At 49.7% G+C, this 112417-nt stretch overlaps 6 protein-coding genes, 1 long non-coding RNA gene and 1 other non-coding gene across 29 annotated transcripts; 5 read left to right on the top strand and 3 right to left on the bottom strand.

Annotated features, from left to right (window-relative positions):
• The first annotated feature begins 4816 nt into the window (after positions 1–4816).
• Ihh (Indian hedgehog signaling molecule) lies at positions 4817–11034 on the top strand. The gene is made up of 3 exons (NM_053384.1): positions 4817–5361; positions 7760–8021; positions 9570–11034. Exons 1-3 carry the CDS (start codon positions 5047–5049, stop codon positions 10226–10228), a joined length of 1236 nt encoding a protein of 411 aa, NP_445836.1. The 5' UTR covers positions 4817–5046; the 3' UTR covers positions 10229–11034.
• A 1346-nt stretch (positions 11035–12380) lies between these two features.
• On the bottom strand, positions 12381–21236 carry LOC102549980 (uncharacterized). 5 transcript variants are annotated; one of them, XR_005489210.2, is made up of 6 exons: positions 20905–21236; positions 19972–20039; positions 18266–18361; positions 14928–15011; positions 13403–13570; positions 12381–12756 (listed from the first exon to the last, which is right to left on the bottom strand). It is a non-coding gene; the product is annotated as an uncharacterized LOC102549980 (long non-coding RNA). The 5 variants fall into 5 exon arrangements; XR_005489212.2 differs by lacking the exon at positions 18266–18361 and having other exon boundaries at positions 20905–21217; XR_005489211.2 differs by lacking the exon at positions 19972–20039 and having other exon boundaries at positions 20905–21217.
• Cfap65 (cilia and flagella associated protein 65) lies at positions 21208–56138 on the top strand. 14 transcript variants are annotated; one of them, XM_039084645.2, is made up of 34 exons: positions 21239–21342; positions 23117–23232; positions 23490–23664; positions 24751–24935; positions 27459–27561; positions 28359–28525; positions 28641–28840; positions 29187–29332; positions 29764–29986; positions 30347–30612; positions 31440–31649; positions 31841–32215; positions 34470–34607; positions 35893–36138; positions 37215–37439; positions 38303–38461; positions 38661–38811; positions 39121–39249; positions 40214–40439; positions 40697–40825; positions 45503–45679; positions 45916–45982; positions 46147–46257; positions 49495–49686; positions 49801–49953; positions 50869–51012; positions 51329–51442; positions 51628–51735; positions 53184–53228; positions 53432–53631; positions 54039–54188; positions 54695–55162; positions 55734–55871; positions 55971–56138. In XM_039084645.2, the coding sequence occupies exons 3-34, from the start codon at positions 23566–23568 to the stop codon at positions 56077–56079; spliced, it is 5553 nt and encodes a 1850-aa protein (XP_038940573.1). In that variant the 5' UTR covers positions 21239–21342; positions 23117–23232; positions 23490–23565; the 3' UTR covers positions 56080–56138. The 14 variants fall into 14 exon arrangements, 13 of the variants coding, with proteins under 13 accessions (XP_038940578.1, XP_063123977.1, XP_063123978.1 ...); XM_039084647.2 differs by having other exon boundaries at positions 21240–21342; positions 31440–31640; XM_063267907.1 differs by lacking the exon at positions 23117–23232 and having other exon boundaries at positions 21220–21342; positions 31440–31640.
• Positions 56130–57808, bottom strand: LOC134480387 (uncharacterized). The gene is made up of 2 exons (XM_063267911.1): positions 57212–57808; positions 56130–56470 (listed from the first exon to the last, which is right to left on the bottom strand). The coding sequence occupies exons 1-2, from the start codon at positions 57806–57808 to the stop codon at positions 56165–56167; spliced, it is 903 nt and encodes a 300-aa protein (XP_063123981.1). The 3' UTR covers positions 56130–56164.
• On the top strand, positions 57364–57438 carry Mir375 (microRNA 375). The gene has a single exon (NR_032271.1). It is a non-coding gene; the product is annotated as a microRNA 375 (primary transcript).
• Cryba2 (crystallin, beta A2) lies at positions 57369–68099 on the top strand. 5 transcript variants are annotated; one of them, XM_063266744.1, is made up of 6 exons: positions 57369–57641; positions 60440–61238; positions 65114–65278; positions 65937–66078; positions 67396–67538; positions 67897–68099. In XM_063266744.1, the coding sequence occupies exons 2-6, from the start codon at positions 61132–61134 to the stop codon at positions 68042–68044; spliced, it is 705 nt and encodes a 234-aa protein (XP_063122814.1). In that variant the 5' UTR covers positions 57369–57641; positions 60440–61131; the 3' UTR covers positions 68045–68099. The 5 variants fall into 5 exon arrangements, with proteins under 5 accessions (XP_063122814.1, XP_063122816.1, XP_063122813.1 ...); XM_063266743.1 differs by lacking the exon at positions 57369–57641 and adding an exon at positions 59870–60003; XM_063266746.1 differs by lacking the exons at positions 57369–57641; positions 60440–61238 and adding an exon at positions 59286–59346.
• A 4202-nt stretch (positions 68100–72301) lies between these two features.
• Positions 72302–76176, top strand: Fev (FEV transcription factor, ETS family member). Its single transcript, NM_144753.2, has 3 exons — positions 72302–72536; positions 73212–73286; positions 75002–76176. Exons 1-3 carry the CDS (start codon positions 72485–72487, stop codon positions 75586–75588), a joined length of 714 nt encoding a protein of 237 aa, NP_653354.2. The 5' UTR covers positions 72302–72484; the 3' UTR covers positions 75589–76176.
• A 21453-nt stretch (positions 76177–97629) lies between these two features.
• On the bottom strand, positions 97630–99098 carry Cdk5r2 (cyclin-dependent kinase 5 regulatory subunit 2). Its single transcript, NM_001109309.1, is given in 1 exon segment — positions 97630–99098. A coding segment is annotated over 1 exon segment (1107 nt). The 3' UTR covers positions 97630–97991.
• Positions 99099–112417: the final 13319 nt, after the last annotated feature.

Raw genomic sequence — 112417 nt, 5'->3', positions numbered from 1 at the left:
CTAGTTGGTGGTCCCACTAGGAGATGAGAGGTGAAAACAGAATTTCTGAAAGCTCACAGGCCGGCCAGCCTGCTGTGCCCACCAGCAAACCAGGAGAAAGATTTTACAAGTCAGAGGAGTGCTGCAGTTTCTAGTGAATGCTTGAGAGAGTGAACGCAAATCACACACAACAAAGCAACACTCAAGGATAACTTCATGGTTTTCCACCGTCTCAACAACTCTGTGAGGGAGGAGTTGTTTTTGTTTTTGTTTTTGATTTTTTGAAATAGGCTCATGCCTTGTCGCTAACCTGGAATTCCTGAGCCTCTTGCCTCAGCTCCCCGAGGGCTGGCGTTCAGGCAGGTGGCACCACGCCTGGCATTATTCTCATTTTATGAATGAGAAGACTGAAATTCTGAAAGGTCATGTGAGCAGAAGTTACAGAGACAATGTTCTGCTCCCGCCAGGTCTAGTGCTGCTCCTTCTGGGTTAGAGCTGCTGGGCATTTAACTAACCTCAAACCTCTCTGGTAATGGCCCAACACCACTGGGGTTAGAGATGAATTAACCTGGTCAAATGGTATAACTGTGAGGGGGGAAATGGTATTTTAGTAGTATGGATCCTATGGATTCTTATGTGTACGTTAGTATATAGTGTACCTATCATCATATACCATAAATATACTGCATTTCTACTACAGCATTAAAATAAAACTCACTAAAAATGTCAAATGGTTGTTTACCAAACAGATGTTTAAGTTCCTGGGTCCTATGGTGTATTTTCAAATCCCTTTTAAAAACATTTGTCGTTGTTTTGGTTGGTTTTTTGTTTGTTTGTTTGTTTTGTTTGAGAGCAGGTTAGTCTGAACACATAGATATCTGCCTGCCTCTGATTCCATACTGGGCCTTAAAAATAGAGACAAGAATACACACACACACACACACACACACACACACACACACACACACACACACGGGGGGGGGGGAGAGACAGAGAAGAGAGAGACAGAGACAGAGAGTCAGAGAGAGATAGGGAGAGAGAGAAAGGGGATGTATTTGTGTGGACAGTGGCAACTTGTGGGAATCTGCCTCTCCACTCACCATGTGAGCTCTGGGGCTCAAACTCAGGCTGTCATCCTCTGTAGCAAGTATCTTTACCTGTTGAGCTGTCTTGTCAGCCCTTCCAGTCCTTTACAACCCATTATTCAGACCTTTGCTCTCATAGACAAGAAAATAAATCGTATTTCTAAAGCAATAGCTTTTCGTTTTTCAAGATAGAGATAACTGAGGCATAGATGAGATCTAATATGAAAGAAAAAAACACCCTTGCGGACAAACCCTAGCCAGGGCTGCACTGTGCCCTCAGGAGGCTGGATCGAGGACAAGGTATCCCAGACCATTAGTGCCTCCAGAATGGTGCACCTCAGATCTCTCATTATAATGCTAGCAGCTTGGTGGTGATCAGAAAAAAATGTTAGGATTTTTGATATTATGAAGGGACTGGCTTAGTTCAGAAGCCACCCAACATCAGAGTGGCTAAGAACACCAGCAGCTAAAAACCTAAGTTCTTTAAAATATTTATTATTTATTATTATTATTATTATTATTATTATTATTGTATGTGTTTTTCCTGAACATGCGTCTATACACCAGATGTATGCAGTACTCATAGAAGTCAGAAGAGGAAGGGCTGGAGAGATGGCTCAGTGGTTAAGAGCACTGACTGCTCTTCAAGAGGTCCTGAGTTCGAATCCCTGCAACCACAATCTGTTGCCCCTCTTCTGGGGTGTCTGAAGATAGCTACAGTATACTTATATAGAATAAATAAACTTAAAAAAAAGTGTTAGATACCCTGGGACCAGAGACAGTTCTGAGCTGTGGGTGCTGGAATTTAAACCCAGGTCCTCTGCAAAAGCAGCAAGAGCTCCTCTCTGCTGAGCCGTCTCCTCAGCTCCAATGATCCAAGTTCTTAAAGCCCTGACTTGAAGTGCTGCAGGCTGTAGGGTTTCATAGTGCATGCCTATAATTTCAAAGTAGAAGAGACAGGATTGCCAGTTCAAGGTCAGGCGAGATCTTGTCTCCAATCAAATAAACAGTTCCAGGTGACTTCTACAGAGACCCACCACTCCCTGGCCTACAAATACTGGGAATAGAACCCAAGGCTCTGTGATTTTCCACAAGCATCGCAGCATCTTGGATGAAGTGGGAGCAGGTAAATATGACCACATGGAGCCATTGCGTACATTCATGAAACATTCAAGAATACCATTTTTAAAGGACTATTTTTGGGCTCTAATACCTGGCCATCTATTTGCTTTGCCCTGTCTCCTCTTTCACACTGTGATTCTTCTCCTTTTGAACGTAAGTCTCTAAAGATCTGACACATGTCAAATAAGAGCTGCATAGGCAGTGAAGCCCTGCTGGGCATCAAGTGCGTCTCTGCCGAGCACTGCCTCCTGAGCTGGGCTTGGGTTTCTCTAAGACTCAAACCTTCTCTGCCAGGCTGATCTCTTAGATGCAGGGATTGAAGATGTGTGTACTTCGAGACACTCACTGTGGAGGGTTACCTGCTGCAAACCTTCTCTTTGTAACAGGAGCTTTATCTAATTAGCAAAATCTCCAAAGCTGATTCTCTGCGTGTGTGCGTGTGTGCGTGCATGCGTGTGTGTGTGTGTGTATCCCCATGTCCAGAAATTATTTCTCTCATATTTTTTTACCGACTTTTACAACTCCAAGCTTTGAAAAATAACCCTGAGATTACTTTACATGTTTAGGCTACATCTAGAATTTGAGATCAAAGAATTTGGAGTTTGGTTTGGTGGAATATTCCTGTGTTCCTAGGACTTGAGAGGCAGAAGCAGACGTATACTTATATAGAATAAATAAACTTAAAAAAAAGTGTTAGATACCCTGGGACCAGAGACAGTTCTGAGCTGTGGGTGCTGGAATTTAAACCCAGGTCCTCTGCAAAAGCAGAGTTCAAGATCTACACAGGGAGTTCCGGGCCATCCAGAGTACATAGTGAGACTTTGTCCAAGAGATGAAGGTGAGGGGCTGGACGATGTGTACATTCCAAAACTACCCTTTTCTCAGAACACAATGGTGCTTTGAGATCTGAATCTGGAGTAGGGGCACCTTGTAAACCCTGCACTTGGGAAGCAGAGTCAGGAAGATCAGTGGTCAAGGCCATCTTCAACTATGTGGCAAGGGATCAGCCTGGCTACCTGAGATCCTGTTTCAAATACATGAACAAAACAAACTACCTGGACTTCAAATATAAATCAGTCACAATAGATGGGTTTCTTTTGGCAGAGGAAAGTGGGCAAGTGTGTGTGTGTGTGTGTGTGTGTGTGTGTGTGTGTGTGTGTGTGCACGCGCGCGCGCGCGCATAGTGTAGTGTTATGATTTCTCTTTTATGTCTAGCATGGTGGTACTCCAGCGCTCCGGAAATGGAAGCGAGAGAATACAGAGCTCAAGGCTAGCCTGGACTCCATTTGTAAAGAGGGGAAGGAGGTGAGAGTGAGGGTGAGGGTGAGGATGAGGGTGAGGGTGAGGGTGAGGGTGAGAGAGAAAGCTTGAACTTTTTAATTCTAACTTTATTGAATTTGTGGATCCTGTTGCAAATGGCACACGTTTTGACATTGCAGTGGTGAGCTGTGCCCGTTACACTCTTGCCTCTTCTGGTTTGGGCAGTAGAGATTATAATTCATTCTGCCTTCCTGAATGTTCTATTAAGGCGCACAACCTTCATCCCCTTCCCTGGCAGCCTCTGCAGCGTCCATGGCTTCTAACACTTGTGAAGTAGAACCAAGAGCGCGGGATTCCCGCGCAGCGCCTGTTTGCAGGTGGTTTGGGATTTGGGGTCTTTTTTTTTTAACCCAGCACGCTCAGTGCTCTTCCATCTCCGTGGATGTTCCTGATTTAGTGCTTTAGCTGATCCTCTCTCTTGGCCTTTCCCTTTTCACCTTCATCTCCCTTGTTTGTTTTAACAGTGTTTCCAGCCCTATTTGACCCTTGACAAGGCTACATTGCCTCCACCCCCATCCCCCAGTTCTGTGCTCAGCAGCATAGGGTCCCGGGTTGTGGGGCTGTGTACCGGGTCATTACAGAACCCTGTTCCTCCAAGCTGAGAAAAGGAGTGTTGCCAGCGCCAGGGTGGGGCACTAGGTTATGAATGACCTCCAGCTTTTGGGTTTGCTTCTCCGCAGGGGACACCGTAGGCGGTTGTGCGATCCGGCCACTGCCCCCCGCCTCTTACGTCCGGCTGCGACGTGGGTTGCGGTCTCCGTGGGGGTGGCATCTCCTGTCCAGGAGGTTTGCGCCTGGTGGGGCTCCCCGGAGCCGCGAGGAACGGGAAGGCGAGACCAGGGAGGGGTGAGGCCCGTCAGGACAATCGCAGGCAGCGCAGGGGGCGCAAAGGGCAGCGGGCGGGTGGACGCGCGGCTGAGGAGCGCGCGGGACAGGGCTGGCTAGCCTTGGGGCCGCCCGCCTGAGGGGGAGGAGGCTGTGCCGCCCTTGCTGCAGGTTCGCTGTCGAGCGTGCAGGAGGCAGGGACATGGATAGGGTGCGGTCTGCGCGGGTCCCGAGCCCGGATCTCTTCCATTTCCCCTCTCACTCGACCCCGTGCTGCGCCGCAGACGGCAGCAGCTCCCGCTCTGCCCGAGCCGCCTGACCGCCGGGCCGGGGTGCTAACCGCGGGTCCCTCCAGTCCGCCGGCCCGGCCAGCCCAGCCCAGCCCGCCGGCCCGCAGCCCCGCCGCCCGCCGCCCCCCGCCGTCGCCGCGTTGCCAAAACAAACGGGCCGGCCTATTTATTGGCGGCCGGCGAGCCGGGCAGCTCAGAGTCGAGGCGCCGAGGGGGACAGCACGCCGCCACCAGCCAGGGCCCCGGGCCCCCGCCCCGCACCTGAGTCCCGCCGGCCTTGAGCCGCGTCGCGTTGCCCATGGCGCCCCCGCCTGGAGTCCCCAAGAGCCACCCAGACGCCTGAGTCCCCGAAGCTGTGCCAGCCACGCACCCACCCATCAGCCCACCAGGCGCCCTCGCCCGTCGCTCTCCCGGGCTACCCGGCCATGTCTCCCGCCTGGCTCCGGCCCCGACTGCGCTTCTGTCTGCTCCTGCTGCTGCTGCTTCTGGTGCCGGCGGCGCGGGGCTGCGGGCCGGGCCGGGTGGTGGGCAGCCGCCGGAGGCCGCCTCGTAAACTCGTGCCTCTTGCCTACAAGCAGTTCAGCCCCAACGTGCCGGAGAAGACCCTGGGCGCCAGCGGGCGCTACGAAGGCAAGATCGCGCGCAGCTCTGAGCGCTTCAAGGAGCTCACCCCCAACTACAATCCCGACATCATCTTCAAAGACGAGGAGAACACCGGTGCCGACCGCCTCATGACCCAGGTGAGCGCGATCGGTCCTCCCAGCGCGCCATCGAAACATCACCACCTGCCCGGCCCTATCCTCTCGCCTGGCACCTTTTCTCGACTGCCTGGCACGCCCCCTGGCACCTGCCCTTCTCGTGAATCCCGGGTGTCTTTCTGCCCAAGACGGGCTGGCCAAGGGATCCCGCGGGAGTGTTGGCATCCCGGATCCCGCCCGGTGTCTTTAAGAGGAGCTCTCTACTGCTGCCAAGCCTCACAGATCAGCAGGTTGGCGGGCCGCCCCTCTGCCCGCGAGTGCTGGCAGCTCAGGTCAGATCTGGCACTTGAAGGTACCTCGACCTGGCTGCCTCTTGTGCCTCCAGGGACCACGAAATCCTTCTCGGCCTAACGTTTCTCACAGCTCAGCCCCGGTCATTTTGAAGCCATTTGGCATCCCTGAGGCGAAGAATCTCAGGACAACAGGGACCCCGTGGCCTCCCTCGCTTTCCCCCTTGTGCCCTTGGTTAGCTGCGCTACCCTCCCCTGGAGCAGCGTCTTGGCTGGTTCTGGGCTTAAGGAATAGCAGGGAAAAGTTGTGGAGGCAGAGGTAGGAAAGGGAACCAGCCGAGGGAGCCCACGTGTCTGTCGCGAGGGCTGAGCGGCGCGGTTGCGGTTAAAGGGTGGGGTCCTGGTGCCTTCAGGCTCTGAGACCAAGCTTGGGGGATCCTTGAGCTTGGTGGCACGGACAAGAAGGATTGGAAATAGGAGTAGGGATGCCTAGGAAAGGCAGGGAGCAGAGCTGACACTAACTTATCTCTGCATGCAAAGGGCAGGACCCAACTCCAGCAGACATCAAGGTCGCACACTTCTTTCTCCGAAGCCTGGTGTGCCTTGGGAAAGATATACACCCCTTTCCGCTAGGGTCTATCCGCTCTTTCCCTGTTAGCCGGCTGCCTTTAGGGAGAGCAACTTAACCACGGCCTTCAGCATGCACCCTGGCGCCGGGGCCGGCCGGCCGATGTCGGGGCCGAAGGTTGGCCGGTGGCCGGGCCGGGCTGGGCGCCGAGGAATGCAGATAAGGATCCGGGCCACAGGCTGGGCAATCATTGACAGCGAGCGCCGAAAGAGGGGGTAAAGGGGAAGAGTCAAGCGGCAGCTGGCTAGTAAGGCAGACCGATGTATGTGAGGTCTAAGAACGGGACCACGGGGATCTAGAAGGAGCTAACAGAGCCGAGCTACACCCCCCGGGGGGCGGTGAGCACCCTCAAGCCAGGCTGCACAGTACGAAAGACGCCCAGGCCTTGGATTGTAGTCACTGTTGGCTCCTGAGATTAAGTCCAAGGGTCTGTAGGGTCTGAGCTCTGTGGGGGCAGAAGTAGGTTGATACTTGGCGGGACCTCGCACCTTACTTAGGTGTTAAAGACAGGTGGAGGGCCCCCTCCTCGTAGGCGGAAACTCCAACCCCTTTCCTCAGTCAAGTGCAGGTCCCTGGTCAGGGCTCCTGAATAGGCAGCCACCACTGATGAGCTCTCGTGTCCCCAGAGGGCAACTCTACACTCACTCTGTTCAAGGGAGATCTGAGGATTCAGAGCCAGTTTTTTAAAATCAGAGGCTCGCTTTCTTCTCGATTCTTTCCTAAATAGGGACACTGCATCCTGGTGGAGGTGTGAGAGCTCTCTGGTCCCTTGTGTGTGTGGGGGGGCGGGGGATCCCCCTTGTGTCCAAGTCAGATAGGAGGAGTACTGGCTCTCTGCCTCTCTGCTTGAGGGGTCTCCAGCTAAGCATGGGCAGATGTGGGTTCAAAAGAAAGTTCCAACTTTCATGATATTTCATGTCACTTGCTGGAGGGGTCTAAGTAGAACTGGAATTTTCCTCCAACACACCCCCAGACCCAAGCTGCTGTTGGGTCTGCACCTGCCGTGCTGGCAGGGCTCGGTATCTGGTGGCCTCAGCTCTAGGGCTGCGGTGACACCTACTGGGCACCTTTGGCCTTGCATGCCTAGCAGGCCAGCCCGCAGGCAGTGAACTGTTAAATCTTCCTCCCTCGCCGCAGATGACCCACCTTGATGCCTAGGTAAAGCCAGGCAACCCGATTCTGGAAAAGCATAGCTACATTTGTGGCGAGTCCGAAAGCCCAGCGAGTGAGAGGGAGCCAAGCGGATCTCCACAGACTGGAGAAGAGTCCCCTGAGAGTGCGTGACTCCATGCGTCCTCCAGATCCTTGGCGCCACTATGTGGCCTAGTTCCCTGGGGACTCCTGGCTGCTATGCTGGGAGAACACATTTAGAGTCCTCTATTCCTAAGAGGAAAAGGCAGAGGTTCTCCCAAGTTTTCCAAGTCCCTTGAGCTTTATGGGAGAGTCAGTCGAATCTTCTGTCACCTGCATCCGCACCCGGGTGGGCTCCTGTCCCTAACTCCGAGCTCGTTCCCCTCCACAGCGCTGCAAGGACCGTCTGAACTCACTGGCCATCTCTGTCATGAACCAGTGGCCGGGTGTGAAGCTGCGGGTGACGGAAGGCTGGGATGAAGACGGCCATCACTCAGAGGAATCTTTACACTATGAGGGCCGCGCGGTGGATATCACCACCTCAGACCGCGACCGAAATAAGTACGGACTACTGGCGCGCTTAGCAGTGGAGGCCGGCTTCGACTGGGTGTATTACGAGTCCAAGGCCCACGTTCATTGCTCTGTCAAGTCTGGTGAGCCGCTGCTGCCGGGGGGCTGGGCCCGGGGCCGGGGCCGCAGGGCATGGGCAGGCAGCTCAAGGCCCGCTAAGGCCAAGAAAGAGAAGATGGCCACCAGGGGATGGAGGCGGGGACCCGAGGGAAGAGGATTGCCGAGGCGGCGGCAGCGCTCCCTGCAGCTGCTTTGGACTGCTTGCTCCTCCCATGTCCGGTAGTGTCAAGGCAGGAGCCTAGAGAGATAGGGCCTATTCCACTGAGTGCTGACCTGGTAGTCCACAGCCCAGAGACTGCCACAGGAAGTGCACGACAGAACAAGTTGAAGAAATGGAGGAAGCCAGGTTGGCAGGCACAACTGTCCCCCAAACCAGGCCCATGCAGAACAAGGCATGATGGGGCTAGGGACCAGAGTGTATCTAGACAGCAGAGTGCCCGACCAGAAGCCCAGAGGTTCAGAGCCTACCACCCAAGTGCAGGTCAGGCCTCCCAGTGGGGCGCAGGCGTCCCCAGTCTCCTCCCCAGATCCCCAAAACTGGATATTTTGGAGGGAAATGGACTCAATAAAGTGGATTTTCCCAGATTGGCCGCCTTGTTGATCAAAACTGGCAGGCACTGGAGCCTTGCCCCTCATCCCCAGTCTCACCAGTGTCCCTGTCACGTACACTTAACCCACTCATGAACGCTTCACATGGTTCTTCTGTGGGTTCCACTCAGCTGCACACGCCCCTCTACATGGGGCTCTATAGTGGCACACTAGACCATTTTTGGTATTTTTGATTCACCGGGGTTCACGAGGGTGATCCTACTTCCCCCCACCCACAACCTGACATTCCAACTGTGTGTACGTAAAATCACACCCACTTCATCTATGAACACCGGTCCAGAGGTCAGCGCACCAACTGGCCTCTTCCGTTCATGACTCCTGACTCCAAACACTGACCTCCATCCCGTCATCCGATGCCACTGTGCCCAGCCAACACATGAACTGAAAGTGATGGGTTTTTGTCCTTACCACTGACCCACCCCTGAGCACCCACTCTGAAGATGTTTCAGGAATCTGTTTTCTCTGTGGGCTGGTGTTTCTCTAACTTCCATAGTCTCAATGGTCGGCTCTGTCACAGCACTTGGGTTGGCAGCCTAGGAGGGCCATTTCATGGAGGTATTTGATCAAATGGTAGAACAAACTATCTAGACCCCAGCAAAGCCAAGCCAGCTCCCCCCTCCCCCATTTCCACAACTTTGCAGCTTTCTTGGGTTCAGGTCACAAGTAACCAGTGACTCTGCTGACCTCCAGCCTCTGGGATTCATGGCAGAATGTAGTGGGGACATCATCTGGTGTTCCAGCCCCTGTGTTTTCCTCTCATTGGCTAGGGTTTGGGCTAGGGAGAAGGGCAGAGAATCAAACTATGGGTTGGTGGTGGGTTATCAGAGGCCAGGGTATAACGATGGGGGAGGGTTATCTGAAAACAAGAGAAACTTTCTTGGGCTAGGGTGCTGGGGGAGGGACACCGTGCCCGAGAATGTGAGCATCCAGCAGTTAACACCTTATGTCCCTTCTACCTACAGAGCACTCGGCTGCTGCCAAGACAGGTGGCTGCTTTCCTGCCGGAGCCCAGGTCCACCTAGAAACTGGGGAGCGTGTGGCCCTGTCAGCTGTGAAGCCAGGAGACCGGGTCCTGGCCATGGGGGAAGATGGCAACCCCACCTTCAGCGATGTGCTCATTTTCCTGGACCGTGAGCCAAACAGGCTGAGAGCTTTCCAGGTCATCGAGACTCAGGATCCTCCACGTCGGCTGGCACTCACGCCTGCCCACCTGCTCTTCATTGCGGACAATCATACAGAACCAGCAGCCCGCTTCCGGGCCACGTTTGCCAGCCACGTGCAGCCAGGCCAATATGTGCTGGTAGCAGGGGTCCCAGGCCTCCAGCCTGCTCGGGTGGCAGCCATCTCCACCCACGTGGCCCTTGGGTCCTATGCTCCTCTCACGAGGCACGGGACACTCGTGGTGGAGGATGTGGTAGCCTCCTGCTTCGCAGCTGTGTCTGACCACCATCTGGCTCAGTTGGCCTTCTGGCCCCTGCGACTGTTTCCCAGCTTGCCATGGGGCAGCTGGACCCCAAGTGAAGGTGTTCACTGGTACCCTCAGCTGCTCTACCGCCTGGGGCGTCTCTTGCTAGAAGAGAGCACCTTCCATCCACTGGGCATGTCTGGGGCAGGAAGCTGAAGGCACTCTAACCACTGCCCTCCTGGAACTGCTATGCTGGATCCAAAGACCTCCTCACCAGGAAGGTTCTGGCCCTGGAAGGCGCCTGGCCCGAGGATGCCTCCGTCCTCTGCTCCAGAGTGGAGACATCTTTGAGACTTGACCAGGTAGTGCTGGACCCCGCCCCCTCGTCTTGGTGTAGAGGTAGAGCTATGAACTGAGCTGACAAGGGTGTGGTAGGCTCTCTTTCCCTAGAGACCTTAAGACCCAGCTAGCTCTGACTGCGATTCACACACCCCACCTACCTGCACAGGAAGGACCCATTCCGTCTGCCTTCGGACTGCTTACTCTAGTGTTTCTCGGGACCTGGGTTTGTGACTTTACTGTTGGCAACTGACCACAGTATGAAGAGAGGCTGCCCGCAGGTGGGCTCACACCTCAGTTGATGCTGCTAGATTCCCTAGGAGCCAGCAGGGAGCTGGCTGGATTCATTGCCTCCCAGAACTGAAAGACCGTCAGCCTGGACATCCTGAAACATGACCTTCCCTGCAGGCCACACTCCTCCAGACTCCTGAGTCTTTGCGGTCAATGGGCAGATTCTCTGATCCAGGAAATGTGACCCTACCACCTGGGACTGGGGAAGGAGCCTGGATGTCCTTGCCACCCCTGCCCAGGCTAAGCTCCTTTTTCTGCTGATCCACACTTCCACCCCCTCCTCCAGTCTGTCTCCTTCACCTTATTTATTTGCATGGAGGGGGGAACCCATGGGAGAATTTTGGGAATGTTTTGGTCTTTCTTTTGTAATAAAAATTATTTAAGTTGTTAGAGCCATGGAATCCACCCTGCTGAGCAGGACCAATGTATAGGTTACTTCAGCCATGAGGCAAATGTCCCTACAGGTCCTTTCTCACCTGGCAGAAGAGAATGGGGTGGGCCTATCACACGATTCTCTCTCAGCATGGCTATGCCAGCGATAAGGCAGAGGTAACTGATCCATTGTCACGTCACATACCCAGAACCATGGTGCTGTGCCCTAGTGAGTGCTGGCTCTCCTGTTTCACCCAAGCCTTGTCGGGGCCTAGGTTCTAGACTCTCTTCTGTTGGTAATGAACTGAAGTATGAGGAAGGAGAGTGTCTATGGAATTCATGTTTCTTGGCGGCCCATTCTGCGTTCTTGGGTATGTCAGAGGTCTATTAACTAGCATCTGTCAGCCATCAGAATTCCCTGGCCATTTAAAGGTGTCCCTCACTTCAAGGCTTCTGTCTTCATAGCTCTAAAGTGAGGCCCAGGAATTAATTTTTATAAATATCCCAAACATAGCGAATAGCCTGCGAACGGGTTGGCTTTTAGCCACCAGAAAAAAAATCAAACAAACAAAAAACCCAAAACTTGAGAAAAACAAAAGAAATGGTTTATCTTGTCTCATGGTCTTTGAAGTTCCATTCTGTATCCTGACAGTCCCCTCATGACATCTGGGAAACAGAGACAGAGAGGGTAGAGGGTCTGGGGTCAAGACCTTCAGAAGCATGCCTCCAGCATACTTCCTACACTTGGGTCCCACCTTCTCACAGCCCATTCAATTATAAACTCATCATTGAATATTAGTGCCACTATCTGAGACCAAGCTTTCATAAGGTGGGGGCCATTTCCTATCAAAACCACACCAGTGCTGCTGCGTCTAGAGAAGACTCAGTTTGTTGCCAAGACAGAGTAGCGATCTTCATTTTCAGTCCCTCCAGCCTAAAGCAGATTTCCCTGCATAAGTCAGATCAACTAAACAATAGGCCGTGCTGTCCAGCGAAAAGCAGGGAGATCAGAAAAACCATGCAAACCAATGTTCTTGAACCAGACAAGGTGTCACATACCTATAGTCCCAGTGAGGCTGAGGCAAAAGGATCATGAATTGGAGGTCAGTCTGGGCTATGTCGTGAGACCCTGTTTCAAGACAAAAACATAAGCATCTTTGGCTGGGAATGGTAGCACATAGCCATAATTCTAGCACTCAGAAGGCAAAGGCAGGAGGGTCGTTGCAAGTTCTAGGCCAGGCAGGGCTACATAGCAAGAACATGCCATGAAGTGAACAAGCAAGCAAACCAAGAAGTAATCATTGCTCGGGGGGTCCGTGACATATGTCCCACAGGTTGTCATCTCACAAGGACCACTGCTAAGCACTTTACACGTTACACATGCAGCCTTTTTTAATGCTTATAACAATACCACGTGCCATTTTCAAAAAATGATAGCACACTGGGGACGAAACAGCAAGGAGTTTGTATCCTTCTCTGGCCCACCATTGACATGGGCTTTCTTTTCCTGGGTCGAACTTGTGATCTAGCATGGTTGGAAGTTTGTTATGTTGGCACGTCTAGAATGGACCCATCTCTCTCCGGCAGATTTGTGCTCACCAGGCTAAAATGCCCAAAGCTCTTCTCTAATGAGAAGTATGAAGTGATGCCAGTGATGGTCCTTGTCCGTCATCTTTCTCATTCTTTCCCGGTAGACTTTCTATCTGGTAGATCAGGTTATCTTGACAGTTGGAGAATATGTCCTCCAGGTCATGGAGGACAGAGGGAGATGGAGAGGGGGAAGAGAAAGGAGGAGTGGGACATAGATCAGAGAGGAGAGAAAACAAAACAAAAATTAATAATTATGATAATGGTGACCACCATCTTCATCACCAAGATAGCAGGAGTCAGGGGAAACTGCCTGTGGTCTACGAAAGGGCCCAGAGGGTTTAAAGCAGGACTGGGCTCATGTGCTGAGTTTCTAAAAGATTCCCTGGCTTCTATATGGAAGAGACATTAGCAGGAACAGGCAGCATGGTAGGAGGGGTCCATTAGCTGGAGGAAGAGTAGGTAACCTGAACTGGGGAACTGGCCATAGGGTTACAAAAAAAGAAGCGATAGATTGAAGATATTCAAATGACAACACTAAAGACTGAAGGCAAGATAGGAGGAATCTCAGGAAAGGACCAAGTAACACGGGGCTTTTAATTGTGGATTTCACCTCTCCTACCCACAAGTGCCATTTGGACTCAGTGGCTGCCTGGGAGAGTCTTCAGATAAAGACGTTCTACCTCCTTGTTTCTGAAAACTAGTTCTCCCGTGTACACGAGACCTCCCAGCCCAGGCTTCTGCTCTCTCTGCCCGTACCCCTCTCCCCACACCCACTCTGCCTGTATCCCCCCATCTTACTTTATTTAGTGCCACCATGAGAGATGACTACAGGTAGAGTAGTTAGCGAAGAAAAGTCATTTCCTCCTCACAGTTCCTGAGGTTGGGTGTCCACTCTCAAGGTGCTGGCATCTGGGGAGGGCTTCTGTACTGTGCCAGCCAGTGGCAGAATGCCAGATGGCAAGAGGGCTGAAAGAAGAAGTCAGACGCGTTCTATCACTGGGGCCTCGCGTGCAGTGACTAACCTATCACCAGGATGTAGGCATTTATGCATGCGAGGAGCGGAGTCCTCCTGATGTAATTACAGGTATCTCACACTCTTGGCAATGATACATTGAGGATTATTTTTATAACACACAGATTTTTAAATTGAACCATTGCACCCCCATACCTTGAAAATGGATGGAGAAGAAACTCAAGTTATACCTCTGTCCACATGTCCTGGGAGTGAGGGAGAGAGACCTGGGCATAGTGAGATCTGGAGGGTTGGGGTTCAGGAAACAAAATTAGAGAACTTCCTAGTTGTGGGGTTTCTGGGGCTGCCTGGGAAGACTGCCCTCAGTGGGAGACCCAGTGCAATTAGATTCTTGTCTGTACTGGGGCCTCTCTAAATGTAGCTACCCCAAGCCATTCCTGCAGCTTTCTCTCTTGGTTCAAGATCGGTCTGGGCATGGCTCATTGGAAGCCGTGTGGGCTTTGCTCCTCTCCTCTTGCATGCATTGAGGGCTTTTGACAGTGGGTGGACCCTGTTTTTATTAGAGCTGAACCTAGGCAATGGCCCTTTAGGTGGTGGTCTAGCACCTGGGAAACAGAAGTAGGCACCTTCCATTATAAAGAAATAAGGCTGGGTCTTTATGGTCCTGTATTACTTGGGCAAAGGGAGGTGGTGGATTATCAGGAGCTAATGTGGAAGGGAGGTTCAGGGCACCGCCGGGGGTAGAAGGACATAATGACTGGAGCCTCTGACAGGTGTCAGAGGGAGACTAGGATGTGGGGTGGGAACTAGGAACTGTGGCAGTGGCAGGGCAAACAGCCTATGTGACCTGCCCAATACAACTGTCCACGGAGGACAGATTCTAGTAATGGAGGCTGTTGGTGGGAGCACACGTCCTGTTTTTCACTCCAGAGGGTTCCTCTGTGCAGATAAAGCTCCCACCACCCCGTGCCCTGTGCCCTCTGGCCTCTGGATGGCTGCACCTGCTGAGGCTCAGCGCCACATCCCACACCCCAGTCAGCTTCTCAAAGCCTCTTTGTTTCTTAGGCTGAACCTGGCCAGCCCTGATCTGATAAGGCTTCTATGGGTAGATAGCAGCCCAGCCCTGTGTGTTCCACCGCCCTTAGCCACACCCACTGCCTTGCACGCACGCATGCATCTCCCCGAGATGGGCAGAGACACGGGGGCCTTCCTATTCTAGTCAGGGTATGTTTGTCTCTGGTGTAATCCTACCCACAGCCCCCTTAAAAACTCTGTCATCCCAGGGAGAGACAAAATAGGTGAATGAATATGACCATTTCGAAGATGAACAACTTCCCAGGGAGGAAGTACCTCGTGTGTGCTCGTGTCTTCCAGTCGGGAACTCTTCCTATAGATCAGGTGTGCTAGACGCACTATTCACATCAGCTTCAAGTCCTAAACACAAGTGAGGAAAGCATTACTTCCTCGTTTGCATACGAAGAGACTAAGGCCTGGAGAAGTGAAGTTGATTTCCTAAATACAGTTGCAGAGCCTAGATCAGAACTGGCGAGTCCATCTCAGGGGTACAAGAAGACGATGCTCCTACCCACGAACTCAAGGACCAGGAGTCCTTTAGTTAACTGTTAGAAAAAGATGGCCCTTGGGAAGGAACATCCTAAATGCTGTGGGCTTAGGTATGGGGTGCTTAAAATATACCCATAAGTTTTCTGCTATTCTGCATCCTCAGGAAATGCCGGCTCTGGTCTGAAGCTAAGTAACAGCTAACAAGGAAGCTGTATGGCTTCTGTGTGGTTCCACCTGGATTGGGTGCTCTGGTCCATGGTCTAACAGAGCCCCTGACCAGCAGGCCACATCAACTGTCAGCATGGGAGTGTGCCCTCTGCACATCATTCTAATGTGATTCTGGGTATCGGACTCATTGTCAGGCTTGCACAGCAAGCATTTTACCCGCTGAACCATCTTGCTCCCAGTTTTAATCTCTTAATCTTAAAAGGAGCAAACAGTGGTCAGGATTAAGATCTAATAAGTAGATAAAGTAGCAAGTTTATACTGGAAAATTTTGGCAGACAAACTTTAGCAAAGAGAGTAAGGTTAATAGCACCAATAATGAAAACTGGTATGATAAAAAAATTCTAATGAAGACAGAACCTTGTGCATAAACCAGAAGTGAGCTCTTTTGCCATCTTGGTCCAGGAGGTCTTTCACATCCAAGAGAAGACCACTGTCATGTTTAGATATCTTTATTTTAGGAAGGTTTTGATCAGAAATGGTTTGTCTTGTTTGTTGTTGTTAAATCTTATTTTTTAAAAATTGATATGTATGGATGTATATGAATGAGTGGACTGCATATATAGAGGCCAGAAGACAGTGTCCGATCCCCTGGGGCTGAAGGCATAGATAAGTATAAACCACCAGGTAGGCTCTGGGGATCAAACTCAAATCCTTTGGAAGAGCAGCCAGCACTCTTATCCACCAAGCCCTCTTTTTGGAAGTCTTGTATCTCATGCTTCATGAGTTTGAAACTCAGTTTTCTCTGTTGGTAGACGTCTTAGTTTCTTTCCCTATTGCTATGATAAAAACACCCTACCAAAAATAGTGTAATGGTAAAAGTGTACAGTTCAAGGGAACAGTCTAGCATGGTGACCAGCATGGTGAGTCAAAATGGGAGAAGTTTGAAGCAGATAGCAACGAATGTCTGTCTAAGGAATGTTGCCACCCACAGTGGGCAGATCTGCTTCACCTAGATATTCCCACCTCTGCTTCATCTAGATATTCCTTCACAGGTGTGCCTTGTCTCCTAAGTGAGGCTAGATCCTGACAAGCTGACAGTTAATGCTAGTCATCACAACTGATGAGGAGACTGGGGAGGGTCTTAAAAAGGCGAAGGCTCTTAGAGTAAGTGGCGGGGTTGAGTTCACATTTACTTTGATGACCCCAGGCTCTTTCCTAAGCACCCCCACTCTCCTGCCCTACCTTCTTTCGGTTCATTTTGTACTCTGGACACTTGGGGAAGAGATGCTAGAAAGCTGGGAGAGAGGAAGGGGGGATGGCCAGGACCTTGGAGCTGTCCGTGGTGCTGGTGCCTCAAGTAAGCAGGGAACTGGAGAGCCAGGAGAAGACCACGTGGGCAGAAAGAGACGGACAGTTAAATGCCACAGGCCCTCTGCCAATGAGGAAGATCAATAAGTGGAGACCTCAGACTCGAAGGACGTCATGTTGAAACAAAGACCTGGGCATACAGTTGCTAATAAGGTAAGACTTTGTCCTCAACCCTGAGTTGAAACTAGTATAGCATCACTTTACTAGCCATTGACCCATCCCCAAAGCCCCACACACTGTCAAGTATGGTTTCTCAATTTTATCCCTACATACCCAGGCTCTATCCCATGGCGAAGAACTAAAGAGTCGAGACCTGGCAAAATGTGGGCTCTAGGACACTGCTCTGGCCCAAGGTCTGAGACATCCAGTGCCCGTACTTTACTGCTTAAGTTTTTTTTTAAATACAACTCCCATTTGTTCCAATTTTACAGATGAGTAAAGTGAGGTTTTACAATGTGTCTCACATTGTCCAGTTATTGAAAGATGTAACCACATGCCTTTAATCCCAGCACTCAGAAGGCAGAGCCAGGCAGATCTCTGAGTTCAAAGCCAGCCTGATCTACAGAGCAACTTCCAGGACAGCCAGGACCACACAGAGAGAAACCCTGTTTCAAAAACAAAAACAAGAGGGCTGGAGAGATGGCTCAGAGGTTAGAGCACTGACTGATCTTCCAGAGGTCCTGAGTTCAATTCTCAGCAACCACATGGTGGCTCACAACCATCTGTAATGGGATGTGATGCCCTCTCCTGGTGTGTCTGAAGACAGCTACAGTGTACTCATATACATAAATAAACTTTTTAAAATGTTGAAAAAAAACAAAAACAAAAAAACCATCCATCCATCCATCCAACCAATCAAACAAACAAACAAAGACCAAAGAGAAGGTTGGAACTAGGACTTGAACTTGAATTCTCTAAGAAGACAAAATATCATGTGTTTTTTCCCCCTCTATTTCCTTACTCTTGGCCCATATGAATATCTACTCTGTGGTAGTTTAAGGAGTAGGTGGAGGGAGAACATTATCTATGAGGGGGTGTGGTTCGTATAGGAAAGGTAGAAACCCACAAGTTGGTCCTTTGAATTCTCCTGTCATCTGATAGCTGAAATAGTTAATCTCCATTGTCCGCCCGACTGATTCCTTCAAGAGCCATGCATACGAGGGTGTTTACAGAGAGATTTACTAGTAGGGAAGGTTCACTGTGAATGTGGGTGGCACCATTCCATGGTCAGGAGGCCCCGGGCAGAATAAAAGGAAAGAAAGAAGGAACACAGAAGAGAGCCAGATGCCTTTTCCTTGTTTCCTGATCTTTCAAGATGTGAGGAGGCCCAGACACAAGCCCCCACTGCTGTGAACTCTGCCATGCCTTCTCCACCATCCTGGACTAGAGTCTCTCAGGTCTTGAGCCCAAACAAATTCTTCTTCCTTTAAATTGCTTCTAATGAGTGTTTTGTCATATCGATGGGAAATGTATCAAATGCCCTTCAGTTTGGAGGGGCAGTCCTTTCATCTGCAAGTGATGGGTGGTCTTGTTGTCTGGTCAGCAGAGCATCCCTGGCACTTAGGCACACCGTGTTTGGCTTTCCTCACCTCAGCACAGGAAGAGCAGCCTCCATCTTCGGAGAAACAGAGGGGGTTATGGAGAGGAGAAGATGCTCCCTTTTAGGTGCACTGCAGAGGCTGAGGCTGGCAGAAAGAGAAGAGCACAGAAAACTGCATGGCTTATGTACAGAGATCAGAGGGAGGGCTGCAGAGATTGCTCAGTGGTTAGAGCACTGACTGCTATTCCAGAGGTCCTGAGTTCAATTCCCAGCAACCACATGGTGGCTCACAACCATCTGTAATGGGACCTGATGCCCTCCTCAGGTATGTCTGAAGACAGCGACAGTGTACTTATTTATAATAAAGAAATACGTCTTTTAAAAAAAAAGAAATCAGGGGCTGGGGATTTAGCTCAGTGGTAGAGCGCTTACCTAGGAAGCGCAAGGCCCTGGGTTCGGTCCCCAGCTCCGAAAAAAAGAACCAAAAAAAAAAAAAAAAGAAATCAGAGGGAGATAGTGTTTGATCATCCCTTTTCATATGCTTAATCAATGAAATACTCACTGTACTTTGGAAATTAGCCAATAAAGCTTTTGTGTTGAAGGCCTATAACCTAGAGACTGAAGCAGGGGATTTCAAGTACGAAGCCAGCCTGGTCTACCAGATGAGGACCTGTATCAACAGACAAACAAGAGAGAAAAAATCCACAACAAATAGATAAGGAAATCAAGGGGCAGAGAGAGATCGTGACCTTTTCAAAGCCTCACAGCCAGAAATTAACAAAGGTTAACCCCAGGCCTGTCTGATTTTCCAGTCTGGAATCTTCTCTATTCCAGGGGGAGCTGGTGAGAAGACACTTGGGAAGGAAGCAAGGATATTTTGTATGCAATGAAGCCCAGATTGATAACTGTGTTTTGTCCCCCAGCCCCAAGCTTCAGACAGGCTCTCAGGTCTCCCATCTATCCTTACTTTTTTTCCCAATACTTTGTTTGGTCCTTATCACTTTCCTGATAATTCCCTTTCATTCACAGCCTTAAAGCAAATGGCCCCTGTGTCTGTGGGTCTAAAGAGGACATGGCCACTCAGATCCGATGCCTAGCATCTTCTAAGCTGCTAAGCTATCTAAGCTACTGAGAAGGGGGCTTCCAAGGCCAGCCCAGCTTCTGCTTCCTCACACCCAGCACCCAACCATGCCTCTCCGGGTATTCACCTTTCTGAGCAAAGTCCAGTATGTGGGGGCCTCTCCTTGGGAGTCCCCACATCAATTGAAGTCACTCCTCAGAGCTGCCAGTTAAAATTTCACAGAAGCACAGGCCACAGGGCTTGGTAACAAAAGAAACTGTCCTTCCATTGTCCTAGCCCAGAATTCACCAACGTATAAGAAGAACTTCCTCGTGGGGAGGAGACCGAGGAACACGTGACTCAAAACATCTGGTTTCTTTCTTTCTTTCATTTTTTTAAAGAATTGCTTATTTCAAGTATATATTTCAACCATGTGGTTGCTGGGGATTGAACTCAGGACCTCTGGAAGAGCAGTTGGTACTCTTAACCTCTGAGCCATCTCTCCAGCCCCAAAAGTCTGATTTCTTTATCATCAGTTTTTTCTTATTGGGATCCCTGAGGTTTTCTCCCAATCCTGCTTCAAGAGTCAGTGTTCTCAATCTTTTCTGGCACAAATATGAAAAGGAAATTTCATGTATTCTTTTCTATTGATTTTACTATTCATTACTCCACTATGTTCATTATCACTCACTCACTTATGATCGTTTTTACCACCACTGTTTTGTCCACAAGGCCCAGCTGAGTCAGGCTGATTAAAAAAGAACTTGAAGAAAAACAAAAATGGAGAAATCATTATAGGAACTCCAAACAGCAGAAACATCCTCACGTTCAAAGTACAGCCTTCAGATTCTGAGAAACCAGCGAGACACGCACTGAATTCCACATTCCTTAATCCCAAGAGAATTCCAGGCTTAATCGGCCTGGCATGACTTAACTGACCTCCTGGCCCTCTCTTGCAGCAGTCCTGCCCTCCCCTGGTCATGTGATCCCTCAAGCCAACTCAGGTCACATTGTCACTTCAGTTCCTCGCCCACCTCCATAAGTGAACCCCCAATCCTCCAAACTGCTAGTTTATCCTCTGGGTTTGCCCCCAGCTCTCTAAACTTTCCCTCTATAACCATACCACACCCCTTTCATTCTGAGAAGAAGTGGGTTCACTGTTCAGGCAGTAAAACTCTTTAATTGCCAGAGAATGAACTTTGAGATTCTTGTCTTTGTCTCCATCGTCTGCACCCCATGATACCTTTCCCACGGCACGCACACCAATGCACAGACAAAAAGAATTTCTTCATACATTAACTTTTGTCTCTCTTCAAACAAGTTAAGTTACCTTTGGACCAAAAGACACCTGGAAGAAAATGTGAAAGACATTTTCTTTCGGGCAGCAGAAGGAACACATTTAATAAATCCTATGAAATAAGAAATAACCAGAGGCTGGTTTTCAATGAACCCCTGTGATCAAGGGGAACAAAGCTCTGATATAGATCAATGTCTAATCAAGAGATTAGGAATGACTCCCATTCAGGTAATCTATGAATATTGAGCCCAACAGTAATCTATGAATAAGGTTGTCAACTAAAGTAATAACTGCCAAGACATCATGAAAATTGAGGGAATCGTGTGTTTACCTTGCCTGGAATGGAAGACCACAGTTGATACTACAGCAGGGAGAGTCTTGGACTCAAGACTTAACATTAGGGAGATTAAATTTGAGCAGGTGTTGACTGGGTGTGTAGCTTAGTGATGCTCAAAGCTTTAATAATTCTTAGCACAAAAGGAAAAAGAATATAAAGAAAGAAAAAGAAAAAAGAAGAAAAAGAAAAGGGAAGAAGAAAAAAGAGAGAAAATAAAGGAAAAGAAATGAGATGAAAAAGAAAAACAAAACAAAAGAAAGAAACGGACTCATTCGCTTTCTCTGAACCTTGGCTCTTTAGGGTTGCCGTCGTTGCCATGGGATACCAAGAGACGCTGTGTCCCGCGCGTCCCGTATCTATGGAGACGTCAGCATGGCGTTTGCATAAGTTCTGAACGTTGGAGCCCAGCGAGAGGAACAAGTGTCAAGGAAGGTATCTGTACCAAGACCCCCCTTTCCAGAAAGCCCTTTCGTTGTGGGAGAGATTAATTAGATACGGGATCCGGGCGACCCTAAGAAGCCCCCTAAGTAAATTTTGCTCCCTTCGTTTTACCGCTTTCCTCTTCAGCTCTCCTTGACCACCTCCCTACTGCTAACCCCAGTCCCAGTTTTATCACCGGTCATTTTGGAAACTTTTGAGATCGGAAATTAGGCAAATAAAAGAAGCTGGTGAAATCTCCCCAACCACCGAAAACTAGAAAGTTGGTTTAAAATACCCCCCTCCCCAAAACCTCACAACTGCACGGTGGTTTTTCACAGCGAAGTGTTGGAAATGACTTTATTTCTCATCGAACAGGCTCCATGCTTACTGCCTTAAGCCCAGGTTGGACCACTTTTTTACCCTATTTTGTCTCTTCTCTGGCTTTTGGGGACTTTTTCAGAGGGGGGAGGCAGACTGTCTGTTGAATCCCCTGATGTCTGAAAGATCAGGGACTAGGGGCAGGCCTGCAAAGCTATGAAGGACAGAAATGTAAAACTCTCCTCCCTACCTCCTGCTTGCATTTTTTGGGTTCCGTCTGAACACCCACTTGACATTTGGAGGTAGAAACCTTACTTGTTTTGTCCAGCACAGTGCCTACTGTATCAGACCTATTTGGTAAATGCTCTGTGAAGGAACAGGTAGGATGAAGGCGGGAACCTGAGATGGTTTCCAGTGGTTAAAGAACCCTCTAGGAACAAATGAGTCAGTAGAGGGTTTCTCTCATTGGTGGAGAGAGAATGAGATTGTTTGCAGGAAATGTGTAAACTCCCAAGGTAGTCATGAGGTTGTTACATTATAACATTGGGAGCTTAATCAGCCGCCAACCTGAAGAAGGCGATTTTTAGATTAAATGTAAAGCAAGTCACAGCCAGGCATGATGGTGCAGGCCTTTAATCCCAGCTCTAAGGAGGCAGAGGCAGGTGAATCTCAAAGTTTGAGGCCAGCCTGATCTACAGAGCTAGTTCCAGGACAGCCAGGGTTACACAGAGAAACATTGTCTCAAAACAAAAACAAAAACAAAAACAGGGAAAAGAAGGCAAATCACATGCAATCATAAACAATTTAATACTGTCTGGCTTATTAGTTCTCAGTAGGTGGCCAGTTCAAATTGATACTATTTGGATAGGGATAATCGTACTTAAAGAAGTGAAACGGATACTGAACAGTGTGAAATACATAAATAATTTCAAAATAAGTATTCCAGCTTTGCCGTCTGGTGTGGCAGCTACTAGGCAACCTTAACTATTGAGCGTATGAAATTCGGATGGCCTGAATTGAGAGAAACTGAATATAAGATGTGCTGGACTGGAGAGAGGAGTCAGTGCTTAAGATATTCATTCTCGACACACACACATATTGGGTGGCTCACAAGTGCCTCTAAAGCCAGAGCCAAGGGATTAAAGACCCCCTCTGGCTTCCACCAATACCACCACCTGCATGTGACACACACACACACACACACACACACACACACACACACACACACAATTTTTTTTAAAAAAAAAGATGCACTGCTCAGTGTGGTGGTGCATTCCTTTAAGCCCAGCACTTGGGAGGCAGAGGCAATTGGATCCCTAAGAGTTCAGGTCAAGCCTGGTCCACATATAAAGCTCCTAGCTAGCCAAAGCTACATAGTGAGGCTGTGTCTAAAAATCAAACAAAAACAAACAAACTAGCAAGCTGAGCAAACAAGTAAGCAGCACCCCTCTATTGTTCCCTCCTCCAGGCTCCTGTCTTGAATTCCTGCCCTGACTTTCCTGAGAGTTGTAAGATAAGATTAACCCTTTGCTCTTCCAAGTTGCTTTTGGTCCTAGTGTCTATTACAGCAACAGAAAGCACCAGGTAATGTCACGTGTAGCCACAGAAGAAAGGGGCTGCACCAGCCTTTATTCCAAAACCCCTCCTGCATGTCGCGTCTGGAGTGCTACTTTAGGCCACTGAGCAAGGCTCTGGGCCTTGTGTTCAGCCTCGTTGCTCACGGCGCCACCTCATATCAATAGCGCTTGTCAAAGTAAAGAGCGAACCTCTCCACCATCTCAACTATGGGGAGTCTCCTCCAACAACTCTCTTTCTCACTTCCTCCTCTGCTCCTCTCTCAGCTCCAGACTCCTATGAGGATCTGGTAAGAATTTCTGGCTTGGCTAGATTCTCACCTACACAAACCAAGGCCACACCATGAGGACCAGGGACAGCGGAGACTGTACTGTGAACACTATGAATGATGACTCGTGCCTGAGTGCCAGCACACTGGGAAGTAGCAGTGTCACTACCCAGGTGGGGGTATGGCTGGGGTAGTGGATCATGAATGACCAGACCAAGTAGGGGCACGGTAACAGTACAATAGGGTGAAAGTCTGGGGGAATGACTTTCCCATATACACTCTGGCACTCACCCCCCCCCCACCCGAGATGGAGCCCTGGGCAGACGAGTGCAGGGGGCGGGGTGCTGGGAACTAGTTTATAGTGCTATAAAGGTGACTTTTATTCGCCTAATGTAATTGTCATCGCAGAGACTTGCTGCCTCTGTCTGCTAACTTAGGCCTGGTCCTGGAAGCCCATAGCCTTCATACAATCTTACCTAAGCCTAGAATGTTTTCAGCCTCTGAGACTTACGGCTGAAGAAGTTCACCCTTTCTTGTTCTTTCTGATCGCTGGTTGGCTCGTTCAACTCAGCTGTTCTAGCTCAAACTCCTCGCCACACTGACTGATTCAAACTGGATTCTTTCAGCTTCTCCTGAGTTGCTCTGCTTGACCTCAAACTAACTCTGGCAATCTGTTCTAATCTCCTGGCTCCTCCTCATTCTCTGGCTTATTCTGTCTTCAACTGTGTCTAGCTTGTTTTCTCTCTGCAACCTGTCTCTCTATAACTGTCCTGACAAAACTGCCCCCCTCCTTCTGCACTGTCCCTCAAGTGGCTTCTCTTTCCTTTCTCTCTCCTCTTGAGAGTTGGGCGTATCCTATTCTGTCAAATCTTTCTCTGGTTTGTTGCTTTGTCTGCCACTAAATTAGACATCATTTTTAAGCATCATGGGTGCTTCCTTCTACAAACTTTACTTTCATTGTCTGGGATTAAAGATGTGTACTAAGGATGTGTCTGTATTCCAACAAGAGGGATTAAAGGTGTGTGCTAAGGCTGAGCTACACCATAACTAGGAATAGGTTTGTCCAGTAAACAACACAATCTTGGGGTTCACAGTGTGATCATATATCCTGCAATACTATGCCCAAAGGTGAGTAAGGGACTTCATCATCCCTCAAGCGCTAAAGCAGGGTGGAGCTGGGAAATCTTCAGATCTGTTTCCTGGGTCTCAGCATCCTGACCCTGCTGATGGGCCTTTCTTCTCCTGTGCCACCCGAACAGCTTATAGATCCCCTGTCCAGGAAATTATGCGTCGTGAGGAAGCAGCAGGATATGAAGAAGAGGGTGATCTGGGGCATTGAGGTCCCTGAGGAGCTGCACTGGAAAGGCTGGGAACTGGGGAAGGAGACCACAAGGACCCTGATTCTGAAAAATCTCTCCCTCAAAACCCAGAAGTTAAAGTACAGGTACCAGAATGAGGGACCAGGGAGGGACCTAGCACCTGAGTCCTCAAACTCCCAAAGTGGATTCCTCTTAAAAAGAAAACAAAACAACTTTTAAAAGGTCATCAAGTCAGAAGAATATCAAATCAGGTGCAGGATGAAGAACCCTAGAATAGCAACTAACTGGCACCCACATTGTGGGACTTTCCTGCTTGCAGAGAGCAACTGTCCTGCCTCCTGTTCTAATGACTGTCTTGCTTTTCCCAAATAAATTTGCCACGTGTGTTGGCATCTTTAAACAATACTGCCCAATTTACCTGGAGAACTTTAAAGGAAAGAATTTGATTTGCTTTTTTGTAACCTTTTCTTTTTAAACGCAATTCATCTCTCTGTATACACCTCCAGGACTCCTATTTTTCTAAAGAGACTTTCTTTTATCTATATGTACTTGCTTTTTGTGGATGGTTTGACGATATATTCCTCAACTGAATGTGCAGTTTTCTCAGCACCTTTATCGGTGTTGGTGAGCCCCAGTTGATGGTCTCCCCTATGACACTGACTGCCGAACTGTGTTTCTGATCTACCAGTACAATCCTGGGGTTAATTGGCAGAATTTGCAGTAAACTTGATATCCGGTCATGGAAGTCCTCCATTTTCTCAAGATCACACTGTTCTTCTTATCCCTTTGAACTTCCATAAAAACTTAAAGATCAGCTCACTACACATATACCCAACTTTTGGCGTGTGACGTTGGGGTTTGGCTGAACACAGGAATGAACTTGGGAAATGACACATTAGAGTACTAAGTCCTCCTACATCTGGTTTTCAAGTGCTTCCACTATAAGTGTCACTGTGCCCGGCTAAACGCGGTGTGCTTTAAAGTTGTCTTCGTCATTTGTTGGTTGATAGTTTTTTGAAGGTTGTTGACTTTTTTGTTTGTTTTGAGATAGGATCTTACAACATAGGCCTGCCTGGCCAAGAACTCACTATATAGTCCAGGCTGGCCTTGAACTTGTGGCAATCCTCTTGCCTCAGACTCCCAGGTGATGGGATTACAAATATGAACCACCACGACTAGCTAGGTTTTCTGATATTTTTAAAAGTTTTTTAAGACTTTTATGTTTTCTACATATGTGTGTACACCTGCGTGTGTATGCATGTATATGTATTGGGTGACCTTGAGGCCAAAAAGGGGGGGGGCTTGGATCTCCTAGAGCTGAAGTTACAGGCAGTTGTGAGCTATCGTGTAGGTGCTGGGAACCAAACTTGGGTCCTCTGAAGGAGCAGCAAGTGACCTCGACCAGTGAGTCACCTCTCCAGCCCCTAACAGGTTTTAATTGGGTATCGTTTGTTTTGTCTTTTCCCTATGTTCATATGGTAAATCATATCCACTAACTTCCTGCATTAAACTAATCATGCATATCTGGATAATTCCAACATTGTTATTGTCTCCTCCTCTTCCTCCTCCTCCTCCTCCTTCTCCTCCTCCTCCTTCCTTCCTTTCTCCTCCCCCACCACCCCCTCCTCCTCCTACTATTTGTTTCTGACTAAATTTCATCTAGTTTTGTTCTGCCTCTGTTAGATTTTGATAATAACATACACTTGTTTCAAAGTCTACATCAGGGAGTGTTTCTGTATTCTCCTGAAGAGTTTAGAACTGGAGTGTCTTTCCTTTAGTGCTGGGAAGTGCTTGCTGTGATTCATTTGTTCTAGTGTGTTCTTTATGGGAACATTCCTGCCTACCTTTTCCATTTCTTCAATGGTTTTGGGTGGCGTGACCATAAAATCGATTGACTGATTCTCAGGTTGGTTTTGTACATTGCATTTCTGTAAAGGTGTTTGCTCCATCCACACTTACCAGGCCACTGGTGCAGTCATTGCCAACATCGTGTTCTTTGTAACACCCTCAAAGTCTGTTGCTCCTGTGCTCTGCTGCTGGGTCCCTCTTAAGTCAGAACAATGCATCCTAGCTCTCTCCACGACCATCATCTTCAGACAGACATGAATCTTGGTTTGAATAACTGGAGGAGTAGGGATCCAGGGATGGTGGCACATGCTTGGAGGATCAGGAGGAGTTGAAGGCTTCATATGGCAAGTTTGAGGCCAGCCTGTGCTACATGTGACCCTGTCTCCAAGCAAAAATCTGAACTGTGTACACGAATATGTGTACATGCATATACATACATGTGTGTATGGTGGGAAGGACCTGAGGATATGTAGCATGTTTGGTAGACTGCCCAGCATGTACAAAGCCTGGATTTGATCTCTTAACATTGTATAAACTGGACATGGTGGAACCAGCCTGAAATCCCAGCACTAGGAAGGTAGATACAGGTTAGAAGGCAGAGGTCACATTTGGCTACATATCAATTTCAAGGCCAGCCTGGGCTACATGAGCTCTTGTCTCAAAAAATGAAGTTACAAGGAGGAGGAAGACATAGGTCCCCTTCCAGTGTGGCCCCTTAATGAGCTCCTTCAATCTTCCAGCTTCCTTTGGTGGTTCTGAGGCCAGCTCGGATGTGCTCACCACCTGGCTCTTCTCCACAGGCCTCCCAAGACCAAGTTCTTCTTCACTATGATCCCACAGCCTATCTTCCTGAGCCCAGGCATAGCACTCACACTCCCCATTGTCTTCCGACCTCTAGAAGCGGTAAGATCTGCCAGACAAGCAACGCAATGTGGGGAAGGGCAAGAGCACAGAGACCTCAGAGTAGGAAGACTGACTGAACAACAGGGATTTACACACACACACACACACACACACACACACACACACACACACACACACACCTGTACACTCTGCATTTGGGAAGCAGGAGCAGGTGGATCTCTCTGAGGTTAAGGCCATCCTGGTCTATATAATAAGTTCAAGCTACAAAGTGAGATCCTGTCTTAGAAATATAATCAACCAACCAAACAAAAATAAATAAAATTTAAAAAAATCTACAGCTTAGGAAGACCCCAAAAAAGGCTCAGACCTTGATCTTGTTCAATAAAGGGGTGTTTCCCATTGGGCATGGGGTCAGGAAGGCTGTAATTTTCCCCAGAAAGCTCCTGATTCATTAGGCCCTTACTCCCTGCAAGGTTCCTCTTTGAGGCTTAATATATTGAGTTACAGCCTTGCTATGTTGCCCAGGTTATCCTGGAACCTCTAGGCTCAGGGGATCCCCCTGCCTCAGGTTCTTGAGCAGCTTTGATTACAGGGAAATGCCATTGCACCTGGCTCCTCAGAATTCCTTGTTTCCCACAAAAATGGCTTTGTTTCTCAGAGGCCAAGACAATGTAAGCCTTCAGGAAGTTCTGACATGGTGGGTTACAGTCCAGGTCTCCTGCCCGGGATTCACTGGAGGGCTGGCTGGCTTAGCAGGAGTGGGATGCACGATCCCTGGTTCTTACCTGAACGCCACTCACTGGTAACTGCCTCTTTCTCTACCTCCTGTCCTGCAGAAGGAATACACGGACCAGTTGTGGTTTGAAAAAGAAGAGGGGGTATTCTGTGTGGCCTTGAAGGCCAGCTTGCCTTGCTACAAGCTAGTCTGTCCGCCATCTCTGCAACTGCCCATGTGCGCCATTGGGGACACAGTGGAGACTTGGTTCTGTCTGAGCAATGTGGGGTGAGAAGACCCTGAAGTAGAGATAGCAGCCCCCGGGGGGGAGAACTGTAGTGAGCAGGGGAGACAGGCTCCTGCCAGCAGGACCCCAAGACCTGACCTACCCCCTCACTCTTAGGGACCTGCCCACCTTCTTCACCTGGGAAGTCCCAGTCCCATTCCAGATACTTCCCACTACGGGGTTACTGGAGCCAGGCCTGGGTTGTAAGATCAAAGTGACCTTTGAGCCCCTCATAGCTGTCATCCATGAAGTCGAGGCCTTGTGCTGGTACGGAAAGAGTGGCAAACAGAAGAACAGCATCCACATACAGGCTGCAGGTAAGCCTGCCTTCCTACCAGACAGCCTCCTTAGCCCTCCCTGAGCGTGCCCCCACAGGTCCTACTGCCTTCCTACTTGCTCTTCCACTTGCCCTAGGCTTTATTTTCCATTAAATCACAGACTATCCCTCCCCCGGGTGGGGGTGGGAGTGGAAGCGGGTGTCCGTGGGGGCGGGGGCGGGGGAAGGGTGGGGGCGGGGGCGGAGTCGTGGGTCGGTGTGGGCGGAGTCGGGGTGGGGTGGGGGCGGGGGCGGGACGATACCTAACGTCTTGTAGGGACTGTTCAGCTGGAGCTGTAGAGGCCCTGGTAGGTTCTCCCCAAGACATTCCCCGTTCCCTGCCCCAGCTAAATGTGCACAGCTGCTGGTGAGCATAAGGCACAAGCAGCTAGAGGACCAGGATCCAGAAGGCTTCCAGAAGGTGATACACTTCGGCTATGTCTCCGTGGGCTGCGTCGCAGAGCGGCAAATCAGACTGTATAATCCATCAGCGGTGTGTATGCACTGGGAAGGGATAGAAAAGCACGAACGGGCAAGGCTCGGGGGCCCCAAGCCTGGGTACACTTACAGATCCCCTTCCTACCCACCCTCAGTCCCAAAGCCTTGCATGTCACAAACTTAGAACACGAGATGTCAACAGCTGTCTCCCCTTTCAGTGGAGTCTGGGTTCACGTGTCCTGTAGCCCACTGAGCATCCTGACCCCAGGCCTAAGGCTGGCTCTCATGCTACCTTTGGGAGAAGGAAAAGATGCTCCCACTCTGGGTAAACACAGTAGCCCCTTTCTCATAGTGTTACCCAACACTTGCATAGGCCAGCATGGATACCACTTGTCCCTGATCCCTCATATGGCTTCATCAGTATGATGCACAGACCGCCCAAACTGTGACTAGAACCTTTCCTTCCCTGAACCCCTGGCTCTACAGGTTAACGCCCCCTTCAAGATTGAAATGGCTGAAGATATGCTGGCCAAAGACCAAAGCTTCTCATGTCCCACTAGCCAAGGCATTGTGCCCCCAGGGGAGAAGAAATGTGTGTCACTGTTCTTTCACCCCAAGACCCTGGACAGCAAAGCCATAGACTACTTCTCCATCGTGCCTTCTGGCTGTGCCACCCAAACTCTGCTCCAGGTTGTTGGTTTCTGTAGAGGTAATGGCCATCCCAGGATGTGGTGCTCACCAGAACATGAGCATCCCAGTAGGGAGTCATTCCCTTGAGCTCTTGGTCTGCTTCCTGGTCCCGGGCCTCGTGATCCCGGGACCCCCGAGTGTCTGCTGCCCCCTGGTGGCCATTGTGGGGAAGCACCGTGGCTACCCGGTGATCCCATCTTTCCAGACAGTAATGATGGAAATTTTGCAGGGGTCCTGGGCCTTATCCAGCCTGGCCATCTGGCTCTAGGGATCACTCCATCCAAGCAGTGGGACTTCATCTGAGATATCTTTTGAGGCTGGCACCCCAGCCCACCCAAAGGGCAAGGCCCTCCCACAAGGACCCGTCTCCTCTGCCTAGGTCCTGATATAGCACTGCAACATTGCTGTGTCAACTTCAACTGGGTGAAGCTCGGGGAGCACCCGGAGCAGACTCTGTGGATTGAGAACCGGTCCAACTGCCCGGCTCACTTCCAGTTTGACATTGACTGCCAGGACAGTGTCTTCAGCATCAGGCCCGCCTTTGGAACCCTGGCAGGCAAGACCCGTATGACCCTGCACTGTGCCTACCAGCCCACTCACCCCATCATCTGTTTCCGGAGGGTGGCCTGTCTCATCCACCACCAGGTAAGTGATGGAGAAGGGACCACAATATGGGGAGGAGGCCCCGAGACTCAAGACATGAAGGGGAGGCTTGGTGGGCACTCTCCGCTTTGCAGAACTTCTAAGGGATCTGATTGGGTCATATCTCCCTTTAGAACCTCTGCCATGGCTTTAGGGGCAGAATGTGGCCAGGGTACTGAAAGCTCACTGGTCCAGGCGGCCGTGCCAAGTTCTCTTTGACTGCCCTCGGGCCATAGGCTCTGCTGCTTCTGATGTCACTGCTGCCAGCCAGTGAGCTGGGAAGGGGAAGCCTTAGACACCACCCCGCTCAGGCCCATGAGGAGGGGAGACCTCTCACCCAGCCTCCGAGGGCATGTGTAATTGAACCTGAAATGTAGCCTAGGATCCTCCATCAGCTGGGCTCTGGGATCAACCCCTCTACCTAGGGAAGGGTTTCTCTGCCTGGTTCTCACGAGAGCAGCATGAGCTCTGGGAGGCCTTGGAACGAAGGGACAGAACAGACATGCTTTTCTGCCATTCCGCCCGTGGGTGGGCTAAATGCTGGATCTGAGAGGCTCCCAGTTGTCACTCATCGGCAGGAGAATGCCCAGGAATCATGGGTAGTGGGAGAAGGGCAGGCAATAGCTGAGCGCCCTACCTCCAGGTCTAGGCTGCTCTCCCCTTGACTTGCCCTGGGATAACACGATCTCCTCAACTAGCAGACAGCTCTCAAGATGATCCCCTGACCACCACCCTTCAGCCTCTGCTCCCAGACCATCCTCTGTCCAACACCCACTTCCCCTTACCTCACCACCCATTCTGGGTTCTGACTTGCTTGGCAAATGTCACAGGACCCACTATTTCTGGACCTGATTGGGACCTGCCATTCAGAGAGCACCAAGCCAGCCATCCTGAGGCCTCAGCACCTCACCTGGTACCGAACACACCTGGCGCGGGGCCTAACCCTCTACCCTCCTGACATCTTGGCTGCCATGCTAAAGGAGAAAAAGCTGGAACGGGATGAGAATGGGGCCCTCATGTTGCCCATTGAGGTATGTGAGGTGAGCCCCACACAGAGGCAGGCTGCTCTCTCCAGGATCCCCATCCCTCCCTAGCAAGTCACTGAGCAGGCCTGTGCCCTACACTACTGTAACTGGGGATGACCTACATGGAGCACTTGAAGTCTTTTCTGGAAAGGAGGGAGTTGAAGAGAGTCAGCAGCAAGAAGAATGACATTTGAACCCTGTCCCAGTCTCTCCCTATGCAGGATCTGGAGGATTTGACTGCCCAAACGTACCCCAATATCCCCCCTATGATGGAGTACTTTTTTGACGGCACCAGGGACCTGGCCATCTTTCCCCCAGCTGTCAGTCTAGAACCTATTGATGTGGACTTTGGTGCCTGCCCTGGGCCTGAGGCCCCCAACCCTGTTCCTTTGTGCCTGAGGAACTATACCAAGGGCAAGATCACCGTGGTCTGGACTCACAGATCTGACTGCCCTTTCTGGGTGACCCCAGTCACTAGTGACGTGCCCCCACTCAAGTCTGTAGCCCTGCGTCTGCATTTCCAGCCGCCCTCCCCCAACTGCCTCTACGCTGTGGAACTAGAAGCCTTCGCCATTTATAAGGTGTGTGCATACAGACCAAAACAACTGTGGGAATCAAGTCTCTCCCTGGAACGTGAACGGCAGAGTCTGGTCACAAGGATGAGTAGTGGCTATGGGGCCCGTCTTCTCCAAGAAGCTGCTGCTTCTTCTTTTTGTTTTTTTCCCAATTTTTTATGGGATTTTTTTAAATTTACATTTCAAATGTTATCCCCTTTCCCGGTTTCCCATCCATAAACCCCCTATCCCATCCCCCTCCCTCCTCTTCTATGAGAGTGTTCCCCCACCCACCCATCCACCCCTTCCCACCACTTCTCCCTGACACTCCCCTACACTTGGGGGTCCAGCCTTGGCAGGACCAAAGGCTTCTCCTCCCTTTGGTGCCCAACAAGGCCGTCTTCGCTATATACACAACTGAAGCCATGGGTCTGTCCATGTGTACTCTTTGGATGGTGGTTCAGTCCCTGGGAGCTCTGGTTGGTTGGTATTGTTGTTCTTGTGGGGTTGCAAGTTCCTTCAGCTCCTTCAGTCCTTTCTCTAACCCCTCCAATGGAGACCCCGTTCTTAGTTCAGTGGTTGGCTTTGAGCATCTGCCTCTGTATTTGCAGCTTCTACTGTTTTCCTTGGCTAGACAGTGCCCTCTTCTGGTTTTATCCTCCCAGGCTCATGCTCTGACTTGGCCCTTCTGAGTCTCACTTCTGTGTGGTCTCCCTCCCTCCCCTTCCCCCAGGGATCAAGCACACTGGAAAATCTTAGTGCCCTGGGAGGAGCTGTCCCTGGGGTGGGAGGCAGGGCGGGTAGGGTAGGGGTCTCTGGCTACTAGTTCTCGAAGAAGGTGCCCAAAGCAGAAACATTGTTTTTATTTTGTAGTTTGTGGGGTTTTTTTGTTTTTTATCTTCTGTATTTTGTTTGTTTTGTTTTTTGTTTTGTTTGTTTTTCAAGACAGGGTTTCTTTCACTATACAGTCAGGGCTGGCCTCAACTTGTTGCAATCTTTCTGCTTCAGCCTCCCAATTCTGGGATTACAGATGCAAACTCACAACTTTCTCAAAGCATGGTTGTGGGGGTTTTGTTTTTGTTTTGTTTTGTTTTGTTTTGTTTTTGTAGAGATCTTGTCTAGTGTAGGCTAGTCTTGAATTTGCTGCATAGCCAAGGACAACCTTGAACTCCTGGTCCTTATACCTTCATTTCCTGAGTACTGGGATTGCAGAGATGAACTACCACACTCAGTTAATTTGGTGCTGGGAGCCAAACCCAGGGCTTGATGAATTCTAGGCAAGTATTCTACCAACTTAACTGTGCCCTCAGTGTTCTCTCTCTCTCTCTCTCTCTCTCTCTCTCTCTCCCCATTTCTCTCTCTCTCTCCCTGTTTCTCTCTCTCCCTGTTTCTCTCTCTCCCTGTTTCTCTCTCTCCCTGTTTCTCTCTCTCCCTGTTTCTCTCTCTCCCTGTTTCTCTCTCTCCCTGTTTCTCTCTCTCTCTCTCTCTCTCTCTCTCTCTCTCTCTCTCTCTCTCTCTCTCTCTCTTTCTTGACAGGGTCTCACTGTGTAGCCTCAGCCGGCCTGGAAATCCCTATGTAGACCAAGGTATGCCACCATGCCAACCCAGACAAAGTAGAATCTTTGACTGTTCCGTTCTCATATATTAGCAGGGCTATGGGAGTCAGGTAAGAACATGATGCTCGCGTCTGGGTCTAGCTCTGAGCACGCCAGGCCATAGGCTCTAGAGCTGTGCTGATCCATGAGGCAGGCAGGCACCAGACCTGGTGACCAGAGAACACCTGAAATAAAGTGGCCCAAATAGAGAAGATGTACTGTGAGTATAAAATATACCCAGACTTCAAAGGTAGAATATGAAAATAGTGTAAAATAACTCCTTAATAGCCTTTATAATGACTGCCTGCTGAAGTGATTGGAGTTTGGAACTACTGAGTTAAATATATTATTGAATTTCACTTTATAAGGAATGTGGCCACTGAAACATTAAAATTGCATTTTTAGCCAGAATCTGTGGCTCATATTATATTTCCATTGCCAGCCCCGTTCTAGGCTCATTCCTAGAGAACAAATCCACTTTAGCTTCCCACCCCACTCTCCTCCCTACAGAGGCTCCAACTGCAGCCTGAGGGATTAGCATGGCTGTCCTAGGCAGTCTCCCTCAAACCCTCCTTTCTTATGCCCAATATAGGATACCTACAGCACAGGGCTAGGGAGGGGCAAGATGACTGTCTTCTAGGGTCAGTTCCTGGACGCTGAGTTTCCTTGTGGGCTGGCCTCTGCAGGTCCTTCAGTGCTACAGCAATATTGAAGAGGACTGCACAGTGGTCCCATCCTGGTGTCTGAAGGTTCGGGCTCGAGGCCACAGCTATTACCCTTCCTTAGAGCACCATATCCCCCAATATTCTCTGGATGCACCCCAGGTGAGTATGGCCCCAACAACAGCAAGGACAAGATGGAGGAGGGACCCCAGCCTGCACTTCCCTGTTTCTCTTTCTAATGACCTCAGTAAAACACCCCACGTCCTTCCTGACCATCCTAGGGATCTAGGCCAGTGAATAGGTTGTTTTTGATCATGGGTGTCCCGGAACAAGAGCAGTCTAGAGAATGGGCACCTTCCCCTCTCCACTTTGGACCTATATTCTCCAACTCCTTCATTTGCCCTGCTCACTGAGCCCCTGCCTGCTCCCAAGCCCTAGGCTGGACCCTGGGGATGAACCCAAAGCACGAGCCTTGCCACTGTTTGGAGAATCAGAACTTCCAGGCCTCTTCTCTAGGTCCTTGAAGGTCTTGTCTGTCATGGGAGGTAGGATGACACAGGGCTAAAAAGTATATGGCCTGGGGACAAGTCCCCAGAATCCAATTCTGCTTTTCCTTCCTGGATTCTGCCTCTATTGTCAATTTTCACTAGCCATTTTGTTATTGGGAAGATATCACTTTGAGACAATGGCTTGAGATAATCCCATCTCCTCCACCAGTTGCACTTCTGATCTCTCATCCCAAATCTGTGCTGCCTTGATACCCATCCCAAGGTCACCCCTTTCTAAAGCAGAGCTCCAGCTGAAGCTCCGAGTGTCTGCACTGATGTGGCCCCTTGGCAGCCCCCCCTCAGTGTGATGTGATGTTCCTTCTAGTGGCAGCCTGCATTGCTTCTGCACTGACTCACATAAATTTGTTGGTACAACTCAGTGGGGACTTGGACCAAGGGTTATAGGCCTTGCAATGTGTAGCCTGCCTAGTTTTTAGCCTAGTTCTGGCCATATCCAAAATGGCCAAGAAGTGTTTAGGAGCTGGGACTGTGGGGGCTGGCCCCCCTCTGACATCTGAGTGAGAATCATGGAGAAAGAGCTAAAGGCCCCAGACCTGTGAACCAGGATGATTGATTCTCTAAAGAGTAACTGGAGGACACTGCTAAAATACCAACTCCATCTCTAAACTCAAGGACAGGCCTGCAGAGGACCGACTTTCCCTGGGACCTGGGACCACCACATCCCTATGTCTGGAGGTCTTTGGGGGACAGAAGTATTCTTTAGTGGTAGGCTGTGGCCTCCCTTAGCTTTCAGGAACTCTTTGCTGGCTGGGCTGTGTGTAGAGATCTTGACTTTCCCAGGAGACGGTGTCATCCAAACATGAGTGGCCCCAAATGTGTATCTAGGGATGGAGATCTGAGAAAGGATTCCTTTCCCTCTTATTCTCCCCAACTCCCAGACATTCCCAGCAGTATCTTCTGGAAAACCCTCCTACAGAAGTCTGTTTTTGGTCAACAAAGGCTCCATGATGTTGACCTTCAGCCTGGCCCCCAATAGCAGCCCAGACATCACCCTGAAGCCCTCCTCTGGGCTCATTGCTCCGGGAGCCCACCAGATCTTCCTTATCAGCACATATCCCAAGGGCACCTCGTGGAAACAGCATGTCTTCTACCTGAAATTCAACTTTTATCCCCAGTATCTCAAGGTAGGAGGCAGGGATAGAGGAACAGTGTCTTTAGGCCACCATCTGGCACTTGTTTTTTTTAAACCACATTTTTAGGGTCCCTGCCGACCTAGATGGTGGGATGTGGGTGGGGAACATTCCTCTAGTAAGGAGGAGTGGGAGGGAGGGAGCTCTGGGATCCATTCCTGATAACTCAGCTGCTTCTCAGTGAGTTGTCTGTTCCATGGAGTTTGGGGGTAGGGAAAAAGCTGCAAAGACCCCCAGACTCATACCTGAAGGGAGTAGAGGAATGTATGCAGCCAGCCCAGGGGCAGGAATGGATGGATAGACTCATATCTGACCCCATGAAAAACTGATATATCCTTTCTTGCTCCCTGGGGGTTCAATGTTTGTGTGTGTTTTTAAGACAATATATCTACCAGATGGTGGTGGCACACTAAGAAGACAGAGGCAGGTGATCTCTGTGAGTTCAAGGCTAGCCTGGTCTATGGAGTGAGTTCCAGGGCAGCCAGGACTACACAGGGAAACTCTTGTCTTGAAAAAACAAAACAAAACAACAAAAAAATATATATACATATATATATCACTATATATCTCAGGCTGGTCTTGGACTCAAGGCAATCCTCCTGCCTCACCTACGCTAGTTCTGGGGTTTCCACCACACCTAGCTCTGGCTTCTTTTTAATCTGCTTTTGAGAGAAGCTGCTACGTCCAGGCTGGAAGACTGCTTTGGCTGTCTCCTCTCAAGTGTGAAAATCTGCACAGATGCTTCCTAAAAATGGAGGGAGAGCCAAGAGGTCATGGCATTGTCCTTCCGTCCTTCCATCCTTCCATCCTTCCTCCCTTCCTCCCTTCCTTCCTTCCTCCCTTCCTCCCTCCCTCCTTTCCTCCCTCCCTCCTTCCTCCCTTCCTTCCTCCCTCCCTCCCTTCCTTCCTCCCTCCCTTCCTTCCTCCCTTCCTCCCTCCCTCCCTTCCTTCCTCCCTTCCTCCCTTCCTCCCTCCCTTCCTTCCTCCCTCCCTCCCTCCCTCCCTCCCTCCTTCCCTTCCTTCCTTCCTTCCTTCCTTCCTCCCTTCCTTCCTTCCTTCCTCTGGCTCAGGAAGTGAGCATTCAGAGCCGAGAGGAACCACTGGAGCTGAAGCTGGATACCTGCAAAAGCATCTTCTTCAAGCCCACCTGGGTGGGCTGTTCCTCCACCAGCAACTTTACTTTTCACAACCCCTCACGCCTGCCCCTGGAGTTCGAGTGGAGAGTCTCCCAGCAGCACCAAAAGATGCTGGCTGTCCGGCCCTCCAAGGGTATCATCCACCCTAATGAGAACCTCGTGAGTGCCTGGGCCGGTTGCCAAGGGTAGATAAGAGGGTACCTGTCAGCCTTACCTTTACCTGTCTTAGCAGTCCTGTGGCCTATGGTGACCACATGTGCATTAGCAATCTGTGCTCACCTCCCTAGCCTACGAGTGGCTTTTAGTAACACTTCCTCACCTGCATCTTATGGGAAATTGAGACTTAGGGGGAAGAATATTTAAAAGATCAAGACTAGGGGTGCAGAATTGGGACTGAATGCAACATTAGTGATGCCAGAGTCCAGGGCATGTCTAACCTTCATCACTCATGATACCCAAGCAGCAAGATTCCTGGCAGGTTGTCTGAGTCAGCTGGGTATGGGACAAATGGGTGACTCTCTCAGGAAGGGGCAAGAAAGGAAACACCCAGAGGTTTCAGGTCAATGCAAAAGGGGAACCCAAACTGTCCCTAAAATAACAGACTTTGTCCCTATTCTGAGGTAGGCCAGACTTAGAGCAGTAACTACCAATACATGGTACCCATAAATACTCAGGGGTGGGCGGTAGGCGCTTAGGAGATTGCACAGATGTAGAAACCCACTTGAATTCTGGACCCAGCCTCTGGACATCAGATTTCTGACCCTGGTCCAGATATTCCACTTCTTTAAGGCTCCATTTTCCATTAGAATGAGTCTGGAAAATACCACTATGTCCCTGTCATGAAGATGCAGGATGGAGGGTTTCTGGAGATGAGATTACAGATGTGTGTAAAATGACATAAACAGTGTGCACAAACAGGCAGATGGAAAAATTGTGTAAGCATTTGTAACGGGACCTCCCCCAGCCAGGAGGGGGCATCCTGTTCACATGCATGCAAGAATGAACCGTCTGTGTGACCCCAGACACTGACGTGGATCTTCAGCCCTTTGGAGGAGATCAAGTACCTGTTCCGAGTGGGGATATGGGTCTGGGAAGCCAGACAACCACAAAAGACCAAGCCCCAACCCACGGTGCATTACAGGATCCGGCTGGTGGGCATGGGTGTTACTGGATGCCTCTCTGTGAGTAGAAGCCCTGTTGGGGGAGGAGCCAGGACCCAGGTGGGAGGGAAAGTGGCAGGTGCCCAGCCCTAAGAAAGCAGGCGACAAGGTAGAGGACAAGCTACAGATGCTTGCATACAACCTCAGATCCTTTTCCTTGGGGGGTGGTCTGAAGACTATGTTGGGGGCACCCCCAGAAGCTAGCTGGCTGTGATCTCAGGCGAAGCCGAAGGACCTGGACTTTGGGAACGTACTGGTGAACAGCCAGGAGGTCAAGTCTCTGGTTCTTCTGAATGATGGCAACTGCACCCTCTATTACCGCCTGGTCCTGGAGCAGCACAGGCCCAAGGGCCTCAACAATGACTCCTGTGGTACTGAGGCCTGGGCTGGGTCTGGGCCAGGAGGGGTGCATGCATGTGTCCGTATGTCTGTGTGTGCTTAAGATCGATGGCCCATACGTGGTATGGGTCAGACAAGACAGCTGAAAACCTAGCATTTCTACTTTTTAACTGTGGCAAATGCCGGTGATATCAAGATGCATGGCTCTTTCTGCCCCAGCCTGCTGTGCCATCAGGGAGTGCTGTGGTGACCCAGGGGAGGGTTTACCTGAGCAGCCAGGACACCTCTGTCCAGATACCACTGATGACCCCTACATCACCATCTCCCTTCCTCCCCCCAAGCTCTAGAATTTGACCACTCGGAAGGGACCATGCCACCTCATTCCCAGGACACCATCTATCTGACTGCCTGTCCTAAAATCCGTTCTAAGTATTCCTGGACCATTAGCTACTGTCTTCTGAACCAAAGAGGTACCTGGGCACTCGGGAGAGATTCAGCGCCGGGAAGGGGAGGAGGGGAGAGGTGACTTGTGAGACACAGTGCTGGCTAACTTCTTGACAGGCTGGCACAGTGAGTGAGAGCAGGGTGGACTGTGTCTTCAGGATCTGATGTGTGTAACTGTGTCTGTCCACATTATGTCTATGTGTTTCCCTGAGCTATGGAATCATGAGATTCAGCGAATGTGCTGCCTCCTGTCAGAATCAGGCAAATCCTCAGTGAAGCTTCAGCTTTCTCCTCCATAAGCTGGAGTTGCTACTTTTCCCCATGCCAGCGTTGGGATTGAACCTGGACTGTCCCACACTCACTGACAGTGTGGTACTAGCGAGTTGCTTCACCTAAATATGCCTCAGCTTCTCCATCAATAAAAGGGAGATGGTCACAGACTATCACACATACCCGTGTGCACATTCACACATGCACACACACATGCACACACTGAATAGCGTATGCCACCATATTGATAGACACTGAAAGCAAGACGCTAAGTGAAAGAAGCCAGTCAGAAAAAGCCAAGCAACTGAGTGTCCAAAATATTTCAGAAAAGATAAAATACACAGGTGGAGCCTAGATTAGTGATTGCTGAGAGTGGGGGATTGTAGATGGGGGGAGTGTAAACTGGGTTTTTCTGGGGGGGGCAATGGAAACTTTCTAAAAATTAGTTGTGGTGGTCGCATGTGTCTGTGAATATATAAGGCCTATTGAATGGCGGGTGTTAAAAAAGCAGTTTTTGCAGCCTATGAATTATGCAGAATTGCAAAGCGTCTAAAAGTGCCAGGATCTATGTTAAAACCGGACAGTGCCCAGCACACAGAAAGCCTTAGACAGGAGCTGACTGCCATTGAGAAGATGCTCATGATTGAAGCCCAGCACTGTCTCTGAGCGGGGTTCTGTGCCTCACCACACAGGAGCTGAGCCCCCTGCTCGCTCCCACAGTCACTCCCCCAGACAGCCCGGACTGCAAGACACAGGAGCTGTGCCATGTGTCCCTGGCAGCTGTGTACCCACTGCTCTCCGTCCTGGACATCTCCTCCATGGGCAGTGCCGAGGGCCTCACGCGCAAGCACCTGTGGCACCTCTTCTCCCTGGACACGCTCAACAGCTACTTGGCACGTGACCCAACCATCACGGAGCTCACCTACAAGGTGCCCACCCGGCACAGGTAAGCTAGGCTCAGGGGCAGGGCAAGGAACCCTGGACCTTCACAAACTGTCTACCAACACCCCAAGAAACTGAGTCCGGGCTGGGGTTGGGGGCAGGCAACCTTCTTAGAGGAAGGCAAGGATTGACTTCAGGGTTGAGACTTTGTCTCACTCACCCTGAGTTCCACATTCTTTCACTTTGTGCCTGGGGATGGGCACCCCAGAGTCCCGACTCTGCGTCAGCTCCTGCACTGAGCCCTTTCTCTGCTTCACACAGCGTGAGCCACACACCCCCCATCTTCACTCCTCTGAAGCTGGACTTCAATTTTGGAGCAGCACCACACAACGCCCCACCGTCGGTGGTACTCCTCATCCTGAAGAACCGTGGGCTAGTCCCCTTGGACTGGTATGGCTTTGCAGAAAGGGGGCTGCTACAGGGGTCTGGGGACAGAGCCCTAAAGGCCAGGAGTAGGGAGTAGACATTTCCTGGGCCTTCTGGGCAACCCACATGTAGCCTGTGAGTGGGTCACTCACTGACAGGGTAAAGAGGCTGGGAGGAGACTGTGGTTGTCCATAGCACTCTGGAGATGTTATCCACTGCAGCTTGGCTCTGGGCAGTGCGCAATTCCTGGAAGCTGGTCACAGCTGTATCAGTAACTGAATGAGTACTTAGACCCAGGCACTGGATTCTTGATCTTTACAGGATCCCTGTGAGAAAGACCTCTCCTGTTTAAAAGTCAGAGCCTGAGGGTCAATGGACTAAGAGCTCAGGCAAAGAAAGCCACATAGTTCACATAGCCATTAGAAGTGGAGCTAGGTTCAAATCCAGATGTACCCGCTCCAGAATGACTGCCGACACTAATTAGTCAGCAGGAAGGCTTTAAGTTGCTTCTGTATATCAGGACGGTCTAGGCACCATACCATGCTGCCTGACAGACTGAAGTTTAGGGGCTGGGGCCAAATGGAGGCAAGTGTAGGTTATCCTGGAGGACAGACATCTGCCACCACCGAGGAGCCTACCACTAGAGGGCGCGATTGAGCAAAGCCGCTGTGCGACTGGAAAGTGAGTGGAAGCTGGCCACAAAACAGTCACCTCACAGGTCACAGGAAGCCAGGCGTAAGGACCCGAACCTGTCAAGCCTGTCCATTGTCCTGTTGTCCTGCCCTCACCTCAGGGCCCAGAACGCATGCCCAGCAGGCTGCCAGTTTCCATACCAGGCTTATTCAAGTTCCTGGTGTGAACACAGGTAGATTTCTTAGTAAATGTCTGTTTGCAGACTTTCCCTTCTGGTTGACTAATGAATATAACAGAAGGCAGAGAGCAAGTCAAGGCCCACACTGACTGGTGGGTTCTGGGAAGGTGAGAAAGAGAGAGAGAGAGAGAGAGAGAGAGAGAGAGAGAGAGAGAAACAGGGGCTTCTGTGGTGGGAACCTGCTGGCCTGGGCCAGGTGGAGGACATCTTGGGCTTGTAGGGTGAGAGCTATGCAGGGTTACCCTCACATGCTAACGTTTCTCTGCCGAGCTCAGAAAAACTAGATGGAGTCAAGATGAGTGGTGTAAGGAGAGTGTGGAGTCTGGCTTGAGATGGCAGTAGGCAGGATGAAGTGGTGAATCAGAGAGCCATGAAGCTACCTTCTCCCCTCAACCCTCCTCCTCCCCCACCTCTGCTCCGGTTGACGCTAGGATATGGTTGCACAGTACCTTGCCTTCAAGTAGACAGCCTCAAAGACATCAACTGTGTTGCTTAATACCATTTCCCCACTAGTGTGCTTTTTATTCCACTGACTACATTTGCCCCAGGTTCTCCCTAAAGGCAAACTGCAGGCTGGTCCTGCAGAATAGAAATGTGGACCAGGCCAGTCCCTGCCCCCCTGGCACAACAGGAACCCAGAGTAGAGCAGCCTCCCAGGACAAGGGAGTGTACTGAGGAGGAAAGCATGACACAGGGTTGTTGACCACTTTTGACAGAGTGGTGGTGAGATCAAAAAGACTAGAGTGCTTTCCTGGCATAGACAAGAGCCCTGGGTTCAATCCCTAGCATGGTTAGAAGGGAAAGGAGAAGGAGGGGAAGGAGGAGGAGGAAGAGAAAGAGAAGGAAGGAAGGAAAACTTTTTGAAGAAAGCAAGAAAATGGGGCCTCAAATACATCTGGCAATACAGGCAGGAGCAGGGCATGAGGGGCCTGGAATCTTCCTCCAGAGAGTTTGAACTTGTCAGGGGACTAATGGCATGACAGCTGCAGAGGGGGACAAAGGCCCAGTTAACATTCCATGACCTGCCACTCTGATCTCCAGGGGATAGTGGGTCAGGACGGTATTATTGTCCTCCAGGTTATGGGGGAAAACATGCACATTAGAACCAGTCAGGGGACAGGCAGGGGAACGATTTCACCAGGAGACCAGCTGAGTAACTGTGTGTTAAGGAGATGCAGAAATTTCCCAGAGGATCCTGAAATAGCAAGAGCTTCTCAGGCTTATATCCACTGCTGGGGTAGCCAGAGCTTGGGAGCACACCCCACTCTCAGTATTTGCACCACACACAGATACCCGGATGCTTTGCAGAGTGATTCCCTCTAGAATGTTTGCCACGAAGGAGGAACGTATGGAGTAGAGTACATATACATCTAGTACATTCTTTTTATCAGTCGCATGATATTCTACAACAAAAAGGGATTTAAGTTATTAGGCCACCCCTTTATTGGAAGATTTTGTTCCCAATAAAAGGAACAAAAAGTTTTTGATTTTGTTTTCCACAATAAAGAAAGTCTTGTATTTGGATGTGTATATAGATAAAGTGTGCAGGACTGAGAAGATTGTTCAGTGGATGCAGAGTTTGTGTGAAAAATGGCCTCATAGGCTTGTAGAGCCTGATACCTTTGGAAGGCATGTCCTTATTGGAGTAGGTGTGGCCTTGTTGGAGTAGGTGTGGCCCTATTGGAGTAGGTGTGGCCTTGTTGGAGTAGGTGTGGCCCTATTGGAGTAGGTGTGGCCTTGTTGGAGTAGGTGTGGCCCTATTGGAGTAGGTGTGGCCTTGTTGGAGGCCTTTGAAGTCTCATATGCTCAAGCTAAACCTAGTGGGACAGTCTCCTGCTGCTGTCTGCAGATCAAGATGCAGAACTCTCAGCTCCCTCTTCGGCACCATGTCTGCCTGCAAGCTTCCAAGCTCTTCACCATGATGATAAGGGACAAAATCTAAAACTGTAAGCCAGCCACAATTATATGTTTTCCTTTATAAGAGTTGCCATGGTCATGGTGTCTCCTCATAGCAATAGGAACCCTAACTACGACAGTGGTTAAAAGGCTTGCTGCACAAGCTTGAGGTCCAGAGTTTGGAGTCCCAGAACCTGTGTGAGGCCAGCCACAGTAACACATGTCTGTAATTCCAATGTTGCCGTGGCAAGGTGGGAAGTGGAGACAGGACAGTCATTCCCAGCAGCTTGTGGGCCAGCTAGTCTGACATCCACAGTGGTACACAAACCCTGTGACACCCAGAGCTGCCAGCTGACCACATGCATGCTGTGGCACATCTGCAGCCATGCTCACATACATGTACACATACATCATGTACACACATACTCAAAATGGATCTTTAGATGTTTAGTGTGTGTTGGTACATTGTCTTGCCTTCATTTTAATCATACAGGCGGATTCCTGAAAGTAGCACTTCTGGGTTGAAGAACACGTGTGTTTTGTCTTAGCAGATGTTGCCAAGTTATTTTCAAAAGCCAGCAGGACCCCCTCTTCCTCCGTGTGTGACAATGTCTGCTCTTTCTGAACCTTATCATCACTCTATGCATCTATTTTTTTAAATTTTCCATGTGAAAGGAAAGTTTGGGGTGCTGTTCCCTGACTTCTGTGAGGCTTAGTGGCCCCCTTTGCTTCTGTTTCTGGGTGTCTTGTCTTCAGTCCCGGACCCTGTTTGCTGGCGGGGCCAATTCCCTTCCATCTCTCTGAGAGGATGTTCTATTGAATGGAGGGCTTGGGACCCTTTCTCACTTTTTTTTAGTTTTGCCAACTGGTTGAGAGACAATATCTACTTTTCCACAGTGTGAGGCCTTGTGAGGGAGTTCTTCACACTCTTGCTTGCTTCAGGGTCACCAGCCCTCTGGGTACCTGTTCTCCATCCTGTGTCCAAGCTAGCTTTAACACCCGCCTCCTCGGGGGCCTCTGGGTGATACTGCCAGCCAGCATTCCCGGGATTTGCAAATAGCCCCTCCCTCAGAGCTTACGAAAGAAAAATGAGTGGCCAGCTGCTCCTAGTACAAGTGACATCCTTGGCTCCCAGTACCTAAAACAGAGCCCCACTCTTCTGTTTTCTTTAGTCATTCTGGGTCTTCTTGTGTCTTTAGTTTCTTTAGTTTGTGTGTTTGTTTCTTTAGTCATTATTCTATTGCTATGGTGAAACGCCAAGTCCAAAACAGCTATTATAAAAAGAAGCATTTAATTGGGTACTTGCTTACAGTTTTAGAGGCTTGGTCCATGATCATCAAGGTGGGGAACAGATGGACATGATGCTGGAGGAGTAGTTAAGAGCCCACATCCTGACCTGCTGGCAGCAGTCAGGGAAGGAGTGAGACTGGGCCTGGCATGGACTTCTGCAGCCTTAAAACCCGTGACACACCTCCTCCAGCATGGACACACCCCCTCCAACATGGCCACACCCACTCCAACATGGCCACACCCTCTCCAACATGGGCACGCCTCTTAATCCTTCCCAAATCATTCCACTAACTCAGGATCGAGCATTCAAACATATGAGGGGACATTCCCATTCAAAGCACCACACAGGGTCTCATTGTGTAACCCTGGCTAGTCTGGAACTCACTATGCAGCCCAAGTTGACCTTCACTTTCAGCTGTCCTCCTGCCCATCACCCTAGTACTACTATTACAGTATGAGCCACCATGCTGGCGCTTTCTAAGTTTGGGGATCTTTATGAAAGGAGAATGCTCACCAGAACATGGGTCAACTTATAAAATGGGGGTGCAAAGAACAGGAGGTGTGTTAAAGACCCCTCTATCTGCCTGTCTTTCCAATGGACCTATCCTTTGCTTGGCTTCAATCCTCTTGTTTGCCTTTTCCAGGTCTTTCCTCTTTCCAAGTGACCAGCAGTTGGACATGGATGTGTGGACAGAGCAAGCAGACCTCAACAGCACTGAGCTCCACCAAATGCGTGCAGAGGATAATTGTCTCTTCTCCATCAACCCCAAGACTGGGAGCCTGACCCCTGGGCAGGAGCAGATGGTGGAGTTCAAATACAGGTGTTCCTATGCTCCCCACCATGCCCTTCCTTCCAAGAGGTCCCTAGCCCTGGCTTTTCTCTGTCTGACTCTGGGATACCCTAGACAATACCCCCTGGGGAGCCATCCCCTGCAGGGAAGGTCTATGTCGTTTCTGTCTCATCCCAACTCAGAGGTGGCTGTCTGGTTCAAAGCCACACTTGTTTTCCCATTCAAAGAAGATTCCAGAACTCACTAACTTGTCTCTTCCCTTGAAGACACCTGTTTGTTGGCACCGATCGCCTCTCTGTGCTCTTCAAGGTGTCCCACGGACGGGAGATCTTGGTGAGACCTCACACCCTAGTCCTGCTGGGGACTGGCTCCTGGAGCTTTTGGACATCCAAGAGAGAAGCTAGGAGTGGTGCCCTCTGGGGAGCTAGGGCCCGTATCTCTGTTGGGTATACCATTCTCACAGGGCAGCATGCCACCCATGGGTTCCTTATCTACAGCTACACTTCATCGGCGTGACAGTGAGGCTAGAGCAGAAGTATGTGCACTTCACCTCCACCATCCACCAGTTCATTCCTGTCCCCATTGGCGAAACATTGCCCCCACGCCAGGTCAGTGGTGTGTGTGAGCCTGAAACTGAGAGGCCTACGTATTGATCTCTGTGTGATCTCAGTCCTTACAGGACAGCAGACACTAACCCACAAGGGACAACTGGGGAGAAGTAAGGACAAAGTCTTCTAGTACTAAAGCCCTTTTGTCAGGCTCCATTCCCATGCAAAAGTATTTTCCCCCACTAGCACAAAGATCTTCCAACTTCTTGACCATGGACTACACTAATAATATATCTTATCATTTGTGCTTCACTCCAGTGTTTACACACACACTCAACTAGAATTACTGTGAATCTGCACTCAGGATCTTACATACAGAGTTACACAGTCTCTTTTATTTTCTCCTGTCCCATGTTTTATATGCTAGCTATGACCCACTCAGTTCATCTAGACCTGTTTGCTGAGAGGTCTCAGCCACAATTTGGAAGTCATTGCTCTTAGAGAAGCTCATCTTTTCAGGGAGCCAAGGATAGGGGAAAAAAGTTGCACACTTTCTTTCATGTGCATGCGTGTGTACATGTTTGTGTGGGGGTTGTGTACATGTTGGTGTGTTTGTGTACATGTGTGTGTACACATACATGCATACATGTACATGCTTGTGTAGGTCATCCTTTACCAGACTAGCAAATCTGTAAGCTCCAGGCAAGGACTGATTGAGGAGAATATATGCATGTTAATCTGGCCTCCACATGTATGTGCAAATGTGTGTACATGCATACACATGTGTGAGTGAGAGAGTGTGTTTGTGTGTGTTCTTACAGTTCTGAGGGTACACACATATGGAGAGAGAGAGAGAGAGAGAGAGAGAGAGAGAGAGAGAGAGAGAGAGATCTTACTGTCCAAGATGAGGTCCAGGTGAGAGCCATGATTTGGTGTTATCTGGCTGGTACGTGCTTGCACTCCTGGCTCATACACCACGCCTTCTCCATATGTGTTCATGCAGAAGAGAAGGCAAACAGGTTTCCTTAGGCCTATGTGAGTTTCATTCTTGAAATCTCCACTCTTATGACCTGAACACCTTCTAAAATACCCCACCTAAAATAAAATAAAGAGATACTGTGTAACTTTGTATGTAAGATCCTGAGTACAGATTCACAGTAATTCTAGTTGAGCGAAAGAATATTTTCATTGATTCTTTGAGAATTTTATATATACATTGCATAATGTATTTTGTGTACAATGTATTTTCACCTGCCATTCCTCCCCCTAACTCCTCCCAGATCCACCCTCACCTCCCCACCTCCTCCCAACTTCCTGGCCTCTTTTAAACGCCCCACTAAGTCCATTTGTGACATACATATTGTCCTAAGTGTGGAGCATCCATGGAACTTGGTCGGCCATCAGTAGGTCCTCAAGTGGGGTCGGGGGCAGTTGTAAGCCCCTCTCCCCTTCATGGTAGAGCGTTGACCAGCTTGGTCTTGTGCAGGTAACCTCAGGGTCTGTGACTGCAGAGGTCCTCGGCCTGTCTGTCGTGTCCAGAATTCCCTGTTTTAGTCTGGTCACAGCCCTACCCACCCTCCGACTCCTACATTCTTATTGTCACTCTTCTGCAACAGGCCCCAAGCCTTGCGGAGGTTAGGGTATAATTGTCCTGTAGCACAGCCAACTTATTCCTACAAGCTTACAGATAAATGACACTCAGACTTTTTATTTGACTTCGACAATTACTGGGTGGTCAGCCCTAATCTGCTTTTCTAACTGCTGGCTTGGCCACTTCCCCAGTGTGTTCCCTAAGTACTTGCTGTTTCTTCTGGCCATGTTTATGGTACATTGCCTCCCGTGGAGCTTCTCTCTTCCTCTCCCCTCTCTCCTCTTTCCTCTTCTCTCCCCCTCTCTCCTCCTCTCTCCCCTCTCTCCCCTCCTCCTCCTCTCTCCTTTCTTCTCTACCTCCAACCAGGTAACTCAAAATCCACCTACCTCTAACCCCTCCAGTAATTGGCTGTAGCCATTTCTATTGAAACTAAGTTTAAATTACTTTAGTTTTAAATTAAGGAACATGGTTTGCAACAACGAAAGCTGGTAAACTGTGAGAACTCACTCATAGGCCTAGACCTTGGGTCCAGAATTACCCAAACATTACAACAGACCAGACCTCGGTAGCATCCCATTTGTAGCTGAGCGCTACACAGACACGTATTTTCTACTCTGATCATCTGTGAATTTCTGTATGAACCATGCACCGTGTAAAGGCATTTCTCAGATGAGGTTTGAGAACTGCACTAATTTACGGGTGTAGAGGCATAAAGTTAGGGGACAGTTTGATATCACTTAGCAGAATAATCGTAGCAAGTTCACCTCTGGGGTCTACAGTCTCAAACCATGGGTTCTAAACCATGCGCCAGGCCATACATTTGCTCCTATGGAGAGGGGCCTTAAATCTAATCAGGAAGTATGTGGTCGCCCCCAGAACTTCGAAGTCATTATTGCAGCTGTGGACACATCTTCACCATGCTGCTGCTTACAGCAGGTACACGTTCACAGTTGTGTAGGAGTGTTGAATTCCCCCCCTAGCAACCTACATCACAACTCTCCATACTGAGCCAGACAGCAAGGAGGGAGCCTCCCATCAGTACCAACCCGACTGGATTAGGTTTCAGCCTTTGAAACCGGGTAATGAGTAGATACAAACATTCACCCAATAGCACCAGATCTGGAGATCAATGTGATGGGCCAGGCCAGGAAAAAGGAAACTCCAGGACCAGACCCAGGAAATCTTTGTTCTTTTCTGGTTTTAGTATTCTTAGTTCTGCAAAGAACTATTAGACTAGAACAGCTCTGTTTTTTCCCCCCCTAAGACATCCTTTGGAGGCAGTCTTCAGTTCTTCAGAACCCTTCTGCACTCAGAATTTCTTCTAATAACAGATGTGGGATGTGACATGGTCTTCATGGTGGACTAGATTGAAAGTCTTAGATGATAAAGGGTCTGGATGGTGTGTAGGTGTGTGTGGACATTTCCCCAAATCCCAGTGTGGAGGACACTGGGGTCTTTTATAAACTTGACAAGTGTCAATGGAGAGAAAATGAGACAAGCTGCTGCTGTTTTACAGACAGAACTGCTGATTATCCTGAAAGGTTACAGGCTGAATAGCCATGTACTGAGCTGTAGGGAGTAACGATTGGGTGGGAGCGGTGCCCAGAGACCTCCATAGTTACTGTGGGGATAACCTGCCCTCCCAAATGGACAGAGCCCAGGCTATCTGCTCTACTGTTAACCATCCCCCAACTCCTACCCTGCAGATTTACGAGTTATACAACGGTGGCTCAGTGCCTGTGACATACGAGGTGCAGGTCAGCGTTCTGTCACAGGTACAAGAAAAAAATTTTGACCACCCTATTTTCTGCTGCCTGAACCCCAAAGGGGAGATCCAGCCAGGCACTACTACTCGGATCCTGTGGATCTTCTCACCCATCGAGGCCAAGACCTACACAGTGAGCAGCGAGCGGCCCAGATACTATTGGGGGGGGGGGGTTGGAGTTGGAGCTGTGACTTCCTTGACGCATCCTGATCTGACCAGTTCCTTCCCCACTTCTGTAACTTCCCAGGTGGAGGTACCCATACACATCATTGGATGGAACTCAGCTGTCATCTGCTTCCAGGGAGTGGGATACGACCCTTACATCATGGGCGACACCGCCCCTTTCCACAGCATCTCGGACAGTAGTTCCACATACTCTCGGCTGATGGTCCCTGGGCAGGTGGGAGACAGGGAGCTGGGGAAGCCAGAGGCAATGGAGGGGCCTAGAGTCAAGGGTGGCCAGTGCCAAGGGCTAGGGAGGCTAGGGAGACAAGGAGATAGGTTAAGGGTGAGGGGTGAGGCCTAGAATTAGTCTGGCTCCAGCTTCAAAGATGGCGCCTGTCAGCCAGTGCCTGGTGTTCCTGCTGGGGACACTGAAGTGGAAACCACCCATTTCAGATCCCTTGACCCCAGCCTTCTCTTGGAGTATAGGGCTGAGGGATATTGAAAGATTTATAAAGAAATCATTCTATTCTAGGTATTGTCTTCATATAGAAAAGTTCTCTCCTGGGTTCAAGTAGATTTTGCTCAAGATATTAGTGGTCACCAATACTACCGTTAGTCTACATGTTTCTTATTGCTGGGAGGCCTAGGTTAACACCTAGCCATCCATCTGTCTGTACACACACACACACACACACACACACACATATATATATATATATATATATATATATATATATATATATATATATATATATATACCCACTGAACCATACATCACTTACATAGATTGTATGTATTCATCACACAGCCATCTACCCATGGACCCACCCATACATAATTGCTATACTACACATTTTTCCATTAGACCCCTAATTCAGGACAAACAGTGAAAACCCCGCAGACACAATAGGCTTTACAGAGTTATCCTAGCTCTGAATGTCAGAAGAATTTGGAAGAGTTGCCTGTGTCCCCTGAACCTTAGCAACACGCCTAGCACCAGGGAGCAACTGGGCCTACAGTATAGGGCCAATGTAAGGGTCAGATGCGTGGAAATCTCCTAACATCATAATTGGCCAGTTGGAACTGGAAATGCTTCTATGGCTTCCTCCTCATGACCCCAAAGCTGATGCCATGTTGTCTTCACCAACAGAATGTCTTCCTGTCTCAGTCTCACATCTCCCTGGGAAACATCCCTGTGCAGAGCAAGTGTAGCCGCTTGCTATTTCTGAACAATGTCTCCAAGAACGAGACAATTGTCTTCACCTGGCAGCCAACTCCCTTAGACTTTGGAGAGGTGAGAGACCACATCTGCTCCCAGAATCAGCCTCATTTGGTACTGCCCCATGCCACCCCATCATATTCTGTCCCAGCCCAGCCCAGCCCAGCCCAGCCTACCCTATTACGTCCCATCTTGCCCTACCGTACTTCATACCATTCTCTCCAATCCCATCCTATTCCATCCCATCTTGTTCTGTCCTGCCCCCTCCCCTCCCCTCCCCTCCCCTCCCCTCCCCTCCCCTCCCCTCCCCTCCCCTCCTGGACCACCTTGCCTCATCCTATCCTCTGCCATCCTTCCTCCAAAATCCACAGGCTCTCCCCTAAATCACCAGGTAACTGTGAGTCCCATGGAAGGACAAGTGCCTCCTGAAGAGGGAGCCCCAATCCTAGTGACTCTGAAGGCCTCGGTCCATGCCAGTTTCTACAGCATAGACCTGGTCTGCAAGGTAAGGACGAGCTACAGGGAAACACTTGAGCTCCCAAACACAGCTCCCAATTATGGGACGGGGGGGGGGCATTCTGAGAACTCCCAACCCTCAGAGAAAAGCAGGAGCCAGCCCTTGGAAGAGTCCATGGTAAACCGCAGCTGAGACCCTCCAACCATAGGCCTTATCTCTTGTGCTGTGCCCAGGTGTACCAGCAGGAGCTCATGCAGCAGTATCACAAGGACCTGAGGGAATGGAATGAGGAGAAGGCTCGGCAGGAGGTGGAGTTCACCATCACAGATCTGAAAGTAAAGGTGAGGAAGGCTGAGTGGACTTCACACTCCCAGCTCCCGCTGGCCTTACCAGAGGAGAGAGAGGTGATGCGCTGAGGTAGCCTTCCTCGGGAAACTAGCCAGCCTGCCCTAAGAGATTAGATTCTACTCTCTAGACTGGGCAGAGCAACTCTGCAGCTTTCCTGAACCATCCAGTGTGAGGAAGGCTGACTGGCAACCCCCTGCTCCACACAGGAGGGGTTGAGGGTGCCTGTTGTGTGCTGAGCATTGAGAACACAAGGCCTCAGCTTCTTCTGATGAAGGCTTCGATAGCCTTTGGTGGGAGATCTGGAGAGAGAGAGAGAGAGAGAGAGAGAGAGAGAGAGAGAGAGAGAGAGAGAGAGAGAGGAGAGAGGAGAGAGAGAGGAGAGAGGAGAGAGAGAGCGCCTTAGATTTGATTCTTGTCTTCAACCTTTGCTAAGTGTGCAGCCCTGGCTAAGTTACTTACTCTTAGTCCCTTGACTATAAAACGAACATAACATAAGTTAGGAATTTTCTAGGTAATCCACAGGAGAGAGACAGATGAAATAGGATGAGCCATGAGTTATTAACAGTTGGAGCTGAGTGACCGGGACTTCTTTGTAGCATTTGCTCCCATTTTGTATACGTAATATGGGGTGGGGATGGCAGTTCAGTTTTTGTTTTTTAAACAGGGAGTCAAACTCTTCTTGTCTTAGCCTCTTAGGTTCTGAAGTTCTAGGCATGAGGTACTATACCCAGTCAACAATAAATGGTTTTTTTTTTTTTTTTTTTTGGTTCTTTTTTTAGGAGCTGGGGACCGAACCCAGGGCCTTGCGCTTCCTAGGCAAGCGCTCTGTCACTGAGCCAAATCCCCAACCCCAACAATAAATGTTTTAACATACGTCCTAATGCTAGGAAATATCCGCTTTGGAGTTACTGCCATGAGCATTAATACAGAGTGCCTATAGCTGAGTCCAGAATCCAGCGGCCACTTCTGAAACATGGGCTGCTGTATCACTGCAGGGAGACATAAAACATAAAACATGCTGGCTCCTCATTCCACCGCCTGCCAACATTCACCCCACAGGCCTCTCAAAAAGGCTCTGCCCTCCCTGAAGCTTGGGTCCTCTGTGACACCGACCACATAGGGAGCAGCTGCTTTCTACCTGTCTCCAGAATGCAGACTCTTTCCTTGTCTCTGGTTCCAAAGACCCAGGGTCCCAAGGGGAATCACCTTTGGGGCCAGCCTCCCTACCTTTGACCACATTTCCTCCTCTATTCTTCACTTGACTGAGCAGATCTTCCTCATCTCTTCCCAAGGGGCACTTATCCAGGGAAGGTTCTAGAAGAGGAGGGAGGCCCTGGGAGGTAGGCAAAACCAAGAGGGGAATGCGAGTTCTGCTTATTCAGAGACGGAAGTGGACATGACTGGGGCTCTCACATCCTAAGCGGGACCCTTTCTCTTACAGAGGAGAGCACACTGTGCAGCCCATGAACCCCCAAAGAAGTACAAGGTGAGCCAGAAAGCCCCAGGCCTGTTTCAGCATAGCTGAAAAGGTTCTCACTTTTCCCTGGAGATATCCCCAAGCCCTGAGCCAGCCTCTTAGATGGAAGGGAGGCAAGTGCCACTAGGCAAGTCCACAACCCCAAAGAGCTGGTCCGAGGGATCCATTGACAATAGGATCGCCCTACCACCCATGTCTCCATCTCTCCAAAGACACTGCCTCCCATCACAAACCAACCGCCTCTCGGCCGACCTGCCACCTGGAACCTGAAGATCGGAAAGGAGGAGACATGGCCATGTCCTCAACCACCTGTGCCAGGCCTGCTCTGTCTAGGCCTCACTGCGAGGGCCCATGCCATCGACTACTATCTGGCCAACTTCTTCTCCGAGTTTCCCTGCCACTTTCTTCACCGGTGAACGCCTGGGGAAGCGTGGGCCGCCTTCCTCTCATCTCAGTCCTCTCCCCCACTGTAGAGCAGCAGATGTCCGCACCCAACCTTTAGGAAGGGTTGAAGCAAGAACAGGGCTGATGAGAGTCACTGGGCCCTCAAGGTCGCCATTACTGCTTAGGTCCTTTTAAAGAGAGTGATAGAGAGCCCCCGAGGAACCCACCGAAGCTTCCCGATGTCTCCTTTTGCCAACTTGGAGCCGCTGGGTCCTGCTCTCCCCCTAAGGGTTGGGTGTGGCTCTCTGAGTACAGTAACTACATTTGGTTAAGAATGGGAATGTGCCTGGCCTATTTATGTCCTTATACCTGGGGAGCTACCATCATGTCTTGTACCCTATTGCTACAGCATAGTAGTTTTCCAAATCCACTCAGGATATCAATGGTCTACCCCAGGGAGCTGCCAAAGAAGAAATCCTTCAAGGAAGAGTCAAAAGCTTTTGAGGAAGAACCCCCTGACACAGAGGGTCCTGTCTCTAGGCAGAAAAAGCAGCTTCTGGTTGACTGTCTTACCGCCATCATCAGGTACCCCCGCCCCCCGTTCCACTTGCCTTCGTTCTTACCCTCCCATTTCTCCAGCTGCATTAGCCCAAGCTTCAGAAGCCCTGGCACTTTTCTCCCTGGGGTTGGGGGTGGGAGGGTAGAGAATTCCTTTACAAGATCCTTGACTGTGAAACTCTTGGGACAGACTAGGTCTAATAGAGCTGGCTAGGAGGGCCTTCGGGCCTGAATCCTGATTCTATCACTTTCTATGGCAGGCTTGAGAGTGTCTCCAGCCAGTTCCCTATGGCCTCAGGAAACCTGCCCTTTATCTCGGTCATTCTGGCTGGCTGGCTCTGCCTGTATCACAACCGTTCACCTCTAAGATGCCACAGGGCTCAAAGATGCCTTGTTCCAAGGACTTCTCTCCCTGACTTAGCACTTGATAGTAAAAGCAGTAGTCAGAATTGTCCCTTGGGCAACAGGGAAGCCAAAGTCGGCCTGACTGTAAGCCCTTTCATTAGATTTCACCTTTCCTTTTTCCTGCCCAGGGGCCTACTGGAAGACAAGAATTTCCATGATGCTGTGGACCAAAGCCTGGTGGAGCAGGTGCCTTACTTCTGCCAGTTCTGGAATGAGCAGTCAGCCAGGTTCCTCGCCCAGAAGAGCAGCCTGTTCCTAGTCCCGATCCTATCCCTGCCCTCCAGCTTTGAGGTTGGGAAAAGCAAAGAGCCGGAGGAGGACCTTTATGGGAAGATGGCAGCAGGGCAAGAGGATGGTGAAGAGGAAGAGGAGGAGGAAGAGGAGGCAGAGGAGGAAGAGGAGGCAGAGGAGGAAGAGGAGGAAATGGAAGAGTTGAGCAAGGAGGAAGAGGACGTAGACAAGGAACCGAAGACGACCTGGTCGGGGATGAAGGCCACAGACACATCCCAGCAGTCGCTGCAGTGGCAGTGGCAACAGGACCTGAAAGCCATAATAAAGGAGGAGACAGAAAACGATGAGAAAGAAGCCATTGGGAGGTGAGCAGTGGTAGGAACCAGAGGAAGACTGGGAAGGAGCTGACACTGAGGCTGACCCCGACTTGTGTGTGGCTCTCTTCCTAACTCTGGTTCTAGTGACAACTCCTTGGCATAGTGTAAGATTTGGGTGGGAGGATTTTCAGAAGAGCAGGACCCAGCTTTGCGTAGTGTGTGATACCTGATTGGTAGTGTTTACCAGCACAGCATTATGGGGTGTGGCGTGGCCATCTTCAGTGGACATTTAGGATGAGAGAATAAGTACCACTACCTCAGATACCACTGTCTCCTGGGGCCTCTTTGGGGGAGAGTGGATTCTGTCCCTTTAGGATTCCTTGGCCCCACATAGCCTCTTGTGCATCTTCTCATCACTACCATCTTCTAAAATGGGCTCTGGGATTGCAAGTACATCACCTAGGTTTGAATCTTAGCCGCCCAACTAGCATCGATGAAATTGCAATGGAATGCCCCCCAGAGCCGGGGGAACCTGTGCAAAGCCCAGTGCACACAGCTAAGTGGAGAGGTGGCTTGCAGGTCTGTAACCGCAATAACAAGAATAACACCGTCCTCCCAGGCTACCAGCTTTTGCCAACCTGCAGGAAGCAATACTGGAGAACATGATCCAGAACATACTGGTAGAGGCAAGCCGTGGAGAGGTGGTGCTCACCTCGAGGCCCCGCATCATTGCCCTACCACCAGTCAGCATGAACAGGTTAGGGCTTGGGGTAACTCTCATTGGTTGGAGGGGTGCAAGCCAGGAGAGGCATTCAGATATGATTGAAAGCCTCACCTTCATTCCTCTCTCTTGCAGGGCAGATACGCTGCTGCAGATGTCACAAGGGGAAGTTCTCTGCTCTGGGATACAGCATCCTGACTGTTTGCTGGTGTCAGCATCCAGCCCCTCTTACATGACTGCCTAGATTTGCCCCTGGTCCCTTTTTACTGTTCTGCAAGTAAACCGTTTAGTTCTACACCCTAATCTATCTGGATTTTATTTCCCCCTGCCTAGGGAAAGAAGTATGTTGAGAGATGTGGAAGGTGAGAGCTGTTGGAAGAGACCCATCCATTTAGAAATGGGAGGGTGCATTTCCGCTGGACAGGCTTGAATTCTTGATACTTGCCGCGAGGCGTTGTTCTTAGTCTGGCCAGTGGAGGGCGCTTCAGGAGAGGCATAGCTGGTCTTTGCTGCAGTATAACTTGATTGACAAAAATGGATCCCGAGGCCTGGTAGGCTAACTGGGTGGCCGTGGAGATAGAATCTTCCCACATGTGTTCACCAGCACCTCCAGGGCCAACCTGGTTCCCTGAACTCTGTTAAGAGGTTAAAACGAAGCTGGGTGGTGGTGGCACCCACCAAGTTAATCCCAGCACTGAGGAGACCAGCCTGGTCTACAGATCTAGTTGTAGGATATCAGAGCTACAAAAAGAAACCCTGTCTCAAAACAAACAAGTAAAAAAAAAAATGAGGTACACCATAGAGGCCAGAATTATGATCTGGGCAGTTTTCAAAGACAAGGTTTAGAGGGCTACGGATGTTACTAAATAGCTTCCTTTACAAACCACTAGTTTTCTCACTAAGTCCTGCCAGGCAGCCTGTCCTCTGCTCCTCCCTGAGCTCAGAGCCAGGTGGGTGGAAAAGTGACATCTGGTGTTGTTCCAGAGGCGCTCCTGGTCCGGGCACCCTCCCCTGCACCTCTGTCCCTTTCCTCCCCCTCTGGCCCCCCTCCCTGCTGCCAAGGCCTCTGCAAAGGCTGGCTCTTTGAGAGGGGGAGGGGGGGTGTGCTCCGCCTCCATGAGTCAATATTTGCCCCGAGCAAACGGGCCCCGGACAGGTGTGTGTGTGTGTGTGTGTGTGTGTGTGTGTGTGTGTGTGTGTGTGTGTGTGTGTAGGGGCGGGGACTGAATTGGCAGTATAAGAGTGCTCAGAGCCCTGGCTCGGGCACAAGCTTCGGGGCGTGGGCTGGGGACAAAGCCAAGCCTGGCTGGCTTGGGCCGAGGGGCAGAAACTCCGTGGCGGGTGACCTGGGAGGGAGGGGCTGGCCAGGTGTGCACCTGGGGCGTCCGCCGCTGTCGCCGACGTGTCAGCCACAGCAGTGAGCAGGTGAGAGCGGCGGCTAGCGGGATCGCTGAGCGACGCCGCACTCGAAGAAGCTCATCAACCGGACATCTCCGACGACGACTGCGCCAGGCCCCGGGTCCTCCGCTCCGGCCCCGCGACGAGCCCCTCGCACAAACCGGACCTGAGCGTTTTGTTCGTTCGGCTCGCGTGAGGCAGGGGCGGCTTCTCAGCATAAGCCCCGGGGCCCGCCAGATCGCCACGCAAACACCTGCCCGCTGTCGCCACCGCCACCATATGGGTCGCAGAGACTGAGCAGGGTGTCCCCGCCCCTCCGCCAAGGAAGTTGAGGGAGAACGACCGGCTCCCTTCAAGCCGCCTGCCCTGCCCGCAGACTCTGAGCTGCCGGGCATAGCTAGCTGCAGGGTAATGCGGGCTGAGCAGGCTCCAGCAGAGTGGCCGGAACCGGCTGAGGTCCAGTACAGATCCCCTACTGAAAGTGGAAACTGGGAAACTGGGATTCCAGTCCTGCTCTGTCCTAGCGAATTTTGTGGCCTTGGGGGAGTGTCATCAAAGCGTCTCGGTCCTCCCATTTGCAAGATGAGGCAGTCAGCCTTGTTTCTCACAATAGTCAGGGACTCCACTAACCCTTTTATTCTGGCTCCTGGGCCCCTAGCCACTCTGCCGGAGTCACTTTAACCCTTTAACCTCACAGTGTTAGGGCTGTGAGATGTGGAAAACCTGGGAGTGGTAATCTGAGGTCTTCTGTGCAGACTCAAATCCACCTCTTAGACTCTCTCCATTGCCACGGGAAAATTTCACCTTTCGGGTCTGTCTTTCAGTCCAATCATATCTGAGATCGGATACCAAAATGGACAAACAAGGTCTTCAGGCACAGGAAAGAGCTCACCACCTTCCTCAAACCCCCTAATCTTGTATTCTCCGCAGCCCAGTCAGACGGGCTAGACTGGGTCTAGGTAGCACACAGCCCAGCCAGAGTTTGGCCATGGATCATTAGCCACAACCTAGATCTGGATTGGGCCACCCCCATTTCAGTTACTTAAACCACTGTGACCTGGCTGAAAGAAAGGGATTGTCTTACACTCTGACAGAGGAGCCCAAACCAAGAACTCCACACAAGGCCTGGTGAGGAGGCTGGGCCAGGGGTGAGTGAGTCTGTCCTGAGATTCCAGGTGCCTCCCATTCCCCCTCATGACAATGTATGGCAACAAAGGGCAGCTGTAGGTTAAGGGTAGACAAAGGCTCCTCAGCCAGCAGCAAGGAGCCCCTGGCTGGTTTCCCGCTAGGGTCAAGAAGCAGTGGTTGAGAGCAGTAACCCATACACCAAGACAGAGGCAATGCGGGGGGGGGGGGGGGGAGCGGAAAGTACGATCATAAATCAAATTTTCCTAGAGCCGCTATCTTGTCCTATTGCCACCATGGGCTCTACTGCCCAAATCCCTAGCTACCAGGAGGCCCCACAGGGTCTTCTGCACTCCTGAGGGACATTTGCAAAGTGACTCTGATGAGGAGAGGGTGGTGAACCCATCCCAAGGCCAGGCTAGACCCAAGTGTCCTCAGATGGGTATGTGTAGTCCCCATCCTGGCCTCCGTGACCAGGTCCTTCCTCTGGCACAGTCTTTCCCCTTTGCCCTTGCTGGCATCGAGCCGTTTAGCTGGCTCTCCTTTCCTGGGTCTTTGACAGCACACCAGTCGCGGCAGGTAGCACACCTTGGGGTGTTCAGATCCTGCATCGGAACACCTGAAGTCTGTCCTGGGAATGGTCCCAGAAGGTACAAAAGCAGTCCTTGGAAGTAGGGTGGCAACAGAGAAGAGACCACGCAGCGGACTGAGGATCTGGTCTGGTGCCACTTCCTCAAGCCTCCTTCCCCATATCCCCACCCTCTAACCATTTCCAAGATTCACTTTTCCAGGCCATCAAGGGGCATCTGGCCTCTCCTCTGGGTCCCTCCTCCCCTGTCAGGCTGAGGTGGAGTCTGTAGGCGCCAGGCAAGCCTGCAGGTGCTGGGACAGAAGGGGTGGGGGACTGAGCAGCTGGTGTGCGGGCTGACCCTCCCCCTTCCTGCTCCAAGCCAGAGCCTGCTTCCTGTCTTCCCTGTCAGCACTCCTGGTAAGGGGAGGGAACAGGTAGCGGTGAGGGGAAAGAGGGAAGGGATGATCAATTGAAGTGCTGCCCTGAGGGAAAAGATGGGGGCTGGGGGACAGCAGAGAAGAAAGGGCAATGGGAAGGCTGAGAAAGAGACTTGATGACCAGGCAAAAGGCGGTTAGTGTAGCTCAGAGCCTACGAAGCAGAGGGGAGCCACTCGGGCAGGGCAGGGGAAGCAACATAACCAGCAGACAGTGGAGGCAAGACCTAGGGGAACTAGAGGCAGAGACAATCAGAGAGAAACCAGACACATGCACACATGCGTGCACACACGCACATCCAGAGAGGGGGGCATCTTGTGAAAGAACAGGAGATGGGAGTTAGAAGTTCAGTGGACAGAGGTGTGTTGCAGGCAGAAAAAAATGTGTAAAAGTGAGGTGGGGAAACAACCCCAAGGGAGGATAGAGGGGAGTCACGAATGGCAAACCCCAGTGAACACTCTCCTCCCATAAAAAGCCAGAAGATGGGAAGGCACAGGGCTCACACCTGCAGTCCCTGAAGAGAAATGGGCTTGACTCCATCTTTCCCTGTCAGGTCACTGCTGAGCTGCTGCCCTGCCCCCACCCACTCTGGAGCATCTGGCTCAGCCTTGGAACCTCTGGGCTGGGAGGCCTCTCAGGGTCTGTGTGAGAATGGAGAGACGTGGGAGTGGGGGCTCACATCCAGGTGCTAATCCCTATGCCAGCCAGGGTAGTACCAGGGCCTTAGTGACCTTCTTGGAGATTAATCCCCATGGAGACAGGACAGCTCGCCCCCTCACTCTGCCTAGGCCAGGTGGGTAGCTAGCTGGCAGGGCAGGTGGGGCAACCAGGAGCAGGCTGGGGAGGGAAGACAGCCTTCTTCAGACAAGGCAGGCGTGGCTGAGAGGCCCCCTCCAGCAACCTGCTTAGTTTACAGGTCAAAACAAAACAAACAAACAAACCCAAGACCCCAAGCAAGGGGTGGGGTGGGCGGAGGGCCGGCAGAGGCCATTTATAGAGCAAAGAAAATCAGAGGAACCAGAAGCTAGATCTTCAGCATTAGCCCTCCATCTTTGTTTGTTTCTTGACACCACAGGCCTGAGGGAGAATTGAGGAGCTTTGAGCGCCTCCCCTGACCCTGTCAAACCGAGTGGGCAGAGCAGCTGCTGAGAGGTAGAGGATCGTAAGTGAAAGGTGCTCTCCTGCCTTCCTGAGACCCAGGACAGGCTAGGCAAGGAGGAAAGGATCCCAGGGCTACGCCTTCTGCCTTGACCCCTCCCAGTCCAACCCGCCCCATCGCAGAGGAAGTGGGGAGAACCCCCAGACATCCATAACCTGAAAATATACCAACAGTTGCTGCTACCGTTTGTTGAGTGTATATTGTAGGGGGGTTCTGTGTTTTACATACATGCAAATCTTCACTCTCCTCAAGACAATGATTCCCATTTTACAGAGGAGAAAATGCAAAGGTTAAGGAGCAGAGCCCCACTTTTACACTTGATCTTAGCCAAAGGCTGAGAAGCCCCACTTTTAAGCAGCAGAACAGGGCTCTGCTCTCAGGAGGCAGCCAGGCTCCAGAGCATTCAGTACCCGAGTGGTGCCTCTCTGGGTAACCTCAGAGGGGCCATGTGTGCTCTTTAAAGCTCATGAGGGTGTGCTCCAGTGTGAGCCTTCCCCAGTGCTTGGCACATGACACTATAAGTGACTGGACAAACGTCTCTTCACAAAGGAAGTGTACTGAGTCCTGAGACAGGGCAGTTAACATATCAAGTTTGTGGGACCCTACCCATGTACCTGTCACTGAGGATGACCCTACCCACACTTGGCTGTGAACCTGTGTGCACATGTCCTGTCCCTGCCATCCTGGAAGAGTCTAGCGGTGGCCTTGTGTCTAGGTGAGTGCAGAGTGAAAGCTGCTGCTCACCCCTCTGGATGGGGATCTATTGCTTCTGCAGCCTTACTGAGAGAAGATGGTGGGATAATGGGTCTATGTGGGCGGGGCTCCCATCTGCATGATGAACCGAGTTATCTCTGTCTCCTGGGAGACAAGGCTTGTACAGCCCCAGGGAAGGAGCTCACCAGTCCGTTCTAGACCTGGAATGGGGTGGAGACTAAAGGAGCCAGGCTGCAGAGGAAAGGCTGGCAAAGGGACTGGGGTGGGTAAGGGCACACACAGAATTTGCATTTTCAGCCCAGAAGGCCCTGGATAATTTCCCTGTGAAATGAGGGGAAGAAGTGGGATCAGACTACTTCAGGGAGAGGACATTACCCACCAGCACCTCAAAACTGTCCAGCAGTACTGAGAAGTGTAGTTCTTCATGGAGTGGGACTTTATTTAGGGGCAGTGACCTTTCCCTGGGCAGAGATGGAGGTGTGAGCAGAACTCAGGATTGGGTATGGGCAGTTATCTGCAGAGTCTGGTCCCCACGTGGGTGAAGTGTGAGATCCTTACAGAAGCCTGAAGATTTCTTAAGGATCTAAGGGTTGGCACGGAATAAGTATTTTCCTACAATCATGGGGTGGGGTAGAGAGTAGAACAGGGTGGAGATGTGGATAAGGTCTCCCGACTTCTGGGGTTTTTTGTGTCAAAGATCCCCTTATATGATTACCTCAGTGGGGCCACAGAGGAGATTGTCATGAGCTCTCCAGGTAATTTTGGGGTACAGATCCCGGGGGGTGCTATTCCCTGAATGTCCAATCTGTGGATGTGGCGAGATGAAAGGGATGGTACTGAGCTGGCAAACAAAGCCACCTGGGCATCCATCCTTCAGGAAGCTCTAAGCTCCACTGACCTGGGAAAGCAAACAGCAACAGCTGCCGGGGGCAGGAGGGGGCATGAGGGGAGACCAGGGCCTGGTGGGGAAGGGAGGCTAATGAAGGAGTGAGTCTTCAGCCCAGAACAGTGCCTGCTCAGGCACACCAGGGTGTAGGGGCTGCCTGAGAGCCTCTCGACCTTTGTCCTTTATTAGAGCCTTCCCTTTCTCCATCTCTGAGGCTGGGGGGTGGGGGGGGATGGGGACCTCAGTTGCTGTAGGTGGCAGCAGGTGTAGAGGCACAGGTGTAGACAGATATGCCCTTTAGCTGGTTGCAGAGAGACCTAAAAGCCATGGATGGGCAGAGAGACCTATACATTTTCCTGATGAGGAAACGCAGGTGCAGACAGAGGGGAGAGGCTAGCTGCTGCCAAGAGGATTTCCAGCTGGAAAGGGTAGGCTTCTTGTCTAAATCACTACCCCAAAACCCAGGTGACATCTAATTCTAAGGAGTCATTTTCCCTCTGCCTGGAGTGAACACACAAATACTGGCCAACACATAGACTGGAAGTTGCCCTCCACCTCCAGGCTCCATTCTCCATTTTTTTTTTTTTTTTTTTTTGGAGCTGGGGACTGAACCCAGGGCCTTGCTCTACCGCTGAGCTAAATCCCCAACCCCCCAGGCTCCATTCTTGATAAACATGATAAATGCAGCCCCACAGTCACCAACAGCAGCACAGATGTATAGCCTGTTGTCAACACCACTGCTTCTCCTGATCAACCACACACACACACACACACACACACACACACACACCACACACACACACCACACCACACACACCACATACACACTGGCTTCTTTCTGGTCAGAGCAGACTGGCCCCGCCCCCTAGTGGCCACCTCTATAATTGTCTGATGGAGAAGAGAGAGGTCTATTTTTTCCTAATCCTCACTTGTGAGGCAGAGCAGAAGCTAGAATATTAAGCATCCAAGATTAGCTGCTGCCCTGTATGAAGTCTGGGCCTTCTTCTATGTTCTGGGAAAAATTACAGCCCTTCTGTTTTTGGCTAGCTCTCTCTAGGGTAGAGTCAAGTGACTGAAAGTTAATTCTGGCCCCACCCTCAATCAAACCTACTCAGGTTTGTCCCATATTCCCTCCTGGTGCCCCCAGCTTGGGTTATGGACTCTATTCAAGTTTGTAGATGTGAATCCCAACAGCCATTTCTCACTAGTGAATGGAGAGGCCTAAGGAACGAGCTGTCCACCCCACCCCCCAGAAGCCCCAAACTTCAGAAATGGAAATAAACCATCACCCCCAACCCACTGGAGACTTTATTACACACTCCTCCTCCATCGACATTCGGTCCACAACTGGCTGTCTTGTTAATTCACTCCAGTTTTATCGAATTACTACTCTGTATCCAGGTTTGAGGATAACTGGGAACAAGGCAGACACAGGTCCTACCCTTCTGTGTGGGGCTTACAGTCTAGTAAAGAAGGCACTGGTGAATTCATAAACTAAGAGGAGGACATCTTGAGAGTGACAAACTCCAGAGAGGAAACCTGTGATGGGTGGTGTTTTGTGACTGGTATCGTCCACAAAGTGGCAGAGGAGGTAACCACACCAAGAGTGTGTGATTTAACAATTCCAGAGAATTCACAGGGCACGTGTAAAGACTCTAGGCTGGGGATGGTATAACAGGCTGGGAGAAAGAGGGTACCAGTGGTGGAGTTGGGGCGGGGGTCAGGCAACAGAACAAAAAAAAATCTCCTGGATTTTCTTAACTCTGAAGCTGGCCAGTTATGCGTTTGAAGAAGGTCCCACACCTGGTTGAGTCTTCCTTTTTATGTTTGTGTGTGCAAACTGAACCCACCAGGCTGTTGAGTCTGTAGAGGAGGCATTTGGCAAATATGAGTAACAATATTTCCCACCCATCTCCCTCACTCTCCTGCTGCGTCAGCCTCTCTTACCATTAAGGATCTGCAAGAAGGCCTTCTAGATGACAGCTAAAAGGGTGAGGAGACCTCCTTAGGGTTCTAAGCCTTTTCTGTCCCAACACGACACTGTGGATTCTGGTGCTCAGGGAGCATCGGTAGTCTTGAGAGCGCTGGGGGAAGATTGAGAGGCCGCTGCTACCTAGGACACTTGGCCCCTTCCTTAGCACTTGTATTCTTAAAACCCAGGAGAACGCCGCATTCCGGGGGGCTTTTCTGTGTTTAGTGCCGCCTGGCGGTGAGACCTGGTCTCGACCTCAGAGCCAGACAAGACTGGGAAGAAAAGGGTAGCAGCTGACAGATCTTCCAAGGAAAAGAGGCCCGAGGAGCTTGGCGCAGCGTCGTTAAAGAAGAGTCTTTTCTTCCTTCTCACTAGTGTCTCCCAAAAGAAAGATCTTCACCTAGAGAGTTTTGACTTTGGGGAGAACTGTGCTGGCCCAGGCTCACTTGGTCTTAGAAAAGGCTGAACCTTAGGCCTAGAGTCACGTTGGAAGGTCCATGCCAGGGAGCGCTTGTTCTGACCCTAGGCTAGGAGTCTCTACCAGGCTTAGGCCACATTGAAAGAAAGCGCAGAGTCAGCCTGGGCTCTGGCAGACACGCAATGTGCACCTCAGCACTTTCCGTTGTCATCCATGCGGGCTGGGACCAGATCGGTGACTCCACTGCCTATGCAGACCAGAGCTGACCAAAGCCTGCCAGCTGACTCAGCTCGCACACCCCACCCGGATTCCACAGAGAGAGGCAGACAGACCTGAGTATAAAGCAGCGAGCACCAGGCTCGCGCGCAGCCTCTCCATTTTCCGTAGGTGCGGTGCTCACTCACTTGGTGAGTACTGGGGAGAGAGAGGGAGTAACAAGAAAACCTCCCCTCCCGCCTGCACGTACCTAGGCAGCGGATGTCCAGAGACAGGCCAGATCCAGCCCGAAGATCTCTCACACCCTACTGGGGATGGACAGGCTTAGGCTAAGTAGAGGGTTCCTGAGAATTTAGCTGGTGATCCTGCCCTTCTTATCTGCAGCGACATGAGCAGCGCCCCGGCACCGGGCCCGGCACCCGCTTGCCTCACGCTCTGGGACGAGGAGGACTTCCAGGGTCGTCGCTGCCGGCTACTGAGCGACTGTGCCAACGTCTGTGAGCGGGGAGCCCTGCGGAGGGTGCGCTCAGTCAAGGTGGAAAACGGCGCGTGAGTGATCCTGCTGTGTCTGCTGAGCTAATTTAGGGGTTTTTCAGCTTCTCTACCCCCCAACTCCCACCCCCAGCCAAAGTCAGAGCCTGGGACTTCGACCTACACTCTAGTACGCCATAGAGAGACTCATTAAGCAGAGAAATCTTTGTCATCTCCAATACTCCCAACCCTCCGCAAGACAAAGGCAAGAAGCTATCATGGGAGCGCCCTGAAACCTCAATGTTTTCTTTGTGCAAAGTCAGGTGGCTTTGTAGAGACAGATCCTTTGTGCTGTGCCCATCTGGGTATACTAGAAGCCAGCTTGGGATCCTGAAGATAGCTGGAGATCCTTTGCTACTATAGCAGGATGGAGAATGTTTGGTTGGCTCCGTATGCAGGCGCGTATATCCCAGAAGGGAGTCCTTGGTCTAGTGAGCTTTGTAACCTGAAACATTCCTTCGAACAAAGACATAAATGAGAAGCCTAGGCCTTTCTAACCTCAGAGACACCGGGTTTGGGGCTTTCAGTTTCCTTAGGAGCTGGGTGTATCTGGGGCACGGTCTAGCATTGGAGACATGGTTTGTGTCCCTGGGTCTTTTTAACCATAGCAAACAAGGTGATGATGTAGGGGAGGAGACCAAGCAAATACCTCCCAGTTCCTCTTCTCCTTTTTCAGATGGGTGGCCTTTGAGTACCCCGACTTCCAGGGACAGCAGTTCATTCTAGAGAAGGGAGACTATCCTTGCTGGAGTGCCTGGAGCGGTAGCAGCGGCCACCACAGCAACCAATTGCTGTCCTTCAGGCCAGTGCTCTGTGCGGTGAGCACAGCCCACTTCCCCCTTCCCTCCCCCCCCATCTCCTGCAGCCTAGCTCCAGGCCCCGACCAAAGTGTGGTGCTTTAAAATACCTACTGCCCCACCCGACAGGATGTATGAATAAACTCTTGGGTGGGTGGTAGTGGCATTACTTCAGAACAAAAAACGTCTGAAAATTGGGATTTTGGGCACCGCCCTGGATCAGCACCATGGACAGCACAAAAGACCATTGGTTTCTGCACACCCTGGGGTCCTTCTGTTTCAATTCACCACAGGTGTAAGGAGCATAAGCTGTAAGATGTCACACAGCCTTGGAACGCTGATGTGGCTGCTGTTGGCCCCATGCACAGTCTTAGAAAATGCAGTTCAGAGGCATAATGTGAGTTAACAGGGTCAAACGTATTGAAATGAAGATGACACTAGAATTCATTCCAGGGATCAAGGCTGAGAACAGGTTCAGTGTCACCAATTCTCTGTGTGTAGGGTGTGTGTGTGTGTGTGTGTGTGTGTGTGTGTGTGTGTGTGTGTGTGTCCCAGAAAGGCGGTTCTCACTCTACATTTGCTCTCAGGTATTGGTGAGTCCTGGGGCTGGTGGTGAAGGTCAGAGAACCCAGCCCCATTCATTTTCTGTTCCAAGAGGCTGTGGGGGACCATAACCCCTCAGGAGGAAGACCCATGTGTTAGAGAGGCCAGATGTAACCAAACTGCCCTCCCCACTCGTTCTGACTGTCCCATACAGTACCTCTTAGCTGAGTCCCGATCTGTGGGAGGCATCAATGGGGCAAGGGGCTGGGTTGGGGAGCCAATCAGACCCTTAGAGAAACGTCCTGGTTAATGGGCTAGACATTTTTCTCAGAACTCATGATTTCCTCTTAAAGATAGACTCAGGGGAAGATAGTGCTACATTCCTATATTTCCATCTACTTTGGAGGCTGAGGCAGAAGGACCACAAGTTTAAGACCAGCCTAGCATACTCGAGGTCCTGGTTTGATCCCCATTACCATAAACAAAACAGACTACTACAACAAAAAGGTTCCTGTCACAGGAGTTCCTTTAGCATTGTCCTCAAAGAATCTTATGGGAATTCTCTAGTCTTCACACATAACTCAGTGTCTTGGTAGGATCCAGGTAGAATCTCTGAGCATTGCAGCTGGCCAGACTTACTAGGAGCTGATGGGCAAACTCCCAGAAATGCCTAAGAGGCGGCATGATGTGTGCTGAGCAGGACGTAGGTGACTAGGGTTAAGACTATATCTGTGAACACCACTTTGGAGGGCCTGGTACATCTATAAACCACCCCAATTCATTTCTGTGTCTCAGAACCACAGTGACAGCCGTGTGACCCTGTTTGAGGGGGAAAACTTCCAGGGCTGCAAGTTTGAACTCAGTGATGACTACCCATCACTGCCTTCCATGGGCTGGACCAGCAAAGATGTGGGTTCCCTCAAAGTCAGCTCTGGAGCGTGAGTCCTGGGCCTGGGACAGAGGAGATGTCAAGAGTGGGAAGTCCATGAGAACAAAAGAGAAGACGGGAGCCAGTAATGGAGGATGCTACAGGCTAACCTAGAGATTGGGAGGGGGAGAAAGGACCAGGAGCCAGGGGAATATGGTGGGATGTGAAGGGTTGAAAACTTGAGTAAGGAGGAAGTGAAGGATGCATGTAGAAACCAGGCTAGGACAGATCCACAGGAGAACACAGAGCAAAAGGCACAGGAGCTGAAACAATGTTTCTGGAGTTGGCTAGAAAATGAGATACTGGTGGGACCACAGGGGTGGGAGTGAGGCAAAGCCTACTCACTACCCTTTTCTTTACTATCCTAGGTGGGTGGCCTACCAATACCCTGGCTACCGAGGCTACCAGTATGTCTTAGAACGGGACCGGCACAGTGGGGAGTTCCGTACCTACAATGACTTTGGCACACAGGCCCATACTGGACAGCTGCAGTCCATTCGAAGAGTCCAGCATTAGGCTCCACATTCCCAGACATCACCCATAAGATTCTCAATAAAAGCTCTAGAACCTACCTGCCCCTCTTGCCTCTTTCTTTTTTTTTTTTTTTTTTTTTTCCGGAGCTGGGGACCGAACCCAGGGCCTTGCGCTTCCTAGGCAAGCGCTCTACCACTGAGCTAAATCCCCAACCCCTCTCTTGCCTCTTTCTTGGTGAATTGCTCTGTGTGTGTGTGTGTGTGTGTGTGTGTGTGTGTGTGTGTGTGTGTGTTGGAATCTAGAACTTTGTGCATGCATTTGAGCTAAATAACCTCCATTCTTATGTGTCTGAGGATTGTTCCCTCCAACCAAGGGCTCTCATAAGGCCCTAGAACTTTTACCCAACTTAGAGGAGCATGGATGTAGGGGGAAAGCTAATGAGAGCTGTGTGATCCAATAAGATGAAGCCAGTTCCTCATCTTGTGGGGGGAAAGACCCATCAATATAGGTCAAAGCATTGGAAGCCCAGATGGTACCTTTGCCATTTTCTAGATCGATCAACAACCCTGCCCTAAAATAGGCTTCGCAGCTGAATTTCAGCCACCACACACTCCCTGGACCAGGAGCTACTGTGTAGGATGATATACCATGAGCCATGTTCAAAAGTTCTGCTTGGTCCTGGACTCTCCTCCCTGCCCCCCACCACCCAGGCCACCTTCAATTTGCATCTTCACCCTGGCTTCCAGCAAGCCAGGGACACCTGCCAGTGTCTTTCAATGGTTCCCTTTCTTTCCTTCTCTGGAAAAAGAATTCATGAGAGGTCCCACTATCCACTTCTACAGAAGAGGCTTCATCCCTCTGAGCACAGTCCCAAGACTATAATAATTCGTATCTCCTATGATATTAAACTATGACATCTACCTGTAAACAGAAGCTATTGGTCCATTCTCCCCCTGTGTGTGTAGGGGTTGAGTGTTTAATAAGAACCCCCTGAGAATGCATGTGATATTGTGGGAAAGCACTGAGCAGTGGACACAGGGCCCTCCACCTGCCCTGCCAGGAATCTAAGAACCAAGGATCCAAGTGCTCCGTGGGTATGAATTTTGCTTAAATTCTGAATGGGCTTTAGAGTCCATGGCTCCTGCTACCCCTGATCCTCCAACTAGCCTCTATTCTTCATCTGTCTCATTAGCAAGGAAACTGGATCTTAAAGGGGTCACCAATCCAATCAGTGACTATGCCAGGGTTTAAAGATAGGGTCCCAGATGCTAAATCCAGATTCATTTAAGGCTAATTTGAGCTGCGATTTAAAAATACAGTCCTCAATGAGCCTGAAATATATGTGGGGTTCCTGGTTGGCCCATCTCCTGAAAGATGGTAGTGTTATCAAATGCTGAATGCAGAACCTGGTCCTTATGCACTTATCGTGTGCTGTCTTATTGAAAGCTCACAATATGCAAATGTTTAAATACTCAGTTTTAAGACAAGACTAAGCACAAAGGCGATTTAACTTCCTCAAAGCCACATAAAGAGGAAATAGGCAAGACTCCAGAACCCAAGTCAACCCAGCTATCTTTTCACTACCTGTTGCCATAAAGGTAGTGAGCAATAGACAGAGTGCTGGTGTCTTCTCTTGGATGAGGGAACAGTCCTCTGCAAAACATCAAGAGGTCATCTTTAGGGACTAGACATGGTGGCACTCAGGACGCAGAGGCAGGAAGATCTCTGTAAGTTCAAGGTCAGCCTGGTCTACAAAATGAGTTCTAGAATAGCCAGGGTTACATAGAAATAAGAATTTTTAAAAAAGGAGAAGGAAGAGGAAGAGGAGGAGAAGGATGAGGAAGAGGAGGAGAAAAAAGGAGGAAGAGAAAAAGAAGAAGGAAGAGGAGAAAAAGAAAAAAGGGAGGAGGAGGAGGACCCTGAAGGACCCTCTGTCAGAGGGACCCTGAATGATTTGCTGGTCTTGGATTCCTTTGCTCCAGTTTTTCCCCAGCTTCTTAGGTTTCCCTGGATTCAGGGGTCGCGTTCTACTTTCCACATCTATCATCCTCTGGCAGCTTATAAGAACTTCTGGTTCTCCTATTCTCCACAGGTTGATGGTCCGTGGACTCAGGAGGACACACAGCTTGGCAGTGAGACAATGGAGGGGAAACCACTAAGGACTCTCTCATTGACCTTTAACCTGCTATCAGGATGAGAAAGAGGAAGTAAAGTGGGGAGTCTTCCCTACACACACACACACACACACACACACACACACACACATTATATATATAGATATAGGTATATAGATATAGATATAGTCATAGATATAGACAGTGCCTACTCACTACCCTTTTCTTTGCTATCTTTGGTGGTGGCCTACCAGTACCCTGGCTACTGACGCTAACAGTATGTCTTAGAACTGGAGTGTGTGTGTGTGTGTGTGTGTGTGTGTGTGTGTGTGTGTGTGTGTGTGTTGGCCAGCACCTCACTCTTTCAGCACCCAAGATCCCTGTCAGACAGACAGTGTCTGTGAGAGTCAGAGTATCCTGTGCTCGTGATATTTGCCCAGCATACAGCTAGTGTCTCTGGATAGAGACCACTCTGGACTCTTCTCCCTCCAGTCTCAGCCTCCTGCTAAGAATTAGTGGATGAACCTCTTTCCAGCTCCTCCCACTCTTACCTTCTCGCTGTTTCCCTATGTCCACAGTATTTGGAAGGAGCACTAAGAGAGCACAGAAGAAAGGAGGCCTGAGACTTTGGCAGCACACTAAGGCTCCTTTCTGTGGTGTCCCAAGCCTGTTCCCCCAAAACATTCCACCCTCTCTGCCTTTGCTCCCATCAGATTCTACATCTGCATCCAAATCTCCATCCCAGTTTTGACAGGATTCTGTAGACTGCCTCTCTTCCTCCTCACCTACTCCTTGGTACCTTTGACTGGCAACGATGAACTCTCCAATGATTTACAGACAGCGAGAGTGCACAGGGTCCCCGGAGAAGCCACACAGAGTATTTGCAGCAGCCTCTCATATAAGCACCCTGGGAACAAGGGCCCTGCAGGAGACCTGCCCGTTTCCAGCTGCCCCTCACCCCTGTATTTAAGCCAGAGAGAGAGGACCCAGAGAATGGCAGTTCTGACAGCAGCTATCATATGAAGTATCACATGGTTGCAGAAAAGGCACTCCTGATGCAGGGGCCCAACTTCAGTCTCAGATCTGGGGAGTGTCACAGATACCCAGATACCCTGGTCTACTTGGAAGCCACATCATGAATTAGGGAGGGCACTTGTACAAGACACAACCCTATTATGATCCCTGTAACCCTCTAGTGTGATTCAGGCATAAGGAGCGCGGCAGTGTTTGTGAGAGTGAGGGAAGGATGGCAGAGAAATTGTTGTGGTGAGAAGTGGGGGGAATGAATAGGAACCTAAAAGAAAAACGCAACTTGTACACGGCGTATATTGGATTGGTTGCAAGATTGGCAACCCATTTATAAGAACTGAATAGATTAAAAAACAAAGTAAAATAGGGAGGAGAGGGCAAGAGGAGACAGGACGAAAAAAACAACAGGCACAGAGACCTAAAAAGAAGGTGAGGAGAATAAAGAAGAGAGCAACTCAGAAGTTGCCCGGGGAGATGCCCCAGAGCCCTGCCTGAGGTCCGGGGCCAGACGAGACAGGAAACCAGGAGATCGAGGCGGGGATCGGGTCTCTAGGGACCTACAGAGAGTAGGAAAAAAAGAGGGAGAAGGCACGGGGGTGGGCAAAGATAAAGAGAACCAAGGCAGCGCGGCAGCGCGGCTGGGAGCGCAGCGACAGGCGAGAGGGAGGGAAGCGGAAATTTAAAAGTGAAGATGCAGATAAGGCAGCCTGGAGACGGGGACCCGGGTAGGGGGAGGAAAGGGGCGGAGAGTAAGCAGTGAGAAAGGGGAGGGAGGTGGTTAGAAAGAGGGCCCTGTGGAAGGGACTTGAGGCTGGGGCCTTTGAGGTCCAAAGTGGGGCCACATTCTCTCCCCACCGACGTTTGCTGAGAGTCGGGGAGGTAGAAAAAGACACACACACTCCTGGCCGGGTCTGAGCTCCGAACTGGAGCCCATCCCCCGCGTGTCTCCTGGGCTGCGGGGCGCGGGGGGCTGCCGGGTGCGCTTGGCTGAGGCGCAGCGCGTTGGAGACTTTATTGCGATGGGAAGATAAGAGGGGCGGGGGCGGGGTCTGGGGGGCCGAGGCGGCCGCACTTTAATTAAAACGGAAATTGCGGCCCCTGCCCGCGCGGGGCCGGAGGGTTGCAGGCGGCCTTGTAGCTGGGAGCATCGCTCCAGGACCCCCTCCCTCCTCACCACACCCTGGCTGCCCGCTCCCGCCAGGCCTTGCCGGACCCGGCGGCGTCTACTCTTCCCTGTCACCCACAGTCACCACGGGCGGGTATCGGCACCCCAAGCGCAAAGCTGACGTGCCCCCCCGTGCGGTCCCCCCCATCTCCCACCGCCCAGTCCCCGGCAGCGATGAGACAGAGCGGCACCTCCCAGCCCCTGCTGATCAACATGTACCTACCAGGTACCAGGGACCAGCCGGGGGCTGGAGACACCAAGACCCTGGGCGGGAAGTCTAGGTCAAGGCACGGGGCAAGATCGATGGACAAAAGAAAGGGGACGCTTCCAGAGAGTCGATTGGGGGGTGTGTGAGAGAGACTGCTGGTTGGAGTTTGGGGCATTCAGGGAACCTGAAGGGTAGGCAGCGAGCGAGCTTCGGGGTTTCGGTGTGGGTCTAGATGACACGCAGATTCAGGATCGTAGGAGGCTGCAAGCAGGGGTCTTTGGAGTGGTGGACTCCGGGCTCCAACATTGCCCAGAGGCTGTGATCCGCTGGGCGTCGCCCCAGAGCCCTCAAGGGTCCTCATCTTCGTCCTCCAAGTGTTCTTACCGGCCGAGAATTCCAAGTGCCCCTTTCCTCTTTACAAGGGGCTCTGCTCGCTCAGACTCGACTAGCGCGATCCCCTCTGGGTTTTATAAGGTTCCAGCCGGCCCCTTCGGAAAGCGGATTTCCTTTTTCCTGGACGCGTTTCCTGACTTGGGCGCTACGGAGGGGCTCTGCGCCGGCTCGCGTCGCAGCCTAGCTTGGGGAGGAGGAGCTGGTGGCCCGGACCCCCAGAACATTTCAGTCCCTGGGCCCTTTCGGTCAAACTCACAACTTCTGCCTAGGTCAGCTTGACTGTTTTCTTCCGCGCCGCAGATCCCGTCGGAGATGGTCTTTTTAAGGAAGGGAAGAGCCCGAGCTGGGGGCCGCTGAGCCCTGCGGTACAGAAAGGTGAGCTGGCTGGTACACTGGGTTGATGGGGACGACGGTAGTAGATGGGGCAAGGGTACGAACCCCAACAAGACGCGTACTACTGCCACTAGACAGTGTCCCACGTTGTAGAAAATAGGAGGCCGTGGTCAGATTGTACAGAGGCTTTCTGGAGACATTGGTTTTTTGTCTTTAACTTGTCCATTTTCTGAGCCCCGTTCCGATGCTAGATTTTCGGGACAGGTCAGGTCAGGCGAAGGGGGAATCTTGGCCTACAGTCCTTTTTCTGCCAAGTATGGGTTTTCTAAGCTTTTACGCCAAGGCCTTTGGTATCCTTTGTGTGTGAGCTGTGTTTGGAACAAGTCGTAGCACTTCCTGACAAGGGGACCCCGATAATTACTCTCCAGCCACCCTGGACCTAAACCCTAGCCTGTACTTCCTGGTACCTCTGCCGAACTTGCTGACTTGTGTTTGATACTCAGGTTTCCTGCAGTAGATGACTGGCCTGTTGTCACCCAATCACCCTGTTGGTGGCTGCCATTTCAATGCTTTACCATAGCTCTTGCCCCGCCAGCACCCTAATCTCACAAGAAGGCAGAAAAGATAAGATTGACAAGTGCTTTTCTTCCCCAGAAGGAGGGAGCTGTACCAACCAAGAGGGATGGGGGACCAAGGCTCTGTCTTGCTTCCACTCGGGTCTCAGATGCACCTTTGAGACCAAAGCTTCCTATGGTTGCTCTAAACCGAAATCCTGTCTCCCAGGAACCAACTAACTCGTCACTGGTTTGGTTTAGAGGAATTGGGGTAGAAACTGTAGGGAAAAAAAAGAAGCTCTGGTGTTCTGAGTCAGTGACATTGAATAGGGAGGAGGCTAGTCTGTTTTATTCTAGAGGGGAATGGGGGGCAGTTTGTCCAGATTTTTGTCTGCTTAAGGCTTCAAAACAGGGAAGTGTGAGTTCTGGGCCATTCACCCCCCCCTCATCCCTTGCATATGAAACTTGCCACTGTCAGGTATCCTGAGATCTGTAGGAAAACCAGCCGGGAATCGATCACAATCCTTTTGCAATCCCATTTCTTCAGGATTGCCCACCACCCTCCCCCTCAGAGTTCTGGCGTCTTCCTCAGCTGCACAGGGGTCAGTGCACCTGGGGGTGGTGAGCATGGGAATCTTCTAGAGTTGGCCTCTTTTCTCAGTAAACAGGGCCTCTCTGTGTTCTTCTCTGACATAATGCTTCTTCAAGCTGGGCCTGTTCTACTTAACTGTATGCCTTTGGATGGCAGGGACAGTCTATTGCTTGTATAGGTGGGGCCAAGACCCATCATCTACGTGCATAACTGCCCATTCTGTCTGGATCTCTGGACAGGACCTCAACTGGTTGGGCAGATCGACCTCCCGCACCGGCTGTCTTTCATCCTGTACAGTCTCTGTCTTAAGTAAAGGAGACTGACTAGGAGGGTAGGAGGGTCTGGTGTCTGATCCTTTCCTAGGGCTATGGTTCACCACCACTTTTCCACAGAGGGAACAGGGTTTTCCCACATCCTACAAAACAAGGTCACCCAAAAATCAAAGCCTTTTTTGTTGTGCCCTGCTGGTCTACACTGGTTGACCAGCTGCCTTCTGCCACATACAAGGATGCAGTCGGACCTTTCCGATGTGGGTTTGTTTTCTTGCTTCACCTCCATCCCCCTAGTTCCAACCTGCCCGCTCCTTGGCTAACTGCTCCCCTTCCCAACAGGCAGCGGGCAGATCCAGTTGTGGCAGTTTCTACTGGAGCTGCTGGCAGACCGCGCGAACGCCGGCTGCATCGCGTGGGAGGGCGGCCACGGCGAGTTCAAGCTCACCGACCCCGACGAGGTGGCGCGACGCTGGGGCGAGCGCAAGAGCAAGCCCAATATGAACTACGACAAGCTAAGTCGAGCACTGCGCTACTACTACGACAAAAACATCATGAGCAAGGTGCACGGCAAGCGCTACGCCTACCGCTTTGACTTCCAGGGCCTGGCACAGGCTTGCCAGCCACCACCCGCGCACGCCCACGCCGCCGCTGCCGCCGCCGCAGCGGCAGCCGCCGCCCAGGATGGCGCACTTTACAAGCTCCCGGCTGGTCTGGCTCCACTGCCCTTCCCCGGCCTCTCCAAACTCAACCTTATGGCAGCCTCGGCCGGCGTGGCGCCCGCTGGCTTCTCTTACTGGCCTGGTCCCAACGCCACCGCCGCTGCCGCCGCCACCGCTGCGCTCTACCCAACCCCGGGCTTGCAGCCCCCTCCCGGGCCCTTTGGCGCGGTGGCCGCCGCTTCGCACTTGGGGGGTCATTATCACTAGACGGGACGGCCGGGTGCAGTGGGGCCTCTCCCACACAGCCAGTGACCAATCCCATCCTCATCCTGGGAGGAGCCCCGAAGATTTCCCCGACGTTCCTTTACCACAGATTTCGTTGCAGCAGCCGCTCCCAGCCCAGGGAAGAAAGGATGGGAAGCCTCTGAGGTCTTCCTTGAATACGAGGCTTCCAGGCTCCCATTATCATCACCCCAGGAAGGGTGCATGTGCTCCCACTTTAATTTTTCTCTTCCAAGTCTCCAGATTCTGGAACTCCCGTCTTTTTTTTCTCTTCTCACCTGGAGCCCCTGCCTTCCTCTTTATGACCCCTAGTTTTCTGTTTTGTTTTTTTTTTTTCCTCTCTCTCTCCTCATTTTTTTTCTCTCCCACGACCTACTCCAAACGGTAGTACCTCGGTAGTACCTCGAGGCTTCTCACACTCCCCTTTTCGGGATATGAGAAGCATCAAAAACATCTCTGCTGTTGTCCATCCCTATCCCAACACTCTGGCTTCGCTCCCTTCCATACCACACTCTGGCCCAAGGACCCTCGTCTGTATATATTCCTTTCAGCCCCATTAAAGATCCAAGCTTCCTACTGCCTCCTCTCTCTGTTCATTGCTGCACCAGGGCTCCTTTCAGGGAGGACAAGAAGGTTAAAGGCTCAGCGCAGGCAGAGCAAAAGGCCTCCAAGAATGAGGGCAAGCAAGCCTGGGTGTGGGTGGCCTAAAGTGAGGAGGATCCGGTGTGTGGGATCCTGAGAGGGCGCCTCTCTCACCCTCACCTCATCCCACTTCATTCCAACTTTCAATCCAAGGAGCACCCCACTCCGCCTTCCTCGCCTTCCTCCAGCTCACCCACCTTTCCGCCATCTCCTCAAGGCATCACATCTAACAACCCGGAACCTTTCCCTCTACTCCATCGAAGTTTCCTTCAGCTTCATTTTGCCCTAATTACCCTTCCCCGCCTCCACTCCCTACTTCGTGCCGTTCTCCCAAGACCACCTCTCACTATCCTTCACAAACGCCCTGCTGCTTGCAGTAGCTTTGGCCCCGACTCTCGGTATTAGTTGCCTCTACTCTTTAAAGGCTTTCTCACACTGTTTGGCGGCTGGTCCATTCTTTTCCCGCTAGCGGTGCGCGCCCTCTGCTGGTCTGAGAGAGGGTAGGCCGGGCTACGGCTCAGTCAGGGAGGATTTGATGGAACACCATCAGATGCTTTATCTGCTAAGACAAAAGGACCAACATCGGGTTGCCTCCACATGTCCTTTAGCCTTCAGAGTGAGAAGCAAAAGGAGGGACCCAGTCCCTTCACCCTGGATCTAGCCTTGGGAAGTCTGGGAAGTAGATTGGGTAATCTTTCTGAGGCTTCTGGATCACCATTGAGAGGCACATGTAACCTTATCTGTTTTCTTTTCCAAAAACCTGTTGTCCGGGAAGCGACCTTAGATGTATTCCCTAAGAAGAAAACATTCATAAGGATAGTTGTAGCTCTTTCCAGAGCAAAAGGTCTTCTTCATTTGTGGGAGAATGCCTTGGATGCCTTAGGCCTCTGACAGGCAGGCAGGCAGGCAGGCCCACCAAGGAGATTGCCCTGTGTCCTGAGCAGAAAGGGGAAATGAAGGTGAAAGTCTGGATAATTTGAGTGAGTATAGATGAACATCCTTTCGCAGATTGCCTATGAACCATCCAGGCCCAGGATTATTATTCACTCACTTATTCCCCTCCTCCTCCTCCTCCTCCTCCTCCTCCTCCTCCTCCTCCTCCTCCTCCCCTGTTTTCTAATAATGCTTACTATAGGGAATCCAGTCAGGCATGGTGGTACCTGTGATCCTAATGCTGAGAACTAAGAAGCAGGCAGAGCCAGACTTCAAGGTTGATCTGGTCTAAAAGCAAGACCCTGTCTCAATAAACAAAACAAACAAACAAAAACTTGAAAAAAACCATGCATAAAGCCTCCATTAAATACTTGTTAGATAGAAAGTGTAATGAGACCTGGGCAGGGAGAGAAATCACTGTGCCTCGTGCAGGGGCCATTCTCACTCCCTCTGTCTAGTGCCTTCCTTTTCTCTCTGCCTTTTTATTTGTTTTTGTTTTGTTTTGTGAGACAGGGTTTTTCTGTGTAGCTTTGATACCAGACTTGACTCAGACTCACAGGGATCTGTCTGCCTCTGTCTCCCCGTTTTCTATACCGGTTTTAAAAAGATTTATTCATTTTATTTTACGTGTATAAGTGTTTTGCCTTCATGTGTGCATGTATACCACACTAGGGTCTGGTGCCTGACAAGGTCAGAAGATGGCGCTGGATTCCCCCGGAACTAGAGCTGTGGATGATGGTGAGCTACCATGTGGTGCTGGGAATTGAACTCTGGTCCTCTTCAAGAGCAACTAGCTATTGCACTCTCTCTCTCCAGCCCCTGTCCATGGCATTTAAAACTTCAGAGTGCTCTGCTGTCTTAGTCCGGGTTTCTATTCCTGCACGACCATGACCAAGAAGCAAGTTGGGGAGGAAAAGGTTTATTCAGCTTATACTTCACATTTCTGTTCATCACCAAAGGAAGTCAGGACTGGAACTCAAGCAGGTCAGGAAGCAGGAGCTGATGCAGAAGCCATGGAAGGATATTACTTACTGGCTGGCTTGCTCAGTCTGCTTTCTTATAGAACCCCGGACTACCAGCCCAGGAATGGCACCACCCACAGTGGGGCCTGCCCACCTTGATCACTAATTGAGAAAATGCCTTACAGCTGGGTCTCATGGAAGCATTTCCTCAAGGGAGGCTCCTTTCTCTGTGATAACTCCAGCTTGTGTCAAGTTGACACACACGAGCCAGTACATCTGCTTTTCCCAAAAAGCACTTGGGCAAAGGCATGCTCCATGTCCTGTCCTATAGAGCTCTTGAGATGGAGAATGGACTCATGTAGTCCAGACAGTCCATGAGCCAGGGACCCCAAGTCTGGGGCCCGCTAGAGGCCTGAGACTTGCACAGGGCATTGGAGGAACAGCATGCTCACAGCCCTGCTTACAGAGATGGAGCTCACCAGAGGAGACCAAGGGGGGATGGAGAAATCTGAGCTGCCAAGGATTTCCTGGCAAGGGTTGAGAGGTCCTGTTCTTAGATATTTTTAATGCATTTTAAAATTTTACTTATCTGAGCACACTGTAGCTGTCTTCAGACACACCAGAAGAGGGCATCAGATTTCATTACAGATGGTTGTGAGCCACCATGTGGTTGCTGGGAATTGAACTCTGAACCTCTGGAAGAGCAGTCAGTGCTCTTAACCGCTGAGCCATCTCTCCAGCCCGCCCCCTTTTAATGCATTTTAAAGATTTATTTATGTTTTGCGCACTGTTGTTTTGTCTGCGTGTCTGTGTGAGGGTGTCAGATCCTCTGAAACTAGAGTTATACACAGCCGTGAGCTGCATTGTGGGTGCTGGGAACTGAACCAGGTCCTCTTAAGAGCAGCCAGTGCTCTTAACTCAGAGAAAGAACCCAACTCACAGCAAGATTGAAGCTAGGAGAGGCTGTGTACAAAATAGTTCTGTCTTAGGAAACACAATGAAATGCAGAAAAACTGGGCTTGAGGATTGATGGGGATGTGGCGTTTAGGGTGGAGGAAGGGCTCCACCCTCTGGAGCATCTGACTCCCACCCCGATCCACAGAATGTAATATAGTGGACCAGGATGTGAAAAGGAAGAACTCCTGAGAGACAAGAGCAACACCTTTGTAGTCTGGGAAATCACCTGGAGTGTGTCCTCATTTTTTCAGAGACCAGTCCCGAGGGAGGGGACTTGCATGAGGATGGTTGAGGGCGTTGCTGGGCATGTGCACAGAAGCTGCAGTGAAGCTGCTGGTACTCAGCACGGCCTGGCATGTGTCAATCCTTTTGGGAATAGTTGAAAGTGGGAAGGGTGGATTTGGTGGCTTCTCTAACCTTGATCTCCTTGAGGTCCCCGTAAGCTGGTGAAGGGATTTCAGTCATAGCGGAGTAGGTGAAAGATGGTCAGCTAATTGATCTTGCTTATGAAATCTCATTTTTATATCCTCCCAACTCTGGTCTTTTCTGTTCTTATATCAGTCTGGAAGATTGATACAGACTGGGAACAGTTACAGTCGTGGCTTGTTACTGAGCTGGCCATGTGATCCTCAGGTACATCTCTTTTCTGGATTTCCATTCTCACCTTACGAAAAGTCGGAGGCTAAACCGACTGCACCGGCCATCTCATCTGACATAGATACTTCAGGCATACTGGGGCACACATTCCTCAGAGCCTCTGCTCTTCTAGTTCCATATTTTGTTTTCCTCTAATATCTCTTTAAGATTCCTTAGGTGCTCTCTAGCCTGCTTGCTTGAGCTGTTTAGAATTCTGTCACATGGGGGTGCTGATAATAGAAATACACCCCGCTCTTTGATGAACCTGGCCCAGCGACAGGCTCTGCTTTGTGCAGATGTTGTCCCAGCTGTCTGCTCTCTGACCTGATCATGACCTTGTTAAGTCACCTCAGTTTTCAGGTGAGGAAACTGAGGCTCGGAAGAGTGAAGTGAATAGGGTAACCTGTGGTCCCAGAGCCAAATTCCTTACCATCCTGCAAGTTTCTCTCATGGTGGTCCTGTCTGGATTGTTTCCTCATGGAATTACTTGTTGTGTTAAATATTAAATCTCAGTCAGGGGTTTATACCCCCTATTGATCATTCAGCTCCCAAATAAAAGACACACTGCCTTTAATTAATTAATTAAATTAAAGATTTATTTATTTATTTTCTGTATGTGAGTACACTGTCGCTGTCCTCAGACACACCAGAAGAAGGCATCAGATCCCATTACAGATGGTTATGAGCCACCATGTGGTTGCTGGGAATTGAACTCAGGACCTCTGGAAGAGTAATCAATGCTCTTAACCACTGAGCCATCTCTCTAGCCCAAACTTTATTTTTTAATAAACCTTCAAAGCACTAGAAGTGGGCACATATCTACCCTTTATGCTATTATGTCTACTTCCCTATCAATAACCCTGAGATAGGACTTGCCATGTTCCGTGAGGGCTGCTCTTAACTCCAATTGGCCAGCCCTCATGGCCATGTTCTCATGACTCACGTACCCTATGGTATCTTCTCCTCTCTCCACTTTCCCCCTCTCCCTCTCTTCTCCCCTCATGGTTCTGCCTCAGACACCAAGCCCGGGCACTGAAACCCCACCTATCTCTCTCCTGCCCAGCTATAGGCTGCCAGCATCTTTATTCAATTTTATTTATTTTTAAATTAAGGAGCAAGGTCACATAGCATCACTTTGTGTACATTATGATTTTCTCATCTCTGGGGACAACCGGGCTTTGGGGACAGTATTTAGCATTACAATACATAGCAACAGACCAAACCTCAAGTGTGGCCTGCATTTGCCCAGCTGTATCTTCCCATCATAGCATGAGATACTCGGTTAGAAAAGATAAGTTAGCAGCTCTGCTCCCCGGCATCCCTACTTAGGCTTCTGACTGAGAGGGAGGAATTGAGCTGTTTGGCTGCCCTTTGCTAGCCTTCACTTAGCACCTGCAGTCCTTCAGGCTTGGAGTCGATCGATTGATCACTTGCTTTTGGGATGGGGGGGGGATCTCACTCTATTTGATTCTGATGGCACGTTTTACCTTGTTTTGGTCAGCATGGTTCTCCATGACTTTCCCCCATCCCGGGACAGCACATTTCATGTTTAGAGGAAAGTGACCCCATTGATCATGACTTTTTCTTTTGATGAGCATTATCTCTGGCTGGACACTGCTCCATTTCCTCTTTTCCTATCTTGCTATTCTTGTAATTAAAAAGTGCTGGAATATTGCATCTGAGAGCAAGGGCTATGAACTAGATCTCCTTAGTTTGACCGCTGGTTTTCTCCCTTGCATGTTACGACTTCTAGAAACTCACATCTGTGTGCCTTGGTGACCTCATCTGAAAAATGGGTATAAGGAAGGCAGCACCTGCCACGTAAGTTATTATAAAGATGAAGAGACCATATGAGTACCTCAGTGTGTCTAGTAATGCTCTCTACTACTTAAAGAAACAAACAAAAACAACACAAAGGCCAGTGAGATGGCACAGTGAGTAAAGGTGCCTGTCACCAAGCCTGAACTGAGTTCAATCCCCTATGGTGGCAAGCATATACCACTTTCAAATGTACACACACACAAGTAAGCAAATAACAATATAATTATGTCTAAAGCCCGCTGCCTCCTTCTCCTCTGGTCTCAATCAGCTGCACTAAGGAGCTCAAGTGGCCACGTCCACTTCCCCATGGCAGTCTAGACCTGGTCCTAGGTCCAAATGGTGAACCCACTTGACTAGTAATGGAGTACTTGGGTTGGCTTCCCATCCTCAGGGCATCTTCCAATTTCTTTGTGAGCTAAGGAGAGAACATACAACACTTGGAACTACAAGATCTCAGCAAAGTAAAAGCTACGTGACTGGGGAGATGGCTCACCACTCTGAGCTGTCTTCTACAGGGCGACTAACACTACTGCTTGATTCCCGTTGTTACTGTGTGGACTACAGAGCTTCCAGTAGCTTCCACATTAACAGCAACTCACATTACCACAACCAATATCCAAAGTCATGTTTGATTTTTAAAAACCTGTTTTCTCGTTATATGGATGAAAGTGCTGAGGTGCCTAAGGGATAAGTAACTTGTCTCATAACAAGGAAGGACACTGCAGCATCCGAGGTCACCCCAGCACCAGGCAGTGCTCTCCTGCCTCAGGAGTCAGACTAAGACTGATGCTGAGAGCTTAAGTTCCAGGTACCATTTAAAGGATGCTTATGTTCTCTTTACCATTGGACCTTTCTGAGCTTCATTCCAGCAGTAGTTATAAGTTATAGAAAAAGACACAAAGGACTCATTAGGAATCCCAGACCTTCCCAGAGATGGGATTCAATTACCATGCAATATTTACTTCATTCCTGAGAATCAGAGTTACAGGAGGAAACAGGCCAAAACGCCAACCCGCTGACTGCCCAAGCCCTGAACAGGTTCCTAATGCCAGCATTCACCAAAAGTTCCAGACAAATAGCAAAGTGAGGGAAGCATGTAGAAAGCTTGTGGGCATTGCATAACTCTCTCTGATGGCATGATCTAGTAGAAGCAGCCTCGTGGGCACTGCTGCGAATCTCCCCCAACCTGTTCCTTGGGGGTGGGTAAGGCTACTTATTTTTCTGATCTGTATTGACATCATTATAAAACAGAGATGCTAACACCTGTTAACTGAGGACAGCCTGTGCCTGTGCAGTTCAGCCCAGAGCTCTAGACATTCATTGATCAGTGCAGAAGCAAGACTGAAAAGTCATGCCATTCCCTGCTTACTGTCTCATCCTCTAATTCTGCACCTCAGCTTCCCCATGAATCAGACAAGCTCCCTATCTGTCTATCATCTATCTATCTATCTACCTACCTACATATCTATCTATCTATCCATCCATCCATCTCTGGATGTGTATTTCCACATTTAATTTTTAAAAAACTGTTTTTTATTTTTATTTTGTGTGTGTGGGTGCTTTGTCTGTGTGTGTGTCTGCACACACTGGTGTGCTGGGCGCCTGCAGAGTTACAAGCGGTTGTTAGCTGTCGCGTGGATGCTGGGAAATGAGCACCAGTGCTCTGTGCTCTTAACGGTTGGCTCTTAACGGTTGGCTCTTAACGGTTGAGCCATCTCTCCAGCACCCCCTGCTTTCTTGAGGCTAGAGGAGAAAGTATCTAAAAGAGGCTGGAAGGCCAGGGAGCACCACTTTCCTCTTTCTGGATCAGGATGCTAAGTTGCTTAGCAACACAGCAGGAATTGCCGAGAAGGCTCCAAGCAGTACTAGCCTTTATTCCCTTCCTCCTCCTCTTCCTCCTCTTCCTCCTCTTCCTCCTCTTCCTCCTCTTCCTCTTCTTCCTCTTCCTCCTCCTCCTCTTCCTCCTCCTCCTTCATACTATAGCATAAAGTGATCTGTAAGGTGCAGGGTGGGAGATAAATGGAGAAAGTGTAGAAGGGTCTCAGGCTTAGGTGGTAAGTAAGATCTAGGATGCATACTCATCCCCTGTGATTATTTTTTCCACCTCTGTAGAGAACCCTGTGGTTCTCTACCTTTGACATAGTCCCTGTTGTTTTTTTTTTAAAGATTTATTTATTTTATGTATATGAGTACACTTCACACACACACCAGAAGAGGGCATCAGATCCCATTACAGATGGTTGTGAGCCACCATGTGGTTGCTGGGAATTGAACTCAGGACCTCTGGAAGAGCAGTCGGTGCTCTTAACTGCTGAGCCATCTCTCCAGCCCATAGTCCCTGTCTTATATAGGATCTGTCTTATATATGTCATCTGCACAATGGCCACATCTATGATGTGCACTTGAGGACCACCCTGCACCTTACAGATCACTTTATGCTGCAGTATGATGAAGGAGGAGGAGGAGGAGGAAGGGGGGAGAAGGAGGAGGAGGAGGAGGAGGAAGGGGAGGAGGAGGAAGGGGAGGAGAAGGAGGGGAGGAGAGGGGAGGAGGAGGAAGGGGAGGAGAAGGAGGGGAGGAGGAGGAGGAAGAGGTGGAGGAGGAGGAGGAGGAAGATGGGGGAATAAAGTGCCAGGGCCACCTTGTATAATTTACAATGTGTAAAGAAGACCCATCCACACGATTTCATCTAACATTTGCAACAGTACATTTTTATTATACTGTATTTTACATAGCAGATGTATGTGTACATGTGTTCATATGTGAGTTTATGTGTGTGGGTCCAGCACATATGCAACCCACAACATATGGTGGTCAGAGAACAACCTCTGGGATCAATCCCCACCTTCTACCTTATCTGACATGGGCCTTTCTGAAGTGGAAATTTTCTGGTTTCTTTAGAAACTCAGTTATGTCATATGATGTTTTTCTAGGTCAGACAGGTGAAAGGATGTTTTGCTGAAGCGAACATGTAAAATAATGTTAAAGCAGACGCACGAAAGAATGTTTTGCTGAAGCAGACACATGAGAGGGCATGTGATGTTTAGAGAACAGAAGTCTGATCGCACAGCCAGAAGGAGGAGGCTCTGGCTTTGGTTTGCCTTGCTCTGTCCCGCTAGTCTTTGTGGAGGACACTCTTGTATTGATTTGCCTCGATTTGCCTCATGTCTCGTTGCTGATCTTTGGCTGTCATGACTTCGTAGAGAGTAACTCGACAAAGAGCTCTAATATTCTGGCGGCTTCTTGATGCTTCCTCGGATCCAGGCTGATTGGTGGAGCCTGGCGATTTCTTCCTGATAGAACCGCCCTTGCTGATTCATGAGTGGTGATGACCGAGGGGACTGGACTGCAGCCGCTCATCCGTGTTTGGTGTTTGTTAGAGGATTGGACTGCTGACAACAAAGATTGGAATCTCCTCAAAGAACTATTTCTAAACAGGTCCACGACCTATAACCCTTCCTTTTCTACTACCTCTGGTGGGTGGTGGGCTGGAAGGGAGGTTGAAGCATTTAAGAACTGTTATTAAAGTAGGTTGTGAAAAATCAAAGCGAACATCTTTCTCTCTCTCTCTCTTTTTTTTTTTTTCCGGAGCTGAGGACCGAACCCAGGGCCTTGCGCTTGCTAGGCAAGCGCTCTACCACTGAGCTAAATCCCCAGCCCCTTCTCTTTTGTTTTTTAAAGATTACTTATTTTATTTTGTGTGTATGAGGATTTGTTTGCGCATGTGTATACACATCATGCATGTCTTTAGTACCCATGGAGATCTGAGGAGGGCACCATCAGAGTCCCTTGGCACTGGATTTATGAGTAGTTAGGAAGCACAGTGTGGAAGCTGGAAACCAAACCCAGGTCTTCTGCCAGGCAGCAAGTACTCTTAACCACTAAGCCACCTCTGCAACCTCTGGCAGAGTTTCTTGTGCACCAATGTATTCCTTCAATTAGCTGGCCCTCAAGCTTCCAGGGATTATCCTGTTTCCACTTGCCTTCTCACTGTAGGAGCACGGAGATTATAGACAAACACACCCACTACAGTGTTTAGCTCGGGTTCTGTGGCTCTGACCTTAAGTTTTAACACACACACACACACACACACACACACACACACACACAAACACACACACATGGCACTCTGCTCACTAAGCCTCCCCTAGCCCACAGCAGCCCTTTTCACACAGGGAATGTTACTACATCACATGGGTTGGTTCTATACCTGCAGATTCTATTAATTAGGGATCAAAAATATCCGAGGGCATGGGGCAGTGACTCAGTGGGTAAGGTGCTTGCTGAATAAGGGAGAGGACCTAAGATTCCCCAGCACCCATGTAAAAAGAGAACAAAGCAAGCAGGGCACACACCTCAACCCCAGGGGTGATGGTAGAAACAGTGGATCCTGGGGGCTTGCTGGAGGGTCTGTCTAACCAAAATGCCAAGCTCCAGGGTGATGGGAGAACTTGTCTAAAAAGAAAAAAAAAGAAACAAACAACAGGAAAAAAGAAACAAAGAAACAAAGGGGGAAACAAAGAAACAAAGAAAGAAACAAAGAATGAAGGAGTAAGTCACAGCCAGGGAGATTGACACAGGAAAACATCCCAATGTCAACCTCTGGCTTCCACATGCACATACAGAGGCAAGCATGCCTGCACATGCATGTAGACATGTATGCACCACACACAAAATATTGGGGAAAATCACATTTTTACTGAACATGTAGATTTTTTTTTCCTTTTTAGTATCTCCCCTCTTCAAAGTAAGCACAGCAGCTACCTAAAGGGTATTTACATCATGCTAGGCATTCTAAGCCATCACCTACATCATGCTAGGCATTCTCAGCCATCACCAGACGATCTAGAGCAACAGAAAGAATGTGAATGGGTTCTGTGGAAACGCCATTTTATGAGGGACTCGAGTATCTGTGTATTTTGTTATGGAAGGGAGGCCATTCTCAAATATATTCCCAAGACACTAAACAGTGTGTCTTTCCCCTATATAACAGCTTAGGTGTGGGGGCACTCCAAGGTCTTAGAGCGAGAAAATAGCAGAGCCCAGGTTTCCTGCAAACCTTGGGTTGTCTCTACCATGTCTTATACTAGCATGGACGTTCATTTTGTTAGTAGTACACAGGTCTGAACACCACATTTAGGCTCAAAATTCACCTCTCTTCGATGCGGATCATAAAGTAGATGGGTAGGCCAGGCCATGGCTCAGGTTTTTAGTCCCAGAGTTTAGGAGGCAGAAGCAGGAGGGCTTCTGTGCATTTGAGACCAGCCTGCTCTACATTGAAAGTTCGAGGTTAGCCAGGGCTACATAAGGATACCCTGTCTTTCAAAGGCAGGCGTGTCCTGTGGAGGTGCGACTCCACTGTCCATCCCTTTGTTCTAAGCAGCCTGGCGGGGGTCCTGGAGTGAGGAGTCCCAGGCAAGGACAAGCCTGTGGCCCACAGGCCTAGACTCAGGAATGTTGCTGTGATGGTCTAGGCTGACCCTAGGGAGTCCCTCCACAGCAGCAACTGAAGCAAGTCCCCTGGCCTGCACTCCAGAGAGAGTCACACAGGTCCCATTGGGCTTCAGGCTTGGCAGCAAGAAGTAAACACATGTTACCCAGGTCACAGGAAAGCTCATTGGAGATGCAGTCTCCAGGGTCCCCACTGCCTTAAGGGCCAGCTGAGTTGAAGGGAGCATCCTGGGACACCAGAGTGAGTTCTGCCTCTATCCCTTAGGCCCTGTCAATATTATTAATAGCTCAACTACTGTAGCAATAGTTATCATTCCAACAACAGCCGCATTCCCACTACGGGCATTTGATTGACACAAGAATTATGAGAGTCTTGCTTCTGCCGAGTGGATTTAAAATAAAGCCAAACAAACCTGAAATCCACAGGTGCCGAGTAACCGTCTGGGATCAGCAGCGGGAGACCCAGCCCTTGCTCCTCGTCTTGCTCAGGACAGGACATCATGCTGCCTTTAAATGTCATGGGAGATAAAGGACCGGCGAGGACATCCATCAAGCCCCTCTTCTATTGCCAATTTGTACATCTCCAGGATCGTGCCGCCACACACTGCTCAGCTGGGGCTCAGCACAAAACGAGAAGCTTGAGTGATTACGCTGATTAAGATTCCCTCGGCTTCTAAAACACGACCCGAGATGATGTATTGCTCACAAATGTACACGAAAACAAACATCCAAATTTAAAAGACAAACAAGAAGGCAGCAGTTGTTGAAATATGAGAAACATTGCCCAAGTTATGGCTAACATGCTGAGTGTGGTACCACATGGCTTCGACCTCAGCACGTAAGAGGCCAAGGTAGGAGAAGACAAGTTTGAGGTTGGCCTGGGCTACAAAGCAAAGTCTAGGCTGTCTTGGAGAACATAGCAAGACTGCCTCAAACAAACAGATGAGGCGCAGTAGTTAAGAGCACATGTTGCTATTGCAAAGGAGCTAGTTCAGTTTCCACTCCACTGTCATCTGTAAGTCCAGTTCTGGAGGGACCTAATGCCCCTTCTGCTCTCCTCAGGCACTGTGTGAACATGACGCCCAACATGTGGACAACCAAGCATACAAATAAAATTAAATAAATACGTTTTTTGTTTTATTTTATTTTTTCGAAACAGGGTTAGCCCTGGCTGTCCTGAAACTCTCTCTGTAGACCAGGCTGGCCTTGAACTCAGAGATCTGTCTGCTGGAATTAAAACCATGCAGAACTACAACCCTGTTTGCCTTTTGTTTTGCTCTGTTTTGGGGTTCTTATTTTGTTCTTTTTTTAATACATATTTTAAATGTATCATTTAAAAACAAAACAAAAACAAAAAAAATATACACAAGTAGTTTGGAGTAAAGAAAGATATTTCCATGTTTTTTATCCTTGTTCTCCTTGATACCACTGAGCACTGACAGTCAGTGCATTAGGACAAGAGAAGACCTGGAGAGACAGCTTAGCAGTTAGGAGCATGCATAACTCTTGTTCATGGTGAACTAAGTGTGTGCGTGTGTGCGTGTGCGTGTGTGTGTGTGTGTGTGTTGTGTATATTTGTGTAATGTGTGTATGTTGCATATGTGTGTGTTGTGTATGTTTGTGTAGTGTGTGTGTTGTGTATGTTTGTGTGTTTGTGTTGTGTATGTTTGTGTGTGTGTTGTGTATATTTGTGTAATGTGTGTGTTGTATGTCTGTGTAGTGTGTGTGTTGTGTGTTTGTGTAGTGTGTGTATGTTTGTGTAGTGTGTGTGTTGTATATGTCTGTGTAGTGTGTGTGTGTTGTGTATGCTTGTGTAGTGTGTGTGTTGTGTATGTTTATGTATTTGAGTTTATTAGTTCATTAAGAATTTCATGCAACATATTTTAACCATATCCCTCTCCTCCTCCTCTTTTCCGGATCCATTCCTCTCTGTTGCCTTCCCTTTTAAAAAGAAGCCCTTTTCAAGACCAGTTTGTGCTGCCTGAATATTCTTAGATGTGTGGTTTTCCACTGGAAGGTGACCAACTTACCAAAGGCTACAATATACTGTTAGAGAGCAATGTCTCCCCCCTTCCTATCAGCTGACAACTGTCAGTAGCTCCAAAACTAGGAGTAGCATCTCCCATCTACACCATGTATTGATCTTGCATAATACTAAGCTCTCAGCCCCCAGACCAGTCCTTAGCACCCAACTCTGCCTATAACTCTAGCTCCCTAAACAATATGAAGCCTCTTTCACTCTCTCTCTCCCTCTCTCTCTCTCTCTCTCTCTCTCTCTCTCACACACACACACACACACACACACACACACACCACAAATAAATCTTCAAAAAAGGTGAGACACACAGCATATGTACACATTAGAGAAATATTAAAACAACCTTGTATGCCAGTGGTGGGGGGTGTGCACACCTTTAGTCCCAGCACTTAGGAAGCAGAAGCAAGCAGATCTCTGTGATTTGCATTCCAGGACAGCCAGGGCTACACAGTGAAACCCTGTCTTGAAAAACAAAACAACAAAAGAATGAAAAAGACCTTTTCCTTTTCTTCCTTTCTTTCTTCCTTCCTTCCTTTCTTTCTTTCTTTCTTTCTTTCTTTCTTTCTTTCTTTCTTTTGTAGACAATGGACTGTCTGCCTATAAAGTTTTTTAAAAAATTAAATTAGAACACAGAACTAACAAAATTCTAGTAAAATGTAAGACCAACACTGTTAAGTTTATCCTTTCCCTATAACTTTGCGTGAGGAAGAAAAAGAAGTGGGAATCAGGTTTACAGCGGTTGTAAAACTTATACTCCCAAATCAACGTTAATGTCAAGCAGGAGAAAATTCCACCATCAGTCTTCACCAAGGCCTGGGAAAGGGCTTAAGAAAGGGAAAATGGGGGCTGGGGATTTAGCTCAGTGGCAGAGCGCTTACCTAGGAAGCGCAAGGCCCTGGGTTCGGTCCCCAGCTCCGGGAAAAAAAAGAACCAAAAAAAAAAAAAAAAAAAAGGGAAAATGGAGAGTGTTTCTAGGAAGAATGACTAAACTTTGTAAAATTCTTGGGTCTTTCCAAACTGATCTGAGAAAGCGATAAAGTTCCAACTCAACTCTCAAAGCAATGTTAAATGTTAAAGAACTGGACAGGATCGGTTTTAAAGCTCTTTTACCAAAAGAATAGTAAGGGCTAGTGAGGTAGCTCAGTGGTGTGGCCCGAGGACTGGGATCCAAATGGTAGGAGGAGAGAGTGGCCTCCACAAGCTGTCTTCTCATCTCCACATGTGCAACTCGTGGCACACATGCCCACCCCCCACCAAGATAAATAAATGTTAAAGGAACAATGGATATAATGCAAAACTAATTCTCTTTTCTTTCAGTGCTGGGGTCAAATCCAGGGCTCTGAACATGCTAGGCAACGGCTCTACCACTGAAGTATATCTGTAAACAAAACCGCAACACAAGGGCATAGTTATTAAAGGTGTAGCTTGGTCTATCAGTAGCCAAGTAGAACAGTAGAATACAGCAGAGCTCTGACGTGGATGTACATGTGAGAAGTTAATACATGATAACAGTCGGTCAGGATGGCACGCACCTGTAATCCCAGCATCCGGAGATTGAGGAAGAAGGCTCAGGAGTTTGAGACCAGCCTGGATAACATAGCTAAGTTCTGCTTCAGATTAATTACAACAACAGTGACAACGACGACGACAATGATGATGATGTAGCCTTATAAGCATTTACTAGGAAATAAAAGACTTTAAAGTTGGGAAAACATGCTCTTAATTTGGGAAAAAAATAGTATATTTCAACTTCCCATCACATAAAAAACAAGTTTCCTGGGGCTGGAGAGATGGCTCTGTAGTTAAGAGCATTTGTTGCTCTTACAGAGGACCTGGGTTCAGTTCTCGGCATCTACATGGTTGTTTAAACCATATGTAACTCAGTTTCAGGGGAGCCAGTGCCCTCCTCTGGTCTCTGTTTGCAGTAGGCACACATATAGTAGGCAAAAGACATATGCAAATAAAATAAATTTAAAAATTAATAAAAATCCCTCAAATAGATCAATTAATGAAACAAATATACTATAAGGAAACCAGAAAAAAATCTTAAAGTTAAATGCAAAACTCTAATGCTCAGCCAGGTGACAGTGGTGCACACCTTTAATACCAGCACTTGGAGGCAGAAGCTGACAGATCTCTGAGTTCAAAGCCATCCTGGTCTACAGAGCTACCTTCAGGACAGTCAGGGTTACCCAGAGAAACCCTGTCTCAAAACCAAAACCAAACCAAAAACCTCAGTGTTCATATATAACATAAGAAGAGAGAAATCTGAACACCAAGGAGCCGTCCCCACAATTATATTCTAAAGATGTATTTAGACACGGGCTCACTAGGAATGGAAGAGAACACAAAGACTCGCTTTTTTTTTCTTTTCTTTTATTCAGAGCTGGGGACCAAACCCAGGGCCTTGCGCTTGCTAGGCAAGTGCTCTACCACTGAGCTAAATCCCCAACCCAAGTCTCGCTTTTTAAAGTTCATATATTGGTTGCTCTAAGGAAGTAAATGGGAAATGGATGTAGCCAGCTGGTGATCAAAGTTGCATATCAGCTCTCATTTTCTTAGAGGCTGTCACATTCGAGGTGCTACACTATTCCTCTGCCTTTAAAAAAAAAAGACAGGATACATTGTATAGTCCTGGCTGACCCGGAGCTCACTACGTCCTAGAACTCATAGAGCTCTGCCTGCCTCTGCCTCTGGGATGTTGGCATTAAAGGAACGAGTCATCAAGCCCAGCCTATATTCAAGTTTTTACCTCAATGTTTACTATTACATGCTGATTTCTTTTTTCTAACTGTGCAGAATACTAATACCATTTACTGCAGTTTTAAATTTATTTTGTTACTTTGTATGGATGGATGTCTTGCCTGCATGAATATTGGTGCATCACTGTGACTGCAATGCCCCTAGAAGCCAAAAGAGGGCATCAGATACCCTGGGACTGGAGTTACAAGACCTCTGTGAGCTGCCATATATGGGCTGGGGATCCAACCCCAGTCCTCTGGAGGAGCAATCAGTGGTTTTCACTTATGAGCCATTGTTCCAGTCCCTGTCTGTCTGTCTGTCTGTCTGTCTGTCTGTCTGTCTGTCCGTCTGTCTGAGACTTAGTTTTGCTATGCAGCCTAAGGTGATTTCAAATATATGATCCCTGTCTCAGCCTCATGAGCACAGTTGTGGACAGTCATGTCCAGCTAACGCATTCATTTTAACTGAATAATGTAAATTCAGTAAGTGGGATATCTCAAAGTTTACCTAGCCCTGTTAACTACTGGTGAATATGTAAATCGAGTCCAACTTTTTTCTTTCCAGGGCATAATAAAGTAAAAAGGAAATTTAAAATCCCTGTCATGTCTCTGTATTTCAAGTATTTCTCTAACACTGAATCTATGAATTGAAACTCATGTGGGAAAAGTCTATTTACAATATTACTAGATCTTTTTTAATTACCTCCTCATCTAAGACTGTATAGCATATTTCTTTAAATCTTTGGTCAGATTTAAATATATTTTGAGGGTAAAGAATGAGCAAGGGGGCTGAGTGGTCACATGCCTTTAACCTAGCACTCACAAGTCAGAGGCCAGCATGGTCTACAGAGTGAGTCTCAGGACAGCCAAGGCTACACAGAGAAACCCTGTCTTGAAAAAAAAAAAAACAAATATCGACCTGTTTCCCCCTTTATCTAAATGTCTACCCAGTTGTAAACCACTCGCGGGCTCTCCTAGTCAATGAGTTCTAAGTGGTACTTTCACCCTATGCTAGACTCCCAGCATGGCATAGTTTAGCTCTGGTCTATCCTTTTGTCTCCATGGTACTGTCTATTCATGTACACACCTTCTATACTCCCCACCTCCCAGTCCTTGACAGGATTTCCCTATGTAACCCAGGCTGTCCTTGAACCGGTGTACTCCTGTCTTAGCCTCTGACGTGCTGAGATCACAGGCCTGCCATGGCTGGCCTTATTCACTCCCCTGAGGATTGCCCTGGTATTGTGTGGTTTCTCTGGGATAATATCTATATGTGTTTGATTGTTTTTGAGTTAAGGGTATCACTATATTATGCAGGTTGGTCTGATCCTGTAGGTCACCTGTAGAGACTCACAGGTGTCACATATCAGACATCCTACATAGCAGTTATTTACATTACGATTCATAACAGTAGCAAAATTACAGTTATGAAGTAGAAATGAAATAATTTTATATACAATAATTTTATGGTTGGAAGTCACCACGACATGAGGGAAAAAGGGTTGCAACATTAGGAAGGCTGAGAACCACTGCTGTAGGCTCAAGGAATCTTCCCACCCTCAGCCTCCCAAGTACCTGTGAGCCTCCATACTGTTCCGTCCACCTTTTTTTGTCTTGGTGGAATACCATGCAGGAAGTTTATTTTGTAAAGAGATGCCTATTTCTCTACTTATATTTTACATCATTATTCTCCCTGATTTTTAAGCTGCCATATATAAAATATACAGAGAGGGGCTAATTTTAAGATTTGTGGTCTTCATGCTAAATATTAGCCACCGACAGCTGACTAAGAGGCATGAAGAAGGGCTGGAGAGATGGCTCAGTGGTTAAGAGCACTGACTGCTCTTCCAGAGGTCCTGAGTTCAATTCCCAGCAACCACATGGTGGCTCACAACCATCTGTAAAGAGATCCGGTGCCCTCTTCTGGTGTGTCTGAAGACAGCTACAGTGTACTTATGTATAATAAATGAATAAATCTTTAAAAAATTATTTAAAAAGGAGGCATGAAGAAACAGGGAGGGCACTCTTAAGAGAAACATAATTATCGTGGCCAATATCTTGATGCAGAAAGAAACCTTAAGAGCAGCTGTCTACTCAAGAGATACGCTAGGAGTTGGGGTGGGGAGTTGAAAAGATAGGCCAGTGGTAAAGGGCACATCGTGTTCTAGAGGCCATTCACCGCAAGTATGGACCACTGTACACAAGGGAGGGAGAACTACTTCTTCAAACTGAGTATGTTGTACCTGCCTGTAACTCAGCACTCAGAAGGCAAAGACAAGACAACCAGAGGATTGCCCTAAGTTCCAGACTAGCCTGGTCTACACAGAGTTCCTGGCCAGGTCTAGCTACATAGTGAGACCCTGAAGGGTAGGGAGAGAAAACAAAAAGGTGTACATGAAGAAGGGGGTTATTTAAGGTCAGATCCTTATATAGTTTCTTTATACTCTGATAGGCTGACTCTGGTGTGGGGGTGTCATTTTGGAAGGCTCTCTGGCAGAAACCTTCCAGAAGTATCCATCTGGATGCCTGAGGCAGAGTCCTAGTATGCAGAGGCCATAAGATATTCTCCTGGATACTGCCAGATGCTCTGGTTGCTGGGCACCCTGGCTGGCAGGCAAAGGGGTTTCCATGACAACTCCCTCCCATATCAGGGAGTTTTTAACATTTCTCTCTTTCCAATAAGTACTAAGGTATTCTGGGGACAGGCTAGCATGGCTCTTAGGACAGAGTGTTCTTTGCAATGTCCAGCGAGGGGGACACAGAAGGGGAGAGCACATATATGTATATAAGAGACTGAATCCTCATTCAGTATCAACACCTTTGTGTCTATTTGGGTTAAAATACACACCTCTGGCTGTGTATTGATGTACACATCGTGCAAAGGGGTGCATCTCTTGTCAGCCACCTATTCCCTTTCCTACAGCCCTCCACTCTTCCCCGGCCCTGTGCTCTGGTCCTTTGCAAGGGGAAGTGCTGAGTCATGGCTACAACTGGGATTCTCTCTCCAACCTCTATTTCCAGATAGTCTACTCCTGGCCCTTCTGGGCTCTCCAGAGAGTTCTAGGCCCTCTTTACCAACCTGGATGCATTTACTCCCAGGTTCAATCTTTGGCAGGAAAGAGAAGGCATTTTACACTTTTACATGTACATTTAGCTCTCAATTACAGTTTTTCCTTTTGACTTCCCAGAAGACTGTTCTGGGTCCTTCTTCCTATTGCCCTTCACCCAGAGAAAACAGTACTCCTGCCAAATGTAACCCAGAGAGCTAATTGTTCCAAGCAGTACTGTGGATCATCTTCCAGAACCCCACCCCTAACTCTAATCGGATTATAGCAGGGTGTCCTGCTTTGGGACATAACAGGGCAAGCTGACACCACTCAAAGATGCTTCCCCATCCCCCGACCCTGTCCCTCTCCCCCATCCCACCCCCACCCCCGCTTCTCATCTGAGTTCTTCAGTATCAGACCATAGGTTCCAGGAGGCACGCGAGGGCGTCTACGTGTGCGCGCACACGCATGCCCGTGTGAGCAGAAAGAAGACGCTGTGTCCATGAGTTCGGGTAGTAGCTAGTAGCAGTCGCAAGGGCAAGATTTTTTAAAATCTCTATCGGCTTTCGAGTCTCTTCCTCATCCCCTTTAGGTTGCTCCAACTCTGAAATTCCAATCAAGTAGCTAGTCTCACTAATTAGTTCCAAATTAGGAAAACCAGGATGCTTTCCCCACCCAAAGGTAAGAGAGTGGAAAGGTGGCCCCGCCCGCTCAGTCTGGTTGCCATAGCGACAGCCGCGGAGTGACCCGAGTGATCTTCCTTCCCTCCTCCCAAATCCAGAAAGATGACGGCACCGCGTTGACTGCGCCAAATTCCAGCCAATGGGCGGTTGCTCCCGCCTTCCCTTCCGCTAGCTTTCCCCCTCCCCCCCGGGAACTCGATTCACAAATCTGGACCGAGGATTTCCGCCTCCAGGCCGGGTGTTAGGGCTCTGAGTAGAGGCCAGGTGAAAGCCAAGTCCTGCCCTCCGAGGAGGGCAAGGGGCAGGCGACATTCCTGGTTCTCGGGCAAGACTTCTTTCTGTAACTTGTCGCCAGAATAGCTTACACCCCACTCTTAAATTATTCAGAAGATCTGTGGCCGAGTCCCCCTCTCTTGCAGCTAATGCAAGCCCCCACCCTGCACGAACGCGCCCTTCAGCACCACGGACAGCGAACTCTAGGCCTTTCCTTTGCTGGCCCCTCCCGGAACTCTTTCTGGATCTTCGTGTCCACCGTGGCCACCAGGTTCGCAACCGCAAACGTTCTGCCCGCAGTCAGTGCTTCTTGAGCGGACGCAACACTAAATGTGCTGTTTCGCTTTGTAACTAAAGGGGCAATGGGAACTAAGCAGAGGTTTGGAGCCAAGTAGCTTAATCCCCCCTCCTTTTTTTTTTCAATTGGAAAAGCCTTTCGTTTCTCCCTTTTGTTTCTGCCTGTATTTGCACTCCTCTGGTGGTCAAGGGTCAAGGTCTGAGTCTCAAGCAGGAATGGGCCTCCAAAGACTGTGTGGGTGGGACTGTGACCAAAGCAGCCTTACAGGGTGGGGGTGATACTCATAACCCAACTGAGAGAGGTAAGCACAGGCTTAGTCAGGCCTGACTAGACTCCTGACTCAATCAATATATGGTGGGAAGAGCGGAAAGAAATAAACAGTTATAATGGCTAGCCAATTCTGTCTCAAGGGTCACCTCACAGAAGGGGAGACTTCTACCATTTGTCCTTAAGTAGCCTGAGTAATAAGGAGGTAGGGCAGACAAGATGGAGGCCAGAATGGGGAGGTAAATTCAGCCTCAACCCTTGGCTTATCACGCTTTACTCTAAAATCAAAGCTAGTGGGGGCAGGTAGCAGGTTGCAGATCTCAGGGACCTGACTTTCCCTCTAATTCCTATTCCTCCTCCTCCTGCCTTACCCCTAACAGTTTCACTCCTACGCCCATTCCTTTCCACCCTCCGGGGACCCAAAGAGAGGCCGGCGCAAAACCATCTGTAGGCGCTTCCAGCGCTTTATAGTTCTCTTCAGGACAGACGGACAGACAGATAGCGCGGCCTGCGCCGTCGGCCCGCATCATTGGCACCTTGGACAAGGCCCCAGGCCCAACCCAGTCCCTGGTACTCTCCCTGGAGGATTCCGGTCCCGCCCAGCTCAGCACCTCGGACAATTCCCGGCCCAGCCCCCTCCCCACCCACCCTCCCTCCTGAAACAGAGAAATAAATTAAAGTGTGGGAAAGGGATATAACAAGAAATCTAAAGATAAGGAAGAGGACGCCCCTCCCCCAGATAAGAAGAGTTTTCTTTCTCTTTCTACCCATCCACAGAGAAGACACTACCCTGCAAGCGGGGTAGTCTACCAGGTTGGATCTTGCCCTCAAATCTCAGCCTCCTAAATGAAGGCGGCAGCCCTTTTCCCCCTCAACTCCCAGCATGCAACACGTTGGGAAAGGTGGGGAGAGGCCGTGGGGGTAAAGGAAAGGATCGCCCTGATCTTTGCCTGGACACTCGGGACTGCAGATTCCTGTCCAGTCTATCCAAATAAAAAACTAAGGGTCTTTTTGATCTGGGGAAAGGAGTGTAGAGTCTTGGGGGGTCTGTCAGGGGGTGCAGGATGACACAAGCAGAGAAAGGGAAGGCAGACAGGAGGGAAGGGGTGACATATGAGTGGAGGAAGGAAAGGGTACATGGAAATACAGGTGCTGGAGAACCGGGGAAAGCAATGGGGGACCATCAGGCTCGGGGGTAAGGTAGAAAAGGGTAAAGCCCAGGGAATGCCAAAGGACAGGCAGAGAGAGGGGGACTGCAGACAGGAGGAAAGATGAAGACACAGAAAAGTGAGGGACTGGACAAAACCCAGGGTGGAGGACTTTGAGATGCCCACAGCAGGGAAGAGGGAGACCAGGGCAGAAATGGAAAGATGGAGGCGCAGACAGACGGAAAGGGTGAACGAAGTTGGGGGTGCACTTCCCGCGATCATCCCCCACGCCCACCCCACGCCCAGTAAATCCAGACACCGCGGCCTCTGGTGTCCTAGCCTCCACCTTCCCCTGTGGGGCAGGGGCGGCTCCTCCTCGGCCCAGCCTGGGCATAGAGCAGCGGTAATAGCGACGGTGGCTTGATGGTCCCGGGGGTTCCGGGTGTGTGTGAGGGGCTGGGGCGGGGGGCGGGCGCGGCCCCTGGGAATCCCTAGCGGTCCAAGTTCATAGTCCAATGCTTGGCTCCGGCCGCGCAGCTGTCCCTGGCGGTCGACGAGGAGGTGGTGGACGCGCTTCCGCTCGGTGGACCCCCGGTGCTCGCCGCGGCCTCGCCCTCGTTCTTGAGGTCTTGAAAGACTTGCGTGAAGAAGTGGGGGTCGGCGTTGAGCCGCAGCATCTGCGGGCTGAGCCGCTGGATGAGGCGCAGGCAGCGCTGCCAGAAGCGCTCCTTGTCGGGCTCCACGAGGAAGGGCTTGAGTGGGTAGGAGATCTCGTTGCCCATGTAGGAGTAGGCGAGGTAGAGGCAGGTGAGGAAGGCGGCCTGCAGTTCGGCGGCCGACGCCAGCTCGTCCCCGCGCAGCGACTCGCGGCACAGCAGGTACACGAACACCAGGTTGGCGGGGGTAATGAAGGCCTGGTCTTGCCAGCCCTGCAGCAGCAGCGAGCGGTCCACGCCGCGGAACCAGCCCACCAGCTCGCCGGGACTCAGCTCCTTGAGGCGGTAGCAGCGTCGGCACACGAAGTCGCCGAGGCAGCGGAGCAGCTCGCCGGTGGACGCCTGCACGATGACCCGTCGCGGCGAGCCTCCGGGCGCTGGCGGTGCCGCCTGCGGGGCTGGAGGTGGCGGCGGAGGTGGCTTTCCCCCGCCTGAGCCTGGTGGCGGGGCGGCCGCGCTGCCCCCCGACGGGGGCTCGCAGGTGGCAGCGGACGCGGGCACCGTGGGCACCGGCACGGCCAGGGGCTTGGCTGCTCCGCCGCCGTCGGGGGCGTCGCGACCCTTGCGGAGAAGGTTCTCCCGGTTGCGTTGCTGGACCAAAGGGTCGGGACCGGTGGACGCTGGCTTGGGCGTCACCTTTTTGCTGCCTTTCTTCTTCTTGGCCGAGGCTGCCACTAGGCGCTTCCAGGTGAGCGCCGAGATGAGTACGGACGGCCGTTTGAGCCGGCTCTCGCCTTTGCCGCCCTTGCCGGCCGGCGGCGCGCCGTAGCCCCCCAGCGCCTCGTCCCCCGCGGGCGGCGCCTTCTTTTTCTCCTCCGGCAGCCCTCCCGGCCTCCGGCCCTTGGCCGAGGAAGCAGGGGAAAGCGACAGCACCGTGCCCATCCTGCAGAGCGGGGCCGGCGCCCGGGCCCCAGCGGGAACCGCGGGCGGCGCCGCTGCTGCTGCAGCCCCGGGGGACCCGGCGGTGGGGGGCCTAGCCCCGGCCCGGGCGCGCGGACGGGCGGGGGATGGAGCCGCTCTGCTGCGCCGCGGCGGCTGCTCTGAGCCGAAGCTGCGCCAGCTGCAGCGTCAGCCCCACCCCTTGGGCCCCTTCTTTCGCCACGCCGCGCCCCGCCTCACGCAGCCAATCCTGACTCTAGCTGCCTTTAATCGGCAGCTCGTCTAACCAATAATATGTTGCACACTAATCTAATGTCCCGCCTTACCCACCGCCTTGAGTCCTCAGTTCCTTACCTTTACCCAAAAGGGGAAAGGGGGGAAAGGAGGAGGAGAGAAGGGGTGTGTGTGATTCTGGGGTCTCTTTCTCTGGCAGAGCAGGGGGTTGAAGTGAGGTGAAAATGGTCCTCCCCATCTTTTCCTCCACATCCTAAGACCGTGGGTCTGAATGTTTTAATACACTGGGTCCAAGCCGCAGTATAGAAACCATGGGAACAGCCTGACATTTGCTCACCTTTGAGTTTATTTAGTGGGCAATATGGCAGCGAGTGCCCTCTTCCAGACACCCCAGTTGCACCTCCCGGCTTCTCCCACCTGGACGTCCGGTTGCTATCCTCTTCATCCCTCCCCCCACCTTGGTGACGGGGATGAGTGGGGAGACTGCTGTAGGCTCATTCCTGCTCTGTGAGAGAATGCTAGTGTGTGAGACTTTGAGCAATCGAGCAAGTACACCCTTTCTCCTTGGCGGAGGGAGTGTGTGTGTCTTGGTTTCCTGGGGCAGGAGCAGGAGGAAGTCTAAAGACACCTAATGCCTCTGTATGTGATTCCCTGCTTCTGGCTCTGGCCCCCTGGACAGCTTTGTTTTGATTGGTTGTCCCAACAACACATTCATCTCACCCTTGGATGCATGATGGATGGTTTGACTCTAGGGAACTCTGAAAATTGGATTAGTTGATCACCCCAGTCTGGAACAGCAAATGGGGCCTTCTATGTAGAAATAGGCACAAGAAGATAGGCCCAACTTCCAGTTAAGATCCAGGTCCAAGCTCAGGTGGATTTTAACCATTAAACAGCTCTCTGGGGCTCAGGTCTCAGCTGTTCCCACTCCCAGATGCTGCTAGACTGGGAGCTGCCTGTTTCTCTGGATTCCCCCTTCCCCCCTTCTTGCTACAGTCCCTATGGGCCTTGGTCCTAGACCTTGAGCCTTATTGGCAGGTTATGAGCACCACTTGTCCTGGGACAGTTTAGTGTGCCTTGTAGGACTCTCTGTCTAGCCTGCTCTCTGTGGCTTCCCTGCTAGGAGTCTTGGTGAACCTTGGGTATTGGCATAGGGGTGGGTTTGGGTTTGGTGGACAGAGAAGAACCTGTCTAGTCAGTAACAATTCTTAGAACTGTTCTTGGATTTCTGTCTCTCTCTCTCTCTCTCTCCCCCTCCCCACTCTGTGTGTGTGTGTGTGTGTGTGTGTGTGTGTGTGTGTGTGTGTGTGGCTTTGAACTCACCATCCTCCCTCAGCCTCCCAGAGTCTGAATTATAGGCACCACCAGGCCTGCCTCCATTTCTACCAGACCCAGCACAACACCAAAGATCCACAGCTGTCAGAATCAGCATGTGCCCACATTCCTCTCTCTGTATGTTTCATTATAGATAGGCTGTTCCAGAATCCCCTTGGGTTCCAGCTCACAGCAACAGAAGCCCCAGCTTTTCTCTGCAGTCTCACAATCATGGCTCGCCCACCCTTCCTGGAAGCTGAGGACTGGCTTCCTCAAATCTTTTCCCTTCACGGTAACCATGGTCACATATAGACACTTAAAAAGTTATTTATTTGTTTACAATAGGGGAGTTACACATGTTTGTCACAGCATGTTTGGAGGTCAGAGGACCATGTTGGGGAATCAGTTCTTTCCTCCTGCCATAGGGATTATAGAGGTCAAACTCACTCACATCCTGAGGCTAGGCTGTAAGTGACTACCCACTGAGCCATCTCACCAGTCCCAATGTGCTCTTTCTCAGCAGGGTCTCACTTGTGCCTTGAATCTGATCATTATTCTCTTGTGACTTTAGTTGTTCTGTTCAACCTCCCGTTCTCTCTATAACCCTGGGAAAACACTCCCTCTTTGCAGCTCCTATAACTGGCCCCACTTACTCCTACAAGGCCTTCTGAGTCAGCCTTTATTTGACACACAGGAACAGTTGGCTCACTGGTGGTTAAAGACAGGCCCCACAGAGACTAGCTGTGCTGGCAGAAACCCGGCACGTGGATCCGAATGGCACATGGGTCCTTCTAACTCTCGGGAGTCTCTTAGTGATGTAAGGACTGGTACCATTTAGGACACAGTCTCTGCACACTCATGGGTATTACCATGTTGCTACTCTAATCCAGGTACCATGATCTTCTGTTATTCTGTTTGTCAGAATCAGGAACTCTTTCCTGTTTCAGGGGCCCCAGACCTGGTGCCTCTGATTGTCTCATATCCCCTCTTTACTCTTCAGCTTGCCTCATCTGAGACTTTCTGACTTTCAGGCACAATCCTCACTCCTCTCTCTTGCTCTGATTATCCTCCTGGTCTCCGAGCTACAACTCTAAGGCCACAAATCTCTCTTAGACTACCATATTGCCTTCTATCAAACTCTTGGAATCCCATCTTCTCCAGGAAATTTTCCTGAACTAACTGGAAGGATAAGCCAGAGGCACTAACAAGAGGAAAACATTATATTCTACAGGGTAGAGATCTAGGGGAATAAAGGTAGTGGAGCCAGGAAGACTTCATGGAGGAGGTAGCTTTATAAAAGGTTGCTGACTTTCTTGCCACATTTGTAACTGTGTTTTTCTGGTTGGGTTATGTTTAGAACCTGTATATGGTTCGTTACTTGTATTAGTTTCTGGATATTTCTCATCTGACCATTTCCTGTACTGGTCTTTGGACCAGCGCTGACAGCAGGCTCCCTGGCTGGCTATGACTCCTCAAGTTATCTAGAACAACCCATTCTCTTCAAGGCTAAGGCAGCAGCTCCAGACTGAGAGCTCCAAGTCCCAGTGCAGAACTTACTGGTGAAGGTCTCCACCAATTCACCTTAGAAGATCCCCTCACTCACCTCTCTGGGCAGCTGAATTAGTGATGTCTCCAAGTCATGCAATGCAAACTCTTCATCCATTTAACCAGCCTTCCCTTCTCCCTCTCTGACAGGAGTGAGGAGGTATAGCCCAGGGCTTGCCAGTTATATGACCTTGGGGAAGTCATTTTGTCTCTCTAAGCCTCTGTTTCTTCATGATGAAACTTGGAGATTTAGCATGTCTTACTTTTATTATCAGATAAAAAATGGCTATTAGGAGAATAAGATAGAATAAGTTCCTAAAGCCTCTTCAGATTCCACAGCTCTGATTCTGAATCAAATCGACCCTATGAATCTGTTCCTCTCTCTCGCTCCAGCCCTGCCTGCCTCTCCCTAATCTGTTTCTGTCTGCTGGGCTCAGTCTTTGTGTGCACAGCATCCATGTGAGGCCTGCACTTCTGCAGTTCAGCCAGGGAGACAAGAGGAGTGGAGCTCAAGCTTTTAGCAATGCAAATCATTTCTCTGCCCCTAGGAGCTCTAGAAGAGACCCTGGAACGGAAGGAAACACAAGAGAGGAGGCCCAAGCAGGCCGAGGTCCAGGATCTCCCTAGTAAGTATCAAACCTGGAGTTCTTGGATCACATAGGTTATACCCACATGTCTTTGAGGGTCCCCTATATAGAGGCTAATGGCAGCATGGGTTCTTAAAACAGCCGGGATGGAGATGCTGCATAGACATCTGAATGCTGGAGACTGCTGCCTACCTCCCCCAACCCCAGCAGCTCCACCCCAGGCTCTGAGGTATCTACCAGCCCATCGAACTCTCCCTCCCTCCCTCTCTCCCTCCCTCCCTCCCTCTCTTCCTTCCTCCCTCCCTCTCATCTTAAGGACTTACCTCAGGAGGCCTGAGTTAGTGAGGCACAGAGCCTGGGGGAGGTGACAGAGGGGAGTAGAACCCCTCCTAAGATGAAAAAAAAGACTGAGGTGGGGTACGCACGGGGAAGAGATGAAACTGACAGAGGAGGGGTGCTAGCTGCCAGGGAGGACTTCCCATTTTTACCTCCTTCCTTAATAGAAGGCTCTGCACTAGGAGGGCTTAATCACGGAGCTCACATATAGATTCTTTAGAACAGGGAAGAGATTTGGGAACATGGAAAAGGAATATGGTGCTCTGGGGTAGAGAAGGGACCCATGCTGAGCTAGTGGAGGACACAGAAGAAGGAACAGGAAAGTGTACAGGTAAGTTGGAAGGTCCTTTGCCCTGATGTGAACTCTGGTCCTATCACAACGGAAGGGGGAGCTGCATCCTCCTCCTTATTACCCACACTGACCTCTCTCATCCTCACGCCCATTGCTAACCCCAGCTGCCTGGTTTCTGTCTTGCTGTTCCTTTGGCTTCTCAATCCTCAGAGCCCTTTGAAGCAGTTCTTTCTTAGTTCATCTCCTGCCTCCAACCAAGCCCATTCTTAGCCTCCTCTCCTTTGCCTTGCACCCCAAGCATTCCCCCACTCAATCTCCTCAGTGCTCCCAGGATAGCAGTGCAGATGCATGAGCAGATCAAGAAGGGCGGGGGTGGTGGCTGTTGCTCGGCTGAGATATTCTTAGCCTGTCTGGGGGCTGGAGCTGGAATCGGCGTTTCCATCTCAACCAGGCAGGTGGCTGCTAGAGCCTGCCACTGTGACTGGATCTCCATCTAGTATCCTTTACCTTGTCCCTATTCCGCTCACTGAAAACAGACCCTCAGAGAACCTACCTTCCCATCTCTGTGTCCTAGGCTAGGAGGGTCCCAGCAACAGCTACAAAACCCACTTCTAAGGATTCTTGGGGTGTGGGGACCTTGAGAACTCTGGTTTAAATCTCAGAGCTGCACACAGATTTCTTCTTGAAGCTCCAAGAAGGCCTGCTTCTTCTGCTCTATAAGAAACAGTCCCTGGGAGTTGGGGATTTAGCTCAGCGGTAGAGCGCTTGCCTAGCAAGCACAAGGCCCTGGGTTCGATCCCCAGCTCTGAAAAAAAAGAAAGAAAAAAAGAAAGAAAGAAAGAAACAGTCCCTGGAGGGTATTTGGTCCTTTCTTGTCTTGGTTTACAGGGATCCCTCAGGAATCACTCTTGACCAGGTCTGACTTCTGGGGTCCAGTCTACCTATGATACTGAATAAGAGGCTCACTGGCCCAGACTTCTCTTTTAGCAAAGTGAACATCCAGGAACAAATCTGACTGATTCCTTCACAAACAGCACAGAAAATGTCTGTGCCCTGAAAGAAGACAGTGACTCCTATGTGAGTTTCAGAGTCACTTGGGTCTGGGTTCTAATCCAGCCCTCCACTTAGGCCCTGCAACCTATAGAAATTGTCTTAATTTTTTTTTTGAGATCTATAAAACATCATCAATATTCTGTCCTCAAGCTAAGAGAGTTTGTCTCTGCCTCCTGAGTGCTGGGATTAAAAGTAGGCACCACCACCCAGCTATGCCTTACAAAGTTCAACAGTGCATTCACTTGGTGTTCAAAGGGTTAAATATCACAAGTCATATGATCTCTATTTTATAGGGCAGAAAAGGTTTGCCTGACTCACACCATTGACACAGGCTTCTTTGCTGTCATTTATTCTCTGAGTAAGTCATTTTCTGTTAGAATGGTGGGAAGGGGTGCCCTATTATGTTTGCTTGTTTGATTGTTTCTGAGGCCAACTCGTACAGCTCCTGTTTCTTCTTAGCTAGTGCTCTGACAGGCATGACAACTCAGACTTTTTGTGGGGAAGGTTGTTTGATTGGATTTGTGGGGTCATCGACTGCTGACAGTTTATCAGACACTGGTCCCCTCTGGTCCTACCGCAGCCCTTCATGAACTCATTCTATGCCTGTGACTGCACTCACCCTGCCTTCTATTTAGAAGGTGTTCTCCAGCTCCTCATTTCATTCCGTATCTCACAGCCTCTCCAACGAGCCACATACACTGTGGAGAGTCTGTTCTGCTTTTTCAAGGGCTGGGAGCAAAATGATCTGCAAACGTAGAAAATTCATGTGAATAAAAGACTACTTGAGATACTCGAGTCTACAAAGTATTGGGCATGTAATACAAGTGCGGAGAGATGGGAAGAAGGATTTAGCCTACAAAGGAGGTGCAACATGGGCAACAGAGATTCGAAAAATGACAACAGCAGTAACATGGCCAGCACCCTGGGATCAGTTACACAGGCCAGGATTTAGTGACTGGCTAATCCTGCCCACCCCCCTCTTCCTTCCACATTACCGCTAATCTAACTCCTGCTTGGCCTACATTCTCATATGCAGGAGTTCAAATTAACTTCTAAGTAATGTCTAATTCTCCTACTTGATACTGGGTCCCCTTGGCCTTTCTTCTCCAGTACAAAGCAGGGTGGTAATGTCTAAGGTCAAGTTCGAGTTTAGCAACTCCCTGCTCACAGTAAGAAAGATCTTTACTCCCTAAAGATGATATTGGCTAGTTTGTAACTCACATGAAGATGATACAGTTCCTTAGTAACTAGCTCACATGAAGGTGATATTGGTTAGTTAGTAACTCACATGAAGGGCCCTGATGAGCCTGTTTATAGCTTCTACACCTTGTCTGGATAAAAGTCACCTGTGTTTACTTTTTATTTGTTCAGCATTAGAGGTGAGTGGGGGGTGGGCTTTGAAACAGATTTGATAATTTATACTTGCCTCTCCCAGACTCCAAAATTGGACAATTCTTCCCCTACCTCCCCAAGATAAGGACTTATCATGTAGGACAAGATTACTGGTCTGTCACCTGTCTTAGGGTTACTATTGTTGTGATGAAACACCATAATCCAAGTAACTGGGGGAAGGACAAAAGGGCTTGTTCAGTTTACATTTTTTTTTTTTTTTGGTTCTTTTTTTTCCGGAGCTGGGGACCGAACCCAGGGCCTTGCGCTTCCTATGTAAGCGCTCTACCACTGAGCTAAATCCCCAGCCCCTCAGCTTACATTTTTTACATCACAATTCATCATCAGAACAAGAACTCAAGCAGGCTAGGAACCTGGAGGCAGGAGTTAATGCAGAGGTCATGAAGGGGTGCTGCTTACTGGCTTGCTCCCCAGGGCTTGTTCAGCCTACTTTCATATAGATTTCAGGACCAACAGCCCAGAGATGGTACCACTCACAATGAGCTGGGCCCTCCCCCATCTAGAACTAATTAAGAAAATGCCCTGCTTGCTTGTCTATATCCCAATCTTGTGGAGGTGTTGTTTTTGTTTGTTTGTTTTTTAGTTGAGGTTCCCACCTCTCAGATGACTCTAGTCTGTGTCTAGCTGACATAAAACTAGCCAGCACAACACCTCACTTTACTAAGGACTATTTATTATTTATTTATTTTTATTTCGATATACAATGAAAGATTTAGGGTCTCATGGAATCTTTTTACATCACTTTGATGCTGACTAGGGAGCAGAGAGGACAGAGAAGACTGTCAGTGGTTCTCATCCTTCCTAATACTGCCACCCTTTATAACAATTCCTCCTGTTGTGCTGACCCCTAACCATAAAGCTATTTTTGTTGCTACTTTACAACTGCAAGCTTGCTACTGTTATGAATAGTCCTGGAAATGTTTTTGAAGATAGAGGTTTGTCAAAGGGGTCTCGGCCCACAGGTTGAGAATCACTGGTATTTTTTTTCTTTTTTTTCTTTTTTTTTTTTTCCGGAGCTGGGGACCGAACCCAGGGCCTTGCACTTGCTAGGCAAGCGCTCTACCACTGACCTAAATCCCCAATCCCAAGAACCACTGGTATCCAGTTAAGTGTTGAGCTAGTCTGCTTGAGCTGGAGAGATGGCTCAGCCGTTAAGAGCACTGACTGCTCTTCCAGAGGTCCTGAGTTCAATTCCCAGCAACCACATGGTGGCTCATAACCATCTGTAACGGGAGCCGATGCCCTCTTCTGGTGTGTCTGGTGTGCAACAGTGTGCTCACATATATAAAATAAATAAATCTTAAAAAAAAAAAACAAAAAAACAAAAAAAACCTATTCTGCTCAGCAAAACCCACTGAGGGAGTTTTGTAAACATATGACCTTCAAGCTTTACTCTGAACTAGAGAAGGTTGGTTGTTTAGGTGAGCTCAAAAATGGACCCAGTAAGAAAACACTGGGAGGAGCTCTCCGTGTTCCACCTGTCTCTCTGGAGGGTACCGCTCCTGCCTCCGCTGCCCCACTCATGGTCTGCACATCCTAAATTGCCTTTGGGAAGCCACTTCTCACATGCTCTCAACCCATGTGATTTACATGAAACTAACCCCTCAAAGCCCCAAAGGTTGAGTCCCATGAAGGACCAGGCCATCTCCTATGGCCATTTTAATGGTCCAGGGTCATGTCCAGCATTGTAGCTGTTGTTTGAAGTCGTCATTAGGGCTCAGTGACCTTCCTTACCGTAAAAGATTTGGCACAGAAAAGCCACTGTGTCAACTCTTTCTTCTGGGCTGTTGCCAGGTCTCATGCCAGAGGTGTCTGTTTCCTGTTCAAGTAAGTAATTTGAAGCCTCCCCCTGGACCATGCTTCTGAGTCCCACATACCTGCCAGCCAGAATAAGAGCCGGCTGTGGTCACAGAGAACCGTTTGTTGTCCTTAGGGCTATTAGCACAGGACCTCTAGAGCAGGATGTGGGGGTGGACTTGAGCTTGAAGCTACCCCAGAGTCCTTATCTAAGACTGCAGGACTGCTTGTCTGGCTTGCACCTGGGGAGTATCGTAGAGTTTCCATCAACCCACAGCTACCTGTTTTCATCCTGGGCCACCTGTATGGTCTTTCTTTTACTTTAAAATCCCACAGTTGTTTACTTGTTATCTTGTAAAGTAGCCTACAAGAGGCCAATAATAATTTCCTACCTGATCACTGGGACTCTATGGATAGTTAGGCATTGCTGTAATTTGAATAGCAAATGTTCCCCTAAATCCGAGATGTTAAAAGCTTGATCCAGGGAACCGTGGTGTTAGAAAGTGGTGGGAATGTTAATTAGTAGGAGTTAGTGCGATATCTTAACTCGCTGGGGACATACTTTCACAGGCAATAGTGGACCCCAGTCTTTCCTCTTTTTTTTTTCCCTACCATTAAGTGAGATAAATGGTTTTGCTATAGCGATGATGTGTCACCACAGGAAAAACAAAACAAAACAAACAACCAAACCAGACTAAACCTAATATGGATAAAGACCTTAAAAACGCCGATCAAATGATTATTTCGTATCTTATCAGCTGATTATCGCAAGTCTTTGTTGTATTAGCAGAAATTTGGTTAGCACAAGCATCCATTCATATTTTCCAGGTTTTCTACTCAGTCAGGACAATTTGAGGACTTAAGAAATGTTGATTTATGGGGCTGGGGATTTAGCTCAGTGGTAGAGCGCTTGCCTAGGAAGCACAAGGCCCTGGGTTCGGTCCCCAGCTCCGGAAAAAAAAAAAAAAAAAAAAAGAAATGTTGATTTAGTAACTTAAAACTGATCCTGATTGTACGGAGGAACTCTTTCTCCCTCTCTCTGCATCTCTGTCATTCTGTCTCTCTGTCTTTTGTCTGTCTTTTTCTCTCTCGAGTTCACATGTCGTGTGTGTGTGTGTGTGTGTGTGTGTGTGTGTGTGTGTGTGTGTGTGCACATGCATGTGCACGTTCGTGAGTTTGGGTACACATGTACATTAGACCAGAAGTCAATCCTGGATGCCATTCCTCAGGGGCTGCCCCCCTTGGTTTTTGGGACACAGTCTCTCAGGATTGGCTAGCTGGTCAGGGAGCCCCACAGATGTGTCTCCAGCTTCCCGGCATGGGGCATAGAGTGCACCATGCCCAGCCTTTTACATATGGCATGTGGGGGACAGAACTCGGGTCTTCATACTCGCATGGCTAGCACGTTAGCAACAAGCCGTGTCCACAGCCCTAAAAGTCATCACCTTAAAGACTCATGTGTATGTTTATGTGTACGTGAAGTGTATGTCACGTATGTTGAGGTAATGCCAGAGGGCAGAAGAGGGTATCTGATCCCCTGGAGTTAAAGCGAGGTCAGGCTCCCCGACCAGCCTTCCATGAATTGAATTGTGCCCCGGATTTATATGTTAAGGCCTAATTCCCAAAGTGATGGTACTTGGGCATGGGGACTTTGGGAAGGAGGTAGATGGGGTTGAGGTCCTCTTGCTGGAAATGAGTGTCCTTGTCAGAAGAGAGCCCAGAGTCCCCACCACCATGTGGGAACACGATGAGAAGAAATGGCTGACTGCTGCCTAAGAAGAGGTCCTCACTAGAACCTCCCTGCTTCCATTCTGCCCTCAGCTTCCCAGTGGGCAGCTTCATCCGCTGAACCATTTTGCCAGTCCTCCATCTTACTTTTGCTCTCTTACTGAACCTGAAACCCAGATATTGGCGGGACAATGCCACCTGGTCATGAACCCAACTGTGAGCTCTTTTTCTTACACCTGCCTATTTAATTAATATAAATGTTTTTGCTAGGATTGGGAAGCCCAGGAGTCACATGTCGCTAAGGCTCTAGCTAAGACTTGTGTTGTCATCTTCTCAAGGCAGAGCTATGCTCTGGATGCCTCACTCATTAGGAACTAGACCTCTGCCCTCTCCTAGGTACAGTGCGCCCGCCACTGCCATCACCGCTGGTCAGAGCCCCAGCCTGTCTGCCTTCAAAACCCTTGCAGTTTTTCCTTGACGGTCTTCTCCCATGAAGTTAAGTTTTCACAAGTCAGGCCAAGAGGCAGTCTAGACCTGACATCTGGAACACCAGCTTTCCCCAAGGTCAGGAGCGCCACAGGGAAGGTAAAGTGTGAAAAGTTTGAGGTCCCACTCTTCCCTGACAGTGGTTGGAAGTTGTCAGGGGTTGGGGGAAGAGGAGTTCTTTTAATCATCGGTGTAGCCTCTTGTAAGTTGCCCATGCTCCAGTCAATGTTCCCCACCCATAGAAGAGGTCTTGCTGGAAGGAGAGGGGTTCTGAGAGAGCCAGAGAGGAACTGGGGTAAAATGATGAAAGTGCACTGTAGATACATGAAACTGTCAAAAAATAAAATAAAAACAGATTTGAAAGGTTATTTTTTCCCGGTTTTATGTTTGTGGTATTTATCTGTTTTTTTTTTTTTTAATTCATCATTTGTAAGCGACGGGTTCTGAGGGTACCTGGAAGAGAATGGGGGACAACGGACACGAAGGACACCAAGACAAGAGTCTGATCAAGGCGACAATTTTATTTTTTCCAAAGGCTGAATTTATACCATAACAGGGGTAACAGAGGGAGGGGGGAGTAAGAAACATTTACGCAGGCCAAGGACACAATATTCGTGTGGTCAGGGAGTAGGCTGATGTTGACAGGATGTCAGAAAGGTCACAGGTTTGTCATATCTATTAGTCAGCAGGATGTTGGTTTTTTTTTTTTTTCTTTTTTTCGGAGCTGGGGACCGAACCCAGGGCCTTGCGGTTGCTAGGCAAGGGCTCTACCACTGAGCTAAATCCCCAACCCCAGGGTGTTGGTTTTTCAGAAAGGTTACAGGTCATCACATTGGGCATCCTGACGTACATTATTATTCATTTTGACCACCAGATTTGTATTCATCTTCTGCAGCTGGCTGGGGATTTTCCATGAACCCAGTCACACTTAATTCTAACCATAATACTAACATCAAAATGGAGGGCTTCAAGGGCATCGCTCCCAACAATCATTTATTACTGTTGCTTTTCTCATCTTAAATATTAACTTTTTTGCCTAACTTTATACTCACAATTTTGGAACCTTTCTTTAAGAAATATTTTTACTTACTTTGCACACACATTTAATGTGTCTTGATCATACTCTCCCCCAACTCTCCTCTCCCACTCTCCCCAGACTTCCCTAGCACCTGCCCCTCCCACACTCATGGCCGCCTTTGCTTTTTCTTTTTATAAAACACTGAGTCCAAGTAGTGTTGCCTGCAAAAGCATGGGCAGCCCACCATAGGCCATACCCATGAAGAAAACCTCTTCTTCCTGTAGCAGCCATCAAGCAGTACCTCAGTGTGGGGCGGGACCCTGTGAGACCCTGTCCCATCCCCACCAGAATCCATGACTTTCTCTTGTGCAGACAACTGCAGCTGCTGTGTGCTCGTAGGTGAAATGGCCGTGTCACCTGTAGAATATAGCATTTCCAGCACACCTGACAATATGTCCGTTTAGCAGAGCAATAGTAGCAGGCTCCCCATTAGATCCTCTATGTCCTCTCCAGCCATGGGCTTTGACCAAGTTTACAGTACAAGGCATGAGTTCCTTGCTGTGGAACAGGCCTCAGATCCAGTCAGAAAACAGTTGGTTATCCCAATAAGAGCTGTACCACTACTGCACCATGGACACATCTTTCCTGGAAGATCAGTACTGCGGCATGGAAGGTCCATGGCTGGATAAATTCGCTGATGATTTTCCTCCCAGCAGCCTGCGTAACACCTTTGAGCACTATGAAAACTAACCAGCAGGGAAGAAGTCTCCAGGTCAGTTCCTACTTGACTTCTCTGTCCTGCAATCAAACCACATCTTATCATCAGCCACAGGGTCTTCCCGTCTAATGATGGTGGGCAGCTAAAAGCAATGTCAATAACCTGTGTCCTGTCGAGGCTCCTCTGTGGTTTCCCTGACCAATATCTAATAGGAAGATACCCTGTACCCGGTTCTGACACTTTCATTTACTAACCAATGTCTTCTAGGGGAAGCAGTGTCCAGCTGTTCAGGTAGTTCAACTTTTTTTAAATTATATTTTAAAATTAGCTTAAAAAGTAATGGGTTTACACAAAGCTTTATCATAAACCTTAGTTTAGTTATCTCACCCCCAACTCCCTGCTGATCTCTTTTTAAAAGGAAGGTTCTTGAGGTTGTACAACATTCAGGTTCCTTAAAAACTAATCCTTGAGCTAGAGAGATGGCACTGGCTGCTCTTCCAGAGGTCCTGAGTTCAATTCCCAGCAACCACATGGTGGCTCACAACCGCCTGTAGTGGGATCTGATGCCCTCTTGTGGTGTGTCTGAAGACAGTGACAGTGTACTCACACATATAAAATAAATAAATCTTTAAAAAAACAAAGCTAATCCTTGTCCTGATAAGACAGAGGCGGGAGCTGGAGAGATGGCTCAGTGGTTAAGAGCCCTTATGGCCGAAGGACCTGAGGAAAGCTTCTGTACCCAGTAGAAGACTGTGAGCACACAGACCCACAGCTGGCCAAAGCATAGACAACAGAGACAGTGGA

Source organism: Rattus norvegicus, chromosome 9, assembly GCF_036323735.1.
Source record: "Rattus norvegicus strain BN/NHsdMcwi chromosome 9, GRCr8, whole genome shotgun sequence".
Classification (NCBI taxonomy): Eukaryota; Metazoa; Chordata; class Mammalia; order Rodentia; family Muridae; genus Rattus; species Rattus norvegicus.
Note: the sequence above shows the minus strand (reverse complement) of the source record. Positions and strands in the feature narration are given on the sequence as shown.

Bases quoted from the DNA above. Each gene is read 5' to 3' on its own strand.
- Fev (NM_144753.2), top strand. From the start codon at position 72,485: ATGAGACAGAGCGGCACCTCCCAGCCCCTGCTGATCAACATGTACCTA. The intron at 72,537-73,211 runs GTACCAGGGACC...TCCGCGCCGCAG, and splicing joins GATCAACATGTACCTACCAG to ATCCCGTCGGAGATGGTCTT. The intron at 73,287-75,001 runs GTGAGCTGGCTG...CCTTCCCAACAG, and splicing joins GAGCCCTGCGGTACAGAAAG to GCAGCGGGCAGATCCAGTTG.
- Ihh (NM_053384.1), top strand. From the start codon at position 5,047: ATGTCTCCCGCCTGGCTCCGGCCCCGACTGCGCTTCTGTCTGCTCCTG. The intron at 5,362-7,759 runs GTGAGCGCGATC...TCCCCTCCACAG, and splicing joins CCGACCGCCTCATGACCCAG to CGCTGCAAGGACCGTCTGAA. The intron at 8,022-9,569 runs GTGAGCCGCTGC...TTCTACCTACAG, and splicing joins TCATTGCTCTGTCAAGTCTG to AGCACTCGGCTGCTGCCAAG.
- Cfap65 (XM_039084646.2), top strand. From the start codon at position 23,566: ATGAGGACCAGGGACAGCGGAGACTGTACTGTGAACACTATGAATGAT. The intron at 45,983-46,146 runs GTGAGACCTCAC...CCTTATCTACAG, and splicing joins CCCACGGACGGGAGATCTTG to CTACACTTCATCGGCGTGAC. The intron at 53,229-53,431 runs GTGAGCCAGAAA...ATCTCTCCAAAG, and splicing joins AACCCCCAAAGAAGTACAAG to ACACTGCCTCCCATCACAAA.
- Cryba2 (XM_063266744.1), top strand. From the start codon at position 61,132: ATGTACCTGTCACTGAGGATGACCCTACCCACACTTGGCTGTGAACCT. The intron at 66,079-67,395 runs GTGAGCACAGCC...TCTGTGTCTCAG, and splicing joins TCAGGCCAGTGCTCTGTGCG to AACCACAGTGACAGCCGTGT. The intron at 67,539-67,896 runs GTGAGTCCTGGG...TTACTATCCTAG, and splicing joins CTCAAAGTCAGCTCTGGAGC to GTGGGTGGCCTACCAATACC.
- LOC134480387 (XM_063267911.1), bottom strand. From the start codon at position 57,808: ATGGGAGGACCGAGACGCTTTGATGACACTCCCCCAAGGCCACAAAAT. The intron at 56,471-57,211 runs GTGCACACCTGG...ACCTCTTAACAG, and splicing joins GACAGCGGCGGACGCCCCAG to AGTTCAGGGAACCAGGTTGG.